The following is a 144179-nucleotide window of genomic DNA, read 5'->3' on the forward strand; positions in this document are numbered from 1 at the left end:
AATACTGTGAGAGTCATTTTGGTAAAAAAAAACCGAAAATGAAAAAAAAGGGTGCAGACAAGATAAACAAAAATTTAAAGTTTTTTTTTAATTAAATTTAAATTAAAATATATTTACGATAATTTCCCTAAAAAACATGAAAGTTCGAGACAAATAGAGAGTGGGGTATCTCATAAGAAGGGAGAGAGAGAGAGAGAGAGAGAGAGGTGTTCTAGTAACAAGCGATGACAATGCCGAATGAAAGCCTGGCCGCTTAGCCTAGGCCCCATGTCAACAGCCTTTTGAGTAAGCTTTTACTTTTAAATTTTAACGCAAATACATACAAGGTTAAAGTTATTGTGAGAATGGTTAAACGATTAAAAAGAAAAAGTCATTGAGATAATTGTTAAGTAGTAGACAATCCTTCACATTTCATGTTTGAATCTGATCACTAGTGGGTCATTTCACATCTCACATTTCATGCTATGCATCTGGGGCAATAGGTCGAACTCAGCCCGCATCTGGGGCTATAGGTCGAACTCAGCCCATTTCGGAGGGTTCTTTGGTTTGGATTTTCAGTTTATAAAAACTTAGATCTAACCGTCCAAATTTTGAACAGCCTCTATTCAAACTTTTTTTTGTTTTTTGCATAATACGTGAAGAAAAAAGTTTATATAAAGTGGCAACCTTAAAATGTAGAATTACAGATGCACTTCAAAAAGCCATCGAAAAAAGTTGTTTTAATGTTGAAAAAACCTCTAATTGACTATCTCGACAACATGAATATGAAGAAAAAAAAAGTTTTTGAGTCCTAAAAATAGTGTATCTTGCAATACATTATCCAGACCGCCCATTTTCAAAATTTTCATAGGTTTATAGATCTACTTGATTTTCACCATTTTTGGAGTTTAAAATTTTATAATTAAATATGAAAATAGATTTTGAGATAATCCTAAGAATTTTTGTACCAAAATTACATGTTATGATAAAATTTGGATGTGCGCCTTAATTGGATTGTTCAAGGTTGCAACCTTATAAGTACTATATGATTGTATTTTAAGAAAAAGTTTATATTAGGTTGCAATCTTATACTATAGAAGACAGGTGCACCTTAAAAATTTAGTAGAAAAGACTGAAAACCTTCTAGTTGATCATCTCCATCTCAAGATATGTGGAAATAAAGAAAAAAAGAATTCTAAAATAGTGCATCTTTTGATAAGCTATTTAGGCCAACTGTTCTTAAGATTTTCAAGTATTTGTAGATCTCTTCGATCTACACTATTTTTAAAATTTTATATAAGGCTAAATATGATTTTTAAGCCATCGGGAGGGTTACCACCAGAAGTACATCTTTTGGCAAAACTTAGAGGTATGCCTTAGATGTATAGTATACAATGGACAATGGGTACCTAATATAAACCTCACCTTTATTTTATTTTATTATATTTGAGGATTATTGATCAAGTTCCCAAAATTTGAGAACCTAAAAATTGCTTTTGTCTGTAAGACCATTTACCCAGTAGATCATAGATCTTTCAACAAGATAACTCTTAACCGAAGCGAAGCAAAGATGACAACTTCGGCCTTTTGGTTGTTGGGCCAGCAGTGGCTTAGCCCAGCCATCACTACTCCGGAAATGTTCCACTCCATCCAAACTCAAAAAAAGAAAAACCGAATTACAGTTTCCTCTTTTCAAATACACACATGATTTTTCTATCATAAAATAACAAACCCAAGAGAAACAAATACATCTTCAGAATCATCTCAAACCTCCACAGGAGAATCCAAGTTCATGTTATGATCCCAAACATTAATCAAACGCTACCGCCGAATAGGGCAGTCTCGGGACCCATCACTCTAACTGTATAAGTCAGCAAAGCATGCTTTCTATGCAAGGCATAACAACCCTGGTTATGTCAAATTCTAAGGCAAGAATCAAAGTTTCTTTAATTGGCATTCTTATAATGACTGCTTTTTTTGCTTTTCCTTTTTATTTAGAATGACAATCTCTCACTAACTATATGAACAGAAGCTCCACAACATCCTCAACCAATTGGATTGTTTTCCGTGACGCCACTCTCTTATTTCCAGGTTTGTAACAAACCGACCAGTCAGGGATTTTCTCTCTAAGAGGCTCACAAGGCTCTGGTGAAATCAAGTCCGAGTACCCCTGAACATAGGAGCAGTTCCATGGGAGCTCAGAGGTCACATTTAGAGTGACATTGCTTAGGCAAATGTCACTGAAATCATCACCCTCAATCCCCTCAAGAACGCCAGCTCTACTGATATTTTCACCAATGATACCCTTCACAGTGATTCTTTTTATGGAGGGAAGAGCAGTTGGATCAAAACCATCATCCGGATGCTCCCCATATTGACCTGAGAAGCCTATGGCTATTTCCACATTCATCAAGACCAAGTTGGTTATGTACACATCCTCTATGAAACCACCTCTTCCTGGGGATGTCTTGACTCTGATACCATATTTGGAATTGAAAATTTGTAGGTCTTCCACGTGAACTTTTTTTATGCCCCCTGACATCTCGCTTCCTAGTGCTACCGCAGCGGAGCTTTGGGTCTCTCCAATGACTCGGCGTATGGTTATGTCTGAGCATGGATGGGCATACATGATTCCATACTCATCCCATCCGCTTTTGATGGAGATCAAATCATCCCCAGTGTTTATGTAACAGTCCTCAATGCAGACATCAGTGCAAGAGTCTGCATGACATTAGAGAGAGAAAGAAAGTCAAACCCCAGCTGGACCTCATTGGATAGTAACTCTTTCTGCAATTGTGTTTCAGTTCTTCAAGTTGGTCATTTGGAGTAAGAATCTCAACCAAAAATTCAAGTTAGTGCTCTCTCTCTCTCTCTCTCTCTCTCACGGGTCTTTCTTATCATAGTGCAGTTCAATAGAAAGATATAAAACCTGGCTGCCTGCTAAGGGCTTAACACAAATTGAGCGTGGAGAACAGAAGAAAGGGTTCAGACCTTAGAAGGTTGGTCTCATAATACGGATATTGTTTTGTGATAGAGCTATGGTACAGCTAGTTTTACATGGGAATGATATTATAATTAAAGGAAGTGATTTGCACGGGGCCTCTCTCTCTCTCTCTCTGTGTTAAAGTCTCTTACTATGGATAAACCTTTGTCAATGGAATAATAGAACCATAAACATTAGGTGGACATTCTGTTAAAATGTGGAAGAGACTTAAAAAGAGTTCTAGAGCTGCAGACTCACCTGGATCGATTCCATCAGTATTGGGGGAGTCCGGAGGGGCAAGAATTGTAACATTCTGAACATGTACATGGCTGTTCATGTAGCAAAAAACACTTTTAACTCCCCTTTGAATACATAAAATCCCAACTTTGCACTGATTCAAGAAGAAAATAATGAAAAACCCATAACAACAATGATGATGATGATGATGTAGCAGATATGTGGGTAATGGTTGGATGAACAAACCTGCAATATACAGGGTGGATGGCCCAAAATGGGGAGTTCAAGAAGGTCAAATTCGAGATAAGCACTCCTTTTGAGTGCATCATCTCAACAAGATGAGGTCGAGTGTAATCCAGAGTATGATTTCGGAACCAGTCCCACCATATAAATCCTTGCCCATCAATTGTTCCATTCTCACCTGTGAAGAAAACAAACCAGTCCAATTTCAGCCTGAATGGATAGGATATGCTAGCAACTCTCTCTCTCTCTCTCTCTCTCTCTCTCTCTCTCTCCTGAATGAGATTTCACCTGTTATGACAATATCTGTGAGATTGGATCCATAAATGAGACTCCGATGCCTACCACCGGGAAGCTCTCTACCTCGACCATAAGAAGGAAGGGGATCAACAACTGGCCAATTGCCCGAGTCCTGAAGCATAAAGCTTAGTTAGCTTTGAAAACACTAAATAAGGAAACCTGCATATATTTAACACAAGGCAGATGCATTATTTTTTGTTTTTTTTTTTTTTGAGGAGGAATTTTTTGTTTCTTCTTTATCAAAACTGATGCCTTTTTACTTTGAATTGAAAGTGCCTTTGTGCTTTGAATTAAAAGTCCATTACAAATGTAACATGCGTTTATATTTTCAACAGTCTTGAATGATGGAAATTCCTTTTCTGAGGAACCTGAAGAAAGTTCAAATGCAATGATATCCATGTCAAAATATCAGCAAATCACGCTAGTATAAAAAGGTCGTAGGTACCATAATTTTTTTGTTTTTAAATGACCACCTATGACCACCATACAAGCTCCTTTTTTCAGTGAATAACATCAAATTTTTCTGTAGTTAAATCAATATCCACATATAAGTAAACATGATATAAATGGGACAACAGTCACCATAACTGCCATATACTCTGCAAATTTTTAGAGACAACTTGTTCTATTGTCAAATCAGTGTTACAAATTCGTACAAAACAAAATCAAAGGGAGAGAAGTCACCATGACGACCCATGACCACCATATAAGCAGCTGAAATTTCAGTATATTAAAACTTGATCTTACACTCCAATAACCATTACCATACTTACAAATATAAAATAAAAAGGAGTATACAGGACAAGCGGCCATACAATCAGCTCAAATTTTGAGCAGATTAGAGTTCGTTCTTTCCTTTGAGGGTGTGCAAAAGTTATATTAGAGTTAGCTCCCACCTTTTAGCAGCGGAAATATGCAAGAACAAGCAAGAAAAAGTTGTAAACTCACCTTAGATCCAAGAATTACAGCCCCTTCATCCAAGAACAATGTGAGGTGGCTAATGAGATCAAAGCTTCCAGTTAACCACCTTCCTTTGGGCACAAAAAGCTGAGCCCCACCCTTATCAGCAAAGGAATGAAGATAAAAGATGGCATTCTGAAAAGCTTTTGTGTTAAGGGTGACCCCATCTCCCACTGCACCAAATTCAGTTATGGAGACACTATGAGGCCTCAACACAGCAACCCTTGTCTGTTCGAAAGATGAGCAGCTTCCCACAACCCATTGGACCTCACCAATTGATGCAAGTATCACAAGAAATTCCCATAGCTGAAGGAAGGGAAGTCAAATTAGATCCAATATTTTTATTTTTCATTCGGAACCAAAACTGTTTCTTTTCATTTTACTTTTGGGAGATTAAGCTCAGTTTTAGAGCGCACCTACTTCTATTTGAATCAAATAATCATTTATTATATTAGAAGGAACCAACTATTTATAATATCCATTAAGATGCAATAAACACAACCATGGACCTAGGTGACCTACTTAAATCTAGATATTCCTTATTGGTAAATAGAAGGGCTAAGCCTCCATTAATTTTCCTCGAATCTGCATGACCATATGCTGATAAGTTCATGTAGGAATATTTTCTGATGCAATAGTCAAATTTCCCATGATAGAATAAACTAATAATAAGAAGAGCCACTCAGGCTAATGCCTCTCTCTCACAATTTACTTTCAGAAGTTGTGTTCACCTGTTTCATTTAATTACCATAAAATGACCAAATAAAAATTCTTCCAGAACAAGTGTCACAAGATGCACCATAAAAAAAACAATTGTCGCAATATGGTTAATTTACCCTTAGTGGCTACACCAATGCAATATTCTCCATAACTATATTACATCGGCTTCCTTGAAAATGACCTGAATTACTCAAAATTTTCTACATCATCTTACAATTATTAGGAATTAATCTTTGTTATTCTAACCAGAGAACATGCACATGGCCGCTCACTATTCCGAAAATTGGGTTGAGGGTTGATCATCTCTTCAATATCAGATTACAAGTGCATGCAGGTAATCACATTCTAAGGGTTGACTTTTTGACAACTTCATCTCAGAGCATTTCCATAGAAGCCTTGGATCTTTTACACCTAATTACATAATTTCACCCTGAGAGATGATCACTCCAAGAATTTGTGAATTCTTCCCTACTAAGTTTTGTCATCAAGTTGAGGAGCATTAAGGTAATGGGTTCTGGCCCATTGTAGCCGAGGATCTCATCTTTCATTTCTTTAGCAATCTATTATGAACATTGAATTTACATGTATCAGACAATTAGGTTCCAAGATCTCCTAGCAATTTCTATCAAGTTCTTGCCATTCTCACCTCAAACTCTCGACAAGCTCTGGATACCAAGTTTTGATTCATGATCCTTAAAACCAAACCAGCTTTTAAGCCACTCTAGCAACTGTACTTCCCCAACTTGTCAACTAACCAGTATGAGCAGAATGCAGTCAAAAGAAGTGTTATACTAGGGGCTTTTCAGAAATGATCAAGACCCATGAACCAGTAATATTAGGCGACGTTTCGGAACTAATTAAGACTCAGAAACCAGCAATTCAAAGCAGTGAACTCCATGGAGGGTATCAGATCACAATGAGAGATTTTCCTGAGTAGGTCCATTGAAGATCAAGTGAAATCCAAGGAAAGGTATCGTATTAAGTAAAATGATGCTAACATGAAGTATAAGAGATAAAAACACAGAGTGACATTGAAACACATTCCAGTGGAAGAGTTCCCTGAGGAGATCATGACTAGTAAAATAGTATAATTCAAGAGATTACATCCTATAACAGTTACCTGTTGTCTAACTCTCAGGGAAGCCTCAGAACAGAAAATCACAACTCAACACACACACACACACGTATATATATATATATATAGAAAGAGAGAGAGAGAGAGAGAGAAACCATCTTTGAAACAGTCCATAGAGCTTCCAAGTTCCAACTCAAGACAAGAAGGTCAACCCAAAAAATTAAAACAAAAAACGGATCAAAAGACACTTAGTAAACAAGAAAATTAACAGTGATAACCTGATACTTACATTTACAGATCTCCTCATATGAATGATGCTGGATCTTCCTCTCTGATCCTGCACCCCCCACAAATCTATGTGACACAAACTCTGCAACTTGCTTTAAAAACTATTTCTCGTCATAGAATATATTTGCAAGAGAAGGTCATAGAAAAAAACTCCGTTTTGATAGATGATCATCAAAACTACAAGTGATTAGACTGGTTTGAGGGCCACCTAAGAGACAATCATGATGCCTTTGAAAGTGACCGTTTGTAACCCTAAATTGAGGACCGTTGCCTCCAGAAAGCTCAGCTTTCCAGTGCCAAAACACTGGCAAAAAGCTTGAATGATGAAAGCAAAAAAACAGAGGCCATAGAAAATAAAACAGAGCTTTTTGGGGGCTCTAATGGAGAAAGAAAGAACTGGGTTCTTGGATGCAGAAGACGAAGGGACTTTGAAGGTGAAATGGGTTTCAACTTTCAAGGCAATGGAGAAAAGGTGGGTTTTTTGTATTTTTCCGAAATTTTTTGTTGGGTCTGTCTCGTTTTCGGGAGAGAGTTGCAGAGGAAGGTTTAAGTTGGGTTTATGAAATTGTGGTTTCCTTTGTGGGCTTTTTGGTAGGGTTTATCTGTTGCATGGCATCTTGCAAGAATCATCAGAGGAGTTGTTAAATCCGTCCATGGAGCTCCAATTCTCACTTGAAAAGACCCCACAATCAAAATATAAAATAAAAAAAAATAAAAAAACCAGAAAAATAGTATAATTAACCAAGGTGAATAAAAAAAATTAAAATTGTTCTTTATCAAAATGCATTTAACTTTCCAACAATTTAACAATTCACCATTTTTCAAAGTCATGCCTACTTTGATGGGTATTTTTTAAACCAAATAAATATTAAATAATTGATCTCTAAATTCGATAAATTTCCCTAAAAAATGGTCAGGTGAATAAAACGAAAAAAAAAATGATTTTTATAATAAATGGCAAAATTTCCTTTCCCCAAGATGACTAAAATACCCTTCACCCAAGCTAGATATTACAAAAGGGCTCTCCTAGCCGCTCTATAAAAAATATAGATATTTTATGTTTATCCCCTTATTATTCCAAAACAATCTTGAACTGCGCTGTACCTTCAAAGCAATTTCTTGTTTTCTCTGTATTTTTTCAATATTTTCTGATTTATTCAGATTTGGACAGAGATTGGGTTTGTTGTTTTTATGTTATTTATAAAGGGAAAAACATTACCATTTAAATAAATTGGAAAAAAAATATTAAACACTATTTATGGGTAAAGACAAGGAAGGCTATGGAAAAGAAGGGAAAAAGGAGCGAGAAGAAAGAGGACATGGGTATGTACTGTGTTTCCCGTGACAGAGGTTCAGTGAGGATCCAATGCTCTAAAACTATAAAAGAGGAGACTGGGCACAATGCCAAAAATACCCAAATCAATTACAATTGACCAAAACATCCCGTAAATGTGCATGGTTTTGTTATTTTTCTCAAAACAGGAAAGTCAAATCAAAATATAAAATAAAAGAAAATGGTTTGATAGGGCTGCAGCTCTATCAAAGTAAATAAAGCATCACTTCATAACTCATAAAAAATAGCAATTCAAAGATTAGAGAAGTTTTACGTCAATCATCTTGTTTGAAAATTAAAGTTGCGTAGAAAAAAATTAAATTAAATTCTAAAAATAATATATATTGTAACAAATTATCTAGATCGTCTATTTCACTCTAAAATTAAGTGTTCATAGATCCACAAGAACTGTATAGCTTGAAATGGGTGGATGACCGGTTTGCCATTTGCATGAAGTTTATGAGAAGTCATGTGCAATCAATTGTGTTGGTATGAGCGTGTGGAAACTTGTGTGTGTGTTTCTATGGATATGTGAGAGAAGGAGAGGAAAATGAGAAACATGCATGTGATAAAGTTTCACAGCACATAAAATGTATAATGTACTGCTACTAAACGTCAGCTGCTAACCACTCAAGCCGAAGCTCGATTCTTTGTGAGTGGTCCAATTTAACACTCGAACAACATGGTTTTCGTGTGTCTACTCATGCACGACGGCATGAGAGAAGTTCAAATTAACCTTCAAGAGAGAGAGAGAGAGAGAGGAGAATGGAGACAATTATCAATGCTTTCTCCTTTCATCTGTAATTTTTTCCTTACAAGAGGGAGAGAGGAGGAAAGACATGAATGCACATGGGTTTCGGAGAAAGAGAGATAGGATTAAAGGCCTATTATACTATTTATCTTTCATCTAGGGTTTTTCTAGAGAGAGAGAGAGAGGAATGTGTTTTTAAGCATAATATTAATAAGTGTTGTTGAGTCTTTAATTTGGGTACTGTTGATTCTTTTTTTTTGACAAGAATGGGTAGCGTTCATTCTTTACTTTTCATACGTGGTATTATTCTGTGCCTTTAGTTGGTAATTAATCTGTTTTCTTTTGAACCATGGAATACTTTTCTTTTCAACTTTGGGATCCCTGGACTGACCAGTAGGTGCGTAATTTGACCTATATGAATCTTCCAATCTATGAATAAAATATCATAAGGACAATAAACCCACTTAATTTTAAAAAAAAATATGGGGTGCTCCCCAAGGAGATATTTATATGTTTTACTGTGATCATATTTACAAATGATAATAGAACAATGTTTTTCTAATAAATTGTAAAAATATGTTATTTTGATATTTTTTAGAATCTCAAAATTGACACACACAGTGCGGTTTCAATAAGGTTGCAACCTTAAACAATCCAATTAAGGCACACCTCCAAATTTTATTATAACATGTAATTTTGGTGTAAAAAATTCTTAAGATTATCTAAAAATGTATTTTCATATGTAATTATAAAATTTTAAACTCAAAAAAGGGTTAAAATCATGTTGATCTATAAACATGTGAAAATCTTGAAAATTGACGATTTTAGATAATATGTTGCAAGATGCACTACTTTTGGGACTCAAAAACTTCTTTTTTTTTTTTTTTAATATTCATACGTCTCGAAGTCGAGATGATCAATTAGAGGGCTTTTCAACACTAAAACAACGTTTTCGATAGATTTTTTAGGTGCATATGTAATTCTACATTTTAAGGTTGCAACCTTATATAAACTTTTCCCTATAGAAACCACACCATATGTATATATATCCCACAAATAATATTCCAACAATAATAATTGTCACTAGGGTGTTTATTACCATCTTATTCCATAAAATAGTAAGAAAAATCAACTAGGAAAAATCCAAATTACCACCAAATTACTACTAAGGTCATTTTGGATAAAACAATTTGGACACCTCTAAGTGAGGAAGAATAGTGCACTTGTAAACCATATCAAATTCATTCAATAACCAAAGGGAACCATTACAAATATCTTTAAATATATATAATTTTATGTGTTTGGAGACTCACAGTCATTTGATAATGATTGGATAGTTGGATATTCTTAGCACATTTGAATTATATGTGTGAATTAAGAGATATGCAAAAAATTTGCCCTTAAATGAAGTTCCTTTTTTTTTTTTTTTTTTCAGTAGTTCAGCTAATTAAACTTTAGATTAAGTGCTGCTAAAAGTCAGGTAAGCAGTTGAGCCCAAATATTAGTTCCTAAATGAGGGCAGGGCATTTTCGCCATTTAGAAATAACGATACAAAGGAGGCCAAATACAGTAGGAGGATATTTTTGCTATTTATTTTTGGTTAAATGGGTAAAGTCAGCCCCTATAAAGGCAAAGGCAAAGGCAAGTAAAAGAGGAGGTGGGACAAGGAGACAGTTTGTCAAGTCTCCATAAGTTGACCTTTTTACGTCCTCACATAAAATGGGTCCACAGAAGAAACAAATCTGTAAAATAAATACCCCCAACAAACTTTGTAGTGATATGTAAAAGTAGATTCATTAACAAACCAACTGCAAAAACTCCCAAACAGTGCCTATGACTAGGTATCACATGAAAAGGGCGAAAGTAAAGTGTCATCTTTCACAAAATACTAACAACTATTGAACTCATATATTCTCTCTCCCTCTCTCTCTCTAAAAACTCTCTAACCTAAACTAACTCTCCCTCTCTAAGATTTTTTTAAACCCAAACTAACTCTATATCTTTCTATAACTCTCTCCTCTCCCTTCCAGCTCACATCTCTTAGTTGTGCTTGCGTGTATGAGTGTGTGCATTTTTTTTTTGTCGTCTTACATTTTGTACATCAACCGACAAATTTTTATCTGTGAAAAAGTATGTAAAAGATATAATTTATTTTCAGTATAAAGAGGTCACAATCACTCTTATCAAATTAGGTGATTGTAAGTACATCATTGACTAGACTCAAAATTTAAAATAAAAATTTTCAAATTTCATAGCATATACTTTAAACCATCCAGTGTGATATCTAATGGTTAAGATTGATTGTGACCTCTTTGTAACAATAGTAAATAGTCACATAATATACAATCCCACTATCTGTATCTTTAAGGGAAAAGAAATAAGAGCGTGTGTTTCGATTTTTCATATTTTTCCTATGAAAATTCTATCTCTAAATTACTAGAGTTTCAATCAAATCTAGTTTTTTTTTTGGTTATCCCTCTAATTTCTTCTAAACCCTATCAAAATAGAAATCCCTAGCAAAAGAAGGACATTTTATCAATTATTAAAACAATAATAATTGTCTCAACAAAATAGTTACTAATATTGGGAAAGTATAAAAAAGCAAAATGATTTAAGAAAAATTAAGCATGAGAGTGAGAATTCTAGAAATTGACCAACTATGGTTAATGCTTGTAAATTTGTTATAAAATACATTTACTTACTAATTAAATAAAAGATGCAGTTTTTATAAAGCTTAAGAAAACCAAAGTAAAGGAATTCTCGTCTAAAAAGCACTTAAGACATTGAAAATCTCCATGATGGTTATAAAATCAATTTCTAATACTAAAAATGAAATTTAAAGCTAAAGAAAGATCATTGATTTTACGGATCTGTGAATACTTATTTTAAGGGTGAAATGGACGGTCTAGATAATATGTTGTAATACTATTTTTAAAGTTTTGAAATTCTAATGTTTTTCCACAACCATAATGGTCAAGGCCGAGGTGATCGATTTGCAGGATTTGAGGCTTTACTTATTTTAATAGAGGTATGAAAATATTTTCTTCAAATAAAAAAAAATTAAAAGTAGATATCTCGAATAATGCATTTCATGTAAACTACATCATTGTTGTAATGCACACCCCGTAAACTGTCTTAATTAAAAAGCAAAACCCAAAAAAAAGAAAATGATTGGTTCCTTTATATGTCACTAAAGTAAGCCCCACAGTGTTCTTTATTTTCCAAACCATATTATATACATATAAAATCATATTAAATTAGGGACTGGTTACTTGATGTTTTTTTTCTCCCGCGTGTCAAATGGATCCAATGCTAAGTCTTAATACAAAATTTAAAACTCAATAATTAATACTATTACATATTAAAATCTTTAAAATGGCAGATCCAAATCAAACCTATCAAATAAGTTTATAGCACAATACTTTTTAAAGCATTGTCCTATTCTCTCTCATGTAAGAATGGTAGTACAATTTCACATGTAGCTCATATCCCAAGGTAAGTTAATTTAGTCTACCTTTTTTTTTTTAACATTAAATCACATTAGCCTACATAAAGACGTCCTAGGTACATTTAGTTCTATTGTCCTTGGAATTTGAGCAATTATTTCTCTTTATTCGAGGATCAAGGATTCAAAGAGAGAAAAAAAGGCAAAAAAGAAACTGCTGAGGTAGTACTTGGATTTTGTGAGGCAAAGGCAATCCAGAGTGGGGTTTTATTAATGGGGAAGATATCGAAAATATTAGTAAATGGTCAAACCAACAAATGGGAAAATGTGTCACCCTTAATACTGTAGAAGTAACGTGCACTTAAAAGAAAAACATATGGAAAAAGGTTGTTTTTAAATTGAAAAATCTTTTAATTGATCAACCCCGAGATGTATAGATACAAATACATAGCTTAAAAATGCACCTTACTTTGACAATATATGGTGGGGCGCCTTATGCATATAAGGCTAAAAGTATCGAGTCAAATTATCTGTTTCACACTAAGATCATTACCTAAAAATTTTCTTTTTACTCAAGAACATCTTTTTAAAATAGTTTAAAATTTGAAATTGTTTAAGCAAATTCCTCCACTCAAGTAGTCCAAGCTAAATGATGATAACTCCTTTTGAGGAGATACATACGTGAGATTGAAACATACAAAGTAACCATTCTAAGACTCAGTTTTATGAGTCCCCCGACTCATAATATTCCCGTGCAGGCTCCCTCTAAAATCAGAATTTTTTATAGATCTTGGAGCATGACAAAGAGAGAACCCATGGGAGATGCAGTGCAAGCAAAACACTCAAAAAGTAATCCAAATGTCACTAACTTCATTATAATGGGGCATCATGTTTGGAACCACCCACCCCATGTCCAGCTATATGGGCATAAGGGTGTTTTACATGATGGCAAATTATGAGAAAGAGAGAGAGAGAGAGGGAGATTTGCATACCCTGAATGGATGCTTCTGATTGCTTAATCTATAGCATATAGTAAAGCTGATTTTGAACCATTTGACCCTGTTATGGCAAAGCAAATGGCAATGGAGTGGGATAATTACTTGGACAACTTGTTGGGATCTCTTCTACCATACTTATGCATCATTAGTTTACAAGCCTGAATAATAAAAAGCAAATGTTCCATGAGATAACTACAATTGTTCAAGAAAAAATTGGCAAATTTGTGTTTCCTCAATTGATTTCTAACCAGGAGAAAGTATTCAAATTTTGATACCCAAGTTATTTTCGTAACTTTTTCGCACCGGTGAAGTATGAAATAAGACCATTTACTTTTAAAATGCAAAGTTCCAATCACTCTTCTGTACCCTATGAAATCAAGCAGTTGGCCATTGCAGCACCTGAAGTTTAAGAACATTCAACTCAAAATCTGAGCAAGAGAAATAATACACCCATCCCCTCTAGTTTACACCAAATTATAATACACCCATCCCCTATATTTTACACCAAATTATTGGAGTTCTGGGCCCTTCAATGGAGGGAGACTCTGCAAATGTCGTAAAACTTAATCAAATCAGCCTCCAAACTACCACACCAATATAGGATGCAGCATGCAGCACTTAAATTCTGGACCTTCCAAACAGCTCAGAAGTGTCAAGCCTTTACTTTGCTGGCGATCCCTTACCATTGACAATTTACAAAAGGGAAATGCAAACACTGAGACTATTTTCTTTACAAACGTGGGGCATGCTGAATGTAACAGGGTATGGATAAATCTATCGTGCAAGTGCGAATAAGAGATTGTTAATCATTTATTCCTCCTCCATTGCCCTTTCTCCAATGAGACATAAGTATCAAACCCAAAACTATTCTAGCTCCGCGCCTTATACTGTGGACATTTGAAAGCATGATTTTCTAGGGCCTGTTTGGATCAATGGATATAGAGTTTTTGGAGTCACTTTTTCTGAAAAAGGCCGAGCAATTGTGTTTGCTTCATTTAGAATTGACATTTGTGTTGGAATGGAGATTTCCATAGGATTCTTGAATAGTAGTGGGCCTTTTTAGCACCTGAAAATCTATAATGGGGAAACATATTACAAGCAAATATGAAATTTATCATGTTTGGGTACACTTCAATTTAAAAAAATAAAAATAAATTACATAAGATTTCCACAAAATACGTGAAATCTATTACGCGCAGGATGGCTGTGAAATCTATTATACGCTTAATGAGTTATATATATGTATATTATTTTATTTTTACGATCTCTACTTTTCAATGCAATGTAACATCACACAGTTTTAAAACAACCACATTGGGGTAGCATAGGTCGCAAGCTCTCAACATTTTTTTTTAATATCTCTATAGTCAATTTAATGTAAATTCACATACACCTTTAAAATGAGCATATTGATTCTTACCATGTCCACAAATTATATTCTTGCATAATATTATCATAGCTGTCATATTATCGTACCTATCCAGAACTACCCATATTTCATTCATGGAAGTGCTATTCCTTACGAATATTTCTTTAGACTTTTATTATTTTATAATATATTTTAACAATTAAAAATTATACACATCATGTAGTCATTTGTTGCATAGTTCTCTATTAAAATGATATAATAATGCATACATACCTAATCTCACATTCATATTAATTTTTACCATGTCCACATATTATATTATTGCATAATATTACCATAAGAACTACTCAATATTTCATTCATGGAAGTGCTATTTTCTTTGAATAATCCTTCACTCTTCTATTATTTTATAATATCTTTTAACGATTGAAACTTAGACACATTGTGTAGTCATTTTTTGCATGTTTTTCTATTAAAATAATATAATAATGTCATACATACCTGATCGCCCATTGTAAAAACACGTATTGTAAAAACACGTGATCATTCCACGATAACAGTGAATTCTCAGGTTATATAAATGTGTTTATTTACATGAATGTCCATGCTATTTATATGTACCATCTATTGTATATTTTATATCTAATCCAACTATTCATTCTTAAGATGGGGCACACCTCTACATCTATCTTAATGTTTCATACCTTTGGCGCCGCAAAGGTTCTTCGTCCCTCAAAACCCAACTCAACTCAAGACTACTACTCGTTTAAGACTGGAAAATGTTTATATAGAGCACACCCTCTAAACAATCAAATTAGAGTGAATCTCAAAAATTTCACTAAATGACATTTAGATGTTCAAATATCCTCAAATCGATATCTTGACATCAAATTGCATAGACATGAAAAAAAAATAAAGGAAAAATATTTTTATACCCCTATTTTTAAGTTTTATATCTTCAAAACATATACTGGGTTATCAAAATTCTAAGTTTTATATCTTTTTAACTCCTTAAGCTCACTTTATCCCTTTTAAATCTATTTTTTTACCTCAAACAAATATAAAAAAAAGCACATCCTTTCTAAATATCATTATTTAATCTCTTTTTAACTATTTTTCCACTTTCTCTCCCTCATGTCTCTCACTTTCTCTCCCCCATTAAAGAGACAAAGAGGGTGAATATTAGAGAGAGAATTTCGGGCTCTCCCGTGTCTCTCACTTTCTTTCAACCGTTAGAGAGACAAAGAGGGTGAAGGTTAGGGAGAAAAATTTGGAGGGAATATATCACGTAAAGAGATGAAGGATTTAGAATGAGCATTTTTTTTTATATTTATTGGGGCTAAAAAAATAATTGAAAGTAGGTAAAGTTAGTCAAGAGGTTAGGAGATATATTTTAAATTTTTGGGTCTATTGAGATATGAAAACAAAAAATAGGTTACGATGATATTTTTCCAAAAATAAATTTCAAGTTTTGAAAATAATTTATCTTGTGATGCATTTATGGAACTTTAATTTTCAAGATTTTTAAATTTTGTAGATCTGTCTGATCTACACTATTTTTGAAGCTTTAAATTTTATAATTAAATATGAAACATAGGCTATCACAAAGATTTTCAAAATTAAAACCATATTTCTGGATACTGTTTGAAGGTGCGCTTTACTTTGATTGTTAAGGGCCTCGGCCCTATACAAACCGCACCCTTTTAAAAAGCGAGAGAAAGAGGCGCGAACATCCTACATGCTATTTATTTAGAATCCACATGTTTTTTGCTGGACGTTATACATATATGGAATTTTAGATTGAAAAGTTTCATCTCATCTGTATAATTTCAGATCTTCAACTTGAAAATATTTGTATAGAGAGAGAGCATATATCAGAGGTTTCAGTTGAAAGAGAGAGCATATATCAGAGGTTTAAGTTGAAGACAATGGCGAAGAAGAAGAAGAAGTCCACTAAAGCAAGCTCCAAGCCTGCCAAGCAGTAAGCAATACACGACCGTCACTTTTCTTCTCTTTTTCTCTATGGTATTAATTCTTAATTAGGTTTCAAAATACAAGACCTTCAATTTTCTTCCCTTTTTCTCTATGGTATTAATTCTTAATGAGGTTTCAAGATAGAGGGCTTCGGGATGGTGTAGGTTTGGGGTTTCTGGTTTAGGACCTCGTTTCAGAACTCAGGGTTAGGTTTAAATATTAAGGTTTGAATTGGTATAGGGTTCAGGGATTATTGTGTAAGTTTGTTTCTAGTAATTTGTGGCTACGATTGTAAATTACGGCTTAAGGTTTATAAACAAGGGTTTATGGTTCATTATTTATCTCTATTCCTCTTAGTGGTTTAGGTGAATTTTGTTTTTTCTTGGATATGTATGTATTGATTTGATTTCTTTCTTTATTTAAAAAAGAATGAATTATTTTTGGTATTACAGGGGATTGTGTTTTAGTTTCTTGACTGATTGCTATTATAAGCTTCATTTTTTTCCTTCTTCATTTCGTGTAGAGTTAGTTATGCATAGTTATTTTCTTTCAGAAACACTGAAAATCTAGTAAGGCATACTTCATTTTATCTGGAAATTAAATCAAGCATTCTTTTTGTTGTTAATTATAAGTTCTCTAGTTTCTTAGTGATTATCTGATCAGCTGCTGTTATCCTTCCATTTCTGACTTCTCCAATCTTACTTGCTTTGGGAAAGTTTTGCGTCCTTCGAAGTGTAGCAGTATTAATGTCTTTGTGTTCTTCGAAATTGCAGTCTTATATGAGTTATACTTTAATGTTTAGCATTCAGCGCTTACTCACTTAGGAGCAATTATCGTAATTGTTCCTGGATTTTTTATCCAATGGTATGAGAGACGGGCCACTTTGATGTTTATAGCTCACGAGAACAAAATGAATGTATCTGTATTGTAGTGGTCGATGCTTCTCTTGCTGTTGACTTGCTATTATTAAATGCGAATTTTATCAGATTATCCATGAGAGAGGAACAATTTAACATCTTACTCATAACTTCTGATTATATTTCAAAATACCCATAAAAAACACATGATCTTGGGCTGGGAGTTGGAATAGTTGCAAATGGGTACGCTGTTAAATAGTTCATCCATTATGGGTATTTTGATAAATCTCCCTTTTCAAATTTAGAATTGGAGTTCTTTAGAAAACCCGGGTAGTTTTAATGTAGGAAAGGAAAGAAGAGCTTAAGGAACTATGGAAAATAAAAGGGTTTTAAGCACTATCTACATTATAGAATTATAATATTGTTTGGTACCTTATGAATTTCCGTAACTGCATGCTACATAGAGTATATACTAATGGAATAATGGATTCAGCTTCGATGTTCACATCTCTGTGGACATGCTAAAAGGTGAATTGCATAGAGCTTATTAGTTCTCCAGCCGTTTCTTCCTATGCATCTATAACATCATCATCATCTGAGCCTTATCCCAACTACTTGGGTCAGGTTTTGCGACTACAACATCAAGTTAAATATTACATCCTAAAACTAAGTGCAATAATGGGTCATGTCCCCATTGAAGGTGTGGAGCCCTAAAGTACGCCCGAGTTTGTTTCCTATGTTGCAGCTGGTTGATAGCTTTGGGCATGATGCAATATGAAACAGGCGATAGAACGCTGACTCATGTCTAGTCTATTGAACTACTAAGGTAAATTGTATGACTCAAAGCTAAATAAGGTATTTGTAGAGTATACATCTAGAAATAATTATATGTAGATACTATTTATTCAAAAGAAAAATCATCATCCTTAGAGCCTTTTCCTAACTATTTGGGGTCAGCTATTAAAAAAAGTAAAAATAAAAAATAAATTGCATAGATACTATATTTATATTATGTAGGTTGTTTCATGTAAATATTTTGATATTTATAATAAATATCGGGACGAGAACCCAAAAGAAAATTTTTTTTTTTGGGGGGGCGTAGGTAATGGGATATGAACCCTGGATGTAGGGTCGCAATCATCAATACCTAACCAATCAAGACAATGTCAATTCCCTAAATGAATAATAAAAAAATGAAAAGCCCTAAGAAAGTAATAATGTTTTTTAAAGATTCAGGAGACTCCAAAACAACAATTCCATCCAAAACCCTGCATTTTACTTCCTCGGGAAACTAGATAAGCCCCTTGTATGGTTGTACCACTTCCTTGACATATCTTTTGGCAATAAAATCTTTCTAAGAAACAATATTCCGCCCATCCATGTTATCTGAAGGAGCTCAACCATTCACCTCCATGCCCTTGAACTGCATTGTTTTTGGCGGCATTTTGTTATCCGAAATGGCTTTGGACTTTGAACATCAACTATCTAAGATTGTGTCCCGGAAAGTTTTTATATCATGATGGTTTTTCATATTTCTAGTAGTCCATATTTTTTCTTTGTCATTCAAAAGAACAAATAAAATCACCATAAAAAAAAGGTGGGATATGAAATAAAAATGAAACCTATGACAATATTTTATGACGATCTTCGTTACTTGAAATTGATTAATTGGTTTTGTCACTGTTTAACTTGTGCTTTCCTTTTCTCTTATCTGGTTCAAGGGATGTTCTTCAGGACCAATTCCACCAGCCAGGGACGTATAACTTTCAAGGAAAACCTCTGAAGGATTTGCTTACGAGACTCAAAAGGTGAGTGAGAAAAATAAGTTTTCTTATTCTCCAGTCCCTTCCACGTGCTCTCATCCATGTGCTTTAAGTGGTTAAGCACCTGTTCTCGGGATATTATAAGGGTTTTGCTGTTGCCTTCTACTTTTTTGTGTGAATTTGAGTTTGCTATATGAAACTTGTGACACGAAATTTGAAGGATGAGAAGTTTTTAGAAGGATGAATGTTCTTTATTGCACCTTTTCCCTTTTATTTTGAGTCATGAATAGAATCTTCAAAGTTAATTTTTCAGTTTAGATGGGTTTCTCAATCTTTTACCTCACTATTGACTGAGTTTGAATTTTTTGTGCATATTTTTTTTTTGTTCCAGTATTCATTTCAAAAAGTCTACTGTTTTATGTCTAATCTTCTCTATATGGCAGAGGAATAGAATCTGCTAAGCTTACAAAGGGAACATTACCTGACAAATTATGGATGAAAGTGAGTATTTTTTTGAGTTTTTGGGTTTCCAAGTAAATTCGTTGCTTGTGTGCATCTCAACAGGTATCATAGAGGGAAAATGTGATGCATGTAAGTGAGGCATTTGCCCAAGCCTCAAGTGTTAATTTTTTGCACATCAGTTGTTAAACTGTGGCATGTGAAACATTGTTGGAAATGTGCAGTCTATAACACCATCATAAATTTATGGCACCTTTCCTCCTATAGTCATGGGCAATGTTCTAAAACTCAATGAGGTAACTTGGGACTTAGTTGATTTGAATTGGACTTAGTTGATTTGAGTTGTCTTGAAAACCCTAGAAGTCTTGTAATTTATCGCTGCGCTTGCCTGAATCTACTCATTATATCCTATTTTTTAATATACTTGGATGAGTTTTATTGTGACTCAGTTGAGTCGATTCTAGGATTCGGCAAAGTCCCATTCCAAGTCCTAGTTTAAAATTATAGATCATGTTATTTGAGAGGTGACTCTGATCCATGTGTGTTAGTATGATTGATAATATTAGATGATATGATTTAGATTTAGGATATAGAGGATGCTTGTCCCTTCATTGAATTGACTTCTTGTTTTGATAATTAGTTGGATTTTGGGTTGTCTTTTGAATGATCAAAATATGGCTATGATGTGTTTTAGGAACAATTTGCTATTGGTGTGAATGATGTTACACGTACCTTGGAGAGAATGCCCAGAGCTAATGCTGAGAGAAGCACCCTGGAATCTTCCATCGCCTCCAATGATCAGAAAGCACCTGCTATCCAGCTTCAGGTTAGCTGCCATCTTTACTTCAGTTTAGTTTCACTCATGAAATCCACAAGGAACATGGTTGTGCCAATCAGATTAATGATTTTCAGTTTGTTCCCTTTTATTGCCTGGTAGGTTTGATACTCAAGTGTTGTATCTTCATCATGTCAGCCTCTGACAAGGCTTTCTTTGTAATCCATTATGAAAGGACTGCACTTGTTTCTTTCCCCTTTCTTTGATTGAATTTTTAGTAAAAAAGGGTTGTTTCCCAAAAGTTAATCTTTTTGACATTCAAAATTCAATGGTTTCATGCAAGTCTTATCAGATTTGTTTCACTTTGGCTGAAGTATTTGGGTTTTACATCCAAACCACCACGATGCTAAACAATTCTTGGTATATTTCAATATATCGGTATTAATTTCTAAAAGGAAAAGTTTATATAGAGCCGAGGCTCTAAACAATCAAATTAGAGCCTACCTAAAAAATTTCACTAGAAGAGGTTGTTTTGATACCCAAATATTCTCAAATTGATCATCCTGACATCAAGATGCATGGACATGAGAAAAAAATGGATTTCAAGTTTTGGAAATAATGTATTTTGTAATGCATTTTTTGGTGTCAATTTTCAAGTTTTCATAGATCTATCGATCTACACTATTTTTGAAGCTTTAAAATTTATAAATAAAGATGAAAATATATTTTAAGGCTGTCACAAAGATTTCCAGTATTGAAACCACATTTCTCGACACTATTTGAAGGTAGGCTCTAATATGATTGTTTAGAGCCTAGGCTCTATACAAACCGCACCCATTTCTAAAAGGAAAAAGTTCATATAAGGATGCAACCTTAAAATGTAGAATTAACGTGCACCTCAAAATTCCTTCAGAAAGGGTTGTTTTGACATCTAATTGATCATCTTGACATCAAAATGTACGGATATGAAAAAAATTATAGATTTCGAGTTTAAAAACAGTGCATCTTGCAACAAATTATCTGGACTGTCCATTTTCAAGATTTTCATGTGTTTATAGATCTACTTGATTTGAATCATTTTGGAGTTTATTTTAAAGTTATGCTAAGAAGTTTTGGCACCAAAATTAAATCTTATAATAAAATTTAGAGGTGCACCTTAATTTGATTGTTTAAGATTGCAACCTTATGCAAACCACACATATGCTGCTGAAAGGTCAAAATTTGGTGACATACATTTACAATATTTAAATTTTGTCGAATTACCTGTCTTATTCAGAACTTGGATGATATACCTTGTACATTAACTTATTTTAAAATTGCCTTCTAGTACAGTACATATGTTTTTGAAAGTTTCTTACTTTATGAAGTGCACCCTGATACTTCCAGTAATCGGCCTAAGTGCTCAAGTACTTCCCTTTTTAAGACAAAGAACCTTCTAAAGCAAACTTGATAACATTGGTTTTGCATAAATTGTAGGCTGTTCTGGTAGCATGGGATTGCAACCCACGGTGGCTGACTGCACACTTTCCGAAGTTGGCTTCCAGCCGGGGGGTTCCTCTTTTATTTGTGAGAGATCGAAAGGCCGGCTCTTTGCAACTAGGCAAGCTAGTCAACCTGAAAACAGCAGTAGCCATTGGAGTAAAGGTTTTCTTTCCACTCCTTTGTCATTAATTGCTTTATTATTATTGTTGATGTTGACTTTGTCATGCATTGTCATTGTCTAGGTGCGAGGAACTGGGATAAATATGGTTATCACAGAAATTATAGATTCAATGGCTGTAGAATTAGGGCCTACAAAAGATTTATGTGAGAATTTGATTGCTGTAGCTTGAAATTGTCATGGATGAAAAGAACATGAGAAACAAGAAAATTTTGGACAAACAGGTTAAATTCAGCACAAAAGAATTTTGCTATTACAAAAGGAAAGAAAGTGTACATAAATGGTAAAGGCCCAAATATGGGATGAATCTCTCTTGAGCCACTGTGATATGGTCATGGAATCTTCATGACCTAGTGATTACTGCCATTGCATTTGTGGGTTCGACAGTGCTGGGGTAAGTGGGTTCCACAGTCAATTAACAGCATATCTGCTTTCTCTACATTATTGCCCAACCAATTGATCGGATAGTGACAAAGTCCATCGATGATTGTTGTTACTGACCATATGGATCCTATTATATTTTTCCTCCCTGATCTCAGATTATGCACAATGCTACGCATTTTGAAAAGAAAAGAGAAAAGTGTACGCAAAATTGCAAAGAATGAGCACGAGAATGCTCAGTTGGAAAATGCTCATAGTTGGCTGCAGCAAGATATTGGAAAAAGGGGTAGTTAACTTAGTTGTGTTGCGACCTTCTAATTCAAGTGCACAAATCAGATTGGGATGGGTAGGGCATGGCTGCATCAAGGATCTACCAATTGTAGTGCATCCACCCTTAAAAAATCAATCTTGAAGATGCATTTGACAGCCAAGATTGTGAATCTAAAATCAATCTTGAAGATGCATTGACCATCAAAGATTGTGAATCTATTAAAAATAAATAATTCTTGAATCTGATATCTTTTGGACCGTCCGTTAAGTATTTTTGGAGTTCCAAAAGCATGATACTCGAGCCAAAAGGGACAAGACTTGGAATGCATTTTTGAGTCTTAAATCCTTTAAAATGGGGACAGATGCATGAGTCTCCAAACATGCCAAAATCTTCTCCATTAGATTAAGGTGGGAATAGTGTCACATTCCACAATCATGATCCTTGTGTGTGCGCGCGAGAGAGAGAGAGGCTCAACATGTTGCAACTGCCTATTACATGGGTTAATTTGATTGTTTAGAATCAACCCAGATAGAAGGTACCCACTATGGAAGTAAACCCCAAAATTAATCCACAAATTTTGAGATAAGTGATAGACAAGTCTCTTTCAAAGTTACGTTTGGTACATATAAAAATATTTTTATAAAAGTATTTTCGAGCTTCATATATATATATATATATATATATATATAATGTATTATTTTTTCATACCAATAAAGTCTCATCACACTTTTTCACACTGGTCGCTAATTAGTGTAAAAAAGATCCACCTAATCACATGGAATTTCTTCACACTGATTGACAGCTAATTCATGTAAAAAAAATTCACCTAATTGCATGGGAGTTTTTCATGTGAAGATACTTTTGCAAGTATTTGTACATTGCTAAATGTGCCCTAGATATTTAAACTTTTTTCCCATTTTCTAATTTATGCACAATTGAAGCATGCTCAAAATCATATGATACAACACGTTTACACCCTTTCCAATCATACAAAACAAAGGCAAGCCCCAAAATCTTATAATACATGAGTACAGATTCAGTCTCCCTTGTTAGGCGGAGGAGGCCTTTGCAGTGCTAACAGTGTCAAGATCATTATCATTTCCCCTTCTTTCACGCACTTTTTGGCCTGATTTCTCCTTACCATCTCTACCATTGCTTGGCTTGCCTTGCTCAGAATTTTCGTTGTTGCGGTTCTCCTTGACCATCACTGGTTGGAACTGCCAAGGGTAACACATTTGTCATTGTAAGGAAATTTCCAATGGTTCTGAGTAATTTTCTCGGTAGATTAATCTAACACAAATTCTAATGGTTTCGAAAATGAGCAATTATTCACTCAACAGATACTAGTAGTAATATACCAAGGACCGACCCAAATGGAATCCGTCTAGATTCAAGGTCTGCTCATTTCTGGCTTCCTTATTACTAATGGAAATTCCTTGTAAATAATGGAAATAATGACTTAATGGTAAAAATGATGGCAATGATGATGACTGTGTTGGCGATGATATAATCAAGGGATTAGAAGCACAAGAAATGGGTTAATAGAATCACTTAGGAAGGGAAAGGGCAAAAAAACGGAGGGGGGGGGGCGCTAAACAAACCTGGTACACAGCATATATAACATTCCTTCTTATTTGTGCCATCATATCCAAGAAGAGATTATAGCCTTCTAGCTTGTACTCGATAAGCGGGTCTCGTTGTGCATATCCACGCAACCCAACAGCCTGCTGCACAAATTTGAGGGCTTGCAAGTGCTCCTTCCACAGCCTATCTATGTTGCTAAGCACCAAGAACTTCTCGGCTTCCTTCATCAACCCTGGTGCTTTCTTCTCAACCAAATCCTACATATAGGTTTCAAGAAAATCTCATATGTGCCAAAAAGTAAAAGCTAAAAAAAAGCGCAGGTAAATTGCATGGATGTGATAAATCTCAAGAAAAACGATAATGGGCCCCAGGTTCTTCGAGACAGAGGGAGAGGTGTTTGTCACTTAATGATGAATAACTCTTCACATAATAGTAAGAATGTAGTTGAGATGAAGATGTTGAGATGGATGAATAGCAAGACAAGAAGGGATGTAATTCAAAATAAATACATTTGGAAGAACTTAGGTGCAGCTCCAATAGGCAATAAGAAAAGAGAACTAGACTTAGGTGAGATAGCTATGTACAATAGACCCAATACAACACCTGTTAGGAGGTGTGACTTGGTTCAAGTGGAAGGTTAAAAAAACGGTAAGGGGTAAGCCCAAAAAGGCACGGTTAGAAGTTGTGGGAAAAGATATCGAGACTTATGGCCTCACTAAGAGTATGACCTTTAATAGAAGAGAATAACGGACCAGGATTCATGTAGCAGACCCCAAATAGTTGGATAAAGGCTCTGATGATAATGAACATTTCAAATAAGATTCAGAATTAATTTCAATAAATAATGAATATCAAGGCATTCTTTTCATCTTTTTTTATATCAGCATGTCTTTTTAATTAATAATCTCAAACTTTCTTCTTTGATGCTTTTCTTTCACAATGGATTTTCTATGGAAGTACGTACTTGCAAAGAAAATTGCACATAAACACATTAAACACGTCTTTCACTTTGGGGAGAGTATATTCAATCCAACTGAACCACAATCCACTGGTTGAAGACTGTCCATTGAAATGGATGGTGATGGAGAGAGAATGGCAACAACCCAAGGAGGACAACTCCCCAAACATGGGTCTCACTGTCTAAATGCCACCGTCTCAATGCACAGTGATGATCCAAGGAACTATGGGTGATCCATGGTCCATCGGATTATTGTATACTTTTCCTCCTTTTTTTTCCACAAAATCTGTAGAATACCACAAAAAATACTGACCCGTTTCTGCAAATATGCTTCACGTCCACGGTAGTGGAGGTATTCCTGCAGGCTCGCATAATTTGTACATTTACTCTCCAGCAGTTCAGAAGTCAAATCATTTAATAAGTAGCAATACCTGTGAAAATCAAATTTTATATAAGCTGCCAAAATTGTGTACTCCATTACTTTGCTATTCTTTATATGTATGACCTATACAGGTATATTGTCTTTTCTTCTTTCCATCAATGTGGTTAGGGATTGAATTAACATCCCAAAATAATCAGTTACCGATAAAACAATAATAAGAAAAAGAATCAGTGGCATGAGACCAAAGCAAAATAATAAGGCTGTATAGTACCAAAAACCAAAAATCATGGAGTTTTTTTTGCCATTTTTTCCAAACTAAGACAATTTTACATTATATGTTAGTAATGAAACTCATCCAAATAGTAGCATAGAAGAAAGAGCACAAAATTCAGAATGAATTCTTTTGCTATTCTTTCCATTACAGAACAAAAATTCAAATCTAAAATTGGACAAATTCCATAATTTTTGTTATATCTACATTATATTTAAGAATAAATCTTGGCAAGAACTTCGCTATGCAAAATTGAGAATCCAAAACCATTCTACACTCAACATTTTGAGGTAATTAAAGGAATATAGCTTACTAATTTGAATAATGCTTTCAATAATAATGTTATGATTTTACACGAGAAACAAGAAAACTCTCTTACTGCTGAAGCTTTGCAATTAGCTTCTCAAGATCCCAACTCTCTTTAGGAGCATCAACTCCAATATTTGCCTGGCCAAATACAAAGACTATTATATTAAGAGACATGATAGCACAAAAACTTCCTATTAAAATATCTTATCAACACTGAAGAACGACAAAGTTTACTCCAGAAGCCCATAATGGGATGCATATAATGAGAAGCTGATAATCGAGACCCAAGAGAACCAAATATCTCCAGGAATGTCCATCAAAATAATGGTCTAAGGATAATAAAACAACTAGATTACTTAAGTTTCATCACCTCTAAAATGTCATCCATAGTCAACTCAGCATATTCAATAAGCAAGGATTGCAGATTATCAGATTCTAGGGCACGCCTCCTCTCTGTATATACACGATCTCTTTGGCTATTTAAGACTTCATCATATTCAAATAGCTGCTTCCTGATGTCAAAAAAGTAGTTCTCCACCTTTCTCTGAGCCTCATCCAGAGCTTTTGTCAGCATTTTGGACTCAATTGGCAAGTCCTCAACCCTGAAAGCTCTCATCAAACCCTGTAAATTTGAACAAATTGACAAGTCAAAATCAATGTGGAGAAACAGCACAGTTATTTTCTTTATTTACCAATGCATGTTTCACAATTAAATACCAACCAGTTTTTCATTTGTTTCTTCCACCCCATATCAACACCAATATCTTTAAGAAGTAGACTTAACAGGGAGTATGTTTTTAAGTGGTCACAAAAATTTCTGCACTTTTTATTAAACAGAGGTGTGGATCTTAAGAACATTAAGAGATTTTTTAAGGAAACCATGCTAACACAATCCACAACTATGTTTTGGAACTTTAACAGATCTTCAAGTTATCATAGGCTTGCTAAAAGACAAAAAAATTGATACAACTGCACATTTCTCCCAAGTTATAGTGTGCTAGTAGAACGTTGCTCCTGCTCAAGCTTCATAGCCCACATTTAACTGACCCTAATCGCCCCAAACAGCTTACTCATACTTCCCAGTACCAAGTCTAGCAAAACCAAAAATTTGTGACGTGAGAAAAGTTCAGCAGGTAGAGCAAGCTAGACCTGAATACGGTCACCACCAAATATTCGAAATATGTTATCTTCAAGACTAAGGAAAAACCTTGAGCTTCCAGGATCCCCTTGTCTTCCACTTCGCCCACGAAGCTGTTAATACCATGGAAATCAAGGCAATCAGAACTTTGAACCATTGCAGAGCAAAAGCTATGGTCATCCCCAAGTAAATGTGGAATAATGAACAATTTGTCATGCTTGATCAATAACAAGCCAATAAATAAATTTTACACTTCCGTGTATGATGTATCTATCACTATATTGATATAAAAATAGACAACGGTAAAGAGAATCCCAGATGTTACCTGATTGTCGATCCGTCGTGATTCATGGCGCTCTGTTCCCACCACATGAAGTCCACCAGCTAATACAACCTGGAGAATCACAGTTGAGAACTTCAGTCATAACAAACTGAACACTATAAATCTCAAAACACACTCAAAATATGATGCATATAAATTCTAATATTCAGTGGTTGCCAGGAGAAATACCTTCTTCCGCTCTTCTTCAGTATATATCTTAAATTCTTCAACAATTTCTTGGAAAGCATTCCGCAACTTTGATATCACTGTATCGTGGGTTGGACCCTATACTTGATCAGAAACCATAATTTATTCATATAGTGTATAGTTTAGAGGAAGTTTACGCAAAAAAATCAAGCACATGTAACCTCAATGCAGGTCCATACTCCTCAAAACAGTAGGTGCTAGTTAATTTAACAGATATTAAGGTTTTGAAACTGGGTCAAGAAGTCATAAGTTTAACTCAGAAGCCAGAAGGATAGGATTTACTCTATGGAAGGAAAGGACCAAGTTCACCTTTTCGCACGAATAAGAAAGACGCTCCTCTGCTTCAAGCTCAGTCAGTGATCTTTTACCCCATGTTTGCACAGCTAATGCCACTGCATCCTCAGCCAGTGAAATCTTTTCTTTAGAAAGTTCACATGGGAATAAACTTTTGTTCACCTGAAATTATCACAGTTAAGGGGTCAAAATAATTACAAAATTGAATTCTCTGCAATCTTATTTCCTATTGGACCAACATATTTGGTTTACTAATTTTCGAAAAAAACTTTGTTCCTACCTTCCAGGTCTTCTTTGGAGGTGCCTTCTTTATAGAAACGTACTCTCCATCATTGGGCTTAACAACTCTGTAGTATTCATGTCATCTTAGAAATAGTAAAAAGAAACATCCGTTAACATGCTTAAAGATTAAAATTCAGCAATTCAACTAGAATCACAAGCTTGAAGAAATTATAGAAGTAGAATCTTCTTCAAAAACAATGGTTGCTTCTGAAAAGTAATGATGTGATGTTCTGGTCTAGAATGCATTTAACCGTTCTCAAAAAAGAATGAAGTCTTTTGCCAACCAACTCTATAGGTTTGACTACAATATCACTTGCCAGAGATTCATTAGCCATAAAGGATGGTATTCAAACACTATCTTAATTCTATAACATCATCCAATAATTTGTTCATTATAAACATTGTAAGACTAAAGTATGCCCAAACAATGATTCCACACACAGGAAAATGTGAAGAAAATAACTCATAAAAAGGACAGATAGAGATTTCAGGGATACATAAGAGCTCCTCATTCCATAGCTATGCTGTTTAGATATCAACTTTTTGCCAAGATATATGATTGCAGAATGGAATCGTGCTCTAAATTACAAAATTAAATGGTAGAAATCTGTGGTTTCTGACATGACCAGAATGAAAAAGATTTAATTGTATAAGAGGATCATTTGCGAAAGAGTGAGATATTGTCAGAACATGCATATATGGCATCCTTTTTATTCATATTTTTCCTTATGTGAAAATTATGGATATATAACAGCACGAACAAATGGACGTGAAAATTAAAGTCAAACTATCATAAAAGAGTCATGGGATACCTTGGCATAAGAATTTCTCGTAGCTTTAACCTTGCCATAAACTCTGCATTACCTCCTAGGATGATATCTGTTCCACGACCAGCCATGTTTGTGGCAATGGTAACAGCCCCAAGACGACCACTTTGGCCTACAATTTCAGCTTCTCTCTCTACATTTTCTGGTTTTGCATTTAGTACCTAACAATCCATAACATTAATTTTTTAGAAATAAAAGAAAATTGTTAGGTTCATCAACAGGTAGCACATAAGGAACCAGAATGAAAAATTGCAAAGAGGCCCCCAAATAAGGATAAATAAAGCAATAAAATGGAAAAATATGACTTTTCAAGGATTTTGTCTTTTATTGGTTACTGAGGAAAAGTATATTACTACTGCTTTCACGACTCTTACATGGAACACTCACCACAAAATATAGAGTTCACCTATAGTAACCTCACAACTATAAGAAATTTCATGTGCATTCCATTGAAATGGTGTTCAAAACTATAATGACATCTCGATAATTCTGAGAGGAGAGCCAGCTCAGTCCAAACAGGTTTGGCTTGGACTGACCAGTGCATATCCTACATTTTCAAATTTTTATGAATTTAGTTTTCTTATTTTGCTCAGTCAATTGATAATTATTTTCTCTTTATAGACTTTCAAGATTCTAAGATCCAAAAGCTATTTTGATCATAGGGTAGCAAGCATACCCACTAACAACATTGAGCAGGTTGTAACTATGCATACAAAACTAATCAACTTCTCACCTCATGAGGAATTCCTGCTTCTTTCAACTGCTCAGATAACGCATCACTTTGCTCAACACTGGTTGTGCCAACAAGTACAGGGCGACCTGTCTTATGCATTCTGGATATCTCAACAACAACAGCGGCCCATTTACCAGTAGCTGCTCTAAAAACTACATCAGATTCATCCTAGAAAAGGCAGTGCAAGCGTGTAAGGGTTAGGACTAGCAAGACATTGTCAAATTCCTTTATTTCACAAGGTACATAATTAAAAAGAGACTTCATGCAAAGCTTTTCTAATGCAATTCATCCATGAAGAAAAGGCACAGTGCCAAATAAATTTTAAAGATATTCACATAGACAGCTAGTCATTGGAGACCTTTCTAATCATGGGCTTGTTTGTAGGCACAATCGTGACTTTCAGTTTGTATATACTCTCGAACTCTGTGCTTTCAGTGGCTGCAGTGCCCGTCATACCACAAAGTTTAGGGAACTGTGAAAATTCAAAATTGTAAACAACACATCAATGACGTGAAAATGAAAATAGCAATATCAATCTTCTGATTATGAACATTATGGGACAATGCCTAGGCACCTGCAAATGCCCTAGAAGTCCGTACTTATAAGTAGACACTCTGATGTGTTAAAATCTCCTCATTCTCAACTGTGCCCTCTTCAGTTATATAAAGTCCAAACAAAGGAATGGGGAGCACAAAAAGCTGGACTATATGGAAACTGTGACTTAACTTTTGCCCTCCTTGGTCCAGTGCTTGGGTATAGATTTCCTTAAAAGAATTTTGGTCTATGGCTTCAAATACAGGACAGGGGAGGGCAGAATAGTCAAATTCTAAGTGCTTACTTATACTTATGCATTACTGGGGCACCTGAATATCATATGCAGGTGTTTCAGGCAATTCCATTTCAATATGATAAAATTAAGCAGGTGATTTGGAGGTAAACTTCTTGCCTGAAGGAAAAAGTTTTGATAGCTGATTGAAGCTAGCGTAATGGTCTCATTTTGAATTGGCAAACCTTCTTTAGCTTCAACTGCTTGGTGAAGTCCATCACTCCATCGTCTACCCTGCCACAAAATATGACAAGAACCAGAAAAAGCAGGAGTCAACAATTTAGAGGAGAGAAAAAAATTGGCACGATTATTATGAGAAAAAGAGAATAATGAAGTGAAGCATGGCATGCACAAATATTAGGTTAGCGGTGGAGGATATATGAAACAACAAAAAAGAATACACAAAGCAAGGACCATACAACCCCCCAAACAAGGGAAGAATGCAGAAAGCAAGAAAAGCAGTTTTGAGTATAATTACCTAGTGACAAACAAGTTTAGCTGATCTAGATGAATGCCTTAGCATATTACAATGAACTGCTGAAAATGCTTCGCACACTTAACACAATTTAGTCAACCTAATCAATAAACTTAATCAAAGTATTGGTTATAAATCAGAAGAGCTCATCTTATATCTCACAGTCATGTTTACAAAAGATTGAAGATGTGTTGGGTCAAGATAAATGAGGAGGGGCTCATATTTGTCTCCTTCCCTCCCTCCCGATATAACACTACTAGTGATAATAATGATAATGATGATAATGATGATGATGATGATGATAACAGTAAAAGTACTAGTAGTAGTAGTAATAATAATAATAACAACAACAACAACGATAATGATGATGATAGTAATAGTACTAGTAATAATAATCTAGCCCCTCCTACCAGCCTAAGGGAACCAAACTGAACAAGGTTAACTGCATAGATATGTGCACATGAATAACCATGTATATACACAACGATCACTTCATTAAGGCCAGCAGAAGGAGAACGGTCATTACCTGCATCACACGGCCAGTAAACTCGTCTACAATGAGAACATCCTTTGCACGAACAATGTAGTTTACGTCTCTCAAAAAGAGTTCCTTTGCTTTAATCGCATTCAATACATATGATGCCCATTGCTCCCGAGGGTCATATAGATCTTTTACACCCAAAATTTCTTCAGAATCCTCATAACCTTGTTCAGTAAGTAACACTGTTTTCTGCTTCTCATCGACCTGAAAACAGCTTTCAGGATTAGCGCAAATATGTTGGCGGCCTTAGCAAACGAGGAAGTATTCCAATGGACACATAGTCCATTGGGATCATCACCATCCAATGAAATGATTAATGATGACTGAAACTGGATGAGACCATTTGGGGTCATGTCCTATTCTAGTGGATTCCACTCATGATCATACTAGTCATTTCATCAAATGACAATGCTTATTTTTTAAGAAATAATTATTTCTGATAGTTTTACTTCTTACAGTGTAGTGTATGTCCCGCACAAAAGCTGCTGCCATCTTTGCTGCTTTATAATACCTATCACTAGGTTTTTCTGCAGATCCTGAGATGATGAGAGGAGTTCTGGCTTCATCGATAAGAATAGAGTCTACCTCATCAATTACACAATAAGTAAAACCCCTTAATACGAGCTCATCGACGCTCTGTCGACAACAAAAGTAAACAGTTAGTTCTATGGACCAGTTTTTGAAATAAACTGCAATAGAGAAAAGGTCAGAATCAAATTTTTTAAGAAGCATAAATATGGTGAAATCTTACTAACCGTGGCAAGATTATCCCTCAAATAATCAAAACCAAGCTCACTATTTGTAACATAAGTAATGTCGCATGTATAGTTCTCTCTCCTTTGCTCGCTTGACATATTTTCTGCGTGTAAGTTTAAGAACTTGTCATGAAAATAATCACATAAATCAACTTGCTAACAAGCACACACATAGGGAAAGTACACTAAAATCCAATAGGCTATGGAAAACCACAGCTGGGATCATCTCCATCCAATAAAATGATAAATGTTGAGTGGAACCACCATTAGGGTCACGAGCTGCACTCTCCATCACCATTCATCATTTCAGCGTACAATGATGAACTGATGACCCCAATGGATGATGATTTTCCATGGTCGACTGGATTAATAATGTCATCCCTCTGCCACTTTTTTCCTTCTCTACAGTTGCATCAATCACTCATAAAAGAACACTGCTATTCATCACATTCGGGAAAAAAAGTAACAGGGTTATACAAATCAAGGAAAGATGGTAGTTTTGTAATAAAAAAGAAGTAAATGTATTGTCAAAAATTTCTTGCAAAATTAAATGTTTATTGATTCAGGATTTCAAGAGGATAACATACGTTGGATTAGGCCGACCTGTAGTCCAAGAAATCGTGGAACTTGACCCACCCACTCACAGTCACGCCGAGCAAGATAATCATTCACAGTGACACAATGCACTCCCTTCCCACTCAAAGCATTCAGATAAGCAGGTAAAACTGCAACAAGTGTCTTTCCTTCACCAGTCCTCATTTCTGCAATTTCACCCTTATGAAGAACAATGCCGCCTGCACGATATTGAACAGGAATTAGGTCAAAGAATACAAACACTTCATCGACTACAATAATTTTTTAATAACTGGGTTAAATTAGTTTCTCTTGTGATGCAATGCCCCATCTAGTGCGTTTAAATACTACAATACATGTTGTTCACAAAAAAAAAAAACTGAGGTAGATATAAGGTGACACATTGTTGAAAATGGAAGAATGGTGTCTATGATACAATCTTTTTAAGTAAAGACGGAGGAGGTTTCATTTTGATAGTGTCTATTTGCATACAGTAAGCTAGTTGAGATTTGTCGAAAATCAATAAATTACTTGTGAATTCCCCATGTTGTTAGTTAGCATTAATAGCAATATTTTTTCACTCTATAGAAAATTTATTTCTTTTAGCCAACTATAAAGACTGAAGGCCCAAAAGTCTTTTTGAAGCAACTTATTTCTTTTAGCCAATCATATCTGGAGGTAACTCAATAGCCAACTGATACCTATTAGTTGAACATCAAAAGGTCGAAGGCCCAAAACTCTTTTTGAAGCTTCCCTTACAACCGCAAATGCTTCCTGTCAATAAAAACATTGAATGATGAATAATATAAATAAATAAAAAATTGCAACACTTATGCTTTTGATTTGATGAGCAACATTTCTTATCTTCATAAACTAAAAATCAATCAAATCTGCCATTGAAAACACCCTCAATCAAAAGTTTAACCAATAATGAAGACAACAACATAGTAATCTGATTTGCAATTAACAGCTCAGGTTCGAAGTTCAAGTTCACTATGAAGACAGAACAATATAGTGTAAGTCACTCAATATCATCAGTCTAAGCAGTTTCAAATTAAGACAATAGAGCCATCCAAGTCTGACTTGCATTATTCTATTTCCACAGGGTCTTCTTAATGGAAGTTCCCATGCCCATTAGGAAACTGCTTTCTATTGGAAGGTTGATTCTCTGCCATATGTAAGATACATGAAAATCAGAAGCATAGATCATATTATGGCATTTCTAATTGCATATCAATGCAATGACAGTAACTTTTGGTCCATGTCTCATGTGAACCATTACAAAAAGACATCACATGGAAACTTTACTAATCAGAATAATGTTATGAGACTCATATGTGCAACATATATTATTTCATGCTCTTGAGCAATAAAAGAAAGACATTTTGCCAAAGACTATATATTTTCGATGATTAATGCACAACACTATTAATATAGTTCTGTGGTGTCAGCATGTATTGATATAGTTAGAAATAGGGAACCCAAGGTACAGATGGCAGGTCATGAATGCATATCACTAGTGTTATCCTTAAGAATGTGTATGAATATGCAAAGATTTAGGCATGCAAACCATGGAATAATTTGTTAATACAAATTACAAAACTAGTGAGCCTTGCTCCTCTAATGCGTTTAGACTTTAGACTATGTCCATTTAGGTTATTCAAGGTCACTGTCAGCGTTCCATGATTCGCTCGAATCCACTCGGACTTGGTTGAGTTACTCGGGCTTGCCCTATAGGCAAGGCGGAGTAGGAGCGAGTTCCACGGCAACTCGCCTCACCCTTATAAATGTAGTAAAAGAATATAAAAAATAGAAAAGTAGAAAATTTGGGAAACACCACTATATTTGTTAGAAACAAATTTTTACATGATTTCGGTAATTTTCACGATGATTTGAGAACTTTCATATTTTTCCCCTTTTTATAATTTTTCAGAAGTATTCAATATCTAAATCAAAATTTTCAATAATCCATATTTATAGATCTTTGTCATTTTTTTGCTTTCTACCTCTTTTATTTTTTTCTTATTTTAAATATTTTTAAAAAATAAAAATTCGATTCCTACAGCTAAACTACCAAAAAAAACTATTTTCATTTTTTATTTTGCCATTTTTTTACCTTTTCTGGTTGTACGTGACTCGGCCATCCACTCGGACTCAGCCAAGTTACTCTCTCAGCCAAGGGCCTAGTACCTTGTCCTATACGAATTTCTGAACCTTGGTCACAGTCAGCTGAGGATCTTTTCTAGCTCTCAATATATGAACCTTTCCATGCTGAAGCTGAATGCTTGCTGAAAACCCATGACTTAAAAACAATAGAGAATTTCAATATCTATAACAACCACTAAGACCTCAATTCGGAATCTGAATTTTGTGCGATGATCATTGGCCCCCAAAAGTTCTTTCAACAAACTGATTACTGATATGAATTCATAACAATTTACCAAATGATAGCAAAATTCAAAACATGAAGAATTATATGGTGAAGAGTGAAATTATTCTGTTCACGAAGCCCCATGAATACGCTTGAGATTAATCAGAAAACATTCGCAATTAAAGCATGCAGTTTGTCATATTGAGCGAAGATAAACGCAACAAAATCATAGTGAGAGAAAATCCTCATACCATAACCCAGAGAGAAAACTAATAAAACTGATAAAATCAACATCATTTGTTTATGTGTGTGTGTGAGAGAGAGGAGTTAACACTAACAGGAAGAACAGAATCCAATGATTCTCCCCCTGAAACTCGCTCTTTGAACTCCAACGTTTTCTCTCTCAATTGAGCATCTGATAATTCAGAAACAGAAGTTTCTAATCCATTAATCAAGCTCACAGTTGCAGAATGCTGCTTCCTTGTGGCCTCACCAGTGTCATTGCCCTTAAAAATACCACCCAGCAAACCACCAAGAGAAGCCACGATCCCTGATTTTCTCTTTCTGAAACCCCCATACACTGGATATGTGCCATTAAAACCCCAAACCAAGCTTTTTCTCACCAAAAGACACGCGCCAAACTCAATTTGGGCCTGTGAAGTACTGTTATTGTGAAGAAAATTGCAAAAATGAGGATTATGCGGTGCAGGAAATGGCGGGAAAAGCGAAGGAGAATTCAGAAGAGATCCTGTTGTTGCGGCCATCGCCGCATGGAAAGAGATGGGAGTTGCAGTGAGGGAAAGAGTGGAAATCTTTATTGACAAGAGTAAGAGAGAGGAAGTGCACCACGATCGAATTTCGTTACCAGAGCTTCTCTCTCTACAGAGTGAGCGCAAGGACACGAAAGGATAAGGTACGGACTTTACAGGATGAGCGGGTATATATTGCTCCCGCGGTATCATACTATACATGTAATCCCTTGGGTGGATCACCTACTTGGAAGGACTTTTTTTCAATTTGAAATTTGCAAGATGTTCCTAAAAAAATCACTGGATAATTATGTTTAATAGACAAATTTTTAATTTCAAGTTTTTTTTTTTTACAGTTGAACTCTATTTAATTCTGAGACATTATTTTTTTCAAACACAAAATTAGTCTATTTGAAATTTTTTTAATTGAGGTTAGTCTATGAGTCTAGAAGGTTATGTCTCCATCATTTGGGGTCCTACAGCTACTCCAAAATTGGGTTTTATTCGAGGGAGAAAATAGAGCGTGCACGTTTAAATGGATATAGAGAATACTAAGAAGCAACGATGGGTTTTAATGGAAAATCGTATTTTTTAACTTACATATTTATGGAGACCTACAAATGTCCAAAGTTGATAATTTTTGACCCGATGATGTCAATTATATATTTTCAGTCATATTTAAAATAAAACATTATTATCCGCTCACTTCTAGTCATTTGATCATAAGAGTGAATATCTTTGAATTTATAAATATAATATATATGAAGATACAACCACATATAATTATACTTAAATGCAAAAAAAAGTTTAGCCACCCTTAAAACAAAAATAGACTTTCCAAAGCACACTATGCCTTATTTACGCTCACTCCTTATCATTTTAAAATTGTAAGGCATTGATGAAAATAAATGCCAAAACCACAATAACACCCAATGAATATTTTAAAGGGTGAGGTTTATACGAGGTGTTTATATAGCTTTAATTATGAAATTTAAAATTTGAAAAACCATCTATATCGGTTGTGGATTGAAATTTTGAAAATAAACAGTCCAAATAACTTGTCGCAAGATGCACTATTTTTAGGATTCGAAATTCTTTTTTTCATAATATTCATGTACCTTTAGATTGAGATGATCAATTCGAAGGCTTTTCAACTTAAAAAAACTCTTTTCTTTGGGAATTTTGAAGCTGCACACCTTATTTCTATAGTACGAGGTTGCAACCTTATATAAATATTTTCCTAATTTTTCTTTTTAAATGCATTTAAATTTCCCGACTAAATGCATTAAAGGCATGAAAAGGCTGCTTCTCAAAAAATTTCATTCATATTCGCAATAGTATTGTCGAGACTGAGGGCGTGTTAGTTTATCAAAGGTTGGACTTCAAGAGCAGAGCTTTTGTACATCTTTGGCTGCATGGGGGACCATGGAATGAAATCAACTCTAAATAATTGGAAAAAAAAGCTTAGTGATGATAATGGGAATGGAACTACGAAGCTTCCATTTTTCATATTGTAAACAATGGTTCAAGAAAAAGGGGGCAATTTTCTGAAGTCACCCCTTCCATCTTCTAATGGAATCAAAATGCCCAAGATTTCTACTTTCAAAGACAAAACTTCCACCAAACAAACACAACCCAAATTTCACTTCAATTTAAGTTTGATAATCTCAATTTTAGAGTATTTTTGATATCATCATTTTCATAGTTTTTTCTCAACTACTTGGAATCAACTATACGAATCCTGATATGTCATTTTGTTTTATTAAGAATGTACTCTCAATAAGGCTGGAAGTCCCTAAATCTTCATATACCTCAACTTTTGAGTATTTTTTATACTAATCTTAAGTAATAAAACTTTGATGTATATCGAAAATAAAAAACAAGTACAAAGCTGACGGTGCTACTCAAGTATTTATTGCATGGCAAGTTTATCGACGAGTGTTAGTAATATCAAATCAGCTATAGAGTCAACAAAGGATTTGGTATAATAAAAAATTTTAAAAATAAAAATAATAATTTAAAAATATAAAATATATTACATAAAAATAATCAATTTTGTTTAATTATATAAAAAATTATTACTACCCATCAAAATTAATAGTACATCCTTAGTTTTGATGTGCACCGGCTCCGACAGCGTTTGGCAATCCGACTTGTGTAGTTGGCGGTCTAGTCCATAAATATGTGCCCATTGGGACTTTACAAAATGACTGGTACGTGTAGCATGGCCACGCATGACAAGTTTTGTTGTTCTTATAATCTGATAATTAGCAAATGTTGAGGCTTTAATGGTCAATTAAGCAGTAGGATGTGATTGATTAGTTAGTAAAAATGGGACATGACGTCGCATCCGTTATCCACCAGTGCTAAAGTGGTCTCTCTTCCACTTGGTGTTTCTCTCTCCTTCTCTCTGAGACTCTAACGCCTGCCACCTCTCACACATTTTCTCTCTCTACCGCTTGTCGCTACTGCCCCCTCTCTCTCTCTCTCATATTTTCTCTCTCTACGGCTTAGTGGCTATTGCCCCTCCTCTCTCTATACTTTTGCAGGCCGATTCAACGTCCTGCAAATCAGAAACCCTAATTTCTGAATGATTTATCCATCCAGATCCTAAATCATCTCCCACAATTTCGTTGCCTTCTCTCACTTTATATCTTTGTATCTTCTGTCTGTACCCTAACAAGTCCCAGAGACTAAGTCCCTTTGTCTCTTTTAAATGCCCTAACTCTCTCTCTCAATTTCTCTCTGTTAATCCCTCTCTTTCTAATGGATTCAAACAATGGGCACTGTGCTTGTGTGCACTCTTTGGATCACCATGAGACGAAGCAAAATGGAGACAGAAGCTCAAGTTTCGCCCCAAACCCTAAAAAGCCCAAACTAACAGCTCCACAAGTTGCAGAAGCTCAAGAGTCAGAAGCTTCCCTTGTTCAAGCAGAATTCGCTCACCATGAATCAGGCGTTGCGCGTATAAACAATGGAAGTTTTGGGAGTTGCCCCAATTTTGTCCTCAAAGCCCAGTGTGAATGGCAGAAGATCTATCTTCAACATCCAGACAGGTTCTACTTCGGTCCATTACAACAAGGGATCCTCCAGTCTAGAAAGGTCATCGCAGAGCTTGTAAATGCTTCATCAATTGAAGAAATATCCATTGTTGATAATGCAACAACAGCTGTTGCAATAGTGTTGCAGAAGACTGCTTGGGCATTCATGGAGGGAAAATACAATAGAGGAGATGCAGTTGTGATGCTTCATTATGCATATGGAGCTGTTAAAACAGCAATCCAAGCCTATGTGAAACGAGCAGGTGGGTCTATAATCGAGGTAGAGTTGCCGTTTCCAGTTAGTTCTGATAAAGAAATTGTAGATAGTTTCAGAAAAGCATTGGCAGAGGGGAAATCGGGCGGTCGAAGAGTGAGATTAGCTGTTATCGATCATATAACTTCGATGCCTAGTGTGTTGATTCCAGTAAAGGAATTGACAAGAATTTGTAGAGAAGAAGGTGTTGACCAGGTCTTTGTAGACGCTGCTCATGCCATAGGTAGTATTGATATTGATCTTCAATCTATTGGGGCTGATTTTTATACTAGTAATTTGCACAAATGGTTCTTTTGCCCTCCAGCTGTTGCTTTTTTGTATTGTAAGAAGCTTTCTCAATCAGATATGCATCACCCAATTGTTTCTCATGAATATGGCAATGGATTGGCCATTGAAAGTGCTTGGATTGGGACAAGGGACTATAGCTCTCAGCTTGTTGTGCCTTCTGTGCTTGAATTTGTAAAGAAATTTGAAGGTGGGCTTGAAGGGATTATGAAGAGGAATCATGATAACGTTGTTTTGATGGGGAAAATGTTGGCTGATGCTTGGGGAACCAAACTCGGTACAACACCAGAGATGTGTTCTAGTATGATAATGATTGGGTTGCCTGCTTGTTTGAAGGTTCTGAGTGAAATGGATGCATTGAATTTGAGGACCCACTTGAGGGAAAATTATGGTGTGGAAGTTCCTGTGTATTATAAACAACCGAGAGATGGGGTTGAAGAGGAATGTGCTGTTGGGTATGTGAGGATATCACACCAAATTTATAATGTTGTAGAAGACTATTACAAGCTGAGAGATGCAATAAAGCAGCTTGTTGCTGATTCATTTGATTGTGGGAAGCTCGGGGCTGCATAAGAAGGTACTTCTTCTTCTTTGTGAAAGTTTGATAAGCTAAATTGCTATACTCATTATCTGAAGGTACTTCTTCTTCTTTGTGAAAGTTTGATAAGTTTGCTTTACTCGTTATCTATAAAAAATACTTTGACCCTTGCCATGCATTTGTCTATAAAGTTGTGTTTGTTAACTGTAACATTTCCACCAATCTATGTTATGAATTGTATATAAGAGCTGAAAGAAGCCTACATAGCAAAAACACAAGTGTCGCATGCATTTAGGTTAATCCGACACACCAACTCACCAGACAACACAAATGTCGCATGCATTTAGGATAATCTGACACACCAACTCACCAGACACGTGTATATACATGTATCCATACCTGGGAAATCCATATCAATATGTGTGTCTGATTTTTTATTCTTTTTGGATTCGCCGACACTGCGATATGTGGACACACGAGTCCATGGTCGGGACAAACAAGATACACATGTCTGTTTGTAAGACACTTGCACGTGTTATGATTTGGAAATGCATGTATTTCCTTGGACTTGCATATTTGATTTTTATCGAGTTAGTTTTACTATTAAAAAGTCTCAGTTAATTTTACATCTATGTGTTGTACAGACTTGTCATACTGGACTTGGCAATATATAGGTAGGCAAGTCAGATTCTTTGAATCTGAGATCTATCTCGGTCTTTGTAACATTATAGCAAACCATCATAGGACAAATTCTTCATATCATTTCCCATATCAGATCCTGTTTGGATCCATTTTAGATGATATGGGATGTGGTTTCATTTCGTGCAAATTATTTCATCATCATTATCATCATAGTCATCATTATTATCCAAGCCCTTTATCTAAATTATTTATAGTGGGGTCTTTTACTTAATGCGAGGTACAAACCATTAAGGCTTGCAAAACGTTTGTATGCCATCTCTATGCATATGGAGCAATGTATTGTACTTTTGCTTAAGGATACCATGATGTCTAAATGTGCCATTCCTTTCGTAATTATTCTCACTGAGCTTCATAGATGACTATTTTTTTGTTCGAGGCATTGATTTGGACCCTCTAGCTTGAATCTAAACTGCAATGTTCCCCTTGAGTGGTCCTTTTCTTTATGGAAAAAGTATCCCCTTCAATGGTCTTAGAGTTCATTTTTAGTTGTTATTGGGCCCATGGTGGTGGACGTCTAGCTAGGGGTGCTAATTGCATAGAGTCAACCCCGTGACCCATTGGGTTGATTTGAACGGGGTCGTTTTTCTTGGATAAGTATCCCCTTGGATGGTCTTAGAGTTCATTTTTGGTTCTTCTTGGGTTCCATGATGGTGGAGGCCCACTTGGGGGTGCTAATTGGATCGGGTTGACCCCATTGGCCCATTGGGTTGACTTGACTCGGGTCCAAGTTTAGACCCAGGGGTCAAGTCCAGATTTGGACCCGACCAAGTCTGGCCTGGACCTTTCTTGGTCATTTCCGGGTTTGGCTTGATCCGACCCAGACCTGACATGGTTTTTGTGCATGCATGCATTGGGTTTGGGCCCAGACTCTAGAATCTATTGGCCGTGTCCTAGTTGGGGTGACCTGATTTGTTACAGTACTAAGCCCACTCATTCGGTGTTCTCGGGTGCGCTTGTCATTGTCGTGATTATCAACATCGGCAACATGGAAGCTACATGTTTCACCACTCTTTTATAGTTGACAAGGAGGCTGATGCAAATTGTATCTAGAAGCTTGCTGGACCAGGGACATGTTTGACATTACCACCTTTGTTAAATTGGTCATTTTGGGTTTTGTTACTATGTCTTGTGTAATTTGTTATTAAGGGACTTCCTTGGATTAATTGAAGGGCTGGAGAGTTTGATGTAGAGACAAGTAATTTAACTTGTGAAAGTTTCCATGAGTCAAAGAGTCAACTGTCTGCCGTTTTAACACATGGAAATTTGCTTCTTGCACGAAACCTTGGGCCTGGGAATTTTGTTGCACCATTAGATTGCATGCATGTAGGAAATTGAGAAACAAGGGCAGTATAGGGATTATTCTATTGTCCTAAGGGCAAAATAGTCATTTCTGCCTAGGGTTTGTGCGTACAAGGTTTTGTTATTTTGGACTCTATGTAAACTTGTAATTGCCGTAATTTTGAGTGGTTGACGATTTAACTAACGAAAATAGCATTTCCTCCTACATTGTGTAGTTGATGAGGCCCTATGAGGTGTAGTGGCTTCATAGGTTGAAGGGACTATTTTCCCTCCCTTTGACAGTGATTAACGAATCTTGTTGCTTAACTGGACTTATACCTTCCTGGTTGGTGCCCAGTTTTGCAGCATTTGGTATCAGAGCCACGGTTGGTGAGCTTCATCAATCGTGATGGCTGCTCTTGGTAGAGGACGTGGCCAAAGATATGGAGCTTGTGATTTCAATAGGTTGGCTGAAACTGTGCACAATCTAATGGAGTTGGTGGCCTTGCTTATGTAAGATAGGAATCGGTGGAGACGTGACATGAGTGAGAGACAATCCCCAGTTATGGAGTCCATAAATGGTGGCTTGTTTGGTGAGCACGTGAATCGGAGATTGAGATGACGTCATCTGGATCAGATTCGGAGAGTGATTCTAGTAAGAGCCATGGTTCACAAAGGCCACAACAAAGATGTGAGTTGGATGGTGATACAAATGGGCGAATTGTGAGTAGACACACACGATGCCGTGATGACGATTCAGGTATAAAAGTTGATTTACCTGAATGTTTTGGTATCATATCATCAGAGGATCTTGGATTGGTTGAGCCCAGTTAAGAGATTCTTTGAATGGAAGGAGTTGTCGGAGTCAAAGGGAGTAAAGCTAGTTGTGACCAAGCTTTGGGGACTTGCATATATTTGGTGGGATCAAGTTCAAGAGGCGAGGTTGTGAAAGGGGAAAGATAAGATTCAAACTTGGGCAAAGTTGTGCGAGCAATTTCATCCTCGAACTTTGCACAATTCCATCAATTGCAGCAAGATTTGAGGTCTGTCCATAACTATATGGAGGACTTTCATTGCCTGTCCATGCGCATGGGGCTGGATGAGACGGAGGATCAGCAAGTGGCAAGGTATATCTTGGGTTTGCGGTTTCAAATCCAGGATGAACTCTCCTTGCAACAACTGCCCTGAGTAGAAGTGGCATATCGAGCTGCCTTGCAAGCCGAGGAGAGGCAAAGAAAGGGTGTCAGTTGGAGGCCAGGTGTGGGGACGTCACAGCCCAAGAGGGTGACGCCTCCAACCTGGGAAGTTGTTGGCCCGAGTAAGGAGTGAGCTTTGGGTGATCGATAGGGGGATGTACCTTGTACAACACTCGATTATGTGCCTGAACAAATGTGCAATCAGGTGTTCAGTGTTTTCGATGATGAAAATGGGTCACAGGGCAGCGTACTGCCCATTGGCTGCTGCCCAACAACATATGCTAATCTTGCCAAGCCGAGGAAGGTGGTGAGATAGAAGAGGTGGCAGTTGCTGATTTGGGAGAGCTAATGTATGATGAGGAGGTTGGCAAGTTGAACAAGGTGAGGAGGTACCTGTGGACCACGGAGAGACGTTACTGGTCAGAAGGTTTCTTTCTATTCCGAAAGTCCCACAAGATGATAGCTGCTTGCGATCTAATATATTTTGCACACGTTGCACTTGTGATAGGCAAATGTGTAACTTGATTATTGATAGTGGCAATTGTGAGAACATGATGTCAGAGGAGGCTTTCAATAAATTATAAATGAAGGGTGTGAAACACCCACAACCTTATAAAATTGCTTGGTTCAAAAGAGGAGTCAAGGTACCACTCAATTCTCGTTGTCTTGTTAAATTTTCTATTGGAATTTTTTATCAAGAGAGGGGTGGTGTGATGTTGCACCTATGGATGTCTGCCACACGTGCTTGGTCCCTCATGGCAATCTGATCGCAAGACATTTCATAATGGTGAACACGACACTTATACCTTTTGGAAGGATGGACGATAGATTGTTCTATCGTTGTTGCGAGATGAAGTCCCATACAAATCCACTAAGGAGTCAGGTGTGACTTTGCTTTCGTATCTACAATTTGTGGAGGCGAGTGAGAATATGGGAAGCATGATGGTTGAATAGGATTTGGGCCAAAGCTCCCTGGTCCCATAAGCGCTTAAGCCTTTGATGGAGAAATTTGTCAATTTTATACTGGAAGAATTACCAGCTGGATTGCTGCCAATGAGGAATATACAACATTTTATTGACCTCATTCCAGGGTCTCGTTTACCTAATTTACTAGCAATATCAAAATAGCCCCAAGGAGCATGAGGAGTTGCAGCGCCAAGTTAATGAGTTTTTATGTCTAAGTGACCGATTTGGCCTAGTATGAGCCCATGTGCAGTTCCGGCATTGCTGACACCAAAAGAAAGAACTTGGCGCATGAGCGCTAGTGGTAGAGCCTTCAACAAGATCACAATTAAGTATTGGTCTCTGTTACCAAGACTTTACATGTTAGACATGTTGGCTGGTTCTTTGTGTTCTCAAAGATAGATTTGGGAAGCGAATATCACCAGATCCTTATTCGATAAGGGACCAAGTGGAAGACGGCCTTCAAAAGAAAGAGTTGTTTGTATGAGATTATGCCATTCGGGCTGTCTACACACCTAGCACTTTCATGCACTTGATGACTCGAGTCTTGCATGATTTCCTTGGAAAGTTTGTTGTCGTATATTTTTATGATATCGTTATATATATAGCACTGAATCAAAGGCACACCTTAATCATTTGCACCAGGGACTTATTCTTTTGAGGGCTGAGAAGTTGTATATTAACCTTAAGAAGGGTAGTTTCATGATGGGCAGTTTGATGTTCTGGGGTTTTGTGGTGTCTTTGGATGTGTTATGGTGGATCAGCAAGAAATTCAATGATGCGAAGCGGTAATATTCGACCTATGACATTCAGTTTTATGTTGTTATTCAAGCTCTTCGTTGTTGGTGACATTATTTGATTCATCGGTTCTTTACACCGATCATGATGGCCTCAAACATATTTATAGCCAAAATAAGTTGAATGCAAGACATGCCAAAGTAGGTGGCTTATTTGCAAGAATTTACATTCACTGTAGGGCATCACTCCGAAGAGCACAATAGGGTGCCTGATGCCCTTAGTCAGCATGTTTATTTGGTGAGAAAATTAATAGTTGAAGTGGTGGGTTTAGAAGTGGTGTAAGAGGCCTATCAAGATGACCCATATTTAAAGGACATAGTGGAAAGGTGCCGAGCAAATAATGGTAACTCTTATCACCATTTCCTTATGTCCGAAAACCATTTGTTCTATGTTGTTTGTTTATGCATCCCTAATACCTCTTTAAGGGAGCATCTCATTTCTGATTTGCATTCAGGAGGTCTTGATGGACATGTTGGAAGGGATGAAACATTTTCTTTGATGGGGGAAAGATGTGTATAGATTTGTTGATTGGTCTGTGAAATGTCAAACAGGTTTGTACACTTCATTGCCTGATCTATTAATGGATTTCATAGTGGATTGCCTAAGAAAACTAGGCCGCCACGATTTGATTATGGTGGTAGTGTTTAGGTTTTCAAATATGTCACATTTATACTATGAAGGTGAACCGCAGAGGCCCACTATAGTGGCCATTCTTTTATTCAAAGAGATTGTCTGCTTGCATGGCCTTTCTAAGACCATCACATTCGACTGAGACTCTCGGTTCCTTAGCCACTTTTGGAGAACATTGTGCGGAAAAATAGTTAGCAATATTCATATACTGATGGTCAAACCAAGGTGGTTAATAGAAGTGTCAGTAACTATCTAAGAAGCTTGGTTGGGGAAAAGGTGAAGGTGTGGGATTTGGTGCTATCACAGGCTGAGTTTGCATACAATAATTCTTCAAATCGGTGAACCGGAAAGACCCCATTAATGTGGTCTATGGTATGTCACCTTTCCATATTCATGACCTAATCCATTTACCTATGCGTGAATATGTTGATGTAGATGTTGCAAGCATGCCTGAGTACATGGACGAGTTGCATGAAAAACTTCAAAGGAAGTTGGAGGAAAGCTACGACAAGTGTCAAAATGCTGTGAATCGACATCGAAGGTGCAGTTTTCAAAGTTGGAGACCTTGCTATGGTATATCTCAGGCTGGGGCAATTTCCTGTTGGTACCTATGGCAAAGCTCGAAGTAAAGAAGATTTGCCCTTGTAAAATAAAAAAGGAAATCAATAACAATGCCTATGAAGTAGAGCTGCCAAGAGGGTTGATGATTTGATTAATGAAAATAGCATTTCCTCCTATATTTTGTAGTTGAGAAGGCCCTACTTGGTGTAGTGGCTTCATAGGTTGAAGGGGCCTTCTTTCCTTTCCTTTAATAGTGATCGGGGAGTCTTGTTGCTTAACCTGACTCAGACCTTCCTGTTTGGTGCCCGATTTTGCACCAGAACAAGTCCCTTTTATGAAATTGAGTAGGTAGAGCATGTTCCCAGTTGAGAATTAGGTTTACGCCCATTCCTATATCTTTTCCATGTACACATCTCAATTTGTTTGCATTTGTTCATATTTTGATGATTTCTTCCTCAATAATTTTTTTTTCAAAAGAAAAGGAAAAAAAATCTAGACTTGGCGTTTTAGTACAAATCTACAACGTTGAGTGTACTCAGGGCTTGTATTATTGTTAATGAGAAAATGTTTGCTAACGGACCAGGTGCCGTTTTCCAAGTACATGATGCTCTTCTTTCCTAGCCTTGGAACATATTTTTTTCATAGTTGTAGTATTTTTTTTGGAATATGGTTTGACATGGATTTTGGTGTTTGGAATATGGGATGATCTAACATTGATTGGTAAATATGTTGTGCAAGGGCCTATTAATAATTTAAGTATACTCTGTTTTATTTTTTAAATTGTTTATGAGTTAAATATATGTAAACAAGTTGACTTGTTAAATGCCTGGTGATAATTGACTTCTGGATATATGAAATAAATCTAGATTCTCACCACTTGGTGGTTAGTAAAGAAATAGAGTTGGTGTAAGATTAAGATAGGTGGGAAGAGTACTTGGAAGATATAAGATTGTCCAGGTAAAAGGGCCTTTCTGGTTAGATGTGGAGAATTATTGTTGAGTGTGGGATTTCCATACCATTGGAAAGTTTCATGAACTAATCAGCATGAATAGGAACCCAAAGAGTAAATTTTGAAATCCTAAGGTGAGCTAGATTGTGTTCCTAAGGGATCGTTCCAATGATGCTGACAATGATTTACAATTGGATGTTAATAAAGTAGTGAACAAGTTTGGAAAACTCGCTAGGTGGCGCCTTGGCAATGAGGGGCCTAGGTGATGACCGCCGACTAGGACGCCCAGAGACTTGGGCGCCCAAATGTTAATTTCTTTTTTTTTAGGGTTTGGTTAAATACCAAATCCCCTAGATTTGAGTTAAAATACATAATTTCAAAACAAGTGAAGAAAAGAAAGAAGAAATCAATCAGTAATATGCATTCGTAAATCCTAAATTGTAACAAATAGTCAAACACTAAAGAAAATCATATATCAAAATCAACACAACTCATAAAATGATAAAAAGATTGGGCAGAAATGCCTTTTGATTTTGCAAGAAATAAAAAATCTGGATTTTTGTTCCATCTTGGATTTCTCACAAGAAATCCGGATTTGAGTGTGTTTTTTGGCTTGAAAACTGAAATTAGTTCTCCAAAGTTTTTGCGGGGTTAAAATGACCCTCCATGGTCATTCTCCTACGCTCGAGGGGCATTTTCGCCCCTTCCTATCTAAATTTTTGCAGGCTACCTAGGCAGTTTCTTGGCTCCTAGGTGCCTGCATTGTGACATGGCCCCCATCCCACCCGACTAGGCTATGCGATCCGCCTCGGGCCTCTGGCTCCCTAGGCGCTCGGGCAGGTGAACTTCCAACCTTGACAGTGAAGTGCTAGTAAAGTGGCGAATTAGATTGGGGTTAGTTTTATGGTGGGTTAGGTTGAAGATTTGGTGATTTACTCTTGTAAGCCTCCTATTGGTGGAAGGTTGGCTAGTTATTTCCCATCATTTGTAATTTCCATCAACTGTACCATCATTTGTAGTTTCTTTCATCAGACGCAGCTTACAAGAGTGAGCCAAGTTTGTTTACATGCTTAATTTGCCACCTAATATTACAATACCCAAATTCAAAAATTGCAGTGTGGTACAGTTGGTAAGCTTTAGTTTAATGACATGATAATGTTAAAAAAGGAAAAGCACATGATAAGATCATTTATGGTGCAAGGAGGTCTCAATCACCTTGGGCCGTTGGATGTGAAATCAGACAGCTGGATTGTACTGTTAACTGGGCTCAAAGTCCAACAAAAAGACTTTTCGAATTTTGTGACACACTCTAAGCTGTTGGATTTCATGTCCAACAGCCAGGGCTGATTGTGACTTCCTTGTACTAGAAGTAAATGGTCAGCATGGTTTTGGGGTTGTGTGAGTTATAATAAGGATTGGTGCCCTTGTTAGTGGAGATGCATCATCGAATTTTTCTATTTCATAGGATTCCCAAGACAACCACCTTGGAACACCCTTTAGTGCATGATAAATAAATAATTTGCACCCCATCATTTCACAGTTCCATACCCATTTCAGGAATGTGAAAGAGGCGATGAGAAACATTTTGCTAGAACTTAGGATGGCTATATTGTTTGGCCAAAATTGGCCGAAACAATAACATGGATAGTCAATTAACCAATGGAACTAGGATTTTGTTTGAAAATGTCTATGTAGGAGGATCAATCTTATAGCTGAGATTAGGGTCAGAGCTGGGGCAAATTTCTTTGTCAATGCCTAGTTGTTGGGAGGATTTGCTACCTGACTCAATAGTTTGGTTGTGTGGAGCAATCATAGAGGGTTGATCTTTCCTACCGATGTGTTCTTTCCAGAGTGGTTCTTTGATGTGTCTTCCTTCAGGAGTTCTTTCTTAATCTGGTGTATGGGTTGTGATCATTTTTTTGGGCACAAGTTCTGAGTTGAATGATTGGATCAATGATTTTTGGTTTGATACATGACCTGTAATTTTGCAGATTGAGCATCCTGTATTTATTTTCTGAGATATAGCAAACATAAAGAAAAACTCTCCTGATATACATTTGATTCCTGTAAATGCAAGAGCTAGAGCCACAGGGTCGTACCCAGTGGAGAAGATATGACAGGTGCACTTGGTGTTGTTTCCTCTGAGTGGAAGGGGGTTATGACTTGGATAGATCGTGTAACTACTCGTTTTTAACAGTCGAATTTGCTTTGGAGAATCACTTGCGAGGTTTGGACTTGTGGAGGTTGGTAAGCTTCTGGAAGTTTATGTGACATGTCTGTTCTCATGTAGGAGGTACAGTGGAGATGCTATAGGGGCTCAAGCCTATGGGCTGCTTGGTCATACCCCTAATTACAGAGACAAGGGCATACATAGATTGCCATGACTTAACTCATTGATGAAATAAGAGAAATCAAACATGCTGAGGTTTGCATCCTTAAGTTGCTCTAACTATCTTTCCATGGGACCCTCCTTTGTTTGGCTAGCAAAAAAATAATTTGGCCCTCAAAATCCTATGCATTTCAATTATTGGGGCATGGCCTCATACCCTTGTTCAACACGTAAGTTGGCCTTATATGTGACCATATCCCTTAATTTTTTTCAATTACATTTCCATCTGTAGTCCTCACTTGGAGCAAATTTTGTTATAATCAGAAAGCACTACTTTATGACAATAGATAACTAATAAAAAAGGAAAACAGTAAAGAAGAGGCTTATAGACCACAATCAAATGAACTGGAATTAAAAATGTGAATATGAGCAATGCAAACACTAATTTATCCTGCCAATAGAATGTAATTGAAGGAGATGGCTGGTTGATAAGTGAGACTTCCTATGTGCAAGGATGAAGAATAATTTAGACTTTTCTCAGAGGAATTTCCAGGGATCAGATAATAATTTCCAATGGAAATAGTGATAAGAGCCTTAGATTGGGATTACGTGGCTACTTATAAAGTTTGGAGGTTGGTGTCAGCTTAAAATTGACTTGACTTTATGCTTGTGTTTGAGTTTAGGGGCATATTGGTATATATCTGAGACCCCGCGTGACGTGTATGTGAGGGTAAGCCTTAGAAAATTTTTTATCTACTATATTAATCATGGAAACAGTAGTGAGGATTTTAAACAATGGTTGGGATGATTGGTTGAAGAGGCCTTTTGAGGAGGCTTGATCATCAATTTGGGTATTTGAATACATGCAAGAGGCTGTGGCAGGCCACTTTTTCTCCTCTGTTCATTACTATCTTCAATGCCATATTCTGTTCAGGCAGCGAAGGTAGGGAAGGCTTTTTATGTAACCCCACCCATATATATAGTATATGTGACCCCTAGTCTCAGCCATAAGATCTAAGTAGATGTCTAAGATGGCTTGAGTCACAATGTCACAAACTCACTTTTAACCGTCAGATCTTGATCGGACTGCTCAGAATTTTCAATTTTTAATTTTTATTCTATAAATCATTTTAAAGAAAAATTTAGGGTATGCATAGATTTGACAGGGGCGCACATGATAAAAATAATAAAAAAATATTTTTTGTGATGAATAATGACCAGAATACCCCTGAATATTGCAAGGGAATTTTGGTCTTTTATTTTTGCATAAAATATTTGTGTTTTTTTTTCCCAGGTTCACCCTAATTTTGTGATAGGGCGCCCAAAATTGCATCCAAAAATATATTGTAGAAAAAAATGAAAAATAAAACAGTGTTTGGCGTGACATTGGGGTATGAACAATCGTAGCCGTTCAATCTGAATCGAACGGCTAAGAAGATGGGTACATAGAAACATTTCCTGCGAAGGTAAGGTTAGTCAGGGGCTTTCCACTATGCATTAGTGTAAAACCTGATTATGTGCCTCTTTTCTTTCTTTTTTTTTTGGTCAATTATATGAAAAATGTCCTTGTCTTTTGATATTGAGCTGAGATCTTCTTAGGCCGTGATCGGGCAGAAAGCTCAATATTTTGTGGCATCTGCATTCATTTTGTTAGTTGGAATCACTTGCTTGATTGATTGCTGGAAAAGATGACGAAAAAGTAAGGGAAAAACTTCACAGTAATCAGAAAAGCATATATTTCTATAGGTTTTATGACAGTTTTCGAATTTGTTTTTAAAGATGATATGGGTTAGTGCTCTTTGGTTCTCTTGCACTTCTAGACCTCCGGCTTCCTCTGAGCAATTGCCATTTTTTTTGAATTTTAGTGGTAATAGATAATTGCTTGCTTGTGATTGGGAATCACAAATCTGAACTTTTTAACCTAAATCTTTTAAAATGAGAGGTAGGTGTTGTACTGAGTTAATGTCCAAAAGGGTGTAATGTAAGTTATTGAATTCAAGCTATATAGTGTGCCTATTGATGAATTTCATCTCGGTATAAAATATTTGTATTCCTAACAGTGCAGAGGATTATTATTTCCTTACTATCTGCTCTGAGGCCCCTGTAAATCATGTCCCTTAAATTTGCAGATTTTTGTAACTCTTTGAAGTAGCTCGCAAGCAGGGCCAGAGAAAGAGAGAAAAGGAGGCAACTGTGCACATTTATATTAATTCCAACTTTAGTACCAATGTATGGCTTTAGAGCTAACAGATGCTTGTAAATACTTTTTAACATTGAGTGGGGTTATAAACTTCAGCATGCTTGGTGCCCATCCAAAGGTGAATAAAATGTTATCTGCTCGATAACCATGGAACTTTATCTGTAATGTACTCTGTCATGAATATTTTTAAACCCGTGAATTTGCTATAGAGAGCCATGCATTTTTCTTGGATATATTTGTGGCACTTAAAGCTTTGATTAGTACGTAAGGTCCTTTTTGAATTGGCAAGCTTTTGGATGTTCTCCATTTGAACTGGCTAGCTTTTGGGTGGTGAATTTGCAAACCTATTGATGAATTTGCTGTGAGACAAAGCTCTAAAGCACTAGACTAAGGGACTAGAAGCACAAGTTGCCTTAATTTTCCTTCTTTCTTTTTGATATTTAGTGACCTTGATGGTAGAGAAAATTTTCATCTGAAATACAGTAACCTATTCAAAATAGGAAAAAGTTTATATAAGGTTGCAACCTTAAAATGTAAAATTAAAGATGCACTTCAAAAATCCATTGGATAAGGTTGTTTTAATGTTGAAAACCCTTTTAATTGATCATCTCGATATCGAAATGTATGAATATGAAAAAAAAAAAAAAAGATTTGAGTCTTAAAAATAGTGCATTTTGCAATACATTATCTGGACAGTCCATTTTCAAGATTTTCATATATTTATGGATCTACTTGATTTTAACCATTTTTGGAGTTTAAAATTTTATAATTAGATATGAAAATGGATTTTGAGATAATCTTGAGAACTTTTTACACTCAAATTACACATTATGATAAAATTAGGAGGTGCACTTTAATTGATTGGATAATCAAGAGGAAGTGCATCTCGTCAAGATGCACACGCATCTTAACGGTCCATCAAGCATCATAAAAGCTCAACCATGGCAGAAGCAAACTCGGATTATAGCTTAACCAAACTTACGAATGGTTTTGATGCTTAATGTACCATGAAATGCAACAGTAGACAAAAGTTTTTCATGTGTAGTGTTTATACAAAGAGACATTCCCATTTTCAAAGTGGGTGTAGAGTTTATACAAAGAGACATTCCCATTTTCAAAGTGGGTGTAGAGTTTATACAAAGAGACATTCCCAATGGATGTTTGCTTGTGTGCATTTGGTGGTGAAATGCTTACTTTTTTTGGCAAAGTATGATCTTCGCTATCCGGCGAGTAGGCTGAATGGTGATGAAGAGTGGATCTCACAGTCACCAATCATATCTACAGCTAAATTGCATGTCCTTCCCTCCATCACTGTTCAGTCTATTGCTCAGCCAATGAAGACTAAAATCTGATTGTTAGGAGGGTTATATTACAGGTACTTAAATCTTTTTTTTCTTGTGCCTTTATCTTTGGGCACATTTTCGTTTTTGGAAGAAATGGAAAAATATTTGGCCCATACTGGAAGCCAAAGGGCTTTAGAGGCATTTGTTTGACCCTAAAATTAGCCAATCTTCTTTTTTTCATATCTATTAGGTTTAGGGAAGACGAGCTTAGGAGCCGTTTAGAGAAAGAAACAATTTTTATGAATTCTCATTTAACAGGAATGAAACCTAAAAAGGTTAATATACAAATACATATTTTGTGTAGACTACATAATCCCTACACAAATATACAATGACAATAAAAGACAAGTGAAAACCATATACACAAATTATTACCCCTTTCAAGCTGATGCAGACATGAGTAAAGCATTAACTTGTCCACTAGAAAATAATGGCATTTTTTAGTAATTGATTTAGTCAAAATATCACCCTTTAGCTCAGTAGAAGAAACATAAGGGAGAGATAATGTATCATCGAGATAGCGATCACGAACATAATGACAATCTACATTAATATGCTTTGTCCTCTCATGAAAAACCGGATTAGATACAATTTTAATTGCATTTTGGTTATCTGCATATAAAGGTGTGGAATTCAAAATAGAGATACCAAATTCATTGAGAAGAGCACGAACCCAAACAATCTCATTAGCAACAGAGGACATAGCATGATACTCAGCTTCAGTGCTTGACTTGGAGACAGTGTCTTGTTTCTTCGTCTTACATGATATTAAGAGGATCTAAGAAACACACAATATCCTGTAGTAGTCTGGATCACCTGTCCAATCTGCATCGGCATATGCACTGAGATCTAAAGAGGATGTAGAGTCAAAGAATAATTCATGACTGGAAGTACCTCGAACATAGTGCAAAATTTGATAAACTGCTGATAGATGTGGTCGTTGAGGATCTGAAATAAACTGGCTCACAACATGGACAACATATGCAATATTTGGACGAGTCATAGTGAGATAGATGAGGGAGCCTATGAGTTTGCGATACATTGTAGGCTCAAGAAGATGATCGCCAACATGTGCAGAAAGTTTAACATTGAGTTCCATGGGAGTATCAACAACCTTCACATCATTCAATCGGGCACTAGAAACAAGATCAAGTGACATCTTTCATGTTGATGGGACTAGGAATAGAGGCAACTGCGCCCATTGAGTCTGACCAGGTACATGAGGATTTCCACGTGGCTGAGGATGTTTTCGACAATCATTAATTAAATGCCCTAGCTTCTTGCAATAATTACAAAAAATTTACTTCTTGCACTGATCAGCCGTGTGGACTTTTGGTTTGCATATATGACATTGCACTTGGATATAGTTAGCATCCTTGTTAGGAAAATTGGAAATGGCGAAGGGCACATCAATGACATCTTGTGAGGTAGATTTGCAAACTCCAAGAAAGCCTAAGCGAGTTTCTTCAGCAAGAAGATCTAAGAGGCAAATCATCTAGTTGTGGAGTGTGAGTATGATGAAGGATTGAGATTCTTATGCTTTCAAACTCTGTTCGTAACCCCATAAAGAAGTAAAATAAACGAGACTGATTTCGTGCTTTAGTAACAACTTGAGTAGGTGGCTCAGTCTCCATTGTGTCCATCTCATTCCATATGCTTGAGAGAATATTCAAATAATCTTGAATTGATGAATCCCCTTGTTGTGTCTTCATACTCTATTGTTCAAGGGTACACAAACGGGCAATGTTTTCTTGAGAATCAGTCTTTTGTAAATAAACCTACATTGCTTTAGCACTAGGTTGATATGTGAGGTTGCACCGAATTTTGGGCTCAACTGAGTTACGGCAAGCTAATCACTATGAGAATAAGCTTATTCTCATCCTTAGGAACTCGATGGGCTAATGTCGGCCAAGATATACCAACAAAGTTTTAGTTTTTTTTTTTTTTTTAGCAATCAGTTACTCAAAGAAGACAAAATAAGAGAATAAGAAACGGGGTATCAACGAGGTTAATGTGGGGGGTATCCTTAGAACGAGATTAATGTGGGAATCAACAATCAGTATTTAGAATAAGAACGAAGTTATATGTAGAAAATAACAAAGGTCATTTTATTGCTGCTCCTTAGAGAAATTTGTAATATAGGAAGTAATGGACAAATTAAAGGGAAACATCAACTAGACAAAACGAGGGTGAAGAGGGAGAATAAGGGCAACAAAAAAAAAAATACTGAGAGCACAAGAAACCACGCAACAAGGCAGTAAACCAGGTAAACAAAAAAAAAAAAAAACAAAACAGAAAATAACAAAAGTCATTTGGACTTCACATGTTTAAAGAAAAAGAGATTTGACCGTAGTAGAAAATCCCTACCGGATCAAAAATAAAAAATAAACAGGGGCAAACTGACCTTCAAAGTAGATAATGTAGATTGGTGCAGCTTTATTACCGCGTTATTTTAACTTTTTCCAGTTGTAGATGTTTTACAAACTTTCCGGTAATATTTTGCATCATTAATTATTTGAATGCTTAGTTAGTTGGCACGAGGCTGAACCATCATGGGTCTTGGATTTTGATTGTTGGGCCTAAGCCCAACCCAATAAATGGCAGTGGACCGCCATGCCAATCCTGTGCCTATCATTTAACTTATTTAGTTAAGAATGAAAAAGAGAAAGGGGACTATATTTTATATGCAAGTTCAATATTTTGGTCGTAACTTTCTAATACTAAACAAAAACAAACAAAGAAGAGATTTGGATGGTTGGAGAGCTCTTTTGATTGTATATAAATTGATTTATTTTGACCTGTTAACCATCTGGTTGGTTGGTTGCGATTTCCGCACTACACCGATAGAATTACTGAGGAGGTCATAGATCGATTGAACCCCCCTCCCGCGTAAAGGCTTCGTTGGCCCCTGCCCGGCCCATGCAAAACTGCTCCTGTGAACCAGACCCCCCTTTTTTCCTCATCTTAATCATTATAAAAGCTTGATTGCCGTTCAAGTAGTACTAATTATTACTTAGCCAAAGATGAAAGATCAATCATTCTTGAAAAGGGATGCAACACAAAGAGGTTTTGTATGTAGTTTGTATATAAATCATGATGTGGGAAAATATATCTAAAGAAGATGACAATCTTGATATTGAGATGTATAGATTTAGAGAAAAATAGAGTTTCTAGGTATTAAAATAGTACATCTTGCAACGTATTATCTAGACCACCTATTTTTTAGATTTTTCATGTGTTTATAGATCTACTTGATTTGAACCGTTTTTAAAATTTCAAATTTTATGTTTAGAGATAAAAATAGATTCTTTTATCACCCCGTAAGAATTTTTTATACTAAAATGCAACGTACTTTAATTCTCTAAGGTTGCAACCTAATGCAAACGTATTTTTTTTTTAGCTTTTACCATACATCTTTTTGGGATCCTCTCACGCTGTTAGATGTGAAAGGGGCTGTTGGGGGTGTCATTTCTCCGCCCAAAGTCTGTTTTATGATTTCGAAGGCATTGAATGTATGCCATGTGCTTGGTTCTGAATGGCATAGAATGGATGCCTGGTGCTTCCACAAAAGGCACAAAGGGATAAATTCTCCGGAAAATAGGAGTGGCAATGGACCTCGACCTGATCCGAGACCCGATAGGTAGAACCGACCCGGGTCTGGTTATGGGTTAAAAAATTGAACTTAGTGGGTCGGGTTTGGATCCAAATCTTGGATATGAATACTATTTGGGTCCAGGTTTATGTAGACCCGACCCCAATAGTTTTCATATTTTGATAATATTTAATATATCATATTTAAATAAATATAACTATATATTTTTAGCTACAATATTCAAATAACATATTTATATATTTAATAAAGTTATGAAATATATAGATATTTTGATTTTTGGGCAAGTCTAGTCGGGTCCTTTCCGACATTATATTTTCAGATCTAGATTGGGGTCTCGTGACTTCTGGTCCGGTCGGTTGGCCCGACCTAACACGTCCCGATCAAATGCTACCCCTATCGGAAATTGAAATTCGAACAAAATCCAAACTAGATTGCAATGAAGTTCTTAACCTCATAACCAACATAAATTAAAGCCCTCGGGAAAAAGGCACACATTATGCTCTAGTAGTAATACATTATCAACATGGTTATATTAGGGTGTTCGCACTATATAGCATCATATAATGGTACTCAACGAATTTTGGATACTTATATATCCTTGTTTTGTAATACAATATTTTTTTAGTAAGGGTATTTTTGTCATTAGGAGGGATGTGACATTATCAACATAAAATTTTATATCACCCACATAAAGTATTAAATGCCACTAGTATGCTTGGTGATGTCACACCTTTCTTAACGATAAAAAATACCCTTACTAAAAAATGTTAAAAACACAAACCAATAGTATATTACTGTCCAAGATTTGTTGAGTACAACTATAAAATGCTCTATAGTGTGAGCACCTTAATATAACTCAATATTGTAGAAATTTGCTTTGGTGTTTCTAAGTAATATATATATATATATATATATATATATATAGCAATGATCTAATGCAACCGTTGTATCATAGTATAATGCAACGACACTTCTAGAAAATCATGTTTTTGGTATTTGTATGACCCCAAATTTTGCACACACACTCTCTTCACCTCAATAATCAATCCCCCAAAAAACAAAAGTTCAATTTGAACCCTAGATATGGTCAAAATGAGTCCCCTCCAAAAACGAATCTAGACCATTCATTTTGTGAATTTCAAGATCTTAGCTTTTATAAACTCAAAATCATTTTTTTCTTTTTTAACATCATTTATCTAATGATAATAAAGCCATCCAAAAAAAATTAGAAATGAAAAACTATTTCTAAGGCCTAGATCTAAGCATCTCACAAAAATGAATGACCTATGTTAATTGGACTAAAAAAATACTTTATAGGTTGTGTTTCCAATTGTTTCTTTTTTTGTAATTGTTCATTAGAATGAAAAGAGTATATATTTCAAATTTTGGATCAAACAAATAGCCATAAGATAGTTTTTTAAGATTGTTGCATCATATTACTATACAACGGTTGCATGAAATCATTGCTCATATGTATATATATATATATATATATATATATGAAAAAACTAACAATAGTTGGACAGCTATAGTAAATAGTAATATGGGTGGAATCCCAACTGTTTTTTTAGGGGTATTTCAATCATTTTATATTTTGAGAAATAATTTTTAATTGTGAGTCCTATTTTTAATGCACATGTCTAAAATTTCATTATGATCCAATTTCTAAAAAAAAAATTAAATGCATATAGTGATATGCAGTATGAACCATATGATGAAAATCTGAAGGCTCCCATTCCACCTATATTACTATTCATTATTGTCGCCAAGTTATTGTAAAGTTATATATATATATATATATATATATATATATATATATATATATATATATATATAGGAAAAGACAACGCCTATAGATGAAAATGAACAGTGATTTCGTCTACCCCATCACGGTAAAAAGTTCATATATATATATATATATATATATATATATATATATATATATATATATATATATATATATATAGGAAAAGACAACGCCTATAGATGAAAATGAACAATGATTTCGTCTACCCCATCACGATAAAAAGTTCATCGCGCAGTCACGATTGTTCGGTAGTGTTTTATTTATTATTTTATTTTTTTACAAATCAGAATGACCTGAAATTGGAGCGTATATTCATAAAAAAAAGGGGAATCTTAAAAAATTATAAAAAAAATATTTTACATGAAAACTATTGACCAAAATACCCCCAAAATGTTTTGGGTGTATTTTGATCAATTTATTTTTACAGATAATTTTTTTTATATTTTTATTAGATGCGCCTCAGTAAGATGTACATACTCTCTAAATTTCAGGCCATTTCGATTTATAAAAAAAATAAATAAAAAATAAAACACTACTGGACAATCGTGACCGCACGATGAAATTTGGACGGTGATAAGGGTAGGCGAAATCACTATTCATTTTTGCCTATGGGTGTTGGAAAGACTTTTCTAGATATATATATATAGATATATGTGTGTGTGTTATCTAAGATCTACTTTAGAATTCTAAGCGATTATTTTAAAAAAAAAAATTTAAATGTTTGATCTAAACAAATATTTTATTCGAAACACACACACACACACATAACACTTAGCAACACTCGAGCAAATTTCTACAATATTTTGCTTATGGCTCATAATTATTCAAAGTTCATCAAATGATCACGATTGTTTGATAGTATTTAAATTTTAATAATTTTTTTACAAATCAGATTCATGTAAAATTTGGATCATGTGTAGATTATCAAAAATAAAATAACAAAAATACCCATGAAATATATATGGGTAATTTAATCATTTTTATTATTTTTTAATATTTTATTTATGTGCTCCTCACTAAGGAGGACACATGCATAAAATTTGAGGTTAATCGGATTTGTAGAAAAATGATTAAAATTCAAACGCTATCTGACAATCATGATCATCTGATGGACTTTGAATGGTATTAAGCTACGAGCGAAATACCATAGAAATTTGCTGAAGTGTTTTTAAATATTTTCCTATATATACGAAAAAGTTTATCTAAGGATGAAGCCCTAAACAGTCAAAATAAGGCACATCTCAATAATTCACTGGAAGAAGTTGTTTTGATGCCCACAAATTCTCAAATTGATTATCGCGACATAGGAAAAAATAGATTTTAAGTCACGGAAATAGGAAAAAATAGATTTTAAGTCACGGAAATATTTCGTTTGCACTGTGCCTGCACCAGAGTGAATAATACTCGGTTCAGAACTACAAGTTATTTCGTGAAAACTAGAGAATCTCGATAATAGGACATGAGCATAAAATGTAAAATAACATACTTCTTTTTTTGTATACAACAAATTTGCAAATCATAGGAGATATTTACCAGAGTTTCCCTTAGCATAAAGTTCCACAGAATTATTTCCCCATTTGGATTTTAATGAATATGTTAGATTTCTCCAAATCCTATAGAAAAAATGGGTGCAAATTTGAAATTTGATATCCCTACTACCTTTGACCAGTAGACCATTTTTCAATGTTTCCATACCACAGTATAAATGCCATTACATAAACAAAAGAACTGGAGAAATGCTAGGTGGTTAAGTCATAGTCGGGATACTAGACTGATGTTGGGTATCAACTAGGCCGGAGTGGCAATGGACCAAAACCCGACCCAAGAACGAAGGGGGCACACCCAATTCAGGTCCAGGTATGGGTCCAAAATTGGAGGCAGCAGGTCAGGCTGGGTACAGGTAAGTTTGAGTCCAAGTTTGATAATAGTTTTTGGGTCCTAATTTATGAAATATATATAAATATAATTAAATACAATGATATTTGAATTTTTTAGTCAAATCCGATCGGGTCTGCTTCAGGTTCCAGGTCCCACACTATATCTTTGAGTCGGTCCTGGGTCTGATGATTTCGGGTCCTGTCGCGTATCATTTTTTCAGGTCCTGGTCGACCCGTTGCCACTCCTAAAACTAGGCACGATTAAAAACAAATTGCTATCAGAATTTCTTGGTGGCAAAGAAGATGGCAGAAATGCATGGATAAGACTGGACTCACACCTTTAATTGCTCTCACAATTCCTTATTGATGCCTTGTACCACAATTGCTTGAAAATACAATTTAGTTTAAACTTTAAAGAGAAGAACGATCCCTTATGTCCATATTTACACCAACCAATACGGAGAGAAGAAAAATAACAAATCCTTTTCTTGCTGCAACAAAATAATCCAACACTTGGTTTCCCCTTAATGCAAAGAGAAGAAGAAACCAGAAATCTTGTTCATGCTGCAACAAAACACAACAAACAGAAGAAGAAACAATGGATCTTTTTCATGCTGCAACAATAGCCAGCAAATAGAGAGGGGAAAAACAAAAAACGCCAAAGATCTTTTTCATGCCGCAACCAAACCCACATCCTTGTTTCCCCCCAAATAGTTTGCCACAATAGAACCCACATCCTCCAATCCAACACCAATGCAAAGAGCCTTCAAAACACCCTCTTCTCCATTGTTGCTTGAGACCCTCACATTGGGCCCATCCTTGCATTTGCCCATGCATTTACACCCAACAACTGAACCCTGGGAGCCCAAACTCCTTTGGAAGGCCTCCATTAGCTCTGCTGCCCCCGACTTCTTGCACTTCCCTCCCATGCAAACTTGTATTCTCTCTCCTTTTTCCTCCATTCTCTCTCCTCCAATTGATTCAACAGCTGCTGTGGGAAGAGGGCTGCCACTACAATGAAGAGGGCTGCCACTACAACATGTCTCTGCAGGTTTATTTCGGATTTGGTTCATCGCAGAAGAGACTGCTGATTTTTCAAGTTGGGCTGGAATTGATAGTTCTTGAACTGGGTAGAGGAGAATTGGTTCAGATTCAGTTAGAGAAAGTGTTGTTTCTTCAACAGGTTCAGATTCAGTTAGAGAAAGTGTTGCTTCTTCAACAGGGGCTTGGGGATCTGGGCTGGGTTTCGTGAGAAGAGAGTTTCTTAAGCGATTCATGGTGACCACCTCACACTCACTGTCACTTGATTCTGAGGAAGAGGACGAAGAGTCCACGGCCTCTCGAGGAGACCTCATCTCTTTCTGAGCTGCTTTCATGGCTTTCCTCCTTTTCTTAATTTCCTTTTGTTCTGCTTTCAGTTGTTGCAGCTGAGTCAGCAAAACATTTGTTGCTTCCTGTAAATAAACAACCACAAACATGAATTAGTCAACAGTGAGAAAGAGTTTCAATAAGCTTAGGTAACAGGGGTTCCACAGAACAGAGCAACATGAAAGGAAACGGGATTGGAATTTTTCTAGCAAGTTAAAACAGAGGAATTACGAGACAGCAAGTTCATAAACCATATTAACTAACTCAGAAAATAAAACAATTTTTTTTTTAAGAAAACAAGTCCAACTCAATTTCTCTATTACATGAGAAAGAAACTCATATAATACAACATATAATTTACAAAAGAAATTGTTCAACTACCAGTGAAACATTGGTCTGTATCAAGAGTTGGCTCCTCGAATCAGTTAATACTTTTAGGGGAGCTTCAAAACCAAACGACCCAAAAACTATATTTTTCCTTTTTTATTGGGTTATTTCCTTCACAAGCTATACAGGCTAAAAATATTGTTAATTCCTTTATTTTGTGATATATACTTGGTATTTTCCTTGTAGACTTGGTCTTTCCCTTTTCTATTCTTTCCTCTTCTTTGGTACTCTCCTTTTTCTTTCTTTTCTCTAATTTGGCAATTTTATTTTCTACTCTTCTCTCGTCTTATTAGCTAGGGTTGAATTGGTAGTCTGTTTTTTGTTTCTCTTTTGACTCCTTCCTTTTCCTCTCCCAATTCTTTGTTGCTGTCCTTTTCAACTCTTTACTCTTATGGTAATTTTATCTTCTACTCCTCTCTTCTGGCTAATATGGAGTTGGTATTTTTCTTTTACTTCTTCCTTTTCCTTTTCCCAAGTTAAAATTGAAAATGTAATTTCTCCCAGATAGATGAAAAAAGAAAAAGGGGCCAAAAAAGTGAAGAGTTGAAAGCAAATATATTCAACCATTCTTAACCAAGTAAGAATATTTTATTGTTTCAAATTGCTTTAACCCAAAAAGAAAAAAAAAAAGGCATCCTTCCTCTCCTAGCTAATATTGAACAGGGGAAGTATAGAAAGCTTTAGGGGGGCCAAAGAAAGGAGTTGAAAGCAAATATATTCAACCATTCTTGACCAAGTAAGAATATTTTCTTGTTTGAAGTTGCTTTTAACAAAAACAAAAGGCATCCTAACTACCTCATGAAATTACTTGAAATTGAAGATACTCGAACAAATACTGAAATTTCATTTGAAACTAGAAGAAAATGAACCATTAAATCAACTAAAAATCATTTATGATCAGATCATCAGAAAAGGCTTACAATACATCGATTCATTCAGCACGCAAAATAACCTAAACATCAATATAGAATTTAGAAACATACTTCAATCGATACATTCCTTCAACAATGAATTCAATCAAAACTGATCCTTGTCCAAATCATTTAGACCGTAAAAATAAAATGATTCAGTGAACAAAGTCTCCTAAAAGTCATCAGAAATTAAGAAATAACAATCAAATTGAGAAGACAAGAAACAATAACCAATAGTACAAAAAAAAAATCAAATACAAAAACTCAAAAAACTTACCGATATCATCTTTCCTTTAACTTCACCAGCCAAATTGCCCTCAATTTCAGCACCATTAAACATCCCAGAAAACGAAAATAAATCCTTTTCCAATCCCTTAAGCAACTTCTTCCTCTTCTTCTCCTCCTTCACGTTGCTCCTACACGTTGCTCCCTCACAATAATACATAACATGACTGGCATCAGAAAATCCTAAACCACCATAACCCTTCGAAAAGGGGTTTTTGCAGAGCCTAGACACCGTCCACTCCTCCTTAACAAGCCTCAGATTGCCGGAAAACCGCTTGGTGGGGACCGAAACTGAAGGGCAATCGAGGGATACCTTGACACGAAAGGGCTTGTGGGGGACCGAAAACCGCTTTTCAGTAAAAGGAAGGCGGGAAATTGGACGGGAAACCGCGCTCGAAGCCTCCATTCTTGAACGCCGATCTCCGAGACCAGAGTTTCCAAGAAGAAGTGAACCATGATTTCAAGATTTGGGAGGACTTAAATAAGGCGCTCTGATGACATGGCGCATTCCGATTGGCGGGGATCCTTGGTGCGATAACGTGGACCAATGGGGTGCCAAGGCGCCTGCCTTCTCGTGGACGTTGGGAGTTGGGCACGTTTAGGCCTTGGCCAAGTTGCTCTGGGCACGTGCTTTAGGCTTTCTTGGACCGTTGGATAGACTTTGCAGAAATGGACGGTTTTGATTATGCCAGATGGAAGCAACATAGGACACGTTTGCGATCGATTGAGTTCGTTGGTTTGTGGCCGTTTTACCAGGTGGAAAGTTGCATGACACGTGGAGACATAGTGACGAAAATACCCTTGCAAATGGTTTTATAAGTATATAGAGGATAATTTTTGAAAGGTGCGGTTTTCTATATACCCTAGGCTCTACCTTAAAATAATGTCGAAAAATGTAGTTTCAACTAGAAATTTTAGTGACACCCTTAAAATATGTTTTTATTTCTATTTATGAAGTTTAAAGCTTCAAAGCTAGTGTAGATCGACAGATCTATCAAAACTTGAAAATTTACAGTCTAAAAATGCTTTAAAAAATATACTATTTTTAAAACTTGAAATCCATTTTTTTTCCTTACGTTCAAGCATCTTGATGTCGAGATGATCAATTTGAGGATATTTGAACATAAAAACAACCTTTTTTAATGAAATTTTTTAGGTAAGTTCAAATTTGATTGATTATAGCCTCCGCTCTTTATAAACTTTTCCCATGTTTGAAAGAGTAATAGAAGGTAATTTTTTAAAAGGTGGTTTCTATAAGGCCTAGGCTTTATGGAAACAAAACAAAGCCTTACCTCAAATCCTTGTCCAATAAGCACTTTTCGAATGGAAATCTCCATGTTGACCCTAAAGTCAATTTATATCTCGGATGATGAAATCCCACACCAAAAAGAAAAAAAAGTATACAAAGAGATCATTTATTTTTAGTACAAGGAGGTCATAACTATTCTTGTCCATCAAATGCTTGCAAGTGTACATGTAAGTAAAACTGAAAGCCCAACGAGAAATTCTTGAACTTCGTCACATATCCCAAACCATCCAATTAGACAACTGATGGCTAGGATTAGTTGTGACTTTCCTGTATTAAAGATAAATGGTCTTATAGTATACAATCCCTTAAAAAAATAATACAAATCCTACAGATCTATGAGCACTTATTTTTAGGATGAAATAGGTGGTCTAGATAGTTTGTTACAATAATCATATTTTTAGAGTTTCAAATCCAATTTGTTTTTCCACAACGATAACATTCAAGCCAAGATGATCGATGTCAAGGTTTTCAAATATTTGAATTGCAATTTTCAATGAATTATAAATTGAGGTTTTAGTTATTTTGATAGGGTTGGAGCCATATCAAATAATTTTCTTTTTTTGAAAGAGTAATTTATGTACAGACAAAAAAAAAGGCTAATTTTGAGTAAAAATTATATAAAAGGTTGGTCAACCCATATTTTTTTATTTTTTTCAAAATGCCCCTCTGTCCAACGGTGCAATCCTCATACTACTTTTTATCTTCTATTTTTTTTATTTTTTTCTTTAGTAGGGTTTAGTTCAGAGCATACCTCGAACCGCTCAGAATTGAGCCCTGGTTCAGCCCAGAGAGCGGTCTAAGATCGCCATCCTTGGACCGTTCTTTGTGTCTTGTTTTATGAAACCAATCTCAAAAACTCTATCTAGATGATCATGGATTTGAAAAGAAAAAAAAAAAAAAAAAAATCATTAAAAATAGTTTATCTTACAACACATTTTGAAATGTCTATTTGAAGTCTCCATAGATATGCTCTATCTCTAATATTTTTAAAACTTCAAATTCCGCTCTCAAAAAAGAAAGTATATTTGCATTGCATCACACTATTTTAGTATTATAAATTTATTTTCCAGTGGGTTTTGATGTGTGGCTTCAGTAAAATGTTAGAGTTGCAGTCCTTACGAAAAGCATACCCATTCTTAAATTCTCTCTCAAAAGTGTAAGAAAAGTAAGACTTATATTTCAAGCCTTTCCTAATATTTCAAACCTCTTATTTTGAAATTCATTAAATATTTTAAAAGGAAGAACATTTATGATTTAATATTTTAAAAAGATTAGAAATAAAAATCTAAATGGTGTTATTTAGTTAAAATGAGATAAAGCAACAGACTTGCATAACTATAAACACAAGAAAATAAATTAGTTTTATATGCACCACCAAACTTCTCACTTTTGTAAGTTTCTTGTGGAGACCACCATTTTTTTTTGTTCAAGTATTCACATCTCTCTCTCTTCTCTCCAATCACTTCTTTTAAATGGGGAAGGTATGATAAGGATCTATCATTGAGACAACTCTCATACTTTTCAGAATTCGAGAAGAAATTTATTTTGGCAAATGAATGGACATCAGATTTCCGGGAATTTAAAATTGAAAGGAGATAGAAACATACAGAGATTTGCAGTCTTAAAATATACTTGAAAGAAATTATGTATTGTGAGATTGTTTATATTTAATACAGAGAGGTCACAGTCACAAGGTCATAATTACTATATGCCGTTAGATGTATAATCCAATGGCTAGGGGTGCATCACGATTTTTGTTTTCACCTTTGAGCCAGGATAAAGACACCCTCAACTGCATGAATTTCATGTTTAATGGCTATTGATGATTGTGATCTTCTTGTTTCAAAACTATATAGTTTCATTATCTATTTTCAGAGGTGTTACTAGTGACTTGGACTCGACCTAATCCAATAAGATCTAGGTTGGGCCAGGACCTAAAACTGAACCCCAAATCTGTTCCAAGTCAACCCATTAGGTCTATTATTCAAGCCCAAAACCGAGTTGGTTTTCGGTTGGCGATCCGACCCAATTGTCACCCCTCTTTATTTTCTCTAATTGAAAATATTTTATAGATAAGGTACGGTCATTTTAGTCATTAGCATGAAAATGACAAGCACCCGAGGTCAAATGGGGCAATTTTACGTTCCCAAAAGATGTGGCATATTCTTGGGAGGGGAATAAACCTTGGAAGAATTTTGCATGAAGACGCATTGTCAAATAAAGAAAGAAAATATTGGTGTAGTGGAGACACTGTTATCTCGACATCAATAATCGTTGAAAGCAATTGCTCCTAATCTCTTAAACTTATTATTTTTTATAATGCATTATCTACATCATTTATTTTAAGTGTTCACAAGTATGTGAGATCTCCACTATTTTTTAATATTAAAATTTCCTAATCAAGGAATTGAATAAATTTTTAGGCCATCATTAGTGTTTTAAGCACCATAACCTTTTTAAGGTGAAAAGTTGCTTTACCTTATCCTAACCGCATCGCTCTCTTCTTCTTCTCTTTTTTAATTTTTAATTTTTTAATTTTTATTTTTATTTTAATATTAAGAGTGTGAATGAATGGTGGGAGACGAAAATCATTCTTCGCGGAAAGGAAGGAATGGACCGTTGGCGGTTAAAGTGGCATAGAGCCGCAAAGTCAAGGTTCCATTCTTGATTCCTACCGCAATTTAAATAAGGGAAAAAGTTTGTACAAGGGTGAGGCTCTAAATAATCGAATTAAGGCGCACAATAAAAATTAACTGGAAGAGGTTTTTTTGATGCTTAAAAATCATCAAATAGTATCATCTCAACCTCAAGATATATAGATATGAGAAAAATATATTTCCAATTTTGGAAATAGTACATCTTGTAATCATTTTCTAGACCGTCAATTTTTAAGATTTTAAATGTTCATAGATCAGCTCGATCCATCACAAAGATTTCTAATATCGAAATTACATCTTTCGACACTATTTGAAAGTTTACCTTACTTTGATTGTTTAGGGCCTCAACCTCATACAAACCACACCCTTAAATAAGATCAAATTAAATGACTGTGCTCCTGCAGAAGCATTGTATATTTACTCCCTCGGGTGGAAACCTTACCTTGGACTATTCGTTGGACCCAAAATTTGGTGCACAAGAGAAATATAATTATTACCCCATGGCCTTAAAAGAAAATAAAACGTTTTTTTTTTTTTTTTTCACTTGGTTTCTGATGAGCTAAGACTTATCTGCCCTTGCCAAATCACCGGTTCGGTATAAAAATTACCATTGCCAAGCTATTGAGCCCAAGCCCGGCAGATTAGCTGTAAGATTAAACATGGTTCAAATTTTATTTTTATAATAATTACTCTAATATTTGTTTTTCTGAATTTCATACCCTAAAGCTTTATGTTTTGCCCCATCTATTTCAATCGGTTGATCCAATGCGTTCCAAGAGAATTCCATACGAGTGGTATGGGATGTTTTTAGTAAGGAAAAGTTTTATATAAGGCTATATAACCCATAGAAATATGCTTGCAGTAATGTACACAATGTAGATTTGATAGGCTTAATAGATGTGTCATATTTTGATATTGTTTTAAAAGATGCATCAAATCCACACCATCTTCCGAAAATGGACAGTGTAGAATAAATCTTATTTCTAAAAGTAAGATTGCCGTCTCATACAAACCACTGACATTCTTCTGCAGCAAAATTCCAATCTCATGCAAATTTTGTGAATTGCAACCCCGATTGAAAAACGCACTTCCTCAATAGGATAAATGCAAGCAGTGGAGTTGAGGCTCCCCACCCTAACAAACATAATTGAGTTAAACAAAGTGTAAGCCGTTTAGTCAGTTAGACAGTGCCCTGCAAGAGAAGATTTAAGGGCATCGGTTACGAGTTCATAAGCAAAAAAAATCATGGAATGCAAGTAAAAGAGTCTGATACCCAACGTCATAAACACAAAAAATAAGCTTTCAATAGTTCACAAAAATAAGTAATTTTCCTGGGCACATTTTTGTAGTTCATTGAGAAGCAGAAAGACATAAAACAATAATGGACACTCATACAAAGTGAAAATACAGGGACAACAATTTGGGAAATTTATCCACTCCTAAAGTAAATTAGGATGAATGAATACAACTGGAAAGGAGCAAGCATCAAGCAGGACATTGAATATCCACTTACATGGATAACCATAGAACATCTGAACAGAGAACGACTTGTTCTTGTGAAGTTGCCACTGAGATCTATGAACATATTTGCCTCCTTCATGAAGACGAACTCCTCTAACGATTAGCATTGCTCAGATTATAAGGTATCCAACTCTTTAGGCCAGAAAACCTCATTATCAATTGGAACACGCAGTCTATGGTCAATGCATTGCAACATACCTAAATCATCTTAGGGATTTTTGGGCTCCATCGTGATGTGCATGATAGTGATCCTCCCCTCTTCTGGGTCAAAGTCGTATTAGGAATAACCTTCCCAAATGTCACTCAGTAAATGAGCCTCAACTCTTTCCTTTGCTGTATCAAAAAATCATCGATGGCCTCATATTTATGGAGTATATCTAGTGTCATCTTCATAGCTGCTCACAAAGTCTCAAGATAGGCTCCTAAACCTCATCCTATGGAAAGGCAATTTAATAGCACATCTCAGTTGCAAACCATAGAAGTTGAAAGAAAAGAAGATAATACAAGCTAGGATGGGGCATGTATACCTCTGAATCTTCATCATCTTCAGATAAAATTTCATCTTCTGACGTTACATATGAGTCTTCCTGGCCTTCCTTCTCCCAAACAGTTCTCATTTGATCCTGCAAATGATTCGACAGAGCAGACAAATTTTAGTGCGAGGCACTAGTAAGCATTTGCTGGAATATATCATCTAAGCAATTACTTTCGAAGGAAATAAAGTCCTTACAAATTCTGATCGTAGCTTCTCTATTTGCATCTGAAGATCTAATATGTGATGGTTAAGAGCCTGTGATTTTTACGGAACAAATGGATCAGTTATGAAGAAAACAAAAACTGTATTTTCATCTGGAGATCTGAGATATGATAATTAAGAGCCTGTCAGTTTTTCAGAGAACATAACAAAGGGTGCAGTCAAGTAATAAACAGAAAATGAAAAATCTAACTGTTCTAAGCAACTATCTATTCTTGGGCATGCGTGCGTGTGCATACACCAATCATAGATACGCACACATATGCACGTAAACACACATGTACATACATACACGTGTGTGCATGTGCACGGATACAGATATGTAGGTAAAACACATGCCTTTGTGTATGCACATGTCACAAAAGCAGACACTGCATTGATAAACAACTCAATTTCTGCTTTGCGGAATGGTAGGAGATATTGAGTGCAAGCTCTTTGAGAATAACCTCACGCCTCTGAAGCTCGACCGAACGCGCTAAGGCCTTGCGCTTGGTTAGTAGATTTCCAGGCCTCACCATAGAAGGGCGTTGGTAATTCTTTCCTCGATAAAGAATAATTGCATAACCTTTGGTTGTCTTGTCCACAGATATCAATACACCTCCACTTTCAGCCTCAAGTGATATCGCGATGTGTTTGACCTGCAGGAAACGCTTGCCCTTCACCAGTATCTTTATAAGCTCTCTGTACTTCCAGTGCAAGTGCATGTTCTCCACTGTTCCATCAAAAACACCTCTCCTACCTAACCAAGAAGAGAAAGTAAAGCAGTTATTGAGTTGGTTAATATGCAGTTGCATGAACCATACAGAGACAAATAAGCACGAAGAGTTTACCCAAAAGCAAGTATGGCTTCATGCTTAAGCCCATTTTTCGGAAAGTGATTCTCTCTTCATCAGTTATTATTTCTAGATCTGTTGGTAGCTCAGCAGGCTTCAGATCCTCTTGCACTTTCAACAAAGCTCTTTCTGCTTTTGATACCTTTCTCTTGGCCTGTTGATCCACAATATGGCAGGGGAGAGAAACGATAGATTACATAAATTAGTTACTTGAGTAGAAGACAGTTGAGAATTAACATGTTCAAAATATTCTCTACATGGTTAAGTGGTGGATTGTCCACCCACCAATCTTGATTTGGATTGAAAGAATCGGTGATTCGGCAATTTTTAAAAAAAATTTAGAAAAAATTAACATATATAATACATATTGCATATCCGTTTTAACGTTTAAGCTGAAATGTCGCATTGGTTGAATCATGGGATAGGTATTGTGAGGCCACAGGTTTGGATCCTCTCCTTTAATAAGGTTTAAAATTAAAAATTATTTAAGTTTCTTTATTTAAAAAGGGCTTGTCGTGGGGTTCGAACCATGAACCTCATGCGCAACATTTAGATGTACAAACCACCACCTCTCTTTAATGCTTTTAGTAAAAGATGTACATATTGATACACGCACACACACACATAGAGACACAATCACACGATGCACGCAAGCACGCATGCACACACACATATATGTATATGTATATGTATATGTATGCATGTGTGTGTGTGTGTATAACACCGATCCAGCCCAAGAACCAGATCGTTCTTAGATGACTCCCAATTTGGATTCGAAATCTCCGGAACAGCGATTTTTTAAAACTAGTTCAATTCATTAGTATGTTTCTAATGCTGACAAAACTTACTAGAGCAAGCTTCTTCTCGAGATGTTTGATAAGAGCGGCATGCCTAGACAGGGTCATATCTCTTTTCATCTCATCCCTTTCATGGGTACTTGGTTGCATACCCCATCGAGACTTAGCCTCTAAAGTTTCCTCCAGAGTACCAGCAACTAGAGGTCCTCTAGCAGTAGACGTGTTTGAAAGAGTTGAAGCATGAGCTTTCATCCGTGCTTTTTCTTCCTCATCTAGTAGGGATTTTGCCAATTTCTCCCTGTTGACCAATACCTCTTTTACAGAAGGTGACAAGAAATCATTACCCCTGTAAAAAACTATGTACTCCTTGTTTCTGGATACTAGAATGCCCCCTGTTAATTTCTGCAACAATGGACCCTGTTAATTTCTGCAACAATGGACAAGTGAAGCTTAGCCAAGAACAACAGTAGCCAGAAAGAATCAATCTGAAAAAAAGATGTACTAAGATGTACATATTAACAATTATTGGCTTGTAAACCACAAGAAAATCCACCAACTGTCATCAACTCAAGGTTCTCCTTTTTCCTTCTGTGGAACTTTCAAATGCAAGCCTCATAGCTTTTTTTTTTCTTCGTGCCATGAAGGAGACAGATATAAATCAAGTTGTACTCAAGAGAATACAAACAAACAAAGAGGTATACCTCAAGTGAGGGGGAAGTAGAAAATGTGATAGAATTGAGAGAGAGAAGGGCAGAAGAGTAACAGATGGAAGGGTGACTTTAACAAGGGCTAACAACCCCATGTAGACCTTGAAAATGTAATGAGTTAAGCTCCACTCCCTCTTTCACTAGTCAGTTTGCCATGTTGTTAGCCTCGTGATAGGTACATGTAAATGTAATACCAATGGCCTCTAAGATCTCTTTTATATAACAAAGTTCCCCAAACTAGTGAGCGTGACATCTGGTTCGTAAGCGAAGGTCATGTCTGCAACTTAAAAGTATATCTCATGGAAACCAAGCAAACTCATTGATAATAATTTCCTAAATCTTGGAAGCTCAAATCTCCACAATTGGCAAACATAGTTTGCAGTAAATATTATGTCAAGAATGAGCTACAAAGCAAGGTGCTCTTTTTCAGCTTTTAATATAAAAGCAGAACATAATGTTAGAGACAGAATCTGCAGCAACGGTTTTTTTTGGGCAAGTAATCTGCAGCAACTTAGTCACACTATCTGCAGTCTCTAGCGTGAATGTGCAAATGTTATAACCTCACTCTTCAGAGATACTTTCCATTCCTCCCTTTCATCATCAATGCAGCATTCAGTTCTTCAGAAATTTGATTGTACTTATAAATGCAATGAAACTCAAATGGAGTCTATACAGTGCAGAATATCGTACATCGAGTCTTAGAAAACAACCAAAAGTCATCATCATTATCATCATCAGAGCATTTTCCCAATCAAACAACCCAAAGTGTTGCTGATAATTATATGACCACTAAGAGAAACAAGCATATGTAAATCTGATGACTTACTCATGCATTAAACTTACACAATGGCACAATTTTATCCTTGGAAGATATTATTCTATGAAAAGATGCTTACCTCAAGTTCTTCTGCCATTCGCTCATTACATGTATTCTGTACGCCACGTTTGATAGCAATTTTAGCAATGACACTTGTTTCCCAAAGATTCACCATGGCCGCAGCCAAGCCCTGGAGTACCCTATTTCTTCCTATATCAAAGACCAAATTTACAAAACTGGAGCAGAATAAGAGCAGTTGCAGGCATTAAGCATGAATCTCAACTTAAAAGGGATAGGCATAAAATCTCTAATAGAAAAAACTAAGAGGTGTACAAACCTAGGGCAAAATGAGGAGGCATTTGCCTTGCAAGTCTGCGCAAAGCTGTCATGTCCTTGTTTTTTAGACAATGCCTCATCCCATGAGGAAGAAATCTGAATGGAGGTTTATAGCCAGGCAACACAGGGGGTAGCAGATCAGCATCAACAGGCAATGGAGCGCATCCTGACCAATCCCTAAACCGTGGACCCAGACTCTCAAGTATTATTTCAATATCAGTTTCATGAGGGGATTCACACTTGTCATAATTGGTGGGAGAACTAGTGCCAGATGATACTGTAGCTCTAACTAAAGCATTTACTTTTGTGTCACCAATATTATCGGTAGCCGGAATCATATCATGTGGAAGAGTATCATGAATAATATGCAAGTGCTGCCTATATGATTGCACACAAGGAAGTTCATAGCCCATTCCTCTATATAGGACAACAAAACTGCCACACCTCAAAATCACCAGACCACCTGTTTTCCTCTGAACAACAAAAGAGAAAAGATGACGTCAAATTATCCATGATATCCCATGAAGCAAAATTACAGCCACATATATCTTTTAAAAACATCAAATGAGCTACCACATAAAGTAACCAGCGATAATAATCACATTTGTGGTCATCATCATTATTATCAGAGCTTTATCCCAACTGTTTGGGGTCAGCTACTAATCACATGTATGACAACCAACTAAAATTACCAGCTCAGAATCTATCAAGGAAAACAGAGTTATGGCATATGGGCATTAAAAATATAAGGCATTTGGTCAATTGAGTTATCCAGAACTGGGGAAATACCCAACCTTGACAAAAATCCTTAGCTTGTGAAGTAATCTTGAAGCTCAATAAACCGATATTTTGATTTGGGAGTTTATATGTGAAGCATCTTTTTAACAAAACATTATTCTACCTTACAATCCGCCAATGCAAATAGAAAAAGCATGGCCCCCTAACACTCCTATTATTATCTCCCTCAACGCACTATCTTTGGATATCACCATACCTACCACAGATCCCAAATTTATTCAGAATTCACTACTAAAGAAGTCATCATAATTCAATCCTTTTATATTTTTGCTTCCTTTGCCTCCTGGTCTTCATTCTTATTCTTCTTTATCATCCATGAGTTTAATCAGCACTTCCACATACACACAGGTTTTGACGAAAATTAGAGGTCCCAATGCCTCCTTTCACACACCTGCTGCCTCCAAAATCCAACCTGCATCCAACCCAAGCCCAATGCACCTCCACTCTTGACTTCTGTCTGACCAGCATCACATAATAGATTTGCAAGCCATTGTCCCGCATGACTCATTAGACAATTCTGACTTGTCCAAGCATATTGCCCTTGCAAAATGCAGCAGCAACCCAACCCAGATATCCTAAATTAAAGAGAGTTCCAAGAAAAAACCTTTTAGTGGAAAAGGGCCGCAGTCATCCATGTTCAAGTTGGAGAGCTTTAAAAGTTACAACTCACAGTGTCATCATGGATGTCAAATGAAAGTGTGCACATGTATGGCCTCTTGTAGGCTATCATCTCATTCAAGGTCGAACAAAAAAAGAAGCATCAGAATCTATTTTTAAGAAACAGAATATGTCCCCTTGTAGGCTATCATCTCGTTCAAGGTCAAAAAAAAACAGAAGAAGCATCAGAATCTATTTTTAAGAAACAGAATACCTGACTACCTCCTAAAGAGCTCTCCCTGTTTCCACCAAGTCATCTATGAGCACGATGCCTTTCATCCTAACTAACCAATGTTCTCTTGAAGATTTGTTCTGATCCGCTTCTCTTAGGGTCACCTTCGGTTTCCATGCTCACTAATAAAATGACCACCTCACCACCAATGAAGCCCAAAAAAAAAAAGAAAAAAAAGGTCATCCAACCCCTCAATCTCAAGTTCTCGACATCCCTAGACTTCCATACATATATCTCATCTCTGTCAACTCTTCAAGCAACCACACCCTTCCTATTCACTACCTTGAAAACACCACAATGCCAAAACTCAGCCGCCCTCTATGAGTACATCCATGACAATCAAGCTCTTAAACGTTTGACTACTGACTGATAGACTGAGGCAAACTCCCTGTCCTCAGCTTCCAGATCTGTGTCATGAGAGACAGTTTGGTAATTTGGTATCAATGATAGTCGTTAGCTTCTCAAAGAAAAAATGCAATAAAATAAATTTGGTATCAATGATAGTGTCAAGATGCTTGACCTAATGGCATTCTTAGATTTTTCTGACTTCTGATTTTACAACTGGTGTCAAAATTTATGTTGAGCTTCTAATGGTAGACCATAGAACCAATGAAGTTAAAATTTCTCTGAAGAATAGAATTACGCATTTGCAACCACTTTTTGAACAATGGTTAGATATCTGGTTTTGAATGATAGACCAACAAAAACTTAGCCATACTGCTCAGATTGCACGCAAGCTGAATCTAGATATCTAAGAAGAATACCATTGGTCACAATGAGGACATACATATAGCTTTCAATCTCCTTTAGAGAAAATTTTTTTGTCAAAGCTTCCATCAGTTACACCCCCACCAAGTCAATAACTCTCAAATAAATCATATGCATGCTCCAAATAACTATAACTCTACCCTCAGAAAGAACTCTAATAGTGCTTTCCAACACTTTCGGAAACCGCCCCTATTGATTTGTCTCTATTGGCTAATACTGGCAACTATAATCAAGACATATCTTGAATCCTCAAGAGTTCATACTTTCCTTTTACCATTTTCCCGGTTTTTGGTTAATCTCGCAAGACAAGGTTGGCTCAACCAAACTGGTGCATTTTATGTTCACTCACTCGAACGCTTAAGATCTGCGATCTAACTCGATAGGTTTGGCCAGCTATGACCTGATTGAGAGTATGACTAGTTCGGATCCATAGTATTTTTAAATTTTTTAAAGGAACAAAAATAAATGTAGAAATGAGAACATAAGGTTTCACTTTTTCATTGAACCTCTCCCCGAAACCCTCTACCAAAAATGCAAGAAAGAAGAAATATTATCTACAAAAGGAGTACAAAGAGGATCTGAAACTGCAGCAATACAAATTGACCATTAAGATTTTTTTCCTTTCTTTTTATGTTTTCTACTAAAATTTTTGTTTCTCTCAAAATAATAGATAACAATCCTCCTTTCTTTTTTTTTTTCAATTTGATGTCAGCAAAGCAAAATACAATAGATTTTTGTCAAATCCGAAACACAAATTGATCAAGTAAAATTTTCTTTTCCCTTTTTATTTCTATGTTAAATTCTTATTTTTCCCTCAAAAGCATGGATGAAAATACTCTCTCTTTCTCCTCTCTCTCTCTCTCTCTCTCTCTCTCTCTCTCTCTCTCTCTCTCTCTCTCTTTCTTCAATTTCCTTAGATAAAAATGAACTAAATTGTCTCTCTCTATCTCTCTCTCTTCAGTTACTTTTAAACATTTTTGTTGTCCCCAAAAATAGTGGAAAATTTATTTTCCTTCAATTACTTGACAAAAAAAAAAAATTGTGTTATGAAATGAACTAGAATCCATTTTTAGTCAAAGGGGTTGTGCCACTGGCTAACCTTCTAAATTAGAAGGTTATCACTTCATTACCATGAGTTTGACAATTAGCTCTTTTCTTGAGGTGGCTAACGAGTGGGATTGAGTTCATTCATGCCATTGAGAATCACATTGTCATGAGTATGCAAGAATAGATGCATATACATCCTAGTAATGGAGATGGATAAAAAGCCTTGAATGGAAAAGAATAAGAAAATTACAAATACTGATATACATAATCAAAGGAGACCCTGGAAATCACCTAGACAACATCTGAGGTCATGCTAAGGTCCTTTCATGTGGTAGTCACTAGAAGAGCCCAAAGCTCATCTATCACCTAGACTGTAGGCACAGTTGGTTGCGCACAACAAGAATCTCCCAAATCAGGGTTCCACCTGCAATAACCTCAGTTTTGGAGGAACTGAGTCACAATCTCAACCAAAATTGGCACGAAAACTATAATGGAAGCTAAGTAATCCCCAAGCCCCCTGTCAAACCTTTACAGCTCATCTCAAGAGCTCTACAAAGGTCAAAACAAGAAGCAAACACAGAGGGTTCACAAAACAAAAGAGAGTTGGCTCAGTTCAGGACTTGCCTGTGCAGAGTCCAACTCGGCACTCCAAAAAATGTTTTTAGAAACTCACTAAGCAGACTAGGGACTTGCCGAAGCTTGGGACCCTGGTGAGTTCTGAGCCAATTATTCCGGACTCACGCAAGGCTTTCCTTTTCCGTGGCCTTCCTTTAATATTTTTTATAGAAGAGGGCCTAGCGAGTCCCTCTCCGAACCCAGGCTCTTAAACACTGCTATGAAATACAGGTTTTGAAAATGCACGAAGCAACTAAGTCTTCTCAGTTAAATGATGTACGTCTGATTTGGATTTTTTATTTTTGTTATGACTCCAAAAGATAGATTTGTGGAGAGTGGGTAAGTTTTCATGTTTTTCTAGGAGATCTTACTTGCCTCATTCTTCCTCTATTTTTGATATAAGAAATGTTTGATCTGGGTGCCTATCTCCATGACCCTAAAAACAACAATATCATAAGCTCTAACTTTGGCAACAGAATAAGTAAACAGGCATTTTACCAGTCATGTGTAAACCCCTGAATGTAATCCCAATGCTGCAAATTGTAAAAAAGGATTAAAGAACTCAAGAGTATAAATGAAGCATGTAACCTCAACCAAAAGACAATGGATTCACTACAACGGTGGAGACATACCAAAAGACAATGGATTCACTACAAGAGAAGAATATGGAGCAGAAGGATTTAAGACCAAGATAAGTATGTCCTGAAATTTTGAATGGTACTTCTTAACCATAATTCAGAAAAGGAAAAAACAGTATCCTCAACCACTGGCAGAAATTCATACATCAAACGCATGTACTATATATGGATCTGCAATGGGTTTGCTACAAGAGACACATATGGAGTAGAAGGAATTGACACCAAGACAGTATGTCCTGAAAATTTCAACGGTATTTCTTAACCACAATACATGAAGATAAAAACAGTACCCTCAACCACTGGCGGAAATTTGCACATCAAACGCATGCTCTATATATAAATCTGCCCAAGCATGAAAAGGAATGTAGGTTTAAATTTATAGGCAAATCAAGATTTAAACAAACTACAGCTCTGATTATCAGCCTAATTCTCAAAATACCACAATACAAAAGATAAAAACAATCTCCTCAACAAAAGACAGCAAACCTCTAAATCAAATGCTTGCAATATAAAAAATATAAATTTGTGAAAGGCATACACAAGTAATCCAGCCTAGAAATTCTCTAACAGTAACAAACTTAAGCTCGGTTAGTAAACAATTCAATTTCTAGGTTCTAAATTTAAAATAAACGAATGACAGGTAAGGAAACAAATAGAGACCAGAAAAACTTAAATTTGTACTTTACAAACTAACTGTTTCAACAAATTGCAGCTTCAAATGGATCATCATAAATATCTGATCACTAAGAAAACTAACGGAATAAACCGATCATAGTAACATCGGTCCAGAATGCACTAAAACAAAAATTCATGCACAGAATTTGAAACAAAGGCACAAAATAATCAATGAAAATGACCTCCAATATTTCATGGGTCCTCTTCATATTCATAGCTGGAGGACCTTCAAACTTGATCTTTACGACCTCAACATGTCTCCATTTATCATGTATTGCAGCGACAATTGCCTGCGTAACCCCAGCAACTCCAATGTTGATCCTCTCTTTCATATGTAGAGCCAGGCTTCTAAGCCTGAGGAGCTCAGGCTCAGGAATGGTTGATTCCGCCAATGCAGTGGTGCTTCTGCTTCTTCTCTGCTCCACATTCCCCCTCTCTTCAGCCCTCGCCACCCACGGAAACTCAATGGGATCACCACCCTCTTTAAACTGAAATGGAAGGCGGTAACTCTTAACTCTGAGACCAGAATCATCAGTTTTGTCACTATCTTTCACCCCAGATGGAAGGCTATGGCTCTTATTTGTGAGACCAAATTCACCATTGTTATCAGTATCTTGAACCCCAAATGGAAGGCTATAACTCTTATCTGTGAAATTCGATTCACCAGTTCTGACACCTTCTTTCTTATCTCTTTGCTCAAATTCACCATTTTTCACACTCTGTTTCCCCCCAAAATGAAGGGTATGACTCTTACCTCTTTGCGCCAATTCACCATTTTTCACACTCTGTTTCCCCCCAAAATGAAGGCTATGACTCTTACCTCTTTGCGCCAATTCACCAATTTTCACACTCTGTTTCCGCCCAAAATGAAGGCTATGACTCTTACCTCTTTGCAGCAATTCACCATTTTTCAAACTCTGTTTCACCCCAGATTGAAGGCTATGGCTCTTACCTCTTGATCCAAATTCACCATGTTTGAGGCTCTCTTTCACCCTGGAATGAGGGCTATAGCTTTTATCTCTTTTTCCCAATTCATTGTCCACATAACCACTAATCTCCTTGCCCCTGATGACTACATTGTTAAACTTAGAATCAGGACTCTGCGTCTTGCCTTCGATGACTTCATTGATAGAGGAGAAAGCATTGACGACTTCATTATCAAACTCCATCTTCTTCAGTTTTTCGAGAACTTCCCCTACCGTATTCTTTGGGATTTCAGTATTTGAAGGTTCTTTATTTTTCTTGCCTCCAAAACCAGCTGAATAATTGAAAGGGGTTTTCCCGTGAGATGCGGAACGCGAAGAATGCCCATTCGCCCAAGGAGCAGCAAATGGGCGGCTTCTAACAGGAAAACGCTGAGATGGGCGCTGAAATTCAGTCGGTTTTTTAGGAAAAAAACCAACCTCTTCTTCTTCTTCTCCGAGGGAAAGAGCAGAGAAATTGTAAGTCGAAACTGGGTTTTGTTCCTTTTCTTCTTCCCATGGAAGCTTGGGTCTTTGGGAGGCAATCCTAACAGACCATCTCTCTTTTGTTTCATCAAAAAAACTCGGCTTCCGCTTCCTTTCCTTCTTGTTCTTCGTCTTCTCTAATAACCCATCATCCACGCCTCGTATTTCAGAGGGCTCTGCAGTCTCCAGTTCAATATTTTGGAGAGCGAAACGACACTCGTGTTTCAGAGGAGTTTTGCAGAAGAGTCTGGTGCTTTGCAGTGAAATTCTCCGTGAAGAAGAAGAAAGAGGGGGAGTGATACAGGTGAGATCTTGAAGGGAAGCAGCCATGGCTATTGCCATTGCCAGTCACTGAGAGGACTTCACTTGGTCATGACTCTTTCAAATGTTTCAATTAACAGTCAGGGTTACAGCCATTAGGCGAACCAGGAAGTACATAAATGAGATAGGGGTTATAGTGGCTAAAGAAATACACTTTATTTACCCAACTTTTTTACTTTATAAAAGGAGAAAGTTTATGTAAGGTTGTAACCTTATGTAGAATTATATACGTACCTCAAAAATCCATCCAAAAAGGTTGTTTTAATATTGAAAAACTCTCTATTTGAACATCTCAACATCAAGATGTAGGTCTATGAGAAAAAAAAAGATTTTGAGTCTCAAAAATAGTGCATCTCACAGCACATTATCTAGACCGTCCATTTTCAAGATTTTCATATGTTTATAGATCTCCTTGATTGTAACCATTTTTTAAGTTTAAAATTTTATAATTAGATATGAAAATAGATTTTGAGATAATCTTAAGAATTTTTTTACCAAAATTACATGTCATGATAAAATTTGAAGGTGTGCCTTAATTGGATTGTTTGAGGTTGCAACCTTATAGAAACCGTACCTTTTATAAAAATAAGATTGTAAATATATGTGAGGGACAAAATTCAAAGGAAAAGTTTCAGGGTGTAGTTTGCATAAGGTAGTGACCTTAAACAATAAAATTAAGGTGCATCTCTAAATTTTGTCATGAGATGTAATTTTGGTGCCTAAAAGTTTTAGGATGGTGTGAGAATTTATTTTTTATCTCTAATTATAAAACTTTAAACTCTTAAAGTTTCAAATCAAATAGATCTATAAATAGATGGTTTGAAAAATATATTGCAAGATGAACTATTTTTAAGACTTAAAATCTCTTTTCCCCCTCATATAGATACATCTAAATATCAAGATGATCAATTAGATGTATTTTCAAATTCAAAACAATTTTTTTCAAAAAAATTTAGAGGTGCACCTTAATTCTATATTTTAAAATATCAACCTCATATAAATTTTTCTAAAAAGTTATACGGTGCTACTCCGCACCTTAAAAAGCCCCTAGAAGAGAGTGTACCAACTTCAGAAAATCTTCTAATAGATTATCTTGACCTCATGACTTATGGAATCGAAGAAAGAAAGAATTGCAAGTCCTAAAACCGGTACATGTTCTAATAAATAATTTGAATCATCTATTTTCAAGATTTGTAAATGCTTATGTACCATTTTTTAACTTTTAATTTTATAACTAGAGGTAAAATTAGAGATTTTTTAAGCCATTTATAACACTGGAACTACAACTCCAGGCAGAATTTAAAGGTGTGCCTTGCTTCTACAACATAAGGCGTCTTATAGAAACCTCACCCTAAGGCAAAACCACTTGCAAAATTACCAAGGGTCAATTGGTCAAAATATCTAACTTATCAACAAAGTATTTACTTTTTGCCAAAAGATTTTATATTCTCATTGGAGTATTTTGTGCATTACTCCTTGGTAAAATCCAATGTAGGGGTAATTTTAGGACTCCAAATTTTGGGTTGCAACCTCTTCAACCTACAGTCTAAATGCAGTAAAAATTTTTTTTTGAATTGAACTCTCTATGTATTAGAAAAAAATAATACCTCAAGATCAAAAAGTGACCCTCCAATCTTAGAAGGTATAAGTTTTAGAAAACCTCAAAATTCAATATTTTTTCTTTTTAAAATAATCATACGAAGATTCATAGGTAATTTTCTAAAATTCCAAATCGAAAAGAAATCCTCATAAGTAGTTATTGTGAGTGAGGGAGTAAATGCACAGTATATGCTGCCATGCGAGTACCTTGTTTATTTCAATTTGGCCTCATTATTTCTCAAAGAATAGTTTCAAACATGGAGTATAGCACGCTCATGTGGCACCACACTCTACAACAACTTCCTTGGGAAAATTAACTGCTTGAGAGGATTTGTTTTATCATAAATTTTGGGATCCAAGTAAGTATCACCATATGATTATTTTGGAGAGATAAAAAAAAAAGAAGAATTTTGAGTTCTTTTTTTTTGGGGTAATTTAATGGAGAAGAGATGCCCTTACCCCCTTTTTTAAAAAAATAGATTGGGAGTTAGCTTTTTGAAGGTATTTGTGGGGTAGTGTTGGTGGTGAGAATAGAAATCACAAATATGCTGACTAGAGTGTGGGGTACTACAACCCCGGCCCTGGCCCCATTCCCAGATTTTGAGTTCTTGAATATCTAGATCTTTCTCTCCAAAAGTTGGACGGCTTTTGTTCAATCTCGGGGACATAACTTTTTTTAGACATATAGACAGTGCAAAAAAAATTAATTTTTTTTTTTTTTTTTTCTATTGAGGTTAGTTGTTGGGTTCTAGAGATTACATCTCCAAAATTTGGGTTCCAAAAATACTACTAGTTTGGGTTCTACCTGAGGGAGCAAATATACAGTATGCTCCATCGTAGAATAAAATCTTGAGAAAATATCTCCTTATCCTCTATTTTTTAATTCTATTTTGTCACGAGACCCAAAGATTGAAAATATTACTTGTAATATAAGGTCTCTATCTTTTTTATCTTCCAACCCCCTAAACCTCTTTGACCATGTATTTTTTACCCAAAAAAATATCAAAATGATACTCTCTCAAAATTTTTTTTTCCTGTTAATTTCACCGTTTATGTCTCCAATCATCATATCTTTTTATCTCTAATAACAGAGAAGTTCCACAAAGAAATTTATTGGTACCTTATGCTTGATTTAGTGACCTCCAAACGATCGGTGGGTTGGGGTTGTAACTGGGCAACAAGGCTTCAGATATGTGGCCTTTTGAGAGAGAATTTATGGTATATTGGACTGCAAAAGGGGCTAGACAGAGACATTGTAGTGTTTTGAGAGAGAGACGATGTAGAGAAGAGAACTTCTTGTATCAGTTTGGGTATTTGAGAGAGAGAAAATGAATATACCATGTTTGATGCTCGATTTTGTGACCTCCAAATGATCTGTGGGTTGGGGCTGCAACAAGGCAATATGACTTCAAATATGTGGGGTTTTTTAGAGAGAATTTGTGGTGTATTGGGGTTGCAAAAAGGGCTAGATAGAGATGTGGTGTTTTTAGAGAGAGAGATAATGTAGAGATGAGAACTTATTTGTAACTTTGGGTATTAGAGAGAGAGATGAAGTTTTGAGAGAGAGATAGTGCTTTGAGAGATAGACGGTGAAATTAATGGAAAACAAAAGAGTTTTGAAAAGGTGTCATTTTTAGTATTTTTTTGGCTAAAAAATTCATAGTTAAAGAGGTCCAAGGGATTGAAAGATAAAAAAGATGAAGACCCTATGCTACAAGTAATATTTTAAATCCTTAAGTCTCATGAAAAGTAGAAGTAAAAAATAGAAAATAATGAAATATTTTTTTTAAAATCTTTTTACAATTTTCAAATACCTCGAGCGTGTCTATCATATCCTAATAAGAGTATTCTAGCATTTAACCAACCTCATAGGCCCAGCCAAGTCATGAGAGAATCGTTGCTTGTTTAGAGTGGGTCAAAGTCATGTGAGAATCGTTGCTTGTTTAGAGTGGGTCAAACTATTGAGATATGCTTATGCAATTTTAGGAACCTTGAACAATAGCAAATTCGGTATATTTGAAATATTTTTGAGGTACGTGGGATAAGTACATTCAAATGTAACTACGTTTCATGACCATAGATGGGATCATGGGAAGAGTCGATTATGGGGAAAGTCTATCGTGCATCTCGTTACGTAAGTCCATCCTTGTCTAAAATGCACTTGGATAATTAGGAATACATTTTTATTTTAAGATTGATCAGGACTGCAGATCAGAATTTGTGTAGCTGGTCTTAATTAGTTAGAAAAATCCTTTGATTAGAAATTTTTTTTGACGATGATAATGATTTTCACCTTAAATTAATCCATTTACATTTTAAAAAACTGTGCAGGTCTCTTGAAATGCAAAAAAGTAACATACATGGTCTAATTTCTTTTTAAATATGTGTGGTTTGTACAAAGCCGAGGCTCTAAACAATAAAAGTAAGACGTATCTTCAAATAGTATCAAAAGATATTGTTTCAATTCTGGAAATCTTTGTGATGGCTGGATGATCTATTTTCATCTCTAATTATAAAATTTTAGGGTGTGATTTTTATAAGGTTGCAACCTTAAACAATCCAATTAAGGCACACTTCCAAATTTTATCATAGCATGTAATTTTGGTAAAAAAATCATTAGTATTATCTCAAAATCTATTTTCATATGTAATTATAAAAGTTTAAACTCTAAAAATGGTTAAAATCAAGCAGACCTATAAACATATGAAAATCTTAAAAATGGACGGTCTACATAATATATTACAAGATGAACTATTTATGGCACTCAAAAACCTTTTTTTTTTTTTTCATATTTATATATCTTGATGTCAAGATGATCAATTAGAGGTTTTTTCAAAATTAAAACAACCATTTCGACGGAGATTTTTGAGGTGCATCTATAATTCTACGTTGCAACCTTATGTAAACTTCTTCCAAAATTTAAAGCTTAAAAATTAGGTAGGTCGAGCAGATCTATGACCACTTGAAAATCTTAAAAATTGACGGTCCAAAAATATATTACATGATGCCCTATCTCCAAAACTTGAAATCCATTTTTTCTCATGTCCATGCATCTTGAGATCGAGATGATCAATTTGAGGACTTTTGGGCATCCAAACAAACTTCTTTTAGTGAGATTTTTGAAGTGCACTTTAATTTAGTTGTTTAGAGCGTCACACTTATATATATTTTTTTAAAACTTTATTTTGACATTAGTTTTAGGATTTTGAATTTATCCATAATTTTTGGACCAAGATATTCCACTTGAGCTTTTCTTCACCAGAACTCCATTATCCCACAAGGTTTACTTTTCAGGACAATATATGCACAGAACCAAAATCAGAATGGAGCCCCGAATCCTAGGGAACATTTCCCATTCACCCGTTTCGATTCAAGCGACTCCTAAGTCAGACCGTATACATTAAAGAAACCGGGAGAATTAGGGCAATTCTAAGGGTTCCTCAAAACCAAAAGCACCCGATTTGATTCGAGTCTGAGAAGCACTACTTATCAGAGATAAATAAACTGCAATATCATTATTTTGTTCGAAAAATAGACCTTTGTCCTCTTAGCAAATGGCCCTACCTTTTCCTAAATAAATAAACATCATATCATACTAATTCACAAGATTATTCCACCAGAGCTCCTGCCATCATCTTTTTAACAGGAGGGGCATATCTGATGTACTAAGGTGTTATACCGGCAAATAGTTCCCGTGATCCTCCACAATTTGATGGGGCTAGCCTTCTGATCTCTTCAAAAGCGCAGAGGGTTTCGGCATCAAGACCCCCAGCAAACTGTGCATGCAAAAAATAATACTTTCAGACGACACATGAAAAGTATTTTTATTTTTCGTGGCAATTCAACAATAGGAATCAAACTATATAACATTGCTATCAATGGCCAATCACTCAAGCCCATGCCCAATTTGCTAAAAAAAAAAACTCCACAAGTTTTAAAACCCTGTTGCATTAGAAAGGCTAATCACTCGAGCCCATGCCCAACTAGTTCAAAAAAGATAAAAAAAACTTATATCTTAAGAAGAAGATAAACTCGCAGGAAGTTTTAAAACCCTGTTGCATACAAAATTAGAAATGTACGAGAGGGAGAAGCTGCACTACTTATATTATTTCGATGCAATTTAGAAAAAACTGCACTTGCTTTGCACAATACTCTTCAAATTAAATAAAATATAATTTTAGACTAAGTAATTTAAGATAAAATATTACCTTTACTATACGATTTAATCTATATTTTGGTAGAAACATTTTTTTAAAGAGACAAATGATCATAAGATATACAAGAATCAACAAAGAATTTGAAATTTGTCCCTACCTTATTCCCGGGTAAAAGACTGTTTCAGGATTTTGGGACCCACTTAATAATGACTCGGATAATATTTTCTAAAGATTTTGAATCCTTAAAAATCTAGATCCAAATATTCAAAGATTGTACCATTTCTATTTATTCCTAGGACTTGAATTTTTTTTAGGCAGCTCATGAATTCCATATAAAAAGTTTTCAAGTGGGCAGCAGGTTGAGTTGGTTTGGATCCCCGATCGTTAGGGTCCTAGATATATTCCTTGCTAGGGTTTTATACGAGGGAGTAAATGTACATTTTGCTCCTCCTGTAGAATAAAATCGTTTCCCTGTACAGTAGGGAACATGATTGTATGTAGAGCTAGGGTTTTATACGAGGGAGTAAATGTACATTTTGCTACTCCTGTAGAATAAAATCGTTTCCCCCTACAGTAGGGAACATGATTGTATGATATCTACATCTTGAAAGTAAAAACTGGGATTCGTCAAATACTAAATTTGACCAATTTTGGTATGTCAAACTTGCTGGTTTCTACTGTTTATCGGTTAAACAAAATTGGGTATTTTTATACTACATTTTATGCTATTAAACTATTATTCCTATTTTTTTTTATTTTTTTTTTGTGAAAATTTGTTCAAATCATTTCAACTGCGAGTCAAACCGGTTTTGACTAGATCAGATTTGATAACACTTCATTGAGTAGCTCTTTTTTAGTATATTTCCCATATATGTTGCAACTTATTTAAAAAAAAAATCCGCAGTTTTGATCCCCAATATGAAAAATGCATGTTTCATTGTACAATGAAGGTAAAGTACCTGATGTGCTCTATATGCGAAGCGCACACCCTGAAGCAGCAATCCCTCATGAGCAGATTCCCTTTCTGAATGTTTGACCAATTCAAGCTCCATGGAAAGTCTATTCATGCACTTTTTGGCCAGTTTCACTGAAGCTAACTTTATCTGGACCCATAATACAACAAAAATAAGCTATATTTTTATACAAAATGTGATTTTTGTAGAAAAATAGAAATAGAGGGAACCCCAAAGCTGGAGCATCCTTAAAATATCAAATTACCACCATTTACACACTGTAGAAGTTCTTTTTTTTTAATTTGTTGAGAATAATTACAGTTTAGAAGAGCAATTTTCTCAAATTTCCTTTTTATGAAAGAAGGATTAGAAGCTAACCAACCTTGTCAACCATTCCAGAATCACACATCCAGGCAGTTGGAATCTTACAATCTCTGTAACATGGCATCACCAAGTCTCGCAATTTGGCTAGCCTTGGAATCCTTTGCTCCGACCTTCAACATGATTGGTATTGCAATCAAGACAAACACATTTAGCGACATGAGAGAGAGAGAGAGATAAGAACAAAATGTAAAATTCGAAAAAGTGTATAACGACGTTATTATGCCCTTTTCTGTGCTATTATGTAATTGTGAGTTTATAGTTACTAGAAAACAGTGTTTCAAATATTGCCTGTCCAACTCTGGACACACCCAAGTTGGACTAGGTCGAAAGGGTGGGCATTCTGGGCTGAAAACCCCCAAAATCGCCCAAATCTCATGGTTTCTTAAGTCTTCTTGTTAAAAATTCCCAGGGGGGACGTATGCTCAGACCCTAGCGAGTCAAAGCTCGAGTCCGACTTTTTAGACACTGCTACAAGTAAAGAAAAGTAATAATAAATGGCTACATACTTGTCCAATAATGTAGCCATCTTCTTCAAGGCAGTTTCACAGGGCAGGCAGAGATCATCTTCATAAGAAGAGACCTCAAGTTCCAGCCGTTTAAGATCTCGATATTCAAATGCAGCTTCTCTCATCGCGTCGGCCTTTCTCTCAGGCCAGTCAAAGTGTTTAAGCACTGCTCTCTCATCTGACTGCAAAAGACATTGAAAATCAGTTTCATCTTTTTAGCACATATCCATTACCTAGAATATATAATAATTCATATTACCAAGACCAACTGTGCACACAAGTATTTCATGCCTCAGTTGTTAAATATTTAATCTCAGTAATAGAATTGATGACTATCATCTCAACATACTTTTTTCATCGTCAAATGAATCCTCTCAGAGTGAGATCCAAAGAAAACATAAAGCATTTTTTCCCATGGTGGATCAAATATCATTTTTTTTGAAACATTGATCAAAGATCTTTTCCTGGTATGTTGGTGGCCAGAGTCTAAAGCATTGTTCCTAATCCAATTCCATGGCATCCAGCCGTATGCTTCGATGAACTTAAGGTGATACAAAAACCACTCAAGCATCAATGCAACAGCTCCTGCTAAGCAAAAAATGAGTAAATTTATATTTACAGCACTCAATATGTATTACAGGGCTCTGAATCACTCATCCTAGTTTTACTCTTCTCATGATTTAACTTATTTCACCACATATCTGTCCTGATTTTTAGGAATGATTTATAAGTTTGAGCAGTGACAGTGGAACTGAGGTTTGTAGATAATTTATTGAAACTATGGAAACATTGCCATTTGATAATATCAGACATCATCAAGGATAAAAACTTCATTCATCTAAGAGAAAAAATCTGAAACAAAAACAAAAAAGATTACCAGAGACGAGAGCTCCGTGTCCAGCCAATCAACGAAGGCGAGAACTTCCTCCATATCTGCAAAGGCCATTTCTCGAATTTTCTTTATCACGAACTTGATAAATTCCCCTTTCTTTTCCACATCTGCTCTTACCTGTAAACCATATGAAATAGGATAGATGACCAATTGAAACAAATTTAGCTAACTCTGAATTCAGCAAAACTCTCTAAAATTCCAAAAAAAATGGACAAAATGTTCAACCCATGATCAAAATTTTCATGCACAACAAAGAGAATCGTGGTTCAGAGAGTTACAGCCAACATGTGTGATGACCGATTCTGAATTTCCCCAATAATGCTACTATGAGCGCTCATAACACCAGGACTACTAGAAGTGCCACTTCCCAACCCATCCTTCTTTCCTTCTCGCTTCGTTAACAAATGATAAAACTCCACCAAATCTGGAGCCTTTTTCATGGCTGCTCCTTTTTTAGACAATGCTTGTGTAGGAGGAGGTGGAGGAGGAGGTGGTGGAGGGCAAATTGGTGGTGGTTTTGGCTGGATTTGTACAGTTTTAGGAGTGGGAACTTGTTTTATGGCCATGGGTTTTGGACCCAACTGTTGCTCCATCTTACTGGCAATCAGTTTCCGAATATCTTTGAATTCAGCCCTTTGGACCTCCTCTGAAGGTGACTCCATCTCCTGAATTTAGAAAAGAGGAATAAGTTAAACCTTATAGATATTCAGAAAGAGATCAAATTTCTTTCAAACAAAGGAAATTTCCACAAATTATGCCTTTTTTTTTTTTTGCAGTATAGATATTTTCCATTTTGCGCTCATGTTCTGTACTTGGGTTTGTTTTATTTCTCTCCAAAATACCTCTGGTTTGAAACTCCAAGTTCCAGGGTACTTCTTTTAAGTACCGCAAAAAATAAGAGATATTTACAAAAATTTCCCATAATCAATAGCTTATGGCTACAGTGCTTCTTTCCATGGAAAGTTAGTTGGACTCTGCAGAATAAACGTAAACCAAAAGACCCTATTTTCCACTTCTAAAGAACTGACTTGGAGGTTTGAATTTCCATTGAGAGTTGGGTATTCAGAAATTTGGTGCTTTTTATTAGTAAAAAGAGAAAAGAAAGGTACTCTAGAATATAATTAATGAATTAAAAAAGCTTATTTTGTGTTCCTAAATACAAACTTCTAATGCTTGAAGTCAGGACTCAGTGTGAGGCTAACACCAAGAACAATCTATTTCGCAAAGTGGGGATACACAGGGCCTTGTCAGTTTTATTTGGGTCATCCAACCATGCTTGAAGTCAGGGTGGGACCGGCTCTGGGGGATGAGAGAGAGAGAGAGATCAGGTGACCTGGCTCACTTGGGGTTTTGTTGTGCTGGAGCCCCATCCTCCATTACAAATATGAGAGTGATAGAGAGAAAAAGAATGTGTGTTAATAGTAGTGTGTATGTGAGAGAGAGGGAGAGAGACAGAGTGTGTGTGCTAATAGTCCTCCGTGTGCGCGTGTGTATCTATGTGAGAGAGTTTTTACTCTGTTTTGGAATAAACCTAAACCATTTTAAAAGAGAGAGAGAGAGAGTTGATACTCTGTATGTTTGTGTGTGAGAGAGAGAGTTTTTACTCTGTTTTGGAATAAACCTAAACCAATTTAAAAGAGAGAGAGTTGATACTCTGTATGTGTGTGTGAGAGAGAGTTTTTACTCTGTTTTGGAATAAACCTAAACCATTTTCAAAGAGAGAGAGAGCTGATACTGATTTGGAATAAGAGACCTAAGCCATTTTAAAAACAGACTAAACAGCCTTTGCTCAATTCCACCTCCAAACCCACCCCCGCCCCAGCCTAGCGAGAGAGGTTCAGCGGGTACAGAGTAGAGTAATATGCCACCACTCGCCCTCATTTCGTCATGTTCCTTGAGAGGACGAGGAGAGAGAGAGTCCCTTACCTGATCAGAGGCTTTAATTTCACCAACTACAGATTCTATCATGCTTTTCTTCTTAAACCCATTTTCCCTGTCAAGACTCTGAAATATCACAAGACCAGATTAAAGTATTAGGAATACTCAAAAATTTTCTTCTAGATTTTGATTTCTTTTTCTCTGATTAAAATGGCTACCAGCGACAGTTCATAAGAGCTGGAGAATTTCAGCAATTAATCTCAATTTCTGAAAACTAAAATCTGAACCATTAAGGTAAAGTCAAAGCTCACCCAACCAAGCAACAAAAGAGAGAGAAAATAATGAAAACAAGTACCTGATTAGCACTAAGTATCCGAGAATTCAGCTTTGCTTCAGCAGCAGCAAGTTCCACTGCAACTTTCCTATTCTGCAGCTCAAGCTTCTGATTCAAACTCTGCAAACTCTCAACTTGGGCTCTCAATTCTGCCACCTCAGAGTGCAAATCGTTCACCAAACCCTCACTTAGGTCGAGCTTCCTCTGCAACTCACCCTTCTCGTCCAACCCTTTCTTCTCCTCATCCGAGTCTACGACTTTCTTCAATTCATGGCCCCGGGGCCTTCTCAATCGAGCATAGCTTTCGACCGGTTGCTGCCGCATTCGACCCATTTCTCTTGCTTTGTGAGCTTCAATTTCTTCCCCACTAAAAGGCTTCAACTTGGGCTGGTTCTTCCTTGTTTTTGCACTGGAATCTGGCTCTGAAACTACTGGTTTTGGCCTCAATTTTTGACCTGATGAAACCCCATTAATGGGAGCACCTGATTTTTGGGTATCTCTGGTTTTTTGTACTCTGGTTCGATTGCCTGTTAAAGAGTGGAATAAGCTTGCCCTGCTCTCTGTAGCGATCTCTTGCTTCATGGTTTTGGCTGAGACACTCTGAACACTTGAGTTCCTCAGTATTATTCCATGACTGCACCAAATTGGGCACTGAAATGTGAAGAAGATTCTAAAATGGAGGTGATGGGTCTCATCATGGGTTGACTCTGTCCATGGTGACTGGCTGCATACTGTTAACCATTCAACAGCAAGAGAGAAAGAGAGTTGAATATATTAGATTATTTAACAACTGTAAAAAGGTATCATATACCAGTGGTGTATGGTATTTGGCAGACTACAAGGACACTCCACATAGTGTTCCCCATCTTGGATGGTGGGGAGTAATCGTGCCCAGCTAAATGTCCATTGTCGAAAACTATGTGAATCTCCACCGTTCATCATCAAGAATGGTTGGAGGATGCCCTTATTGTGTACCATACACCATAATTAATTTGCCTATGATATAGTTAGCTTTATATAAAGCATCAACCTTAATAAAAAATCAAAGTAAAAGCCACTTCCAAAATCTAAACCATGTAGAGGATCTAATTTTGGTTCCAAAACCTTCTACGGTAGTCTGGAAATTTATTTCTCTCTAATAAAATTTAAAGCTCCAAAACTGATGTCGGTAAAATAAATTTACAAACACTTAAAAATCTTGAAATAATTATAAAATACATAATTTTTAAGGATTTAAATTTTTTTTCATATTCATATATGTTGAGATTGAGATGATTAATTGGAAAGTTTCCAACATCAAAACAACCTTTTGTAATATATTTATGAAGTAAATATACTTTTTACAATATAAATTTGACGTCTTATATAAACTCCGTACATGTATTAATTAAGCTAAGGGAATGAGACCCTATATTCCAAGAAAAAAGTAAAGATAATAAGTATTTAAGCAAACATCAAAGATAAATATTGGAAAAATTAACGGCCATGATCTAAGGAGAAAAACCATCTTTGATTTATTAAGCTGAGCTGAGCATTTAAGACAACATGACAATGCAGTACTGTATATACAGGTGAAAAATGAAAGAACAGTAGTACATGAAGACATGTGACACCTAAGCCTCACGTTAAAAGTGTGAGAGAAAAGACAACAAATTTTCCTTTTCTTCTCTCTTTTTGTTGCTCTTTTTTGTCCAAGGCTTTTCTCATTTTCAAAGAATATAAGCTCCAAGATAACCTTCCATCAACTTTTCTCATGTTTACTCAATGAGAAGTCTTTCTTAACTTGTGTTTTTCTAGCTAATTGCATAGTTTTACAGAAGCTCTGATATCAATTGTAAAATCCAACACAACAATGAAGAGAAAGAAGCACCAACTTTTATTATTAAAAAAATAGTATTATAATATATTTTTAACACTGATCCAACCCATCTCTATTTCTAACTCATATAAAAACACATTTCCAACTCACTTCAAGGCTTGCACGCACAATCTATTTATAAGCACATTCAACCGCCTCACTGTTCCGAATATTCTATTTTCTTGATTTGACACCAAAAATTAGGGAATTTTTAGAATTTCTAAAATAATCAAATCAAACATTAGAAGTCTCCATAGAAATCACCTAGGCCAAGTCTGTTGTAACTATGTTTCGCTCGAGCAATTTATGTAACAATTGAAAATCCTGCACTTCGAGTGCATCGACATGGGCATCACTGTCGAGAAATTAGTAATTTACTTTCTTTCCTTCCATAAAACATGGGATTTTAGGTCTTATACATGTATCAAAATGAACATTTGTCTTCCAAGGAACAAGGCAAACTATCTCCCTAAATTTTCTAACATCAATTTAAAGAGTAATATTTTTGGCAATTGTTTATACAAGAAAACTGTGTAATGAACGATAAAAAAAAACTAAAAACGGTGAATCGAATATTGCTACTTTGGCTAATACACCCATTTAATTGGTTTTTAAGAAATTTATGTAAAGACTTAAAAAGGTTGAGGTACTGCCGCAGGGTCCATATTTTTTTACATATTATCAAGAAGGTTTTTTTTTTTGAAATTTTTTTTGCATGAAAGCATAGCTTTTGAATTGCCTGAAACACAAAAAAGAAAAGAAAAGAAAAAAATAATTAGCTTAAACATTTATTTGGATTAATCAAAATTGTAACTTTTGAACCACCCAAATCACAAAAATATCATATATATATTTAGGCTGTTTGAATGTTACACTTTCGAACTTCCTAAAGCACATTGATGAAAAAAAAAAAACGCAAGTGTTGGGTCGTTTTATAGCTTAAATACATAAGTTTTTCTAACCCCAAAGGCAGTTCGAAAATTGTACTTTCAAATCATCAAAATACATCGTCTTTTTTGTATTTCATGCGGTTGGAGGTTCAACTTTTGGACAAAGAGCAAAATGGGAATAAACTACTAAAGCGCCAAAAAAAAGTAAGATATTAATCAGCATAAAATGTTCGAAGATATAGGTCTTAATGGTACCATTTTTTCCAGTACGTACAAAAATGTCGTTTTTTTTTTCCCTTGAATAAGTTGACATTTCTTGTTTTATAAAATGAAAATCACCAATTAAAATGCTCTCTTTACAGCCCTTTGTCTTACTTTGCTACCTTTTCTTCCTCTTTTCCTTTTCTACATGTTGATTCTTTTTGTATGGGAGTCAACAGTTTACAACTGGTACCACCCATGAATAGTCGTAGAGAGACCACTAGTAGGGACCAAGCTCAAAGTTCAAAAAAGAATAAAAAGAAGAAACCACTAGTAGATAAAAGAAATAAAACGATTAAACAAAAAAAAAGAAAGAAAACACCAAAAGACATGGTGACAAACATGAGGATCCGAAGTTGTTAGGTAAACCAAGACAACCAATGTGTCAGAATTACTTTCAAGTTACAATATGCTATATATCTACCTTCTAACCCATTTGATAACGGAAAAGGTTTATATAAGGTTGCAACCATAAAATGCAGAACTACGGATGCATCTCAAAAATCCACCAGAAAAGCTTGTTTTAATCTTGAAAAACCCTCTAATTGAGCATCTCGACATTGAGATGTATGACTATGAAAGAAAAAAGGATTTTGAGTCCCAAAAATAGTGCATCTTACAACACATTATCTAGACCGTCCATTTTCAAAATTTACATATGTCTATAGATCTACTTGATTTTAACTATTTTTGAAGTTTAAAATTTTATAATTAGATATGAAGATAGATTTTGAGAGAGTCCTAAAAATATTTTACATCAAAATTATATGTTATGATCAAATTTGAAGGCGCGCCTTAATTGGATTGTTTAACGTTGCTATAGAAACCACACCCATATATTATATTATAGTTTATTGTATTGTTAAGAGTGGTATAGTGTACTCTCATGGGAGGAACTGTATATTTACTTTCTTGAGTCTAAAAGCTAATTACTAAGATTTTTTGGTATAAAATTCTGGCATTTACTTTAAAATCACCTGATTGAGTATTTAAAAATAAATATAAATAAATAAATAAATAAAAATAAAAGTCAAATGATCACGCATATGCAATGCATCTTACTCAAAAAGACCTTTCTCTTTTGTGTTCAAAGAGGACCTCCTTTGTGAGGAGGCAACCCTTCTCCCTAGAGTTCTTGAACACTTGAGTAAAGAAAATTAGACAAACTCTAGTCAATCTTACGATTTTACGGCTCTTTTTCAGGCACTGACAGAATGGATATGAAATTTTCTTTTACAAAAGTTAGTTGCTGGATGGATGGGGATCCTAAAAAGGCTTCTTGATAGAGTTTTAGAAGCGGGAACAAACAATATGCACCTGCAGGACCATATAACATTTTGACTTCTACTATTATCCTCGGTTTGGGACTATCTTGGCTTCTAAGCTAGGGAAAACAAGCATGCAGCCAATGTGTATTTAACTATTAAACTATTCACCTTATTTTTTTGCTTGGGGGGTTACATTTTAATATGAACAGCGGTTGATTATGACTCCATACTTTAAACCGTAAGCATTACCGCCCTTCAAATCCAAAGGATGTGTGCCCTCCATAGCGATTATGGAAGTCCCATAACAATAGGGTTCAAGTGCATCAGTGGACACACAGATTTAGTTAGTACACAATCCTAAATGAATTTTGGATCTAAAATTATATACACATTATTTAGAACACCACAGTCATGAATTAGAAAAAAGAAAAAGAAAAGGAAAAAAAAAAAGTCTTTGTACCTTAAAAATGCTATATTTTGTACCTTTTTGGACCCTACAACTTTATATAGTCAAAATCACACGATCTGCATTGTTTTTTTAGCTCCCAAATTCATAGATCTGAAGTGAAAATGAATTCAAGATGATTATAGATTCGTTTTGAATCCTAAATCCTTAAAAAATCATGACAGATACACAAGTAGGCGGACTCATGAAGTATTTAACCTTTTTCTGAATCAGGCATTATTGACGCCTGTTGACCTTTGTCTTTGAGGCAATCAACTGTTCGATTCTTTCTCCTACTCTAGAACCGTTGTTTCATGAATAGTTCCTTTTGGAATGCAAGAAGGAAAATGGTTTGATAGGGCTGCAGCCCTATCAAAATAAATAAATCCTCACTTCATAACGCATCAAAAATTGCAAGTCAAACATTGGAAAACCTTTACATCGACTTGAAGATTATGGTGATGAAAAAAAAATAGAATTTCAAGATCTAAAAATAGTTATATTATAACAAATTATCTAGACTGTCTATTTTGCTCTAAAAATAAATATTCACAAATCCGCAAAATCTGTACCATTTTTTAGTTTCAGAATTTATTATCAGTTTGGATATTCACAAATCCGCAAGATCTGTACCATGTTTTTAGTTTCAAAATTTTTTGTCAGTTTGGATATTCACAAATTCGCAAGATCTGTGCCATTCTTTTAGTTTCAAACTTTATTTTAAGTTTGAAAATTGATTTTAGAGCCATCATAAAGATTTTAGTCAACGAAAGTACTTTTCCAAAAAGGATTTGAGGTAATGCTTTATTTTGTTTTCATAAAGCTTAGACACCTTGTAGAAACCTCATCCATCTAAAAAACCCCATCACAATGAATGAGAATGGGACCAAGTAGGGAGACAAAAGAGAAGGTCGGCTTAATGCTTTGCCATCTCTCCAAAACATGAAGCATCAAATAGAAAATGAATTTAAGAAGGAAATGAATGCGATCATCTAATGTGGGACAAAGTGCCAAAATTTCACTAGGGCTAGCATGGCATCATCCTAATTTTTTTTTCTGATTTTAAGTTACCTTACAGCGCATGACTATAGAATAATGTTGAAGTACAAGTATATGGTACATCAGTGGTGTTTGGAATGTAGCACACTATTGGGATATTCACCACCATTCCCCAACTTGGACAGAGCGGATAAATCATAGATCTCAATAATGGAGGTTCACCCAATTAGGAAATGACCAGCTGACCACTCTATGGAAATGTTATTACTTTATGAAATGTGTGCATTAAATTTATTTTCTTTCCGTATAAGAAATTTATGATTATTATAGAATGTTGGATGTGAAATATGATGGGTAGCAAAGGGTATGTTATTGAATGGGCACAAAGTCTAAAATACAATCTTACAAACTATGTGACTAGTTTCAAGTTTATGATTTTACATTCAATGACTAAAAGTGAAAGCGACCTCCTTGTACCAAAATGAATGTTCTTATCATATACAATCCCATAATTCTAAGTCTATATTGGACAAATTTTGGTTATTTGGAGCAAGTTTGAACACTCCTTTAATTATATGCTCATGCAAGGTTCTCTTGGCTGAAAATAGATTCTTAAGAGCCAGTTTGGATGCTTTTGAATTAAATAAGAACCATTAACAATGAAGATAAGGCAGACTAGTGTTGGCCAAATGGTAGGAAGGGGTAAAACTTTCTCATTACCAAAATTTGGTCCTCCCAAACAAGTCTTTAAAGTTCATTTTCCACTACAATACGAATTAGCCAATATTACACAGTTTCCTTTGGGACAAGAAGGATTCAAAAGAGAAATATGGATATGTGAGAGAAACAAATAAATAAAGGTTCCCACACACAAAAAAGAGAAGAAAAAGCTTGGGGTCAAGAAATTTACAACGGGCAACACAAAAGCATACCCCTGTTTAAATGCAAGGAGCGGGGCTTCTTTATAGCTTAGGAGACAAATTACCATGGCTTTTATAGATCCAAAATTAATGATATTAAATGTAATTTAAAGACTAGCTATAACCATAAAGATGGAGTCCTTCGTATGTTCAAATCGTGGCAAACCTAAACCTCAATATATTAATGGCTCTTGGATCACAGCAAGGAAGGTATAACCATTTAACCATCAACATCTAAATGCTAGATGTCTAATCTCTTTGGGCCAAGATAAGGTCTAGTGCACAATTGTATGGTTAACCTAAGATCTAAACTTTACGATTAAAAAGTAAAAGGTGTGGTTGTATAAGGTTGCAATCTTAAACAATCAAATTAAGATGCACCTCGAATTTTTATCGTAAATAAAATTTTGGTTTAAAAAATTATTAAGAAAGAATCTATTTTTATCTATAATTATAAAATTTTAAACTTTAAAAACGGTTCAAATCGAATAGACAATGGATGGTGTAGATAATATGTTGCAAGATATACTATTTTTAAAACTCGAAATCTTTTTTTCTGTTCATATCCATACATTTCGAAGTCGAGAGGACCAATTAGAGGGTTTTTCAACATCAAAACAACCTTTTATGATGGATTTTTGAGGTGCACCTTAATTTTACATTTTAAAATTGCAACCTTACGTAAACTTAATTACCAAAAAAAAACCCTTACGTAAACTTTTTCCAAAAGTAAAACAATAACCTTTAACGTTGCTAGAAAATGTAGCTCTGGCATTACAAAATTTTATCATCACCTGAAAATCTATTTTTGCTTATAATTATGATTATGAAATTTGAAGCGCTAAGAATAATGCAGAATTTACGGATCTTAAAACACTTGAAAATACAGTCTAAATAAAGTGTTATAAGACACTATTTTTAAAGCTTCAAATCCGTCTTTTCAAATTCATAAGTGTCTAGAGTTTTTTTTTTTCAAAAAAAAACGCAACACAATCTATAACGCTTTAGCTGTTTGATTTGCATTTAATACAGATTTAAAAGCTTGCATTTACTGGGAAATATGGAGCGGACCAAAGGCCTAAATTTGGGCCTTACTTCGATTATGGAATGCCAAAAAGACCAAGAAAAGTATAGCGGCCAACATCCAAATTTTTGATAGTATTCCCCCAATTCCGACAAAATTCAGTTTTTACAAACTGAATGGGAAATTTCAAGCACGCAGAAATCAAGGATAATTAATTAAAATTCAATAGTTTTTGCATATATATTATTATTATTCTCTTACGTAAGAAAGCCAGCCCACTTGTAAAATGGACCCAAAATTAATTAAAATAGAAGATTTCATACTGCTTAGACCTTAGTTGGGGCTCAGATGATGCTACCACCACAACCCCAACCCTGTTAAGAGTATTGTTCATTTGAGTAAAACCTAATCTAAAAGTATTTTGAGGACCCCAAGTTTCGGAGATGTTGCATCATCAACCAAGACATAAACCTAATAAAAAACAGAATAAAATTCTAATATATACCTTAGAAAAATGCCATCCCAATAATGAAAGTACATCTAAGGGTGAGATCTAAGTGATAAAAGAAAAATCCAAATTTCCTTTTTAGGCAAATAATTATATTGTGATTGGGTGGATCCCAAATTTTCAAATCTAAAAAAACATCTCTAAAGTAACTCTTTCACCCAAGGGACATGTGCATGGTATTGCCCCAGTAAGATCATAATATAAAATATCTTGACCTAATTATTTGGCATGGCCCTTTAAACTCCCTCCCTCTCTCTCTCTCTCTCTCTCTCTCTCTCTCTCTCTCTCTCTCTCTCTAACAGGGCATAGAAAACTTTAAAGGTGGGTGCCTAAAAAAACGTACCTGAGCAATCTCCACTTTGTTTCCAAAAGAAACATATTCTTCTTTTTCAAATCTCTGTCTGCCTCTCCTCTTTATTCTATCAAACTCTCAACTTTATGTCAAGCCTCAACCTGCAAATAAGCTTAGACCATCACTACACCCGTATAAATGAAGCAATGCAAATTACCCCGAAAGAGGAAAAAAATAAAAATAATATATATATATATATATATATATATATATATATATATATATATATATATATATATATATATATATATATATATATATATATATATATATATATACTTGTTACTTTTAAAGAAATTAATCCCAATTTTCCTCAAAAGAAATAGATAATTTTTTAGTGAATATTAAACAAAAAATCTTTTGTTTTTCTTCAAAATAAATATGGATGTTATCGGAGAAAGCAGGGAAAAGTTACTATAAAATAGTAAAATACCAAAGAAAATTGTCGATTTTAAAACAATTTAAGGTCCAATTTCCCCAAATATTTGGGAGGGTTTTTACTATTTAACAAAAAAATATTGTTTTTTCAAAATAAGTATGTTTTTCTTTTTTTCAGAAACCATTTCTAAGGAAATAAACACACCTGCTCAAGTTGATGGCATTACTTTCTCTATATTCTCTTTTTCATCAAAATTCAAAACTATATACAAATATTAAGTTCCATTGGATATTTTTTGCCATATTTTCACTGAAAGTTGTACACCTCTGGTCAGTGACGTTCGATAAAAAAAATGCTAGAAACTGAGAAAAGTGGCCAAGCAGAGTAGGAAAACTGTAATTTCTTCTATTTTTAACAGAACAGAGGAATTAAATAACGCAAAATTTCCTCTGAATTTCCTCAAGTATAAGTAAAACACGCAGAATCACGCCATTAAATCACGCAAAATTTCCTCAAATATCAGAAAACAGTGTCTATATTCAAGAAATATACAAAGGAAGATTAAAAACACATAATTTAAACTTGTAAAATGAGAAAATACAACTTGTAAAGAGAAGATTTCAGAAGTATAAAGTTTACAAAGGATAAATCTTCAAAATCAGTAAACACTTTCATGCCAGAGAAATCTTTGAAGTTCAACCAAGCATGCTCAGGAACCATTATTTTCAATTCTTATTGATTTATTGCTATAACCTAGTCTAATTATCGCTAAATTATCATTTTATGTCCATTTTTAACTGGATCTTCGTCAGGAAGAAAAAACAGATCATCCATCAAAATCACTAAATAATTCCGGAATTTGCAAAGCAAAGAAAATCAACCGTTTCTCTGCAATCATTTCACAGAAAATAAACAATAAATCCTCCAATTAATTAAAGAAACACAGAAAATTTGATTTATGAATATAATGGAAAATCATCACCCAAAAAATATAATGGAAAATCATCTCTGCATCTATTTTCCCCCGAAGTTTGCCAAAAATATACAAATAATTTCCCAGACGATGCAACATGGAGAATAAAAAGGCATTAAAGCGAAATAAAGATGATATTTGAGGTAATATTTTTTGGTCAAAGCCAAAAAATAAAATAAAACCTGAAAAACATGAAAAAATTGCCAAATAAAAGGGGAAAAAAAAAACGCATATTCATCCATTTTGACCTGTATCGACGCCATTGATGGATGAATTTCTTACGGAAATCACTTCATAGAAGAATTAAACTTCATGCAAAAAAAATTTAAAATTCGAAGAGAGAAAAATAATAAGCAGAAAAAAGAAAATACCACAGAGAAGAGAGAGAGAGGAGATTGTTGGCGCGGCGCTTTCCCTCGCGTACAGGGACTCGAAAAATATTACGAAATTCTCCATTTGATGCTATACATATAATGTGAGAGATATCCAAAATGCTCTTCCTAAATAGTAAAATCTCGATAATACCCTGCTCCTAGAAGTCCCTTTCTTTGCTCTAATGCCAAAGAATTCCCATTTTGCCCCTCTACGTCGTGAACTAGATAACAATGTTATTATGATCTTACTTGACAGTGAACCAGTGGGGATCATCGGACCAATTAAAATTGAATAACTATTAATTTTTAATTATATTTGATTTTTATTATACATCAAACACTAATTAATATTTCGATTCCTTGTACCTCAAGTCCTATCCAGTCCTTATACCTATGGTTCATAATAAAAATCCAAAAAAATAAGAAACTTATTTGTAATGTGTTTTGTGAGGTTTCCTTTCGTTTTGACAAAGATTGAAAAGTGTTTGGGCCATGAATATTTATTTTTATATTTTTTTTTAAGATTATTTTTAAAAATACCACGTTCACAAATTGCCTTTTTAAAATCCATCATGTTACTCTCTTTTTTATTTAATTGCATTTTGATGTGATTTGTTTAAATTTACTCTAAACATAATTCTTAAATGTTTTGGATCTATTTTATATCCTTTTTTAAAAAAATTGGCTGGGCCAAGACCTGCCCAGTTTTCTCAGGTTACTCAAAACCATTTCCACGAAGTTCGGACCGGCCTATGTTTGGTTTCAAGCCCAGTTCGTATATTCGAAGACTAGTAAAAAAAAAAAAAAAAAAGCACAACCCCAAAGCGAGCAACAATTAATTCACTTTGAACTCTAGTCGAACAAGATCTCTCCATCCCAAATAACAACATGTCATTTTAGGAAAAGCATAGGAAGAGACAATTTAGTGATTTACTTTTGGACCCGGTTTCTATGGCCAAGTTCGCATATGTAGAAATATGGGTCTCTTAATAAATCTATTTTTGAGATGGATTTTAAGACTTGATTTTTCAGGACATGTAAAAACTAAATAAATTTAAAAAACTAAAAATAATAATTCTAGTAAGAATACATTTAGACCGTTAGTTTCCATTGTTTTTACATGGAACACCTACTTGCATCTATTTTTAAGATAGATGCTTTACACTTTCTAGACCGTATATGTAGAAATGCGGTCCAGCCCGCATGAAACAATTTTCTTATACTTTTTAATATAGAGAGGTCACATCATTCTTGTTTATTTAATTTCGAATCGGGTGGTTGTGAGTGTGTCATTAACTAGACTCAACGTTCAAAAATACTTTCTTGAATTCATAACACGCTCTTAGCCATGCGATTTGTAGCTAGGAATGTTTGTGTCCGCCTTGTAACAAAGGTACTTGGTCTCATAATATCCAATCTCGCCATATTAGGGATAAAAAGCCCCCACTTCTTTCAAATATGGTTTCTGCAATGGCAAATAAAATTTTTATCTTTTGGTTACAAAACTCTGCAAAAAATTCTTTGAAGCCCATGAAAAATTCTTCTATCTAAAATTTTGAAATCCACTTTGGAATTATAATTTTTAAGGATTTTTTTTTTTTTTTTTGGTGATTCTAAACTCAATCTGACCATAAAATATTTTTCAATCTCTTAGGACATTATTTTCACATATGCTATTATAGAGCGGCAATAACTTTTTTTCTCAGGTATCCCAAAATTTGAAATCTAAAAAATGCTCATAGACAGGGTTTTACCCAAAGTGACTAACTTTTTTTTTCTTAGGTCTTTGAAAATTTCAGATCTTAAAAATACTCATAAATAGGATTTTACGTAAGGAAGTGAATGCTCGGGGATGACCTATTTGCATTTGTTTTGGATTACTTAAAGGAAAAAGTTTATATAAGGGTGATGCCCAAACAATTAAATTAAAGTGCACCTAAAAAATTTACAGCAAGAAGTTGTTTTGATGATTACAAATCCTCAAATTGATCATCTCAACCTCAAGATGTATAGACATGAGAAAAAATGGACTTCAAGTCTTAGAAATAGTGCATCTTGTAATGTATTTTTGGACCGTCAATTTTCAAGTTTTTTAAGTGTTTATAGATCTACTCGATCTATATTATTTTAAAAGTTTTAAATTTTATATTTAGAGATAAAAATAAATTTTCAAACCATCACAATAATTTATAATATTCTTTCAATACTGTTTAAAGGCACGTCTTTTACAAACCACACCCTCACTTAAAATGCCCCACATTAATTTGGGTTTCTCTCATTTTAACACTTTAAAACTTAGAATGAGATTGACAAAGGTATTGCCTTTTAATAAATAATGATGTTGATGCCCTAACAACCAAAATCTTGACATATAAGCTTCATTTAATATCCTAAAGCTGTATAGCATATAGGCCTGTAATGTTGCGTTTGGTATAAGAAGTTGGGATACCTTATAGCCCTAAAGGAAGGTGGGTGGCTTTATTATTCGGTCTTTAAGCTCAACTTTGATAACAGTTTGTTAGAGAACTTAAAACTGTATAGCATATAGGCATGCAATGTTGCGTTTGGTATTGGAAGTTGGGATACCTTATAGCATTAAAGGAAGGTGGGTGGCTCTATTATTCGGTCTTTAAGCTCAATTTTGATGGCAGTTTGTTAGAGAACCATGATTTAGTGGGTTTTGGAGAAGTGTTTAGAGTCTGGTTTGGAAATATTGTTTTTACTTATGCAAGTCATATTGGGAAGAGAACTGTAAATTATGCATACTTTTATGCAATTCTTTATGGCCTGCAATTTTTGTGGCTAAGAATTTGGAATTGTTCTGTATCATTGAAGGTGATTCCTTGAATGTCATTAACTTGTGTAAAGGCAAACATAAGTTGCCTTGAGAGTTGAGATATGTATTGTTATAGATCTTGGATCTTTCAAGACCTTTTAATTTCTCTTTTTGTGCATGTTTATCAAGAAACCAATGTGTTGGCTGATTTTTTTGCCAAAGGGGTAGACAGTTGTGTCCGACTCTGTAATCTCTTCTTAGTCTTTAATATAGTCATTGAATTCCTATATATATATAAAAAGTTGGGATACAATCAATAGTTAAGAAAATTAAGGTGGTTGAGAGTTTTCAAATCCCTTTTAAAATAATTTGTTTTTTATTAAATGGATGTAAAAAACTAAATAAAACGACTTTGCAAATTGAATATTATATTAAAGAAATCTGGAAACAATTGTTTTAAACTAACGGGCAACAAATGGGGATTTGGATTGTACTTTGGCAGGCTCACTTAGAAGTCGGTATCTAGTGATTCCAAAGTTTTAAGATCATGTTAAAAAAGAGAGGGCTGGTGGTACCACGGAGGCTAAAAAAGAGAATGGGGTTGGTAAGTACCACTGAGCCTCATGTCATGGCTTTTATTTTCACTAACATTTTAAAAAGAGTGTGGTTTGTATAAGGTTGCAACCTTAAACAATCCAATTAAGGTGCACCTTCAAATTTTATTATAACATATAAATTTGTTGTAATTTTTTTTTAGAATTATCTAAAAATCTATTTTTATCTCTAATTATAAAATTTTAAACTACAAAATGGTTAAAATCAAGTAGATCTATAAACATATGAAAATCTTGAAAATGGATAGTCTGGATAATGTGTTGCAAGATGCATTATTTATGGGACTCAAAATCTTTTTTTTTTCATATTCATATATCTCGATGTTGAGATGATTAATTAGAGGGTTTCTCAACAAAAAAACATTTTCCAATGGATTTTTTATGTGCATTTGCAATTTTACATTTTAAGGTTGCGACCTTATATAAACTTTTTCCTTTTAAAAAATAGGTACATTTCTAATTACAATGACACTATCGTCATGACCATATACTACTTGGTTCACCCTAAAGGATTACATTCGCGAGCATGACAAACTGAAATTTACTAGTATATCACAGATTTTGGAATACATAAGGTATCTTATTGACCTTCAACAATACCCAATCGAACAACCAACATCACCTGTCATTATTTGTTCTTTTTACTTTTGGTAACTATTACCAAACATATTAGATAGAAATGTGAGAGCAACAAGAAACATACTTTCTCTCTGTAAAGAGGATAACACCCCAAACTTTTACATGAACCACTTCTTTTCAAGAAACAAACATCTCTCTCCATGCAAGGCATGGAGAAATTGTTTCTCTCACTAAAAGCTTACTTCCCTCTCTAGAGGCTCCTCCTTCTCTGTGCAGAAGGTCTGACCTCTCTCTAGAGTGAAATCCACATTTCCCATAAGGTAATCCAAATAGGGCACATAAATTTTTTACTTTCTTTTATATATATATATATATATATATATATATATATATATATATATATATATATATATATATATATATATATATATATATATATATTGTTCAAAAATCTATTAGCAATAGAAATCTTTATCCCATTAGTAAATATATCATGTATAATTTGGTTTTCTAAAAACAAATATTTACATTCTACATAATTGCAATTACAATAAACATTAAAACCCATCAACAATGTTTTAAAAAACGGTCCGCCCGACACCTAGGTGGCCTGGACTAAAATACCGTACACCCAAACCCAGGCAGCCCTACATGGGTGGATGTACCTGGGCGGGCGCCCAGGCGGGCCAAGCAGGTGCCTAGGTGGGCCAAGCAGGTGCCTAGGCGGTCGCCCAGGGACGTGGGCTTTTTTTTTTTTTAATACCCAAAAAGGAAAATGAGATAATTTTGAGGTTTAAATAGGCTATTGCGGTTATTTTCAACTCCCAAAGTTAAAAGAAAAATTCTATAAACCTTCAATCTCTTAGCTATACTTGTTTCTGATAATCAAAAGTAGCTTTTGTGGTTTGAAGAACCTTCCTAAACCTTTTCACTTATTATGAAATATGGAGAGTTGGAGACTATTACTAAATCCTATTAGACTTTTAAATTCTGTATGCTTTGAATTTGGAAATTTTGAACAAGTTTATTCTCAACAGGCGATATGTCATATTTTTGTATATAAAAAAATATGTTACAATATTTTCAAATGTAATAAATTGTAAAATTGACAACAAGATACCTAAGGTTCTGGGCGTTGGGCACTAGGCCGGCCACCTAGCATATTTTGAAACCTTGCCCAACAATATCAATATCAATCTCAATAGTAAAATATTTCCTAAGGTAATTTTGGATGTCACCATATCTAATAAGGGAGGGGGAGGGAGAGAAAAAGGGGGAAACATAGAGAAGGGGGAAATAGTTCGAAAATATGCATTTTTATTTTTAAAATGAGGTATTGTTCATATATAACACAACTATTTATGATGTTTTAAAACAATGGTTGTGATTTTTTGTTATTATCTATTAGGGAGTATTATGTAATTGATATCATGAGCATGAATCCATTTTGTAACTACAAAGAGACTATGTATCTTTTGTACATGGAGGCCACAACTATTTTTACTCATTAGATTTCAAATTGGATGGCTTGGGTAAGTCACAAAGTATGATATATATATATATATATATATATATATATATATATATATATATATATATATATATATATATATATATATATATATATATATATATATATATATTTTTTTTATTTTATTTTATTTTTTTTGAAATTTTGTGTCTATTCAAGAACACACTTACAACCACCCATTTTGAAATTTACAGAACAATAATGATTATGACCTCTATTTACAAAAGATAAATGGTCTCTTTGTAGACATATTACTTTTTATAGTATTTTATAAAAAAAATTTATAACAAAACTACGTTACAAACAAGTTGGGTCTAGGCATACCGACATCACCAAATTAATGGGCCTAAATTCAAGCTTGGATTGACCCGCATGCTATATGAAAGGGTCTGAGCCTATGCAGTTGGGCCGAGACTTCGAGGCCTATCGGGCTTGACTGGCCCATTCTCACACCGATTAAACTGAAAAATCCTATAAAAAATTTAATCATCCATTAATACTGAAGTTATGGCCCGGCTAGCATGATAGGCCTTGAACCTGGCTCATGTTGTCGGGGCTTCGAGGCTGCATGGGCCGGCCTGGCTCATTTTTACCCCTCAACCAAGCCTTTTCAAATAATGGATATAATTACCACGTTCCACGCTCAAGCATAAGTACACACATGTGGGTTATAGGCCAAACCGTTATAACTGTAGATGTTGAATATTGAGTTATGATGACCAAAAACTAGGTTGAAACTTGAACAGCAATCAGAACTATTCATATGATAAGTGTTATGAGGGTCGGTTTTCCTAGAGTTATATGGGATCGTTACTCATCCTAATTTGAAAGTTAGTGACGCTGTAGAGAGAAAGGGTCATCTTATTTTGTGGAACATTTTCTTGGCCTATAGCTGCTTGAACAATGTATTATTATCTCAATGGTGTGCCTTGATGGAGTTGTTGGATAAGACCTATATTTCGCTAAACGCAGAGGACGAAATGATTTGAGAAATTGAGAGTGATGGTGTTTTTTCTGTCAAATCATGCTACGATCTTCTCTTTCACGATCATTGGAGATGGTCATGTCCTCGTATCGCCCAAATATGGAAATGGCCGATTCCCCACGAAGTTCGGGTCTTTATTTGGTTGGCGGCTCTTAATAAGGTCTTGACCATTGACAATTGGATCAAAAGAAGAAAAGTTCTACCGAATGTGTGCTTGTTATGTAAAGCTGACGGTGAATCTGGTGCGCACATTTTTATTCATTGTTCATCCACTTTGAGAATTTGGTATTGGCTTTTTGGTGTTCTAGGGATAAATATGGTACTTCCCCAATCTGTGGAGGGGATAGTTTCGCAATTTGCTCTATCTCACCTACCTAAAATCAGGAAAATTATTTAGAAGATAACGTAATGTGTCATCTTTTGGGAGGTTTGGAAGGAAAGAAATAGAAAGACCTTTGATGGGAACTCTATGTCTTTTAAAAGATTAATCCATATCATCAAACTTTTCATTTGGTCTTGGTTATCAGTGACTAAAGAAGGTTGGGGTATATCCAAGATAGATGTTATGGTTAATCTTAGCAATCTTTTCCTTCTTTGTTGTGTTAGTAGTTGATTGAGATTTATTTGGACCGTGCCTTCTGGTGGAATTTTGAAGCTCAATTTCGATGGTAGCTCTTTTGAAACCCCGGTTTAGCTGGGATTGGTGGAGTATTGCGGGACAGTTTTGGTAATATTCTTTTCTCCTATGTCGATCCGATAGGTATTAAAACTGCTAATTTTACCGAGCTGAGTGCTTTACTCAATGGGGTGAAGATTTTCATTGATAGGAATCTTGGTAATAGCTATTGGATTGAAGGGGACTCTTTGAATATAATTAGATGGTGCAATAAAGAGTAGAAAGTTCCCTGGGAACTTCAGTCTTTATGGTTGCAGGTTATGGATCTAGTCGACTCTCAGTTACCTTTTTTCATGTTTATCGAGAAGCAAACAATGTAGCTCTCATGTTTATCGAGAAGCGAACAATGTGGCAGATACTATGGCTAAGGGTGGTACTTGCTTACTCTCTCTTGTTATCGATAACGATGTAATTTTCTTTTCATAGTTATCAATAAAATTTAGGAATATTTGTCAAAAAAAAAAAGTGTTATGAGGGTCGGATTTGGGATAAGTTTGGTCTTGTCCGGTCCAAAAGTGGTCGGACTCTCGTTGGATCGGAATTAAAAATGTAATAAGAATATTAATAGTAGTTTAAAAATAAAAAATATATTATAAAAAAATTGTTCATTTTTGTTTAATCAATCTAATCAGCCAAACTTGTCTGTTGGATCGGTAAAATATTGATTTTGGCTGGTTCTTGGATTTTTTTTTTAGACCAAACGGATTGAGGCCCCAGTGGAAGCGGCTAGCCGAGTTTTGATAACTCATGAAGGCAAGGCCAAACTTGACTCATGAAGGGGAGAGAGAGAGATAAGCTGCTGGTCTGGTCTTGATAAATCAAGAAGGGGAGAGAGAGCGAGAGATTTGGGCAACCATGTTTCAAAAAAGCATTGCAAGCAATTCAAGGAACCCACACTAATCCCAACCGTACGATTGGTTGCCCTATGATCATGGGTCAGTTTCACTTTAGTCGGCTAGGGCCCTATCTAGTCAAAAAGCCAAATTATTTGGAGGGTAACTATGCACCAACTTCTCATATGTTTATTCTCTCATTGTCTTGGTTTATTTGAGCCGAGATTTGGTGGACCCCATATTCACCTGCTCTATATTATAACACTATATGAAGCATATGCTTGATTTGGAACCCTTTTGTTTTTTTTTTTTTGTTCTTTTTTTTTATTTTTTTTAGTGAAAAAGTCGTTGATGGGTTCTTTTGAGGGATGGTGTAGTGCCTCTTTTGCTATGACGAGGAGCACCGAGAAATTGGAATGACGTTTGAAAAAGTAGGGAGCATTGGACCCAACAAAGTATATATTGGATAGGTAAAAACAAGGAAATGATGCCAATTGCTAAAATTTCATTATAATTTTTTCATTGGTTTTGGGAAAAGAAATCTCCACAGATCTAGTGAAAGTAACATATGGCCCGACCTCTCTTTTTCGATATTGGAACGACATACATGTTATAAAACGATTACATGGTCCCGCAGGAGCCAACCTAAAGACCAACATAACATTCACAAATTACATACAGACTGTCCAATTTTGAATTGGCTAAGACTTTATTCAGCATTTAGGCATTCCATATCCTTTTTTCTTTTTTTTTTTCTTCTATAATACTTATTTGGTGATTCTAAAGCTAATCTCTTTCCAATGCATACTAGGGAAAATTACAGATACCTATGAGCCGAGTAATCAAATAGGCCTCTCACATAGTTATCAAGACCGGACATGACATGTTTGTTTCACTAGTTAGACCATCAACCGGTACATTGAGTATGATCGAAAACAAAAAGTAGGATTTGATCGAAAATGAGTCAAAATTGGTATTTGACCAATTTGGGCAAGTCGGTCAATTGCTTAGGATCAACTTAAACATAGTTAACATTTTATATTTTTAAACTATTATTTTATTTTTATCCTACTTTTTTAGAAGTTATGTCCAATCAATATAGTAAGTGGTTAGACTGGTTTTGATTAAACAATACCCCTCACTTGTTTAAAAGCTAGTCCAAGAGAGAGAGTGAGATATGTATCTTGGTTTACATATTTGGTAGTCACCTTTCATAGTTGTTAATTATATGGCCATCACATATGAGCAAAATAAGTAGGCCGATTGTCATTTTCTCATAACTAGCAGTTGTTTGGATAAAAATTTAATAAGAGCATGATTTGGAGCACATAGCCTTATTGTTTTTCCTTGCGACTCGTGATGCTGCCTTTGCACACAAAAAGTGCCAAATATTGCTAAAGGGAGACGTGACCATCGATTGTACACAATGTAGGGCCTCTCTTCCCTTGGTTTAGTAAGATGTGCATACATGTTACTTTTCAGCAATGCACATTAATATTACCAATAAGCCGGTTTAGAAAGAGGCCCTAGACATGGAAAGAGAACAAGGACAATCAATAAGATTCTTCTTTATCTAGGGGTGGCGATGGCCCCGACCAAACCGTGTGCCCCACGGGTAGATCCGACTTCGGCACTGGGTATGAGTTTAAATTTTGAACCCAATTGGTCAGGTCTTAGTCTAGAACCTAGACCCGAATACTATTTAGGTCTGGGTCAGAGTCCTGCCAAACTCAACCTCGAATGACATGGACGTATATGGGTATTTCTAAATATTGCCAATACATATGCTTTTTAGGAATTTCCAGTTATTACATAAAATAGTAAAAAATGTGGGTACATCTGTATTGGGTACATCTCGGTATTCATAAATATTATGCAATACGGTAAAAGTTGTCAATAATATGAATATATGATGGTAAAAAAAAAAAGGCAAAAAAAGAAGAAGAAGAAACTCATAGTCATAGCCGACGTGTCTCACATAACATAAAGGTGACAATGGACCCCAACCAGATCTAAGACCAGACGGGTAAACCGAACCCGTAACCGAATCGTTGCCACCCCTATCTTTACCATTTGACAGCCACGAAGATAATCTCCTCCATAATGAAATATGAGAGAGAGAGAGAGAGAGAGAGAGAGAGAGAGAGAGAGATGAATAAAACAATAAAGTTAAGCTCGTCATACAGAGAAAGAGAGAGGCTTTCAATTAGGAAGTCCCTTTCAACTGTCTCCGTCCTCCTAACTCCATTATCGTCCAAATAGTTGCATAAATGGAATTCTATTTTGAATGAGTAGCGTGCACTTTAATTTGTGTGGCTGCCTAGGGTCTTCATAAAGAAATGTAAAGTGGGTGCCAAGTTCATTTTGGGGACGGTGGTGGTGCCTTTGATTTAACATTTCCTTTGTGGGCGAAATGGTTGATCACAAGGACAACAAGAGGGCGGGCGAGGACAGGGACCCTCTTTAAGTACACAAGGAATTAGGGTTTGTATAAAAGAAGGTCATTTATCTTTGGTACAAGTAGGTTACAATCATGCTGTATTTGTGAAATGCACAAAGTGTATTATGAAGTTTAAAACATATTTTTTTGGACTTTGAGCTTAGTAACTGGTTATCCCCGGTCACTTTATATTATATCCGACTATCAAAATTGGTTGTGACTTTTTTGTACAGAAAATATGTACAAATGTCAGAAATATCTAAGAACAGATTCTAAGCGGAGGTGGCTAAAGAGATGGGTGTCACAACATGATATCTAAAATTCCATTCTCATCAAGTTCTAAGTTGATATTCAAAAAATAAAAATAAAAAAAATCGAGAACGAAATGAGATGTAGGAAAAAACTTTTTGACACTCTGAATGAATTCATTGGGGCACTCTTCAGCACCGTATTATGACATTTTTATACTACAGTCAGTTTCATTCTTTTGTTTCGGCACTCTTCAGCACCGTATTAGGACATTTTTATACTACACTCAGTTTCATTCTTTTGTTTTTGTTTTTTTTTTTTGGGTGTTATGTAACTAAATGTGAGTCGGGAGGACACACTGGTGTCCCAAGACAAGTCACCTGATTCAAATTCAACTCGTGGGACTGATGATAAGGCTCAACCTCAAATTTCCCAAAATAGTTAAACAAAAGGTCATAAACAAGGTTGGACTCGAGGACGATCCTTATGAGCAAGTTCTTAGTTGGCTCGGTAACCCTTGCTAGTTGATCATGGGTGTCTTAACCATATTAAAAAAGCGTAAACTCGGTAGGGAGGATCATTTACCCATAACCACAAGTATGCGTGGGATTGCCCGATGTGGATCCGATATGGATTTAGTCCAAATGAGTTATAAAAAAAATGTTAAAAATAAATGAAATGAAATGAAATGAACATAGAGGTTTACAGTGTGAGGATATAGAGCGGACTTAAATAAATATTAAAGGAAACATCTACAAAACTTTTAGAGGTGAAGTTCTGCAGTACTTTACCTACACCTCATCACCGTTCAAAGTTCATCACACGGTCACAGTTGTCTCGTAGAATTTGAATTTTTATAATTATTGTACTAATCAGATTTATCTAAAATTTGGGACTTATGTACATATGATCAAGTCGCACCAAAATAAAATATGAAAAAATAACGGTCATAAAATAAAATGATGAAATTACCTCTGAAACTTTATAAGGGTATTTTGCATAATTTTTATCATTCAATTTATTTGTTTTATATTTTATTCATGTGAATCTCACTAAGGTGCACACACCTACAAAATTTCAGATAGTTTTAGAGCTTATTTGATATGTATATATATATATATATATGGAAAAGTATCATATACGCCCATATGCGTACTATAGGAAAAGTATCATGTACGCCCATATGCGTACTGCTATAGTAAATGCCTAACAGTCCATGTCGAATCTGGATCAATCTAACGGTCACGACCTCAGTTCGTATTTGAATTTTATTTTTCTCTATAAATCCAAATCATTTGAAATTTTAGGTGTGTGTTCTTAAAAAATAGAGGAATCTAATAAAAATATCAAAAAAATATTTTATATTAAATAAATTGACTAAAATACCCCCAAAATATTTTGGAGATATTTTAGTCAATTTATTTTTTACGAATTATTTTTGTGATATTTTTATTAGGTACGTCTTGATGAGAAGAACACACGTCTAAAATTTCAAGTGATTTGGATTTGTAGAAAAAAAAAGTAAATTTCAAACACGAAATATGATCATGGCTGTTTCGTGACCGTCAGATCAGCCCAGATTCAATCTGGGCCGTTGGGTGTATTCTTACAGGTACACCCATTGGCGTACTATAGCATCTTCCTATAAATACATATGGAAAAGTCTTATCAACGCTTATAGGTGAAAACGAACAGTGATTTCGCCTACCCTCATCACCGTCCAAAGTTCATCTCATAGTCACGATTGTCCGGTAGTGTTTTATTTATTTATTTATTTATTACAAATTAGAATGATCTAAAATTTGGAGAGTGTGTACATCTTAGTGAGACACATCTAATAAAAAAAAAAAATTTGCAAAAAATATTTGAACAAAATACTCCCGAAAAGTTTTGGGGGTATTTTGATCAATTTATTTCATGTAAAATATTTTTTTGATATTTTTCATAGATTCACCTATTTTTATGAACACACGATCTAAATTTCAGATCATTCTGATTTGTAGTAAACAAATGAAAAATAAAACACTACCAAATAATCGTAACGATGCGACGAACTTTGGAGGGTGTGAGGGTAGGCGAAATCACTGTTCATTTTTTCCTATAGGCGTTTTATAGTATCTTCCAATACGTACATACATATATACATACATACAAATATATATATATATGGGAAAAAATCCTATCAGCCCATGGGCTGATAGCTACAGTGTCAGTCAATGGCCCGGATTGAATATAGGCCGATCTGAAGATCACGGATGTCTGGTAATATTTGAATTGAAATTTTTTATACAAATTCAAATAACTTAAAATTTTAGATGTGTATTTTTCAAAAATAGGTGAATCTACGAAAAATATTAAAAAAATATTTTACGTGAAAACATTGACCAAAATAACACCGAAAAGTTTTGAGGGTATGTTGGTTAACTTTTTTCACAAATTAATTTTTTTTATATTTTTTTAGGTGCGCTTGATGAGATGTAGTTGTTTGCCTAAAATTTCAAGTTATTTGGATTTGTAGAAAAAAAAAAATTTCAAATATGAAATGAGGCCGTGACCTTCAGATCCGTCCAAATTCAATCTGGGTCATTGGCGTTTACCGTAGCGGTCAGCTAGTGGGCGTACAAAATCCACTCCCATATATACATATATATATATATATATATGGGTGCGATTTCTATATGGTTGCAACCTATAAGGTTACAATCCAATTAAGGCGCACCTCCAAATTTTACCATAACATGTAATTTGTTGTAAAAAATTATTAGGATTTTTTAAAAATCTATTTTCATATCTAATTAGAAAATTTTAAACTCCAAAAATAGTTAAAATCAAGAAGATCTATAAACATATGAAAATATTGAAAATGGACGGGCTAGATAATGTGTTGCAAGATGCACCATTTATGAGACTCAAATTTTTTTTTTTATTTTATATATTGATACATCTCGATGTCGAGATGATCAAATAGAGAGTTTTTCAACATTAAAACAATACATACATACATACATATATATATATATATATATATGGTTTTTAAGCTTATTTAATATTGAACAACACTACAAAATGCATATAGGTGAAGTTTTACAGTACTTCACCTACAGCTTTATAACCATTCAAAGTTTATGACACGGTCACAGATACCTGATAGTATTTGAATTATATATATTTTTTTACAAATCATAATGATTTGAAATTTTGTTGGTGTGCGCACCTTAGTGAGATTTACATGAATAAAATATAAAACAAATAATTTGAATGATAAAAATTATGCAATTCCACACTAAAGTTTCAGGGGTACTTTCACTATTTTATTTTATGACTATTATTTTTTAAATATTTTATTTTGGTGCTACTGGGTCATATGCACACATGCCTTAAATTTTAGATAAATTTGATTTGTACAATAATTATAAAAATTCAAATACTAGGGGGCAACTGTGACTGTGTGTGTATATATATATATATATATATATATATATATATATATATATAGACACACAGTCACAGTTGCCCAAAAATCTACCCTAAGTAATAACTCGTCAAGTATTATAATAAAAAGGAAAAGATTGCGGAATTATAGAGTATTAGTTGCTGAAGAATAGAAATATAATAAAGGAACACAAATAGAATGATAATTATTGGAAGTACAGAAATGTCAAAGACAATCCAAGAAGTATGAGTATAATCCAAAATTTTAAAAGTAAAGACAAATTTAAATTGCATAACTTACTGGTTACATATACAGAGACTTGCAAATTTCTTCCACTCAGAAGGATAAAAAGAAGGTAAAGAAGATAGATTACAATCACACATATTACACTAAAGAAGTCATGGAGGTTACCGACTTTAGTGGTGTACTGATGTCGATGACCTATGATCTAATTACAGAGTGAAAAGAGAAGAAGGTAAGAAGAAGAGGAAAGATCATATGAGAGAGAAAGTATGAGAAGCTTGAGAAGCTATGCTGCTGCTGCTGAAGGAATTATGTCTGCTGAATGCTATCCTTGATGCTCTGCCTTCTTCACTTGATTACCTGGGTATTTATAGGCAAAGTCTTCTGGGATGAGTGGTTCAGGACGAAGCCTTGCTGGTGAAGGAATTTGCTGATTGGCTGGGAGGAGCTTGTGGCTCTAATTGCTTAATCGTGATGATGAAGGATTGATGAAGGACTGATGAAGGACGCGTGGCACTTTGCGACAAATAAGAGGATAAGAATATTGTACGTCCATTGATGATGAAGGTTCGATGAGGGACACGTGGTGAACTGTCAGGAGAGAAGGAGGTTGGTGATATGATGGGGAATCTTGCATAGTCGGGATACATGTGAACAACGGTGGTTGCGGCTTGTTTGTGCGACTGATTAACGGCTGATGAGGGTTGATGTGACTTTATGTCATTCGTCGAGCAGATTACTGTTGGGCCTTCTTGTCTTCTTTTGAGGAGAATCTTTCTTCTTTTGTCATTTCCTATTAGATAATATTATCGTCTTCTATCAAGCATGAAAAGTTGCTGAGTGGGGTCCTATCGGTGGATAAAAAAGGAGATAGGGAATATTTTTGTCGGATTTTTGGATTGATGGGGTCATGTCAATAGATGAGAATCTATTTGGCGGGTCACTGCATCGGGCTGAGTTTATTCAGTGGGCCTTTGGCTAAAGTCTTCCAGTAGGGGATTTCCAGACTGGACCGTTTCTTCCGAGGTTGCTGGCCTGGTGGTGTCAGGAGCAAAAACGTGTAATAGTGTTTGCTCTATTTCTTCAATTGTGGCATTAGGATGTGATTGTTTCAGCTTTTTAAGATAGGCTGAAAAGGTAGGGAGACTTACAGTATTGTTTGATACGGGTTTGAGGTTTTCAGATTGAAGAGGTATTCTTTTTAATGGCAGAGTGCTAGGATCGACATTAAAGATATCCCACCATTTTACTTTCACAGTCTTACCAAGTTGGGGAATATATGTGTAATCATGAGTATTATTTTCAGAGATAGAATATTCCCATTTGAGAATCCAAAGAATTTGGTAAATGGCTATAAAATAGAGGTGGTAGTCATCTAGTTCGGTGCAAGTATTATATTCAACAAATTTGGTCTGTAAGGCTTGAAAGGTATCTGGCATTATTTGGGTTGAAGATCCCCATATTAAAAACCAATGGCGGAACCAACTAGGGAATCTTTCTAGGATAGGGAATTTGAATTGGACATACCAAGAGTGTGTATTATTTGGATTTTGGTAAGCAAAGACTTTATGCCATGCTTCAATGTATTCACTATATTTATATGATTTATATTGAAACTCTGGATTGAGCAGCCTTTTTCCCTGGATGGGATTACAGCCCCAATCTTCGTATGAAAGTAATTTTTTAATTTGCAATTTAGAATATGCAAATATCTTAGTATTCCCTTGGTAGAAGTGGACTATGGAAACTGAACCAGTTTCCATGAGTATAGCCTCATACCATTCGCGAGTCTTAATACCATAGGACGAATTCATATGGTTGGACAAGTAAAGGGGGGCTATTTTGTATGGGTCTAGTTCAGTATGATTATCTGAGATAATAGCTTCTGGGAGAAAGGCGGTATCAGTATAAATGGATTTGGGAGAGTTTGAAGTCTGTTTATTTGGGTATGATGCTGGGGAAAATGCCGAACTTGGAGTGGCAAATGGACTTTGGGGAGGAGTTTGTATTATATACTCTGGTACATTTGTAGATCTCATAGGTGACATTGGTGTTAAGTCCAGAGGAGAATGGTTGGGCATAAGGGGCCCATACCTATTGCTTGAGATGAGATCCATTGGCTGTTTTCCTTTGTAATGAGGATTTTGAGGATTCATATTTGTATTAGTATGTTTATTGGAAAGAAAGAGTTGCAAACCGTAAGAGGGAAATCCGTAGGACGAGATGGTTTCGTCTTTAGGTTGTGGTATATGGTCCCCCCTGCAAAAATTCATGGGTTAAAAAGTCAGGAAGAGAATTAGAAGAGCCGTGCAGATGTTCAATGGAAAAATCAAAAGCAGATAATATGGCTTGCCAACGGGCAAATATTTGCTTAGACACAAGATTTTGGACATCTTTTTGCAGAATATCTTTAGCGGCTTTGCAATCAGTTCTTATTAAGAAATGTTGATTGAGAATGTCAGTCTGAAATTTGCAAACACAATGAATAATAGCAAGGAGTTCTTTTTTAACAGTAGAATAATTCTTTTGAGTGGGATTCCAAGCTTTAGAAGTAAAACGTATTAATTGTTCTTTAGAAGTATTATTAGAATTATTAATGATGGATTGTTTTAATATTCCTCCTAGGCCTAGATCCGAAGCATCACATTCAATGATTTTGAATGCTTGTGGATCAACTAAGTGTAAACATGGAAGCTCTTTAGCTTTAAGTTTGAGCTTTTGTACAGCTAGAGTATGAATATTAGTCCATGGGGGAGGATTCTTCTTTAAGCGATCATATAAAGGTTTAGCATCTAAAGCTAGATTTTGGTAAAAATCACTTATATAATTAAGACATCCTAAAAAGCGTTGTAATGCAGTTTTATCTAAGATTTTATCAGGAAATTTATCAGCAAAAAGTATTGAGCGATCAATGGGAATGATAGTTCCTTGATTGATATTATGTCCTAGGAATCTTATTTTTGTTTGGAATAAATTTAACTTTGTAGAAGAAACCACTAAACCAGATGTTTTTATTATATGAATAAAAGTATGCAGGTGTTTGAAATGTTGTTCTATTGATTCAGAAAAGACTAAAATATCATCAATATAGACAATCATAAATTTATAAAAGGGATTGAATATATCATTCATTATTTTTTGAAATTCAGATGGAGTATTTTTGAGACCAAAAGGCATAACGTTCCACTCATATTGTCCAAAAGGAACATTGAAGGCTGTTTTGTATTTATCTTCTTCTTCTATTTGTATTTGCCAAAAACCAGATTTTAAATCGAATTAGGAGAAGATTACAGCATGTAATAATCTATCTAGTAAATCTTTTTTATTTGGAATGGGATATCTAATCCATTTTAAAACTTTATTAAGGGGTTTATAATTGATGACTAATCGAGGGACACCTCTTTCTTGTTCAGCATTTTTATTAACATAAAAAGCAGAGCAACTCCAAGGAGAAGAACTGGGACGTATTAATTTCTTTTGGAGTAGGTTGTTTATTTCTATTTGACATGTTTGTAATAATTCAGTATTCATTTTAGCCCATTCCAAGCTGAACCATTCCAAGCTGAACCAGCCCATTCCAAGCTGAACCAGAATTTAGACACACACACACACATATACATACACACACACACACACACAATTGAATCTAGTCTGATAGTCACAATTGTATTTCGTATTTTTAATTTACAAATCCAAATGACTTGAAATTTTAGGCATCTAATCTTCTTATCAAAGCGCACTTAATAAAAACATCAAAAATATAATTCGTAAAAAAAATAAATTGATCAAATACCTAAAATTTCAAGTCATTTAGATTTGTAAAAAAAAACCTAAAATTTAAATACAAAATAAGATCGTGACCGTCAAATCGGTCTACGTTCTATCAAGGCCGTTGGCTAACACTGTTAGCTAGTAGGCTAACACTGTTAGCTAGTAGGCTAACACTGTTAGCTAGTAGGCTAACATCAGCATTTCCTTATATATATATATATATATATATAGGGAAAATGCTGAGATTAGCCCACCTAGCTCATATGAACATATGAACCCAACTGCTCAGATTGAATATGAGCTGATCTGACGATCACGATCTCATTTAGTATTTAAAGTTTAATTTTTTTTTTCAAATTTAAATGACTTGAAATAGTAGGTGTGTATTATTAAAAAATAGGAGAATCTAATAAAAATATTAAAAAAATAATTTTCAAGAAATAAATTGACCAAAATAACCCTAAAAAGTTTTAGAAGTATTTTGGTCAATTTATATTTTGTAAATTAATTTTCAAATATTTTAATTATGCGTGTCTTGATGATAAGAACACACGCCTAAAATTTCAACTTATTTAGATTCTTATAAAAAATTCAAATTCAAATATGAAATGAAGTCGTGACCGTTAGATCGGGCCAAATTCAATCTGAGCCGTTGGGCTCATATGTTTATATGAGGGGGGCTAATTTGAGCATTTTTCATATATATATATATATATATGAAAAATATCTTCATATCTCTTATTTTTAGGTTTCATTTCTTGATAAATCCAATGTTTCAAAAGATGTATTTAAGCCTCTAAACAAATGAGAGAAAGACATAATCTCTCTAAACCCAATTCTCTCTCTTCACTTATATACTACAAAGTTATCTCTTCTCTTTCTCTCCCCTCCGTGTTTCTCCAAACACCTCTTTCTCTCTCCTCTCGGTAACCTCTCACCTCCATAAAGCCCTTCTCTCTCTCTCTTTCTCTCTCTCTCTAGAAGTTTAAGATGATGTTTTTTAAAAAAGCATGTATTTTTAGATTTGTTTGGCTTAAAAAAACAAGTTTAAATTAGCTCAAGGGGTTAGAAAAAAAAAAATCTACAATTTTTTACTTCAAGATATCTTTTAGAACCTTGAGTCTGATGTGAACTGAAACTTAAAAATAGGGGTATGGAGATATTTTTTGCATGTTTTTTTAGATTTGTTTGACTGAAAAAAACAAGTTTAAAATTAGCTCAGGGGGTTAGAAGAAATAAAAGCTACAATTTTTATGTCTCAAGACATCATATAAAACTTTGGGTCTACGGTAAAATCAAACTAAAAAATAGGGAATATATATATATATATATATTATATATATAATTTCTAGACTTTTAGAAGACCTAATATGGATACCAAGTATGGTTTTTTGATCCGGATCCAGATCCAAACATTTTAGATTCGATCAGATCTGGATCTAGATTCAATCTGATCTGAATCCAAATCTGAGTAGATCCGGACCTAATTGAAATATTCTCGGCCCTAATCATAGGCGATCAAAATAGAAGCCAACTTGTATTCCCACCTACCCTTTATTCAACTATATTTCAATATTTTTCTCACCTTTAATGAGATTCTAAACTTCTTTATTTTCAAATTCAATTATTCGTTGTTAATTATTTTTACTTCCACACCTTATCAAAGCAAATTATTGCTCGGTTTTAATTTTTTTAATTTTTATTAAATTGTTTGCCTTCTACTTATAAAGTAGACATGGTGAACCTTAAGAAGCACCTTAATCATATGCAATCTTTTGTAAGCTCGATATCTAGAAGCATCTACCACATAACTTAACAATGTGTACATTTTTGTTTTATACAAAATATCAATTAATATCATATTTAAGCATTATAAACCACCTGAAATGCACGCCTCTGATAGTTACTATATAAAACTATTGCATGAAAATCCAAGATGTGGTCTAAATAGTTACTATATAAAATTACGTGTGTATGGGATTGTATATTATAAGACTATTTATTTTTAGTATTAGGAGGTTGCAATTACTTTTAGTCATTAGATGTGAAATCCGACAAATTGAAGGGTGTGATAACATTATAAAAAAAATTAATTTAGACTTTGTGTTGAAGTCAATGACACATCCCTAACTACCGAATCACATATCTAACAATCAATAACGATTGTGACATCCTCATATCAAAGGTAAATAATCTACAACATATATTTTTTATATAAAATAATAGATTGTATACAATGAGACCATTTATCTTTGGTCTCATTGTAAATACTTATTGTGTGAACATGTGTAATAGTGAGAGTGGTAAAGCAAAGGGTTGAAAACCTCTCAAGATGCCATTGCAATGAATTAACACTTTTAAGTGAAAAAGCCAGCTATTCCAACTGGAATTTTAGAGCCACGACTAACGATCGAAAATCGTTGTCATGAGCAAGTTTCAATGCTGCATTTTAACATATGAATTCCAATTTGTTGTACCAAGATTCACTTTCTTATTAATTGCCATGCTCGTGGTTGCCTTTCGTTTGGCCTCCCAAAATTTACCTCAAGTTTACTTGCAACAAAATTGGCCCTTGGTCATGAAATATAGAAATTTTTTTGAATGTCATAGTGGTTGTCTAATCAATATTAGACAATTAATAGTGAGCAAACAATAATTTCACTTACTAGCGCCATATGTTCTTATCTGACACTTTCAAGAACTACTGACTTGGTGGTTCTAAGTCATATATATATATATATATATATATATATATATATATATATATATATATGTATATATATATATATATTATATTTGTATGGTTACTGTATAATGTTCGTTGAAATCAATAACTTCTTTTTTTCAAAAAGCATTTAAGAGATGAACTATTCAATATCTTCAATCAACTTTATCAAATTATTTAACATCTTATCTATTATTTAAGGGGTGAAGTTTGCGTAGGGTATCAACCTTAAACAGTCAAATGAAGGCACACCTCAAAACTATACCGAAGGATGCAGTATTGGTGCCATAAAGCCTTGTAATGACATGAAAATCTTTTATCAGCTTTAATTATGAAATTTAAAACTCTTAAAATAGTTCATATCAATAAAATCCACGAACAATTTAAAATCTAGAAAATGGATGGTCTATATAATGCGTCACAAGATGAAGTACTTTTATGACTTACAATTTTTTTTCCTCTTCATATCCACGTACCTGGATGTCTAGATGATTAATTAAATATTTTTTAGCATCAAAACTACCTTTTTTTTTTTATGGGTTTTTGAGGTGCCCCTTACTTCAACCACCAATACAAGGTTGACACCTTATATAGATTTTTCCTTGCTTAACTTTAATTTTGAAAGGTGAATGTTCTTCCATAGATTCCATCAAAAGAGGGGTGCTTTGCCATTTTGCCTATCCTTCTAGAGTTAATCCCAATTGGTTTATGAGAAAACTATTTGTTTGTATACGTGAAGCTTTGAGTTTTATACACTCCAATGATTAGTATGCTCCCTCAAGAGCCAAATGTCTTGCTTCCTCCTGCAAAACCTATAAGAACTATTTTTAGGATTCAAAATTTTAGATAGGTAACCTACTCAATCACTCAAACATCCTAGAAAAGAGGAAAAATTTATAATGCACTTTGGAAAGAACATGCTTGAGAATTGCACACATATTGTTTAAAGTTAGGGATTTGGATACTCAAAAAAGAAAATGTGAAATTGTTATTTTCGAGGGAAATTTATTAAAAATAGCTCAAGATGGAGATAAACTTCCTTATAACTCCCCAATTCAAGGTCTTGAATGTTTTTCATGAAGTTCTAAAAGTCTTGTATTTATTTCATTGACCATGCTCAAATTTCAAAAGAAAATTTTTCAAAACTTTGCGACACATTCAAGATATCAAATTTCACATCAAATAGTTGTAAGTTATTGTAACCTCATTGTATCAAAAGCAAATGGCCTCATTGTATACAAACCATTTTTTTTTTTCTTTATAAATTGATTGCTAGGTTGAGTATATCATGTCCTTAAGATTCAAGATTCTAAAGATACTCCTAACACTAGTTTTATGGGATGGAGCACCATTAATTTTGCTTCTATTAAATATAAGGCTTGTAAGGTCCGACAAGTCTTAACATTGGAACTAAATTTAGAAAGAGGGGCAAAGTTATGGGCAAGCTTTCTATGCTTCCCCTACAACATAAAACTTATATACTTCCCCTTATCCAACTGTCCATTTTGAATGGAGGGCTAAGATTGCCCCAATCACAATGTCACGTCTCTACACTATTTCATTTTTATTTATTTTCATATAAATTATTTTGACACCAAATTTTGGATATCCAATCCTCCATTAAACTCGCACTAGGAAAAATATAAAAAAATATTTTCAATGAAATAAAATAACAAAAGTACCCCTGAAAGTTTAAAGGGTATTTTGATTATTATATTTTATCAAAAAATTATTTTAAATATTTTTTATAGGTGCATCGCAATGATAAGACACGTGCCAAATTTCATATTCATACAATTTGTTTAAAAAAAACTAAAAATAAAATACTTTTAGACGTCGGATTTAAGATCAAACGGTGAGTGGTTGTAGCGGAAGCATAGATCTTCTATGCTGTAGGGGAAGTATAGAAACCTTTCCCCAAAGGTATAAAAATAATGTATACAATGGCACCATTTACTTCAGGTATAAGGGACTCACAACTATTACTTACTGTTACATGTGAATTCGGGTGGTTGGGGATTCGTCATTCACTAGGCACAAGTCCAATAGAAAATTTATTGAATGTTTTAATATACTTTAATCTGTTAAATATCACATCAAATGGCTAAAAATGATTGTAACCTACTTGTACAAAAAATATTATCAAGTATCCCTCCTAAAAAATTTAACTCTCTAATAGTGTTTGAAATTAAATATACACCTTATAAAATTAATTTTTAAAAAATAGATGAGGTGTTAGATTTTTTATGTATTTCACTTATAAAAATCACTAAAAGAAATATAAAAGAGTTCAAAAGAAATTTTCATATTCCAATGACCAAACTTGGAGTTCAAAACAAATTTTTTAAAACTTTTTGATACATTCAAGCTACCAGATTTTACATGAATGGTTGTAACTAATTGTGACCTCCTTATATCAATGATAAATGATTTCATTGCATACAATCCCTTAAAAAAATATGTAATTGTATACAATCCCTGGAAATATTTAGATTGAAAATAGAGATTCATGAAAGTTTGTGGCACTTTAGGTATTATGGAAAAACCAAAGGGTGGTTTGGTCATACACCTTATTTATGTACTCTGATTTTAACTTTCAGTTTTAAAGAAGGGGAGTGAGAAGAACGGCGGGAGAGGAAGACAGAGATGGCGGAGCCTCCTCCCAGGCTTCTTAATTTCGTATCAGAGGAGCAGGTATTTATATATATATTTTTTATTGTTTTATAGGATTTTTTTTTAACACTATTTCCTTCATATATATAATTATTTGGATATTCAATTTTTTTTAGGCAAATATTTATTCATTGTTGTTTCCATCAGTATCCATTTCTCTTCTAGAATCATCAAGGAGCTCTTTGTTTTCAATTTTTTTTTTTTAAATAATGGGTTGTGTGGATTTTTCATTAATACTTAAATGCACCGTGATAATTCCTTATATCGTTACACTCTCTTTTCCTTTTTGTCACTGTCTCTGTACTCCTAGTGGTAAACCCAGAATACAGAAACTGAATTGGTGCTTTTCCGGTGATTTTCCTTTTTGTTTTTCTTGTTCTTTACTTTGTGGGGCAGTTGGATCAAGCTAGGAAAAACAGAGGAGAGCGAGTGGAGGATGGCACTGCTCAGAGAGATAAACCCTTATTTGAGGTATTTGCATCTACAGTTTTTCTTGTTTTCTTTATTATTATAATTTTTTTTATTATAATTTTTGCAGAGATTAAATATGGATCCGAATATATCTTTCTCCCACAATTCGTGTATTTTATGATGCTTACTTCTTCAGAATTCGGTCTTGTTATCTGATAATTTCTTTTCTATCGTTGTTCTTCTGTCGAAATTGTTTGGCATTAGTTATGGTGCATTTGTTAGATTGATTACATTTCTTAAAAGTGTGTGCTCATTAAGGAATTTGGGAACGCGGGTTGATTTTATTTATTGTAGTCGCTTGTTGGCACGAGTTGATGCACGTTCGCTGTAGATGGTAATGATTATTTGAGAATCAATTATCCTCCTTGATTTTATTGGTGTTCCTGTAATTCAATATCTCAATAGTTAAATTAAGTGAACCTCACTGTGGCACCTATTATGCAGATTGCAAGTTTTTTTTTGGTTAGTTTCTGTTTGAAACTCATTGAATTAATTTTTGCCTAGTTACATTCACACGGTTGTTCATATCCTTATTTGCATAGTGTCTATGTGTGCGTACGCATGCGTGCATGCATGTGTCTCCTAGTCAATTATGGGTTTTTAGGATCATGCTATCTACTATGTCGATTTAATCATGGGACGTTAATCAGTGACTGAAGTTTCCTCAATGGCTGCAGGCACAGCTTGCCAGACAGTTGATTATGGGTTTTTAGGATCATGCTATCTACTATGTCGATTTAATCATGGGACGTTAATCAGTGACTGAAGTTTCCTCAATGGCTGCAGGCACAGCTTGCCAGTGTCTGGCTTTCTCAAAATTCCCTTTTTTAATGTCTTCCATTCAGTCCTAATATGATCTTGACGACAAATTTTCCATCCTCTCCCCCATATTTATTTATTTATTGGTTTTGCACCAAATTGACTTGCACCCACTAGCTAATAGCTTGAAATGAGTAACTCAGACTGTTTACATATTTGATCAAATAGATTCTTTGTGATTTAGCAAATAGATATTGGAATGGTTTCAGCATAAAATATTTCCAATATGTGCCTCAATTGGTTAGAAAAGTTTTAGTAGAAAAATTGGATGACACCCCCAATATTCCTATCAGCTTGAGTTACTGATAGAATCGAGCGTTGTGGGGACTATAAATTTACGAGCAATTGTTGAATGAAAATTTGCCTGCCACGGCACCTAGGTGGCCTAGGGGGCTTTCCAAACCAAATAGTTCTTAGTCAGGGCCCCATTTAGGTTAGTACTAGGGTCCCTACCTAGGCGCCCTAGGACTGCCTAGGTGGTCTTATGGAGCCCTTGGCAAAAAAAAGGCCCTTGGCTGCTCCAAGTGTTTGATGCAAGGCGCCTCCCCACTCTCTCTTTCTCACACACACATGCATACATAGTCGAAATAGTAAATGACTGGATCCTCTGGAACTGGGACTATACTATGAAATATGGGATTGGGAGTGACTCCGCTTCAAACGAGCACTTGTATATGTGGGAACGTCCGATGTCGGGAAATGCATTAAGTGTCATAGCATATCAAATGGAAAAATGCCTCTTTTATTGGATTGTAAACCCCAGGTGGGTTGTGGGTATGGATCACCCATTAAAGGTTTAAACGAAAGAAGAGATGTTTCAAGAAGATCTCTGCAAATTCAACCGATTGATTCCCTGGAACTTTAGGGATGTGCTAAAGACTGAACTGAAGGCTAAGTTCTTACCTGGTGACGTGTCTTGGATGGCTCACCATGCTTTAATGGCACTTAAGCAGACCCGAGAGGAGCTTTTTTTAGTCTTTCGAAATAGATTAGATGGCTTGGCTCGCTCAAAAAAAAAGTGTGCTCTTCGTCCATCTACACATAAGAATAAGAAAAGAATAAGACAACCTACTAGTGTTCCATGCGAGGCTTCACTCTCTCTCTCTTACCCACACACACTCGCACATACCATATGATTTCTCTCTGCATACAAGAAGAAGAAGGGAAGAAAACATCCAAGCGTTTGATGCGAGGTCTCTCTCTTTCTCACTCACAGACACTAAAATGGACCCATATGCTCGCTCTGCATATTAAAAGAAGAAGACATCCTCCAAGTTTTCAATGGGAGGCCTATCTCTCTCTCTCTCCTGGACCCATATGCTCTCTGTGTCTCTCTACCTATAAGAAGAAGAAAGAGAAAAAAACCAAAGACAACCTCCACGCGTTTGATGGGAGACACACTCTCTCTCTCTCTCTCTATCTCTCCCCCCCCCCCACCCTCCCCCCATCCACCCATTCTTTAGGGCCGCCAGGTATCTAGGCGTCCAAATAGGCCTTCTTCAATATTAGGGTCAATCATACTATGTTTGACGACAAATGAATAATTGAGAGGCATTTATTTATGAGATTCTCTGCTAGTTCTCTATTGTGATGGGGCATCTTCTGGCTTTACCAGTGGGATTTACTTGTTTAATTTGATGCATGAATGTAGTTTCATTGATTTTATTTATCACATATTTGTTGTAGATCCTAAAGGAGAACAAAGACAAACGAGATGCGGAGTTCAATGAACGATTCAAGCATAGTAAGTCCCTTATAGCCTAAAGAAACAACTATATGTTATGCATTACTGTGTGATATTCTCACGGCCTCAATTTTTTCAGTTTAGAAAGATGTAGATATTCTCAGTCTCAACTTTTCCGCTTAAGAAAGATGTAGCCAATGGAAGATTTAGTCTTGAAAGGGAGCTTGTAGAAATATTTCGCTGGCAACATATGCGCTTCAGCGGCTTTTGAGGCTAGCCATGCCTCTTGAAGTTCCCGTTCTACTAAGACTCAAATACTTTTGTATTATCATGCGTTTCATAACCATCTGCCCCTTGAGGATATCCTATAGATTGTTATTCTACCTTGTCCTTGGCAGTTGCAATGCGCATTTTATGTTTCTTGCATATAATGCACTTATTCCTCATATTGATAGTTTCACTATGGTTTATAACTTTTTCTTTTTTTTACTTCCACTACGCTTTGTGTTGGATATTTGAGCCTTTTCCTTGCTGCTGGTTTTGAAGTTGTTGTAGTTACCATATTTGAGTTTTTTTTAGGGTTTCAGTACAGATTTTTACACCCATCAGGGAAAAAAAAAACTAAAATCCGGTAAGTGACCGTGTTGCATTGTTCCCATTTTAGGACCTCCCAAAGCTTTGGATGACGATGAGACAGAGTTTTTGGACAAACTGGAGATGGTGAGCATAGCTATTCCTTAATTTGGTATGCCAGCATCGACATATTAATTTACTCCAAAACAGGCCAGTTTTTAGCACTGGGCTAACATTCTGAGGTTGTTCATAATTATATATTTTAATTCCAAGAGGGATAGCATCTGTGATTTCTTATTTTGGTGGTTGTCAATGGCGTGCATCTTCAATTCTGTCATGGCAGGCTTGAGTACAATATTATATTTTCTCCATAGGAAGCGATTTTTCCTTTTAGTTAAGAAAAGCCATTCAATTTGTTTGAGACACTCTTAAAAGTGTTATATTTTATGAGAACTATGTTAACAATAATCTAGTAGTCCCACATTTGTCCAGCCAAAAGTGATGGCATTTATTCTGGGGATTGTTCACATTAGGAATATATATAGCAACTAGATATATGCTTCTTGCTTTATGTGTGTTACCTCTCTATGTTATGAAAGGTACCCATTTTGGACAAAAGTGTCAGATTCATCATCATCATCGAAGCCTTTTCTCAACTAATTTTAGTCGGCTACATGAATCCTGGTTCTCATTATGCTCTATTAAGGGTCATACCCTCAGTGAGGCCACAAGTCTCCATATCTTTTCTCACTACTTCAAACCATGTCCTTTTGGGCATACCCCTTGTCCTTTCAAAGCCTTCTACTTGAATTAACTCACATCTTCTAACAGATGTTGTACTGGATCTGCGCCACATATGGTCAGCCCACCTAAATCTATTTTCTCTCATTTTATTGCAATTGGTGCCACTCTTAAATTCTCCCGAATGTATTCATTTCGGATTCTATCCCTTCTTGTATTTCCACTCATCCATCTCAACATCCTTATCTCAGCTACACTCATTTTATGTATTTGTTATTTCTTGACCGCTTAATATTCCATCTTATAAAGTAAAGCTGGTCTCACAGTTGTCCTATAAATTTGCCCTTCAGCTTCATTGGTATGCGGCAATCACATAAAACTCCGGTTGCACATCTCCACTTTGCCAACCCAGCTCTAATTCTATACGTGACATCTTCCTCAATATCTCTATTTTCTTGGATTATCAATCCAAGATATCGAAAGTACGCTCTTTTTGGTATTTTGTAGCCATCAATCTTAACTACTTCCTCGTCTATGTTCTTCTTATTACTAAACTTGCATTCTATATACTCTGTCTTAGTCTGGCTAATTTTAAAAACTTTAGATTCTAGAGCATCCCTCAAAAGTTCTAACTTTGTGTTGACGCCGTTCAGATCACATGGTCTTTAACATACTTCTACTTGATCTTATCTTATTTGTATAACTATTTATGTTTAAGTTGGGTTCCATATTAGTTAGTTTCATTTTTAGAATCAATTCATAGACTTTAGTTTTCTCCAATAGCACTAGGATTTTTTTAAGAATTTATGATTTCTCCTTTGCAGTCGAGAAGGGAATACGAGAAGCAGTTGGCTGATGAAGAAGCAGAACAACTTCGGAGTTTCCATGTAATTTGATATTACCCTTGCCTTTTTAACGTTCTTTCATCAAGTTAATTGTATATCAGTTTTACTTTTTATTTATTTAGTTTCACGTCTAAAATTTGATTTTGTTGTAGTCATTGATCAGCTGGTATCCAGATTTTTCTAGAGATAACAATACTGGAATCCTTGGATAGGATGAATGGTTTATGCATGTATTTGGGACATAACCATTCACTGATCTTGATTGCATTATACATGAACCTAACCAAATCAAGAAATAGGGTTTGGATTATATTCAAAATCCAAATCATGATATGTGCGCGCTGTGTGTCACGTTTTTGTGGTCTTTTTAGAAAATTGCCCTCTCAAGCCATGCAACTATACTATTTCACACCAAGTAGCTTAATTACTTGACATATGACTAGTCTCACTCAAGCTGTGCAACTATACTATTTTCCCCAAGTAATTACTTAAAAACATGAGTAGTCTACTATTGATTTATTCTAGGTGACTTTGTTTCATACTGAATTAGGTACGACCTTCGATAAATATCGAACTGATGAATCAATTATAACGTCATTTCTTTTGATTTTCTACTAGAAAAACTTGCTCTTTAAATTTTAATTTGTGGGTTCTTATCAGGATGCAGTGTCAGCCCAATACTCCTTTGTTCGTGAGCTCAAACAAGTTCCTGCTCTGAAAGTTGAGGTTTGATTGATAGTTAACCTGCCAAAGTTTTTATTATTGAATTATGCTTCTAAATATGTATTCGTATTTGCTGTAGGAAAAGAAACCAATGGGGAAGATGAATACACAATCTCGCCCAATAAGCAACCTGATCACTTTTAAGCCTCAAGCAAAGAAACTGAAGAAAGACATAGAAATCAAGGGAAATTCACGCAGCTTAGCAAGGCCACCAGATAATAATGCCGGTCAAGAGGATCTTGGATCACAAAGTATGGGGCTCAAGGGTCTGGTATCATATAGTGATGAAAGTGAAAGTGAAGATGATGAAAGGTAGCTGTGGTGTTGGGGCAAATATTTCTCTTGAATGCTATTTCTGAAATATTAACTTATTTCACTAACTTTTTGTTACAATCGATTTTGTAACGTAAACTGGGGAGAATCTGCCAACAACTTATGATAGCCATGTGGTGTTTGTTTCTTTTTGTTGATATCTATGTCCATTTTTGTATTGATGTGTTCTTTCTGTTGATGTTTATGTCCATCTATTTATTAACGTGGAGCAAGGCACTTCTTTACTGATTCATTGGTTAATAGGCAACATTCTTCACTTCCTGTTTGCCCTTTTCTCTTTATATGCCTGGTGACTCCTGCCTTTGCTTTTTGTGTTATCATATGCTTTAGTGTTTCATTGGTCTGTAGGCAACATTCTTCACTTCCTCTTTTCCCTTTTCTATTTATATGACTGGCACATATGAGTGGGTGCTCAAAGTTGCCTTATAATTGATGTGGAAGAAACGGCTTTCTAAAGTTTTATCCCTATTGGTGATAAGTGCTGTTTGATGCGCAATCTGAGCCAATTTGCTGCTGCAACAGGCCTGTAACAAATGCCAGGGAGAAGGGACCCTAGAAGTCTGCCTTATCGGTGCTTTCATGAGCTAATGGGCCTTTGAGGTACATGAAGCTTAGGTTTACATTTAGGGCTGGAATAATATAGATCCATATGACTGTCATAACTCCATGAGCATGAGGTTATCACTGTCCCATCAACGGCTCGGATGGTGAGCTTCACTATACAATTCAATGAATGAATTATGCATCTCTGTTATCTCTCCTCACTCCAACCAATTGATTATTGGGTGGTGATAAATCAGTAGGCCATGATTGTTACTATGACATATGGATGATATTATATTTTTGGTCGGTTTAGTTCGCTTCACTTAAAGTTTTTTGTGAAGTATGTTGATAGTCATATCAAAGGTATAGCCTGGTTGGACATTCTAATAGTCATAACAAAGATATGGCTTGCTTATCTTTGTGTCCAGTCATGAAAAAGCCACGAAAAAGAATCCCTTTTTCCAGAAATAGAGAAAAAACATGCACTTTTTTCATACTCCTACAGGTGCATCAGCAGTGTCTGGGAATAAGCAGGACTACAAAAATTAGGCTGCCCCATGAGCAGTCATGGATCTAGCTGGGACTCCAATCACTCTTCAATGGGTGTATGGAGAAACAATGCTGTTTTTAAAAGTTTCTTGCACAACCAAACAGGTTCTAAAGATATGCTGAAATCAAGTATGGGAGAAGGGCCTGATTGTCCTCTCTTGGAGGGGTGGTGGGACGTTTATGTTGCCACCTGTGGAAAATGTGTATGACCCAAAAATATTCGGACAGTATAAGTGTCCTCGAAAGAGATTTGCATGCAGAGAGAGAGAGTAACTAAAACACCAATATTTGAATCTGAATGTATAATTCTTTCACCATGACGTCTAAGATATGGGTCTGTATGCAGGCCTTTCTGCATAAAAATCAGATCCCCAATACAATACTAGATAGTAGTTACTAAACTGTTTGGTTGATTGGTTCTAAATATCTTTGCACTTATAATCTGCTTTTTTTTCCGGCTCATTTCCTGTTAAAATACAAGCATTTTTCAAAACATAATATAAGTGTCCTCGAAAGTGATTTGCATGCAGAGAGACAGAGAGAGAATAAGTAAAACAACGATATGTGAATCTGAATGTCTTAATTCTTTGACCATGACCTGTAAGATACAGGGTCTGTATGCGGGCCTATCTGCATAAATATCCGATCCACAATACAATACTAGATAGTAGATCCAAAAATCAGAAAAGAACTGGGTATTAAACCCACTAGGTAGGAAACTTAAACGCGATTATTATGATAATTTTGAAATTTTATTGAGGTGCCGCCCTTTGTAGCCTCCACTTTTGATAGTTGATCAGGCTCCTCGAACTTCAAAATTCACCCATGCACAATTCAGAGCATGCTGTTCCCACTGCTCTGGTTGTTCCTACTGTTTTGCCTAAAACCAACCCAAAGCATTGTTTAGTATAGCGGACGATGATCATTGGAAAAACTATACAGGGGTATCCATTTGTGCTGCTGACGAATAACAGGGCTAGGTGTGGCAATCGGGTTGGGCCAATTTGTACGGTCGCGTCGACCTGCCTGCCTCGGCCCTGGTCAGGGTGTGGACTCGGTTAGTGGACCTGAGGGGTGGCATCTATGTCCCTTTGACTTGGACCTGTCCTTGTCAGGTCTCTATCCTGCAGCAATCAGCTCTGGTTTGGGTGGGGGTCAACGCGACCCGGTTTGATACATTACATGTAATATTCTTATTTACATATTGTTGGAAATTTTTATATTTTTTATTACATAGGCTTAGACCTGACCTGAGGTATTTGAGTAAAAAGAATTTAAAATCAACATTGTCAAGGTCAAAATGGGTAATTTTATAGATGTTTTGATCACTTATTTGATAATTTCAACCAAAAAGGAGCTCTCTTAAATAAAATTTGCGCATAATTTGATGGAGAAATGGATGCCTGCCATTTTATTCTCTATTTTTCTGGTGTTTTTTCTTTGGGTACGGTTTGTATAGGGCCGAGGCTCTAAACAATCAAAGTAAAGCGCACCTTCAAATGGTGTCGAGAAATGTGGTTTCAATACTAGAAATTTTTGTGTTCGCCGTAAAATATATTTTCATGTTTAATTATAAAATTTAAAGTGTAAAAAATAGTGTAGATCAAGCAGATCTATGAAAACTTGAATATTGACCGTAAAAAATGTGTTACAAAATGCACTATTCCCAAAACTTGAAATCCATTTTTTTCTTATGTCTATGCATCTTGATGTCGAGATGATCAAAGTGAGGATATTTAAGCATCAAGACAAGTATTTTAGTGGAATTTTTGAGGTGGGCTCTAATTTGATTATATAGAGCCTGGGCTCAATATAAACTTTTTCCTTTTTCTTTTGGCATTTCAGTATTACTTAGTCGCCTCGTCTTTCTAACTATTGTAATCAAGAAAATGGAGAAAGTTCAAATCCATTAGGTCTAAAAACTAGTCCCCAGGAAAATATGTATCAGTGTTTTAATATAAGTTTGGTTTCACCGACAACTTATAACCCCTTTTGAGCATGCAATGGCAACAATAGATGCCATCATAAAGATTTCCGATGTCAAAAGTATTTTAGGATTGAAGGTAAGGCTCTACTTCTATCATAAAGCCTGAGCCATATATTGCTGTTGCTTATGTCTTCTCTATTTGTTTTTAATGATGTAAAAACAAACAGAGAGAGGGGCTCTTCTATCTTATCTGTTTGTTTTAATGATGTAATCTCTAATTATTATTAATAAAAAATAGAACTTTGGTAAAAAAAAAAAAAGAAGCTTAGACCATATAGAAACTACATCCTTTTTTTTTAAAAAAAAGCAAAAATACGGACTCTTTTTTTTCATGTTTAAGATCGAAAACGCCCGCATTCTTCACTATTTCCATTCCATTCCATTCCAATTGGAATCCACAACCGCTAGGGTCTATTTTTGTCTCGGTCTGAACCACACATTGTGCGGTCTGAACCACACATTGTGCTTTAGTTAAAGCTGAAAGTAATAACAAGTGTTTTCTTTCTTTTTTTTGGGTAGATCTGTGGGGAAGAGAGGCCCGTACCCATTTTTTCTTTTTTTTGTGTAGATCGGTGGGGAAGACAGACCCCTACCCATTTTAAAAATAGTTAGTGGTTTTTGAATGCGTCAGTGGGAATGGAAATCTAGACTAGTAGCTGAGGCTCACGTGGTGTTACTACTTAGACTTCAACCCCATTCCAAATAATAGGTGTTCTTTTAAAAAAATAATTGCATGTTAAATGGTATTATTTTTCATTTTGTGTCTAATAAATTGCTTTTATTTGCTATAAGATTATTTATCTTTCGCATACGGACGTCGTAACTGCCAAACCATTATAAAAACCATTATAAAATGTTGAAACTTAAGGTGCACCTCAAAAACCATTATAAAAGGTTGTCTTGAGGTTGGAAAGCCGTCTAATTGATCATCACGACATCGTGATGCACAAATATAAAAAGAAAATTTGTTTTTGAGTCCCAAAAATTATGTATCTTACAACACATTATCCGAACAGTTGATTTTCAAGATTTTCATGTGTTTATAGATCTACTTGATTTGAATCATTTTTTAAGTTTAAAGCTTTATAAAAAGATGAAAATAGATTCTAACGCCATCTTAAGAATTTTTTACACCAAAATTAGATTTATAACAAAATTTGAATGTGGGTCTTCATTTGATTATTTAAAGTTACAACCTTATACACACCACACCCATTTCTCTTTTGTTTTTAGTACTTCTATATTCTAACCCTTGTGAATAAAAAATTGTGCCCTTGTTTGCAGTTCAAAAAAAGAAAAGAAAAATGAGGCCTAGTTTGAAGTCCAACAGCTTAAAGTAGGTCTATAAACAAGCCCTAAGAAAATAGAGATTGTATAAAATGAGACCATTTGCCTTTGCTACAAAGAGGTCAAATTACTTATAACTATATATGAAATATGATAGTTTGGGTGTGTCAAAAAGTTTGAGAACATTGTTTTTTTACTTTGAGTTTAGTCAATGGAATAAATGCAGGCACCTAATTTCACATCCAATGGTCAAAATTAACTGTGACTATCTTGAACCAAAGGTAAATGATCTCATTGTATATGCTTTTCCAAGCAAATATTTATTAATAAATTTTAGATTTTCTACACAAAATAGAACCACCTCTTGATCATACGATGTTGGAAATTGATGGTCGAGGAGTGTCATTCCTCCTCCCTCAAAGTCCACACAAATGCTCAAAGCCCCTAAATTTCTCATACATAGATATGAGGGGAGGAATGACGCTCCTCACCATCCATTGAAGACATTGGGCGATCTAGGGAATAGTTAAGTCTCATGTTTGAGATAGAGCATGTAACTACAAAATACCCTTGCATTCATAAAATTTTAAAGGAAAATAATCATTTTGAGGGGTCATAACCTTTCGTAAAATCATTGAATGAGTCAAAGCATCTCAAATAACATGAAAAGGTTGTACCTCGTTAAAAAGTATCCCAAAAGTAACCAAATTACCTATATACAAGATTGGGAATCCCCAATAAGTTGGAGCATTTTTGTGAAAGTTTATAAAAGTAGACCATCTATCAGGCCCAAACCAGTTTATGGGATAAAACCAAATTGTAAAAGTACCCACACTTGTTTAAATTATTTAAATACCCTTGTTTAAATACCCTTATTTATTTAGAGGTCCAACTATTAATAAAAAAAGTGGGGAGGTACCTAAGTGAATTGAAATTAAAAGGCAAAATATCTAATATTAGTTTGCATATTTTGGTCCTCTTGATGATTTGGTAAGTGTTTCTGGCTCCTTATATGCTTTTCTTTTATTTACAATTGTTTTTTGGCTTCTTTTCCTTGTTTTTTAAATGGCTGAGTCTCTGACTCCGATTTGGAAAGGGTGGGTGTCTGGTTCGATTTTTAAAGCAGTATTAAACGGTAATAGAAAATAGAGTGATTTACGTACAGATTTGAAAACTATACCTTAATATGGAATGCTCCATGTAGAGCGGAAATTACAAGGAAGGTCATTCAACTTGAACTCTTTTTTTTTTATAAATGGCCCCTCGGTATGAGGATGGACCGTATTTTAAATTTTGGTTTTAAAGTTTTTCGTTAAGAACGTAATGCCCCAAGCCTTAGGGGCAGTGCCCAGGTGATTCGAGGTTAGAATCCTTAGACTGATGCTGAGAGGTCCGGGCACCCCAACGTCAAACCACTGTTTTTTTCAAAATGTAAGAAATAAAGTGCGGTCCGAGGATGGCGACCACAGTCCGGCCTAGAATTGATTTTTTCTCAATCTAGAAAGCGATCGGAGGTTCCCATTCTCTGATCGTTGGTTTTTTAAAAAAACAAGATATATAACACGGTCCGAGGATGGCAATCTCGTACCGCTGGTTTTCTCAAAAAATAAGAAAGAAAGATTGGTCCGATTATGGGGACCTTAGAAGCTCAGGAACCAAAAGGAGGTCTGAGGATTCGAACGTGGGGCTGCTTGAGCATGCCCTACTAACGAAAAAACTAAAAATAATTTTTTAAAAAAAAAAAAAATCGAAAATACAGTCCTAAGATGACTTCCTCGAGCAGATGCACAATTCTAGAAAATTAAAAACAAAAGAGGGTTGACTGAGGTTCCTTGTAATTTTCACCTATAAACGAAGTATTTTGTATTTTAGGTAAGAGTTATTTACATACGGCCCTTAAAAATTTGGGAAAATACAAAATGCTCTGTTTATAGCCCAAAATTACAAAGAAGATTGATCAACACACATTTTTTCCCAAAATTATCCTCGTTTTTGCTTGCTTATCTTTGTGAACAGTCATGGAAAATTGTAATCTTAAGCAATAAAATCCATTAAATTCTTTGCAGAATTTCAAGCGGAGGCATTATTTTAGCTATTCTATTTCCCGATACCGATAGAAAGTGACTCATCTCTACTAGTAGATGCCATTATATTCAAAAGGGCTGCTTCCTGATACTGATAGTACGTGACTCGTCTCTACTAGTAGATGGCATTAAAAATCAATGTCGTGTCTCTTGGAGATTAGAAACGATAGTTGATAACTATCATGCAAGGTTATCACATCACAGATAATCTATTGCTCGTGTTTTTCGTGAGGCGAATATGGTAGCCGATGCTCTTCTAAAAAAGGATCGGTTTATACAGGAGCCACTATTTGGCGTAGTCGCCCTCCTGACTTTCTCTCTTCGTACAACAGCCCTATTATAAGATTGTATAATAATGTGTTATCCCTTTTCTATTAATGAAAATCGAGTAGGGCCTTCTCTCCCATTGACCTACCCAAAAAAAAATCCATCAAAATCCTCTCCTCCCGAAATAGAGAATAAACATGCACTTTTTTGGTACTCCTACAGGCGCATCAGCAAGCAAACAGGTTCTAAAGATATGCTGAAATCAAGAATGGGAGAGGGCCCTGATGGTCCTCCTCTTGGAGGGCGATGGGACGTTTTTTTTGCCACCTAGGAAAATTTTTTATGACTCTATGTTATATAAGTGTCCTCGAAAGTGATTTGCATGAGAGAGAGAGAGAGGCATTTCTCTCTCTTCCTGTTATTTCAAAACATTTCAAAATTTTTTTGACAATGTTAAAAGCTTTAATTAAAGGAAAGCTGAAACAGCATCGAATTACAATAGTAGGAATTAAAGCATTACATTGCAACCCCAAAGTTGACATTCAATCAAATACAAGGCAGTAAAGAACTGGGTATTCAATCCATTCGGTGGGGAACTTAAAAGCTATCATATGATAATCTTGGAATTGTATTGAGGTGCTGCCCTTGTAGAATTCGCTTTGATATTGATCAGCTTCCTCGAGCTCCAAAATTCCTTCAGGCACAACTCAGTGCCTGCTGTTGCCAAAACCAATCTCAAGCATTGTTTAGTGTAGTGGAAGATGATCCTTGGAAAAACTATACAGTTGTAGATGTGTGTTCCGCTAATGGATATTAGCAGCGGCAATCCGGTTGGGACGATTTGTTGCCGACCTCGGGCCGAGTCAAGGTTTGGGTCCGGTTAGTGTACCCGAGGGTTTGGATCTGGGTTCATTCGACTTGGACGTGATCCTTTTTCAGGTCTGGGTCTGGGTTTGGGTCTGTGTCTATCTTGCACCAATCAAATCGGGTCTGGGTGAGCCGGTTTGATATATTGCATATAATACGTATATTTATATATTATTGGAAGTTTTTTACTTTTTTAATACATATACTTAGTTCTGGCTTGACCCATTTACACACCGGACCATGGCCTTACGGATTGGCAATTTATTCATTAATAATAGGGTGAGGTTCCAATCTTAAACAATCCAAAGTAGGGCAAATCGCGCTGCAAGATGTTTCGGTGCTGGAAATCGAAGTGATAGCTCGAAATCTATTTTCTGCCATAATTATAAAGTTTAAAGCTTCTGCTGATCGAGCATAAATATAAACACCTAAAAATATTGAAAATGGATGGGTCAGATAGTTTATCATAAGATCCACTACTTTTCAAACGTGAAATCTTTTTTCGCTTCATATCCATACAACTAGTGGTTGTGACAATCTTTTGGAGGATTTTTTAGTGCCGGAACAACATTTTTTATTGCAATAGTTTATAGTGTCCATTGCAGCTAACGGTGCATTGGAAACACCTTTAAAGCCAAGGTTATATAGAAATTACATCTTTTGATTGAAATTAAAGCTAGATCGTCGATCTCACGCCATCAAAAGGTGATTAAAAAAAAAAACAAAAAAACGAAAAATATAGACTCATCTTTGTCATGTTTAAGATTGGAAATGAGTTATCAATATTTCCATTCCAATTGGAATCCACAACTACTTACCCCAAAAAATTGGAATCCACAACCGCTAGGATGCATATTCTAGTTCCTATTCGGTCTGACCCATGCATTGTGCTTAAGTCATGAATTCCTAGTACGTTGGATCTTGTCAAAATCCATCATTAGGATTGTTTAATGACTAGGATATGTAAAATCAGGAAAATCAAAATCATGAAAATAAGTCTTACTTTTTCTTGATTTTATCTCTACACCAAAACCTGTTTTTTTGCATTTCCGAGGCCCATAAATTTCACTCATTGGCTCCTTCGACCCGAAACATAGGGAACATTCGGTAGATATGAAAATTTTAGAGAGAGAAAGTATCTAAATTTTTTAAAGAGAGAAAATATCTCTAAATTTTTAGAGAGAAAAACTATTTCAAATTTTAACTTTTAGAGAGAGAAATTATGTTAAAATTTTAAAGAGAGAATGTATGTTAAAATTTTAGAGAGAAAAAGTACCAAATTTTTTAGAGAGATGAACTATCTCAAAATTTTAGAGAGAAAAACTATATCAAACTTAAACTTTTAGAGAGAAAAAGGATGTTAAAATTTTAGAGAGAGAAAGTATGTTAAAATTTTAGAGAGAGAGTACCAAATTTTTTTTTAGAGAAATGAACTATCTCAAAATTTTAGAGAAAGAGAGAGAACTATCTCAAAATTTAAGTTTTAGAGAGAAACTATCATATTTTAAAGAGAGAAAGCACATGCAAATTTTTAGAGAGAAAAACAATTTTAAATTTTTAGAGAGAGAAACAATCTAATATATTAATTTTTAGAGAGAAACTATATCGAATTTTAGAGAGATTACCTAAAAAGTTTTAGAAATAGGAACTATCTCAAAAAAATTTAGATAGAGAAACTATATCAAATCTTAAGTTGTAGAGAGAGAAAGTATTCTTAAAATTGTGGAGTGAGAGTATTAGAGAGAAACTATTATAAATTTTAGAAATAGAAATGGTAAAAAAAATTTAGAGAGAGAAACTATTTCAAATTTTGAAGTTTAGAGAGAAACTATCTAGAATTTTGAATTTTAGAAAGATAAAATATAATAAAATTTTAGAAATAAAAATTATATCAAATTTTAAAGAGAGAAACTACCTAAAAAATTTTAGAGAGAGAAACTATCTCAAATTTTTTAAGAGAAAAACTATCGTAAAATTTATGTTTTAGAGAGAAAAAGTATATTAAAATTTTCGAGAGATAAACTATATCAACTTTTAAATAGAGAAAGTACATGAAATTTTTAGAGAGATAAACTATCTCAAAAAAATTTAGAGAGAAATTATCTCAAAGTTTAAGTTTTAGGGAGAGAAAGTATCTCAAATTTTAAATTTTAGAGTGAGAAAGTATATCAAAGTTTAGAAAGACATTTTATCAAATTTTAAAAAGAAATTATTTCAAAATTTTAGAGAGAGAGATTATCTCAAACTTGAAGTTTTAGATAGAGGGAAGCATCTTAAAATTGAAAAGAGTAATTATATAAAATTTATTGAGAGAAAGTACATAAAAAATTTTACAAAAAGAAACTATCGAAAAATTTTATAGAGAAATTATCTCAAATTTTAGCTTTTAGAAAGAGAAAGTATATTAAAATTTGAGAGAAAAATTATATCATATTTTAGAGAGATAAACTATTTAAAATTGTTTGAAGAGAAACTATCTCAAAATTATTGAAGAGGGGAACAATCTTGATAAGTTTTAGAGAGAGAGTATCTTAAAATTTTTGAAAGAGAAACTATATTAAATTTTAGAGAGAGTAAAGCACCTAAAAATTTTTGAGAGAGAAATTATCTCAAAATTTTAAAATATACAATTTCAAATTTAAAATTTTGGATAGAAAGTATTTTAAATTTTAGAGAGACAAACCATCTCAAATTTTAGAGAGAAACTATATCAAAAATTTTATAAATGTGTTATCCCAAATTTTGAGTTTTAGAGAGAAAATATATAAAAAATTTAGATAGAAAAATTGTATCAAGTTTTGTTACCAAAAAATAGACATAGAAGTGATTGCAAGGAATCCATAAATTTCATATAGTTTATCCAAACAAGAGATTTGAGGAATCCATGATAAAAAATCATTGATATTGAAAATTCATAGATTTTTTTGGATTTCAAATATTTAAGATTTTTAATTTCCTCCGATCCAAACTATCCAAACGGCCTCTTAAAAGAAAATAATCATTCCAGGGACCCTAACCTTGTGGTAAAATCACTCAATGAGTAAAAGCATCTCAATTAACAGGAGATTTACTTTTCAAATTTTGCAACTCCTTAAAAAGTATCCCAAAAATAACCAAATTACCCATATACAAAATTGAAAATCCCCAATAAGTACGAGCATTTTTGTGTTTTGACCGGTGTTTAAAAAAACGTCGAGCCGGTTCGACTCGGGAATCGCCATGGACGAATCGAATAGGCAAAAAAACGGGAATCGTCCGGTTCTAGAGAGAACCGGACGATTCTGTACAGTGACTCGCCGATTCACTGTACGGAATCGGCGAGTTCGTACCGTGAATCGGTGAGTCCCGTAAGTTTTTTTTTTTTTTGGTTTGTTTGTAATCCATGATAGATTTTTTTGTAATACTTGATCGATTTTTTTGTAATCCATGATCGAATTGTTTTTTTTTTTTGTAATCCATGATCGAATTTTTTGTTGTTTTTTTTTTTGTAACCCATGATAGAATTTTTTTAATCCATGATCGAATTTTTTGTAATCCATGATCGAAATGTTTGTTTTTTTTTCTTGTAATCCATGATCGAATTTTTTGTTTTTTTTTTTTTTTTTGTAACCCATAATAGAATTTTTTGTAATCCATGATCGAATGTTTTGTAATACATGATCGAAATGTTTGTTTTTTTTTTGTAATCCATGATTGAAATGTTTGTTTTTTTTTTTGTAATCCATGATCGAATTTTTTGTTTTTTGCTTTTTTTGTAACCCATAATAGAGTTTTTTGTAATCCATGATTTAATTTTTTGTAATCCATGATCGAATTGTTTTTTTCTTTTTTTGTAATCCACGATTGAATTTTTTGTTTTTTTTTGTTTGTTTTTTTTTGTAATCCATGATCGAATTTTATGTAATCCATGATCGAATTTTATGTAATCCATGATCGAATTTTTGTAATCCATGATTGAATTTTTTGAAAATTTGTGATTTTTTTTTTTAATCCATGATCGAATTTTTTTTTGTAATCCATGATAGAATTTTTTGAAAATTTGTGATTTTTTTTTTTTAATCCATGATCGATTTTTTTTTTGTAATCCATGATAGAATTTTTTGAAAATTTGTGATTTTTTAATCCATGATCGATTTTTTTGAAAATTTGTTTTTATTTTTTTAATCCATATTATTCAAAGAGAATATTTTTTTTAACCCAACAGCAACAGTGTAGGGATGAGCACGACAGTGCAGGTGAGCATGAAGGATGGACAATCTTCGGGGAGTTTAGATTGGGAACACAATAAAACACTAACGCTCAGGGATTTGGAAATAGTTAGACGCCTGCTAATATCGATGATTCGTTTTTAGATCGAATCAATGAATTGTTAAACGAATTCAATCAATGACACTAACGTGACCAAGAAGAACAATAACGTCATCTATCATTTTATTTTTAGATATGTTACTAATTTTATGCTTTATTGTAGTCCATGAATGTTGATATACTTATTCCATGATAATTATATGTTTATCCTTTTGTGTGATGTAAATTAAATGCTGAATGGCGGTTCATGCAGGGAAAGAACATATCAATATTCGCATATTCATTCAAAAACATGAAAATTCTTAATGGAGTACCATCATTTCTTATTGAATTCCTAAAAAACAATATTTATAATGAATTTTAATAATTTTTTTCGGATTTTTTTTAAGCTTTATTCTGATATATTCACTCGATTCTTGATCCGGATCGCCGATTCGCCGATCCGGATCGGTTTTTTGGAAGCCCGATCCGGGTCACCGATCCGTTTTTTAAACCATTGATTTTGACCCATACATCGGGGCCCAAACCAGTTTATAGGCTAGAACCATATTGCAAAAGTACCCTTGTTTGTTTAACGCGGGTAAAATCATCTAAATATCGTTGTTTGTTTAGAAGTTGGGCAAGCTTTCTATGCTTCCCTTACAACCTAGCAATGTTTGTTTAGAGGTTGGGCAAGCTTTCTATACTTCACTTATATCATAGAAGTTCTATCCTCCCCTTTATCTAACCGTCCGTTCTGAATGGAAGGCGAAGATTATCCCAATCATAATGTCACATCTCTACACTATTTTATTTTTAATTTTTTTCTATAAATTATTTTGACACCAAATTTTGGATGTCCATTCCTCTATAAAACTCACACTAGCGAAAACTATAAAAAAAAAATACTTCCAATAAAATAACATATCCAAAATACCCCTAAAAAATTCAAGGGGT

The 144179-nt window shown here is 35.0% G+C and overlaps 8 protein-coding genes across 27 annotated transcripts; 3 read left to right on the top strand and 5 right to left on the bottom strand.

Annotated features, from left to right (window-relative positions):
• Positions 1-1668: 1668 nt before the first annotated feature.
• On the bottom strand, positions 1669-6977 carry LOC18430136 (Pectin lyase-like superfamily protein). Its single transcript, XM_006840298.4, has 6 exons — positions 6784-6977; positions 4688-5005; positions 3731-3851; positions 3446-3620; positions 3221-3291; positions 1669-2700 (listed from the first exon to the last, which is right to left on the bottom strand). Exons 1-6 carry the CDS (start codon positions 6799-6801, stop codon positions 1997-1999), a joined length of 1407 nt encoding a protein of 468 aa, XP_006840361.1. The 5' UTR covers positions 6802-6977; the 3' UTR covers positions 1669-1996.
• A 9437-nt stretch (positions 6978-16414) lies between these two features.
• LOC18430135 (Ribosomal protein L7Ae/L30e/S12e/Gadd45 family protein) lies at positions 16415-22427 on the top strand. Of its 4 annotated transcripts, XM_088859668.1 has the most exons (7): positions 16443-16659; positions 18134-18335; positions 19231-19317; positions 19716-19773; positions 20426-20557; positions 21983-22150; positions 22231-22427. In XM_088859668.1, the coding sequence occupies exons 4-7, from the start codon at positions 19768-19770 to the stop codon at positions 22336-22338; spliced, it is 414 nt and encodes a 137-aa protein (XP_088715794.1). In that variant the 5' UTR covers positions 16443-16659; positions 18134-18335; positions 19231-19317; positions 19716-19767; the 3' UTR covers positions 22339-22427. The 4 variants fall into 4 exon arrangements, with proteins under 4 accessions (XP_006840360.1, XP_088715795.1, XP_088715794.1 ...); XM_006840297.4 differs by lacking the exon at positions 18134-18335 and having other exon boundaries at positions 16415-16659; XM_088859670.1 differs by lacking the exon at positions 19716-19773 and having other exon boundaries at positions 16446-16659.
• Positions 22428-23715: 1288 nt separating this feature from the next.
• AGY1 (Albino or Glassy Yellow 1) lies at positions 23716-36581 on the bottom strand. Of its 5 annotated transcripts, none has more exons than XM_020664798.2 (20): positions 36160-36581; positions 33997-34069; positions 33310-33516; positions 32723-32826; positions 32424-32603; positions 31953-32171; positions 31072-31185; positions 30484-30597; positions 30126-30293; positions 29378-29553; positions 28564-28630; positions 28299-28445; positions 27972-28067; positions 27786-27854; positions 27472-27573; positions 26693-26944; positions 26393-26460; positions 25674-25791; positions 24420-24659; positions 23716-24035 (listed from the first exon to the last, which is right to left on the bottom strand). In XM_020664798.2, exons 1-20 carry the CDS (start codon positions 36259-36261, stop codon positions 23868-23870), a joined length of 2784 nt encoding a protein of 927 aa, XP_020520457.2. In that variant the 5' UTR covers positions 36262-36581; the 3' UTR covers positions 23716-23867. The 5 variants fall into 5 exon arrangements, with proteins under 5 accessions (XP_020520457.2, XP_006840359.1, XP_088715793.1 ...); XM_006840296.4 differs by having other exon boundaries at positions 36005-36577; XM_088859667.1 differs by having other exon boundaries at positions 36128-36570.
• A 2401-nt stretch (positions 36582-38982) lies between these two features.
• Positions 38983-52390, top strand: LCD (Pyridoxal phosphate (PLP)-dependent transferases superfamily protein). Its single transcript, XM_006840295.4, has 2 exons — positions 38983-40592; positions 52089-52390. The coding sequence occupies exon 1, from the start codon at positions 39182-39184 to the stop codon at positions 40586-40588; it is 1407 nt and encodes a 468-aa protein (XP_006840358.1). The 5' UTR covers positions 38983-39181; the 3' UTR covers positions 40589-40592; positions 52089-52390.
• An 8741-nt stretch (positions 52391-61131) lies between these two features.
• Positions 61132-64204, bottom strand: DGAT3 (diacylglycerol acyltransferase). Its single transcript, XM_006840294.4, has 2 exons — positions 63743-64204; positions 61132-62253 (listed from the first exon to the last, which is right to left on the bottom strand). The coding sequence occupies exons 1-2, from the start codon at positions 64154-64156 to the stop codon at positions 61471-61473; spliced, it is 1197 nt and encodes a 398-aa protein (XP_006840357.1). The 5' UTR covers positions 64157-64204; the 3' UTR covers positions 61132-61470.
• A 4399-nt stretch (positions 64205-68603) lies between these two features.
• On the bottom strand, positions 68604-80868 carry LOC18430131 (CRM-domain containing factor CFM3, chloroplastic/mitochondrial). Of its 7 annotated transcripts, none has more exons than XR_016050292.1 (10): positions 79094-80834; positions 73483-73954; positions 73225-73355; positions 71673-72048; positions 70822-70978; positions 70438-70730; positions 69968-70027; positions 69765-69860; positions 69230-69671; positions 68604-68908 (listed from the first exon to the last, which is right to left on the bottom strand). XR_016050292.1 is itself a non-coding variant. In XM_006840293.4 (9 exons), the coding sequence occupies exons 1-9, from the start codon at positions 80699-80701 to the stop codon at positions 69660-69662; spliced, it is 3180 nt and encodes a 1059-aa protein (XP_006840356.1). In that variant the 5' UTR covers positions 80702-80868; the 3' UTR covers positions 68999-69659. The 7 variants fall into 7 exon arrangements, 1 of the variants encoding a protein (XP_006840356.1); XR_016050290.1 differs by having other exon boundaries at positions 68604-68850; positions 71673-72023; positions 79094-80832; XR_002280266.2 differs by having other exon boundaries at positions 71673-72023; positions 79094-80832.
• Positions 80869-85765: 4897 nt separating this feature from the next.
• On the bottom strand, positions 85766-101762 carry LOC18430130 (hydroxyproline-rich glycoprotein family protein). Of its 2 annotated transcripts, XM_088859672.1 has the most exons (10): positions 101632-101762; positions 99900-100009; positions 91405-92114; positions 91098-91175; positions 89450-89836; positions 89157-89288; positions 88280-88461; positions 87772-87883; positions 87396-87539; positions 85766-86055 (listed from the first exon to the last, which is right to left on the bottom strand). In XM_088859672.1, exons 3-10 carry the CDS (start codon positions 91963-91965, stop codon positions 85945-85947), a joined length of 1707 nt encoding a protein of 568 aa, XP_088715798.1. In that variant the 5' UTR covers positions 91966-92114; positions 99900-100009; positions 101632-101762; the 3' UTR covers positions 85766-85944. The 2 variants fall into 2 exon arrangements, with proteins under 2 accessions (XP_088715798.1, XP_006840355.1); XM_006840292.4 differs by lacking the exons at positions 99900-100009; positions 101632-101762 and having other exon boundaries at positions 91405-92127.
• Positions 101763-125093: 23331 nt separating this feature from the next.
• Positions 125094-132823, top strand: LOC18430129 (NEFA-interacting nuclear protein). Of its 6 annotated transcripts, XM_088859674.1 has the most exons (9): positions 125094-125183; positions 125559-125633; positions 128139-128196; positions 128801-128856; positions 130275-130337; positions 130956-131021; positions 131098-131330; positions 131874-131951; positions 132400-132823. In XM_088859674.1, the coding sequence occupies exons 1-8, from the start codon at positions 125136-125138 to the stop codon at positions 131905-131907; spliced, it is 633 nt and encodes a 210-aa protein (XP_088715800.1). In that variant the 5' UTR covers positions 125094-125135; the 3' UTR covers positions 131908-131951; positions 132400-132823. The 6 variants fall into 6 exon arrangements, with proteins under 6 accessions (XP_088715800.1, XP_006840354.1, XP_011621869.1 ...); XM_006840291.4 differs by lacking the exon at positions 132400-132823 and having other exon boundaries at positions 131874-132216; XM_011623567.3 differs by lacking the exon at positions 132400-132823 and having other exon boundaries at positions 130956-131015; positions 131874-132216.
• The last annotated feature ends 11356 nt before the right edge of the window (positions 132824-144179 follow it).

The sequence above is a fragment of the Amborella trichopoda genome, chromosome 2 (assembly GCF_054954075.1).
Source record: "Amborella trichopoda isolate Santa Cruz 75 chromosome 2, AtrichopodaSantaCruz75HAP2 v2.0, whole genome shotgun sequence".
Lineage (NCBI taxonomy): Eukaryota > Viridiplantae > Streptophyta > Magnoliopsida > Amborellales > Amborellaceae > Amborella > Amborella trichopoda.

What these genes read in the sequence shown, in the direction of transcription:
- LOC18430136 (XM_006840298.4), bottom strand. An exon ending in CACAGATATTGTCATAACAG is followed by an intron (nt 3,621 to 3,730) that starts GTGAAATCTCAT and finishes TTTTCTTCACAG; the next exon opens with GTGAGAATGGAACAATTGAT. An exon ending in TACTGATGGAATCGATCCAG is followed by an intron (nt 2,701 to 3,220) that starts GTGAGTCTGCAG and finishes AATGTCATGCAG; the next exon opens with ACTCTTGCACTGATGTCTGC.
- LOC18430135 (XM_006840297.4), top strand. Translation starts at nt 16,607, where the DNA reads ATGGCGAAGAAGAAGAAGAAGTCCACTAAAGCAAGCTCCAAGCCTGCC. An exon ending in CACCTGCTATCCAGCTTCAG is followed by an intron (nt 20,558 to 21,982) that starts GTTAGCTGCCAT and finishes CATAAATTGTAG; the next exon opens with GCTGTTCTGGTAGCATGGGA. An exon ending in CAGTAGCCATTGGAGTAAAG is followed by an intron (nt 22,151 to 22,230) that starts GTTTTCTTTCCA and finishes GTCATTGTCTAG; the next exon opens with GTGCGAGGAACTGGGATAAA.
- AGY1 (XM_006840296.4), bottom strand. Translation starts at nt 36,430, where the DNA reads ATGGCCGCAACAACAGGATCTCTTCTGAATTCTCCTTCGCTTTTCCCG. An exon ending in CACGACGGATCGACAATCAG is followed by an intron (nt 27,574 to 27,785) that starts GTAACATCTGGG and finishes TGGTATTAACAG; the next exon opens with CTTCGTGGGCGAAGTGGAAG. An exon ending in CTAATTGCAAAGCTTCAGCA is followed by an intron (nt 25,792 to 26,392) that starts GTAAGAGAGTTT and finishes TGATTTTCACAG; the next exon opens with GTATTGCTACTTATTAAATG.
- LCD (XM_006840295.4), top strand. Translation starts at nt 39,182, where the DNA reads ATGGATTCAAACAATGGGCACTGTGCTTGTGTGCACTCTTTGGATCAC.
- DGAT3 (XM_006840294.4), bottom strand. Translation starts at nt 64,156, where the DNA reads ATGGAGGCTTCGAGCGCGGTTTCCCGTCCAATTTCCCGCCTTCCTTTT. An exon ending in TTAAAGGAAAGATGATATCG is followed by an intron (nt 62,254 to 63,742) that starts GTAAGTTTTTTG and finishes GTTTATTTACAG; the next exon opens with GAAGCAACAAATGTTTTGCT.
- LOC18430131 (XM_006840293.4), bottom strand. Translation starts at nt 80,701, where the DNA reads ATGGCAATAGCCATGGCTGCTTCCCTTCAAGATCTCACCTGTATCACT. An exon ending in GGACCCATGAAATATTGGAG is followed by an intron (nt 73,955 to 79,093) that starts GTCATTTTCATT and finishes TTTGTTGTTCAG; the next exon opens with AGGAAAACAGGTGGTCTGGT. An exon ending in AGAAGCTACGATCAGAATTT is followed by an intron (nt 69,861 to 69,967) that starts GTAAGGACTTTA and finishes AATCATTTGCAG; the next exon opens with GATCAAATGAGAACTGTTTG.
- LOC18430130 (XM_088859672.1), bottom strand. Translation starts at nt 91,965, where the DNA reads ATGAAGCAAGAGATCGCTACAGAGAGCAGGGCAAGCTTATTCCACTCT. An exon ending in AAATTAAAGCCTCTGATCAG is followed by an intron (nt 89,837 to 91,097) that starts GTAAGGGACTCT and finishes TTCTAAATTCAG; the next exon opens with GAGATGGAGTCACCTTCAGA. An exon ending in ATGGCTACATTATTGGACAA is followed by an intron (nt 87,884 to 88,279) that starts GTATGTAGCCAT and finishes ATCATGTTGAAG; the next exon opens with GTCGGAGCAAAGGATTCCAA.
- LOC18430129 (XM_088859674.1), top strand. Translation starts at nt 125,136, where the DNA reads ATGGCGGAGCCTCCTCCCAGGCTTCTTAATTTCGTATCAGAGGAGCAG. An exon ending in CAATGAACGATTCAAGCATA is followed by an intron (nt 128,197 to 128,800) that starts GTAAGTCCCTTA and finishes TTCCCATTTTAG; the next exon opens with GACCTCCCAAAGCTTTGGAT. An exon ending in TTCCTGCTCTGAAAGTTGAG is followed by an intron (nt 131,022 to 131,097) that starts GTTTGATTGATA and finishes TATTTGCTGTAG; the next exon opens with GAAAAGAAACCAATGGGGAA.